At 38.4% G+C, this 144,179-nt stretch overlaps 3 protein-coding genes across 3 annotated transcripts; 1 reads left to right on the forward strand and 2 right to left on the reverse strand.

The window, feature by feature from the left end:
* The first annotated feature begins 16,536 nt into the window (after positions 1–16,536).
* On the forward strand, positions 16,537–102,704 carry LOC150084310 (uncharacterized). Its single transcript, XM_090376178.1, has 5 exons — positions 16,537–17,014; positions 35,779–35,852; positions 50,860–51,033; positions 74,408–74,528; positions 101,644–102,704. Exons 1-5 carry the CDS (start codon positions 16,672–16,674, stop codon positions 102,702–102,704), a joined length of 1,773 nt encoding a protein of 590 aa, XP_090232304.1. The 5' UTR covers positions 16,537–16,671.
* Positions 102,705–105,921: 3,217 nt separating this feature from the next.
* LOC150084311 (general transcription factor II-I repeat domain-containing protein 2B-like) lies at positions 105,922–106,386 on the reverse strand. The gene has a single exon (XM_090376179.1). The coding sequence runs from the start codon at positions 106,384–106,386 to the stop codon at positions 105,922–105,924; it is 465 nt and encodes a 154-aa protein (XP_090232305.1).
* An 11,902-nt stretch (positions 106,387–118,288) lies between these two features.
* On the reverse strand, positions 118,289–143,272 carry LOC150084312 (uncharacterized). Its single transcript, XM_090376180.1, has 6 exons — positions 143,143–143,272; positions 142,713–142,840; positions 141,959–142,047; positions 140,387–140,467; positions 139,768–139,878; positions 118,289–118,440 (listed from the first exon to the last, which is right to left on the reverse strand). Exons 1-6 carry the CDS (start codon positions 143,263–143,265, stop codon positions 118,289–118,291), a joined length of 684 nt encoding a protein of 227 aa, XP_090232306.1. The 5' UTR covers positions 143,266–143,272.
* Between the last annotated feature and the right edge of the window lie 907 nt (positions 143,273–144,179).

Raw genomic sequence — 144,179 nt, forward strand, 5'->3', positions numbered from 1 at the left:
TTGTATGGTTGTCACACAAGTTCGTGCGTTGTATGGTTGTCACACAATACCCTGGAAACGATTTGAGCTATCCCCAAGGTCAAATCGTTGGTCAGTATGAGATGAAACTTTGGGGACTGACTCACCAAGAACCATAACTCGAATGTCATTCTTGACCTTCCTCTTTGTGATTGTAATGTGCGCTGACTTGGCATTGTTGAGTTGAAGTCCAGCTCGTTGTAAAAAGTCAATTAACTGTCGTATTTGCTTGGAGGTTTCATTGTTAATTTCATGTATCTGTTTGGGGTCTTTTGAATTGATAAAGAATTTTAGATCATCAGCGAAGGAATTAAAATTTGGATTTTTTGCGAGGAATGGTTCAAGCAGGATTGCAAATAGGGTTGTCGACATCACCCCACCTTGAGGTACACCCCTCGTTGCATAGGTTGTTTTCTGGTGAGTTCCGTTGGTTATAATTAAGTGTCTCCGCTGTAGTAAGGACTTCAGAATGCTGACAATTTGGTTAGATACTTTGAAATATTCTATTAAGATGCGTATAAGAGTAGGAATGGAGACAGTATCGAAGGCAGATTTGATATCGAAGAAGATTATGTCCAGTTGGGCTCTGTCATTCAAGGCTTTTTGTGCTCTGAAGAGAGTATCGAGGAGATTAGAGGTCGTGGACCTATGGTGCAGGACTGTGTGGAGGTAGGGTGGTCGGTGAGCAAAACAGTGTTGAATAATCACTGGGTGTATGAGTTTTTCAAATATCTTTAATAATGTGCATCCTATGGAGATTGGGCGGAAGTCCTTAGGCATCTTGGGATTTCCAATTTTAGGGACAGGTTTGACATAATAAGATTTCCAGCTTTCCGGTATGGTGCCTGTCATTAGAATCTTCTGGAAGATGTTTAAGAGAAGATCCACTATGTACAGAGCACACCTTAACTATAAACAGCGGTATACCGTCAGGGCCCTTAGTAGCTTTGTTGGGCAGGCCATTTATGGCGTCAATGAGCTGCTGCTTAGTGATAATAACATCATCCATGGCAGAAAGAGTGTTCTGGTTTACACTTGGTAGGGGTGAAACTTCAATGGTCGCATCTTGATGATCGAAAGAAATGCGAGTCCACTCATCAAATAGCTTTTCATCCATGTTGAGATGGTTGTTGCGCTTTGGGAAAATTCTCCTGGTTTTTGTAATTTGGGATAATATATACTGTTGATGTGCTCCTCTCTTGAAGCGAAGGAAACGAGCTCTCTCTCTTTTAAAGGTTTCGTGGTCTTTACTGCTTCTCGTTTTTAACCATTTTCTATATGCCCTTTGCTTACTTCTAAAGGCAATTTTCATATCCGAATGGAACCACCGCTGGGTTCTCTCAGTAATTCTGACTTGTTTAGACGCTCCGATCGTGGCGATATGTCTCAATTGCTCAACTAGGGTCAGGATTGCCTCTTCAACAGATAGCGAGGATAGATTATCCCAATTAATGGTTGAGAGATGGTTGATAACTATATCAGGTTTCAGGAATTTTGGAGAAAAAATCAGATCAGAGTGAGTATCCGAATAGTAATTTCTAATTTTCTTTCCCGATAACGTTGGTATGGAGAAGGTACAGGTGATAGGTGAGTGATCTGATGAGAATGTGAAAGGGTTGGGTATGTTATTACAGTTGGGGAAGTTGTGGAATACTAGGTCTAAAGCTTGACCCTTTCTCGTTGGCGGTGTGATATGTCTCCTGAGGGCTAAAGAATTTAAGGTTAACGTTAAGCCTTGTAGAGCTTTTACATGTCTTGGGACTGGCATATTGAAGTCACCACCTACAACAGTTTGTTGATTAGGGGCTAGGCTTGTTGCTAACCAGGTCTGAAGTTCAATCCGTGTAACTTCGGAATGGTCAGGCTGGAGGTAAACCAAATTGTATTTTCATTTGTCGGTTCATCAGCGTTACACACAAAGCTTAAAAGTTGTTAGACTGGCTTATTTTAACTCTAGTCGCCTGCCACTGGATTGGAAAGAATATTTGGACGCCCCCTCCTCTTCCCATACTTCTACTGTTTCCAATACCTTTGTAAGGAGTCGTTTTAAGAAGTATATCAATTTGTTGCTCATTTGTCAGCCAGGTCTCCGTTAAACAGATGAGATCAATTTCTCTTAGAGTTAAAAGCGTTTGGAGGGAGTGGAGCTTATTAGATAAGCTCCTGACATTTTGTAGGAAATATCGCAATTGCATAGTTTTTGATTCAGTCTCCAAACTAGTCATTAGTTGCTACGTTGGATTAGATTGTGAGTTTTGTCTGTGCGCCCTTACGGGGCGTCTTTCTTTAAAAGGCTTTACCAGTGTTCCTGGAGGCCAGTTCTTCTGGTCCATGACAGAGTCGCGTTGGATGTGCATATCACTAGGAAGGAGGCATAGCATGGGTGTTTCGTTCTTAATTTCATTACGTCCACTTCAATCCCATATTCCATCAAAAAGAGACTTTTAATACTCTCTGTTCTTGTCTCAGGGCCCAGTCTGGATATGAAGATCCTTTCTCTGGTGCGAACAGCTGATATATGGTATTTGTCCGCCAGTCTTCTTTCCTGAGTAATCAATGGGAGGTTCGTATCAACTGATACATTAGTAGTTCGCTGGGAGAGATTAGCTTTCAATGGGGCATGCTTAAATTTTTTACTTTGGTTTCGACTACGGGAATTTGGACTGTTTCCGCACATGTGGGATATTCAATTAAAGTCGAATCCGTTATGCTTTTTTTTTTTAGGGCTTTCAGAGGTCTGGGTGCGGACTATGATTCCTCTTGTACATGATGCTTCAGTCACTGTTGGGGAACCTGGTGTATCACGTCTTCGCGGACATGGCAGCCTAATGGAGTAAGAATTTTGTTTAGCGAGTTGTTGTTGGCATGTTTTTGTTTTTTTCTGAGGTTCGGCACATTCGTTTGCTTTCTCTCCTGCGTTCACATGGAGTGGGATCTCAGTTGTAGTAGACATACTATCCAGAGTGGGCATACTATCCTCTTGAGGTTTGTTGGGGTAAGGATGGTTTAATATTGGTTCTATTAGTGAATGTTGACTTGTTGGAATTCCCATTTCACTAACAAATTGTTTGAAGTCATGCAGTTGTGTTTCTACGTTATTTAGTTTGTCTAAAATTACTTGGTTTTGGAATCTTAAATGTTGGTTTTCTTCAGTTAGATTACTTAAGTTGGTTTGCAGTGGTAACGTCAGCTCCCTAAGCACTCGTTCCGACCGCCTAAGGTGCCCTGAGAGTTGTGCTAGGTGGTCAGGACATAGGCAATTATGTGTAGAGGTAGGGTGTTCTTTTCTGGAAGAAGTATTGTGTAGTCGATCATTAACTTTCGATAGGCTCACTTGTCCTTTCTCATTTTCGAGATGATGCTGGCTCTCTCTTTGTAACAGTTCATTAGTCTCAGCCATTTGAATGAAGTGCTTCGGATTTGCCAATCGCTTCTGTTCAAGGTTGTGGTTAGACTTATATAAGTCAAAGAGGTCTGTTATCATATGCTTGACGGTTTTATTTTGTTCTCGCATAGCGAAAACTTCATCTCTGAGATCTTCAGTTTGCGCCCCTAGACGTTTTATCAGGAAGGTTATATGCCCAATACTCTCAGGGAAGAGACATGTTTCCTCCAGCGGGCGACCTTCAAAGTTTGGAAGGGCTAAACATAAGGTGTCACGTTCTGAACTATGCTCAGTTTCGGCTTGATTTCGTGGTTGTAGATGCCTTATTTCATTCACCATTGGATCTAGATTTTTGGCAACTGCTTGTCGATGGTCAGATTTTTTCTTGGTTCCTAGGCAAGCTTCCACAACCGAGTTCGATGTTTCACTTGGGACATCTAGACTGGCGCTGTTCTTTATTTGGGAGTGCCATATTAAATATTGAAATTCATTTAAGTTTACAATACTCTTTTCACTGTTAAGACCAACATCAGCCAGGTTTTCATTATGACGGCTGGTATATACAATAGTATCACTATTATGCCGTCGTCTACATCGATTTCTGTGGAGTTGTGTTCTGGAAACAACTGGCTTAGTGTGGGTTGTAAGATTGCCATTAGCATTAACAACATAACTCTTATTTACGGGAGATCGCATTCCAGTATTAAAATTCATTGCAGAGTTTGGTGTAGAAATGGCAGGTGCACTGTGTTCGCCAGCTAGTTTGTCGTTAGTATAAACCCTGGGTGTTTTCTCCAATATCAAACCGTCTGTTTTCTGCCCAATTAGTACGTCTCCATGCATAGAATCTTCACTGATGGTTGGCTCCTCACATGGAGTTTCGTTTTCATTTACATAGTTCTCTGAGATTAACACGACAGCAGGACTGACATTACTGTTCCCATCGTTTGTTATTGACAGCGGCTTCGCTTTATCTATATTAGCGGAGTTATTATGTTGGGTCTCAATTCCTTTCGATTTAGTCTTTTTATTTGCTTGTACTTTTTTACGTACAGGTGTTTTACAAGAGTGGCACAAGTAGGATTTTCGCTTAGTTAATGATAATTTTGAAAGATTATAAACACAACGAAGCCCCTAAGCTGAGTAAGCAGCTGACACATTGCACGGTGAGCACTGCAGGCTTTTGGCACTGGCTGCACGTGCTTTTTGCGGCGCATATGGTATTCTTCTGAATAGGACTTGGCATGTTTAAATTCCACAAATTTTCTACAGTATAGTGACCGTAGAATATCCTGCTTTCAAATGACTTAAGTTTTAAGCTAAGAATAGTAGTTACTTTAAGATGATTTTCTAAGGCGACGCTAAGTGGACTTATTTGAACTTCCAGACCATTAGATGTTAGGGAGGAGGCCACTAGGGAATTTACCCCACTTACTGATTGAGGGATTAGAACGGCGCTATTGTGTGGCAACCTTGACTCTAAAGTACTCCTTTCCATCGACAGTGTTCATGTAGTTATTTGCAGTGGTGATCTATAGTGGGCTCGCGAGAGCCCATTGTTATTTATTTATTTATTTTTTTTTTTTTGAAAATTTATTTTACTTTTACAGCTTGGGGCCCCATTCCCAGCATTTTAATGGCGTAATCGTTCGGTTATGTATTTTAAAATTGTTTCAATTTTTGATATAATTACAGTCGGACTTCTGTTTAACGAACTTCTTTATAGCGAATTTTTTTTTTTTTTTTAAATCGCTTGGTAATTAAATTCAAATAGTTTCCATTGAACAAAGAAAATTTCCATGTAACGAACGGATTAGGAGAGACAACTGCGTATGAATTGTTCTCACCTCTGGCTTTTAGGCAATTTAGGTAATTCGAAAGTGCGAATTAAGGGTGAAATACCGTTCCACAACGTTAGTGGTGTCCGTAAAACCTATGTAGCCACTCAGAGGATTAATAAGGTTCCCGACATGATAATAGCCTCTGGTCAAGCTGTGTTTTGGTTCCCCTTTACAAACGGGTATATGTTTTTCGGAGAAGTGAGTGACCCTTGCCAAGAAGCCCTTGTCCCTAATTTTCATTGAACACGAGTTTGACAAAAAAAAAAAAAAAACTTTGAAGACATAATCAATAAATTCGCGAATTCTAAAATTCGCAAAGTAAATTTGTAAAAACGACATAAAAAATTATTCATTAAACTAAAAAGTTTTATTATTTATCATCCTTTAACAGGCAGAAAAATCCAGAAGTTCAAAAAATTCAAAAGTACAAAATTTCATTTATTTGCCACCTAACTTTTTTTATTATTTTTTGGGGGGGCCCCCAAATATAATTTGCCTAGGGGCCCCAACTATCCTTAATCCGCCACTGGCTAAAGAACTTGATGTGGAATGAGCAGCTTGTAGCTTGATGTGGAATTATCACGCTTTGTGCAACGTTTTGAATCAGAAGTTAAATAATCCAGGATTATTAAATCGACTTTTAAATTTGGAATTTCTTAACCATTTAGCACTAATGATCGACATCCTTCAGGAGCTCTCTTACCTTTCAGAAGCTTTACAGAATCACAATGGTAAAAGCATATAAATTAATTGTTCGAACTATCAATGCTATTGCTAATTTGAAAAATTCTGAAGGAAATTATGAAGCTAAAATTGAGAGCATGTTGAAGATGAAAGAATATTAAGGAATTGAAAGTAAGAACACATTTAAAAATTACCTCGTGACACGTTATTAAAGATAAGTTATTAAGGCAACAGAGTAATTTTAAATTAAATAAAAAAAATAACGATACTATTGATGATGAGGAATTGAAAAATTTTAAACATATACTACGTTTTTATATTGTGGAATGCTTTGATAGTTTTTATGTTATTTGTGAAATGGGAAATATTTTGTTATTTTTTATTCGCAATATTAAAATTTTATCATGAAAAAAAATGTATCCATTATATTTCCTTAGTTGTTAAAAAAAAAAAGACGAATAAAAATGTTGAGGGTGTGCCGACCACGCGCGATAGATGGTTTATGCGAAACATCCTTCGCGTTTATTTTAGGTATTTTGATTTGTATATATCGATTACGAAATAAAAGAGCTTTTTATTGTAAATATTTTATTGATCATTGCCTTCCAGAAATTTTATTCATAATTTCTGGAAGACAAGATACAATAGATTTATGAAAACTGAAGAGATGCATACTTGCGAGTGCAACGTAATATGGGGCAGCTGTTAAGGGCACCTAACAATGGAATGTAACGTAAATGCGAAACGAAATTGTTGACAAATATTTGTATTGTTATATTTGCAATCATACTTACTGCAGTAGTAACTTCAGGAAGCTTGATTGTGACGTCATACTATTCAAAAATTCTAAAAGGTCATCAGCAACTCCAGACACCGTCGTATCCAGTTATCATTGTAAGGCGAGGCATGAAGACCAGATTTTTTAAGTTATTTTTTTTTTTTTTAGATAGACCTAGGAACGTTTTACACATTCACTTATACGTAAGGGGATAATAAGCCGCATCTGACCACTCCCCCTAAATCCGCCCCTGATTCGGATACCATACCGGTCACGAAAAATGCGTCACGCGCTCTAACCACTGGCAGTAAATAATTTCTTCGTAACGAGCTTCAGACGTATTGTTATTGTGTGAAATGTGTTCTCCTGCATGGAACATATCGTATTCTCCTTCGAAGTGATGTCCTATATGACATAAAACTTTATTTTATGTCATATAGGACATAAAACAACTACCTGCTCTTTTCTGTGTATTAGGTAATCTAAATGGCCACTTCTGCAAGAGAGTACTGACATTAACAGACGAAAGGATTCCGGATCAAAGCAACCCCCAATATCCCATATCGACTACCACTTCTCAACCCTCACTAGCACAGCAATAGATTTAACAATGTATATTCCCTTCTTAACCTACTCCCAGTTTTCGCGTAGGAGATGAATAATAGCCCTCTAAACAGCCGTCATTACCCACTGATAACAACCCTGATAGGTTAAATCCCGTCTTATCCTCTCAGTGTTCCAAGATGGCGACTAGACAAAGCTAAATTGGGAAAAATGTAGAGATTGTAGTAAGGTTTAGGAGCATCAGCGACTAAAAACATATTTCTCCGTGTATGTGTTCTGTGGCCGGTTTTCTGGATGAGAAACCTGAGTTTCTGGAAGAAAAAACCATGCCACCTTCGCCTGAGACCGACTTACTCAGCCACGTTTGAAAAAGCCCTATAAAATTTCTCACGTCATCGACGGTACTCGAACTTAAATCTTAGAAAGTATCCGAGACCAGTGAAATCATCCTTACGAAAGCAAAACCTCTTTTACTTTGACAGTTGTCATGTCTTTAAGCAAATCCTACATCACCACATTGTGATCACTACAACCTAGAGGGTCTTTTATGCATGAAGATCAAGAGTATTGCTATTGTACCATCTCTAGCATGCTGCTATAGAAAAAGGTCATCAAATTAATCTACAAAAGTCTTGCTAGTGTGTGAGCGACCAACTTCCAAGTTCCAGTCAATACCAGGAAAGTTAAAATCTCTCATAAGATATTCTAATTCATTGGCTCACTCTTTTTCTGTATAGTTGTTTGTTATACTTATCACAGTCATTCGGGTTATAACGTACTTTTACTGTCATTTATGTTTTCCAAGTGCTTATGTCACATCAAACTCACTCAACATTCAACTGGCCACCCATGTCGACTGGATATGCTGCTTTAGATTTAATATGCTTCTTAACAAAGAGACTAACTCCACCCCATCGAGTCCTGTCACTCCTGTACATATTGTTCTCCCCATATTGAAATTCTGCATCCCTTTTGTCCGAATGACACCATATTTCTTATATCCCCACAATGTCTGCATTTGATACTTAATCGTACTTCAAAGTTATCAAATTGATTTATAATGTTTCTAGCTTTAGTGAATATGCAAGGCTACATGCACCTGCTGTTACTCTTAGTTTCCCTAACATATTCCAATATAAGTTGTGCAAGAATTCACTTTTACCTCTGCTTGCAGCTCTATTTAATCTATTATTCTGGTATTCTGTCCCCCAAGTTATCAGTTTTCGGACTCATTTAACTGCCTCGATAGCGTCAGCAAATATTCTCGCATCTCTTATATTTAAGTGTATCCTATCCCTGTAAAAATAGTCTCTTTTGTTAAAAATAACATACCACACTGAATAAATTCTATCCCACGAGCCTTACATAGTCTCTTTGGGGCCAAAGTGAGCGAGAAGTCTCTTAACATGTATTCCCTCTCTTGTGTCTGGGAAAGTTTGCAGACACTTGCAAATTTAATCCAGACTCGCGACTTTTTCCCAACATTGCCCTATTCTTGTTAAGTCTTCAAATCTCCTGTTCAACATGTACAGCAATATCAGCTCTCGTGCCCTTAAAAGATGATATATGCTCCTCAATGGCATCTACGTTTTCCCCAGCAGATATACCCTGTCCTATTCTACCTATCATTTTTGCTCAAGAATTTCCCTTTCCCCGACAACAGAGCCAATATTTACCTACAGTGCGACTAGCGCATTTCCGCTGTTGTTAATGCACAACTGAGGGTTCTGCAGTGGAGTTGGACAACTGAGAGCTTGATAGGTCGCCATTTTAATTCCTTTGAGGGGTTCCATCCTGTTCTTCAAGCTCTCATAAACACCCATCAGAACCCTGAGTTCGCTTCTAATTTCATCATACTCTTTGCACAGAATACACCCAAAGACATATCCTTTGGCCGTACCATGTCCTGTTCCAATTATCCGAAAACGCCGCACAAGTAGCACCTTTCGTTATCCTTGCTGCTATGGATAAAGGGATGGGTGAATGAGAGAAGACAGAGACACCAGGTGGAAAAGGCTCGGGTTCGAATAGCGTCAATGACGCGAGGAACTTTAATTGGCCTTTTTCACTCTGTGGCTGAGTTAGTTGGTCTAAGGCGTAGATATCAAGGTTTTTTTCCCCAGAAACTGGGATTCTTTCGTCCAGCAAACATCCAAATCGAGCAGAGAACACGCGCAGTTTTCAGAAAAAATAAATATATGGGTAGATGTAATCATTTACGGATGACGTGGCTGGAATAGTCGGTCTCCGGCGAGGGTGCCCTGGTTTTCTCTCCCGGGAACTCATGTTTTTCGTCCAGAAAAACGCCCAAAGGACACACAAAAGTTGTAGACATAATCGACACGGCTCAATATGGCCTAAGTTGATGATGTGCCTAAACCCTACAACGACAACAACAATACTGTACTGCCCATCAAATAAACATAGCCTCAGACTATCTAAAAACCAAACAAATACAAAAAAACATAATCTGTCATCTACACTGAATTTCTAAGTATTGCAAGCATTACAGAACAAGACGTGCTTATCCACTTTTTCAGGTTTAATGCTTGTACATCATAACAGAACTTATAGAAAAAGAGAAACATCCGTCTGTATTGGATCCTGGGACACACTGGGATTTCAAGTAACGAGTTGGCAGACAAGAGGCAAGAACATATGCACATCCTGTTTCTCAAGGTATCTCAGATTTTTAAATGAATGGGGCTTTGCCTGTTCACGTGATGCTATAAAATTTTAAAAATATTAACAACTTAGGCAGAACTGTGAATAACGGTATTTGATTCTCAGTTGGACATAACAGGAAGCCTTAGTGCTGAGTATTTAACCATGATCTCTTGATAGAGCAGAATATTCTCCGTGATCCCATACCTAAAGCACTAATGCATCTAAAATTTATTAGAACATATACACTAAGACTGGAAATAAAGCTCTTGTGGGTAGCAAAGTTGATATAATCACCTTCCTCTCCACACCGGCTAGAAGGGAACCTAGTTCGAATCCATTTAATAATGCGAGATAGTATAATGAGCCCTTTTCACACCGCGGCTGAGTTATTCTGTCTCAGGCATCACTGTTTTTACCCCTGAAACTAGAACAAACCGCAAATTGACTGCAGAACACACGCAATTTTCAGACTTATTATATACGGTGCAATATGGCCTAAGTTTCTGATGCAACTAAAACCCTATAACAACTAATCATCTAATTCAGAGTCTAAACTTCTTTACAGTAGTAGTAGTAGTGGTGGAATGTGATTTCAAGAAAGCAAGTGTATGTGCTTATGCAGCATCAGCCAAAACAAAAAAAAAAAAAAAAAAAAATCACACCATTCCCTCCAAATGCCTGTCCAGTTCCTCCTTAAATTTATTTAACCTATCAACTTCCACAACAACAGATTTAACCTATCAACTTCCACAACAACAGATTTAACCTATCAACTTCCACAACAGATTTAACCTATCAACTTCCACAACAACAGATTTAACCTATCAACTTCCACCACCCGCTGGCTAAAGTCAAATTTCCGCACATCTATTTTACCTCTGTCTTTTCTTAATTTGAATTTATGCGCCCTTAGGTTCGTAATCTGAACAAGTGGAAGGATCCTACCAGAATTCAGCATGCTCAATCCATTCAAGACCTTATACACCTCAATCAGATCACCGCGCAGGTGCCTAGTCTCCAGCTGCTGCAATTTGCAGAACTTAAGCCTCTCTTGGTAAGAGGATCCCTTCATTCCCCTCACCAATCTTGTTGCCCTTCTCTGTACACGCTCAAGCAAATCTACATCCTTCCTAAAATGAGGCCTCCAGACCTGTACGCAGTACTCAAGGCGTGGCCTGAGCATTGCTTATACAGAGGGACAATCATCTCCTTTTCCCTGGTAGCAAAATTCCTATATATCATTGACAAAGCCCTAAGAGCTGCCCTGGTAGCCTGTCTACATTGCTCAGCAAACTTCATATCTGACTGCACAATTACTCCCAGGTCTTTTTCATTTTCTACCACCTTAAGTGTAGTACCACACAGTTGGTACGTTTCTCTGGGGTTACTTCTACCCATTTTAGTACTTTGCATTTGTCAAGGTTAAACTTCAGTTGCCACTTCTTAGCCCATCTGCCCAAATTATCTAGATCCTGTTGCAGTAGCACACTGCCATTACTGTCATTAACAACCCTGCGAACTTTGTATCATCTGCAAACTTCGACACTAAGCCTCATATACCTTCATCAATATCATTGATAAATATACAAAACGACAGAGGACCCAACATCGAACCCTGTGGGACTCCACTTAGTTCACGAAGAGCTGCACCCATTAATTACCACCCTCTGTCTTCTCCCACTCAACCATCCTTTTATCCATTGTAGCAACTTACCTTAATACCATTCTGCTCCAATTTGTACAATAGTCTTCCATGCGCAACAGTGTCAAAACAGTGTTAGTAATATTGAACGGTTTAGAAGAAGAGAATACAGCAGAGCCAGTGGAAGCAGTAACTAAAATAAATTTAGTAAGTTTTAATACGACAAGTAGCTTTCGGGGTAACGAACCACTTCCTTCGCAAGAAGGGTACATACATACAAAAATGTAAACATAACATAAAATGTTAGAAATGGAATAAATTATGCTAAATATGCTGTGCGTGATCAAATGACTAGGAGAGCGCGTACATGAGCACGAGAGTGTTCAGTCATTCACTAGGCCAGATCAGGCGATTCTTGTTGGTGCGCAGCGCGCATATGGGATTACTGCCAGCGTTTGTCGTGTTTCAAAACTACTGACTCCAAAATTGCGTATAGTTTTGTACCTCTACAGCGATTTAAAACTTTGTGGCAGCTGGATATATTTAGGGACTCTAACCATAGGCGGTGATAGTAGTGTCGAGATTGGTCGGTCACCACACTATCGCGCCTGGGGCTGAGGTCATGATGAGTTGACCAAAATTATTCTGCGATTGCAAAGTGTTCAGAGTCACCAAGGCGGATGTCCCTGTCATGTTCCGCGAGGAGGTCCTGAAGACATCTGGAGCTTTCCCCTATATAGCAGCTGCCACGTAATCCGGTATACAATACCGCTGCGTAAGTGAGGGGCGATGGGCGTTTTTAATCTCGAGAGCAGAGAACGTAGACTCCTACCAGGGAGTTGTATGCATTTCATGCGGTACTCACAGAGGATCTTAGAAATCTGATCTGAGACGCCCGGGTAATACGGAATACATATAAGCAGGAGGTACACTGTCACTGTCGCGAGGGGTCGAGGGCCTCGGATGAGTTGCAAGCTCTTGTGCTTGTAGTAAGCACCTGTCTAACATACGGGCTGGATATCCACAATTAGTGAGGTCAGCTTTTACTCCAGAAACCTCGGTGTGCCTGGCTTCCTCTGAGCTGGAATGGCTCCAAGCTCGAGAGAGTAGAGGGCGTGCAGCGCTGTTTAGATGACACGGGACATGGGCTGATCTGTAGTTCGTGAATTGCCCGCAGCACATTGGCTTCTGGTATACTGAGGTTTCCAAACGAGAGCTCACTCACCTCACCAAAACTTCTAGGAAAGGAAGTGTCCTCTTCGCTTCCATTTCCAAAGTGAACTGGATGAAGGACGACAGGGAGTTGAGGTACTCTAACAGCAGCGTATCTGAACCTCGTGGGATGATGGTGAAAATATCATTCACATACCTGCACCACATGGTGATTGGTACCGGCAGGTTTAGAAATATGTGTTCCTCTAACTCCTCCATTGCGATGTTGGCAGAGCTGACAGGGTCGCCCATAGCCGCACCGTGTATGTGTTTGTAGAGTGAATCGCCAAATGTGAAGACAGTCCCTGACAAACACTGGTTACGGCCGGCACAGATATCTTCTGGAGATAGTGATGTTATATCCGATCGACTGGGAGGACCATTCTCTAAAAGCTGTCTGGCGCATACGGGCGCCCTCTTGGACTGGAATGGAGGGAAATAGGGAGACAACATCAAAGGACGCCATGATCTCGTCGTCAGGTACTCTAAGGTCTTTGATGAGGCGAAGAACTCCTCGCTGTTGGAGACAGTGTGGACAGTATTTCCCACTAGGGGCGTTAGGAGACAGGCGACGTGTTTTGATAGCACGTAGGTTGGCGAATTGCAACATGAGACGATGGGCCGGAGAGGGACGCCTGGCTAATGCACCTTTGACAGGTCGTAAAATTGTGAGAGCTGGCAGCCCGTGGCATGCAACTGCCAACGCGTCGACCTTGAGATCTTCCCCGATTTGAACCACTCGTAAACCAACTTGTTAACCTTTGACTTTAGTCGCCCCAAGACCTTGATGGATGGGTCACGTACAGGTTAGCAGACATTATGATCGAGCATGAGGGCGAGAGCCTTGTTCAATACTCCGAACGATCCAATACAACCGTGCAGCGTCCCTTGTCAGCGGGAAGGACAACGATGGTGTTGTCTTTCTTGATGGAGTTAAGAGCAGGCGTTGTTGGCTGCTGAGGTTGGGGTTAGCAGGCCGTGCACGCTGAAGAACAGAGGCCATCCTGAAGCGGATGTCATTAGCAGTCTCTTCATCGTTCAAAATATTGAACAGTATTTTAGATAAGTTAATGCATGCCTTTCTTTACATTACGAAGTAACTCAGTATTTGCTGATGAAGTCTACTGTTTTTGCTCCATGAACATGAATACGATATCCACTTCTGCTGGATTCCCAGCCACATTGGGATTATGGGAAATGATTTGGCTGACACCGCAGCCAAATCAGCAATTCCCTCTAATAATTTTTGCCTGTCAGTCCTCTATACAGACTACAGGCAAATAATACACAAAAAGATTCATACCCAGTAGCAAGATTCATGGAACAGAGAGACTATCAATAAATTACATCAGATAAAGCCTGTAATTGAACAGTGACAGTCTAGTCTGCGCAGGAATCGGACCCGCATAGGACACAGTCGTCTGACACATTCTTTCTTGCTGAGAGCTGATGACCTACGTGTGAGTCCTGATATAGTTTATCCCTGAAACATATTTAAATCGAGTGCCCTGATTTTAATGATATGTGCTTTATTGCTTTTAACCATCTGACTGAGCCTTATACACTTAGTGAGATTTCATCCGAGAATGACAAGGTGTCAGCTCTTTTTAGTTTTTTACAGCTTAATAATTTGTATACATATATATAAAATAAGCTTTATATTTTTAGAATATATACCGCCTTTTAAACTTATACGTAATCTTTTGACCAGGTAACCCCTTTTAAAGTTACCAGAATCTTCTTTTACCTTTGTCTTGGCGCATAATAGCCACTGCTGGTAATGCGCCAGAAAAATTCCAATCCAATCAACCTACTGTTTTCGCAGTGATTTTGGTTAAAACCTCGTCTTCTTCTGTAGACAAACTTTAGATGTGCCTCTCAGCATACAGCAGTTGCACTTACAAATTGTTTAGGTCTCCCTATAAAACTTATCGTTATCTGGAAGCAGAAGTTTCTCCCTCTTATGCTAACCTCAATTCGTCTGTCCTTGGAATGAATGGAAAAATACACACTGAAATTCCATTACAACTAGAGAATGGCGAAAAGACTTTAGATTTAAAAGAATGTGGTGAACAACGCTGTAAAACTGAAATATTAAAATTAGAGAATTATGCAAGTGGTCATCACCACCTGTACAATCACACCTGCCGATTCCCACAGGGAATATACAGGTATAATTCCCAAAACATGTATAACTCATCCAAAACTGCAAATGATGTTTTTCCCGAAAGGATTTAGGAGTTAACCATACTTAAGAACTGAATTATTGGACAAACCCGTCCAATGATCAAATTACAAGATGAAATTAATGAAGTGTACGGAATGAATAATACATAAATTTCATAAATATACATTGTGCAGGAATGGAGTACCATACAGACATGAGTGTGTCACGCAGTTCCTTGAGATTCGACGGAGGTGTAGGCCTGCAGCGAACAGTTCTTGCCAGCTCATCCAAAAGATGTTCAATAGAATAGGACTGAGCGGGCCACTGCAGCAAAGAAAAGTCATTATCATGTTTCTGGAACCATTTCATAGTGATTTTGGCTTTGGGCACCAGCGCATTATCTTGATGGAAGTAACCATCTGACTGAGGATAAACTGTCAACATGAACAGATACACTGCTCCCACCACCTTGCACAGTAGTCGTCAGACATGACGGGTCCATGGATTCATGTTGTTTTTGCCAAATTTTGAGCTTTCCATCAACATGATGCACTAGGAACTTCGACTCGTCAGACCAAGCAACTGTTTTCCAATCATTAATAGTCCCGTGCTGGTGTTGCTGTGCTCACAGAAGGCGTGCTTTTTTGTTCTTCATTGATAACAAAGATACGCATCGCGATGTGGCCGTCGGATGTTATAGTCCCTTCGCGACAAAGTGCGATTAGTGGTTGGTTGCGATATTTTGTTCTGCGCACCAAGGTTGTATTCTGACGTGATGTGCGATATTGTGGCCCTTCTGTTTGCTTGCACAATTCTAGCCATCCTCCTGTGACCTCTCTTATCAACAAGCGATTTTCTTCCACAGGAGTGCCATTGAGAAATGGTTTCTGTTCGTTGCATCATTCTTGATACACCCTTGAAAGTTTGGTGCGTGAAAAGTTCAGGAGAACTGCCGTTTCAAAGATGCGTTGTCCAGCACGTATTGCACCTACTTCCATGCCACGTTCGAAGTCCGTTAGATCACTCCTTTTCCCCATTATTGCTATGGTTTGTACGCTTAACTGATACTAGAAAAATTGTTCTGCTGCATTTATATTCACAGCTGTGATCCTGTGACTTGCAACGTTGTGGGACAAACCATTTGTGTGCAGACAAATGGTTTGTACCACATCATTGAATGTTTGTTTTCTCGTGTGCCCAATTGCAACATAGGGTAACCTGAAAAATGTTCAGCATTAGCCTCGAGTGCTTTACTCTTGTTTTAGGATGAAAAATCATAGTTCCTTGAGCGAAAAGCTATTCAACCAACTTCCAAGATCCACTACTTCATTTGCGGATTGAAAATAGATAAAAGTTTTTTCTGTTTTTAGTGAAATTATATTTCAACTTGCTCTTAAGACACACAGTGAGATAAACTAGCGATGCCCTCCTCCTGGTCACTGTGCTTGAAACTGATTTCTTATTTTGCAATTATATTTGACGCATTTTGAGAATGTAGAATTTCTGTTCCTTTAAACATTATTTAAATGTCAGTCATGCGGTGATTTGACAAATTATTTATCCGAGAATGTCTTTCAGCTCACTTTCAATTTTGGGAAAATAAAAAGGGATTAAATTAATTTTAATTGCGAATTTACAAATTTTGATTAAGAGTCTCTAGTTTCCTGAGAATGTTTACAGACGAACTTTTTAGAACGCGGGAATTTTGTAGATATGGCGACTGGACGTGGTTGTGGAGCGTTTACTCTTAGAAGAGGATGTAAGAGAGAGAAAAAAGTAGAATTATGCGATGTTATGTGTCCAGTGTGTTTAAGTATACTTATTGAACCTGTTACTATGCCTTGTTCTCATGAAATGTGTATGTCATGCTTCCAAAAAAATGTACAACAGATCAATCTGACATGTCCGGTATGTCGACGTCGCATTTCAAATTGGGTAAGAAAAGCATCTCGTGAAAATACTTTGATTAATCACAATAGGTGGAAAGAAATCAAGAAACGTTTTCCTGATAAAGTAAATAAACGACTTAATGGTTTAGAAGATAACGTAGATGATGGTGAGTTTAATTGAAAATTGCATTGTAGGTTTCAAAGTATTTTTGTTATTGTAATTGGTTATAATGTATAAGCACAAAGAATATTTATTGAACTCTTATTTGAAATTTGTATTAAAAAAAGCGTTTGGTGTTTTACTTGCATGTTATCATTTTAATTTTAGAATAGGGCAAGAGGATAATATTTTTTTGCCTTTTGAGTGTTTAAATTTCAAAGTACAGTCAAAAAGCAAGACTCCATTTCGAGCCATGAGTTAGCATTAGCAGAAGTGTACTATGCAAGAAAGCAAGCTTAAGAAAAAAAAAAACCCGGCAAATGCTTGTCTAGCTCAGCCTTAAATTTATTTAAGCTATCACCTTCCACAATAAGAACCCAAGAGGCCCACATTTGGTGAATATGGGCCTAGCACACCAAGGGTCCTGAAATGGATATCAACATTCTTCTCTTTCTTGATGATTCCCTTCTACTTCTGACTCTTGTTCTCCCTCCCTCTCTTTCTTATTGAGGGTAATTCAGAATTTTTTTTTTTTTTTTTTTGGCTAGTGCAGCATAAACCTCAGGCTTCCTTGCACCATACGGCTAATAATAATAAGACATGGAAGTCTGTTCCAGCAGTCAACTACCTGCTGACTAAAGGCATTTTTCTGCACATCTATTTTACAACTGTCTTTCCTCAGTTTGAATCTATGCCCCCTCAGGTTCTTAATCTGAGCAAAAAGAAGAATCCCATCAGCAGTGAGCTTGCTCAACCCGTTCAAGGCCTTATACACCCCAGTCAGATCACCTCGCATGTGCCTAGTCTCCAGGTGATGCAATTTGTAGAAAGTAAGCCTATCTTTGTAAGATCACCCCTTTGTAAGAGCACCCCTTTGTTCCCCTCACCTATCTTGTTGCCCTTCTTTGTACTTGTTCTAGCAACACTGCATCTTTCCTAAAATGGGGCATCCAGACCTGTACAGTATTCAAGGTGTGGCCTGATCATTGCCTTGTACAGTGTAAAGTGTAAAGTGTATTCGTGTCAAACGGCACCAGGGGTTTTCCCCCATCTCCGCGTAGTATACATTGTCATGTGAAACAGAACACTGTTGAGGCCAGAGATTTAAAAGTGTGTGGATATTGTACATGTGTACTGTCGTGTACCGTTGTTCATCTGGTCATTTAGCCGCTGGACCCCTACTGAGGCCCAACGTTGCCCACACTTGGCCCCGTGGAGGCAGACCAGGTACACCAGTTTTACAATTATTTACTCTGGCAGGCCCTGCCACCTAATTTCCTGAGATTTCAGTGGCTAGGACCTATGTAAAAAAAAAAAAAAAAAAAAAAAAAAAATGGGGTAGACGCTAGAGGTAAGGCCGAGATAGGTTTTAAATGAAGGTTAGGTTAATTTTTTACATTGAAATTTAGCAGCATGCAGTGGGACATTCACGGTCGGTAAAGGTAGAGTGGGGGAAGACTGAAGATTGGGGGGAACAGATAGAAGTATGGGAACGAAAGAGAAGGCGATCCCAGGAGTGTCAGTGGAGCAAGCCCCACCAGGGAGGAAAGGGGGGGGGACAGGGGAGGGGATGAGACAGAGGCCTATCTCTTCCCCTTCCCTGCCTAGGGATGGGGTTTTAAAAGTGAACTGGGCAAAGGTGCCCAGTTTAGAACGCCAGGCGGCGTGCTGAAGCAGAGCTGCTGTGGTCATGTGGTCCAGTCATTGCGTCGCACATGGGAGAAAGAGTCCCGTCCAGAGAGAGATCATTGTCTAGTAGGAGTCCGCATATATGGTGTCGGATCGTCTATCATTTGCAATGGATGTTCAATCCTAGGAGACAGGGAGAGTGAGGTCCCACCATAACGGCCATAGTCTGGTTCAGTTTGGATGCTCATCTGCAGGGAGCCCTGGGCTAATGGCGTGCATTATTGATTGCAATTTGTGTTCTCCTTCTTGCAAATAAGTCTTGTGCAAATTTGGCGAGCGCACTATATTCATCGAAGCTGTCCAGGAGATGGTGTTCCTGGTCCTGAGGTAAGTAAGTTAGTCTGGTGATTAAGATTCCGCGTAGGTCGTCGTACAGTGGACATTGGTGCATCAAATGTTGCCAGCTCTCGCGTTCCCCACATGGACAATGTGGGTCCTCCACAAGCCGAAAGGCTGCAAGTTTTTCATTGAAAGGGCCGTGACCCGTCAGGAGGTAAGTGGAGTGCAGTCCTGGGTGGAGCCAAGGCGGTGATTTAGGGTACACTTTGTGTATTTCCGGAAAAAATTTCCTTGTCACTTCTCCTTTGGTACTGTTTGTCCAGCGGGTTTGCCACTCTTGCTTTAGATGCCCTAATAATCGGGTTTTTTCTGTCTTTCTGTCATTTGTAAGTTCGATGGTGTACCCCATGAATGTGACGGGCATCCCTTTAGATAGGTAGTATGACAGGCCACACCTGACAATCTCCAGGTCCAGCGGGAGAACCCCCGCCAGCACCTGGATTGCCTTGTACAATGGGATAATTACCTCCCTGTCCTTTCTATCAAAAAAAAAAATTCCTATATATCATTGACAAGACTCCATGACCTGCTCTGGCAGCCGACTGCAGTGCTCAGCAAACTTCATATCTGACTGCACAACTACCCCCAGGGTATTTTCACTCTCCTCTTCCCTGAGTGTAGTACCACACAGTTGTATGTTTCTCTTGGTTTACTGCTACCCATATGTAGTACTTTGCATTTGTCAATGTTAAACTTCAGTTGCTACTTCTCAGCCCATCTGCCTGACTTATCTAGATCCTGTTGCAGTAGCATACTGTCCTTACTGTCATTAATAACCCTGCCAACCTTTGTAACATCTGCAACTTGGACATTAAGCCTTATATACCTTCATCAGTATCATTGATGAATACACAAAACAACAATGGACCCAGCACCGAACCCTGGGAAATTACGCTAATAACATTAAGTCCATGAAGAGCAGTGTCCATTGTTTACCACTCTCTCTTACACTTAACCATCCCAATTATCCCCAGGTCGTCATTCTCCACCTCCCTGAGTGTAGTACCAACCAGTTGGTATTCTCTTGGGTTTGTAACGTGTCTTTAATCTAGACACGTCACAAACATTTTGCAAAACCAAGTTATCCTGTCTTTAAATCTTTATAGCCATCAACTGCTGCATTTGAAGTCGCTAATTCCCTGTTGCTTAACTAGATAATTTGCTTTTTCTTGAAAAATCGGACCCGATATTGGCAAATTAAATGCATGCATTTGTTAGTACCACTTGAAAAATTTTGTTTGAAGTTCCTCGTGTTTTGAACAAGGAATTGGTTTCCTGTTTTTTTATCGCTGCTCCAGTATCATGCACTTCAAGTTTTTTTTTTTTTTTTTTTTGGTTTTTCAGTTTCGTAGATAAATGGATGTTGTCTTCCTTTACAATATCCATTTTGCTTTGTTCCATCCTATTGGCCTCTTGTATAATTTTCAATTTAATTTCCAAGCTTAATTCCATCAGTTTTTGTTGCCATAACACTACTAGATGAGACTTAATAATAACAAACTTTAAATTAATTTAGACAAGTTCCAAAAAAAGACTAGCTCAGATAAAATGACACAGAAATAAAGACTTTGAACTGGAGCAACAATTGCAATTGACCTTTTCCTGTGGAGAGTGAGGGAGTGTATGTAAACAACTTAGAAAAACATTTTTTATTCTTTTGTTAATTTAACATCTTAACTTTCGCAGTGATGTTTTTCAGAGTGCACTTAAATTGTAGCAACCATAAACTGTTTTTTTTATACAAAAGTAAATTCTAACAAGTAAGTGCTATCCTTCGGCAGGGAACCAGGTGGCCAGAAGCAATAATAGGGAGAATAATCAGACAACTGTGCCAAGATTTGTATTAAACATACAAAATAACAATATTTATTTCTCATGGGGTGAAAACAAGCTTTGTAATACATATTAACTGAATTTCGTAATAAATTAATATATTTACCATAGAAAAGCCTATCCTTTCACAGGGGAATGGTATGTGCTTCATATAAATGAGTACTTTGTATAAACCGAGTTTGTATCAACGAGATTTTACTATGTCCGTGTGTACTGGAGGTGTGTGAATATAACCACAGTTCACAAAGAGGAATTGAAGGATGAAGTGAATAATTACTGGCTTATAAGCTTGACTTCTGTTCCAGGGAAAATAATTGGGATCACTGCAGAAATAATGCAGGATAATCTAAACAGGAATTGAGTTATACCTCAATCACAGCATGAAATTGTTAATCATGATCTTGTCTGACCAATCTGATTGGGTATTATGATGCTGTAATAAAGGAACTGGATGCAGAAAATAATTTTGATACAGTTGCACATGAAAAGCTGCTGTACAAACTGGAGCAGTTTAGCATTAGTAGCAAGTAACTGCTATGGATAAAACAATGGTTGAGTGGGAGACAGTAGAGAGTGGTTATCAGTGGGTACTATTTTTGGGCTAATCATATTAGTGGAGTTCTCCAGAGTTTAGTGCTGTGCCCATTGTTTTTGTTATTTATTAATGATATTGATTATGGAATATCATGCTTAATGTCTAAGTTTGCAGATGATGCAAAGATTAGGTGGTTAATAACAGTAATCAGGGTTTGTTGCTTTTGCAACAGGATACAGAAAGATTAGGCAGATGGAGCTGAGTAGTAGCAACTGAAGTTTAACGTTGAAAAATGCAAGGTACTGCATATGGATAGCAGTAATTTCAGATTCAAGTAACAGCTGTACTTTACAATACTGAGTGGAGAACAAAAACCTGGGGAGTGAGGGGTGTAATTGCATTGTCAGATATGAAGTTTTCTGAGCAGTGCAGACAGGTGGCCATGGACGTGGCAACCTATGTGCACTGCTCATTGGGTTTTGTCAATGATGTGGAGGAATTTTGCCAGTAGTGATAATGGGGTGATCATTCCGGTGTACAATGCAATGGTTAGGCCAAATCCTATGTACTGCATAAAGGTCTAAAAGTCTCATTTTAGGAAGAATGTTGAACTGTAGGAATGGGTGCAGAGAAGGGGAACAAAAGGGTACCCTTACCAAGAAGGGCTTCAGTTCAGAAAATTGCAGCATCTAGAAACTAGGAACCTTCGTTGAATGTGATTGATGAGTTTAAGGCTTTGAATTGATTGCGTAAGCTAAATTCTGATGGTATCTTTACTCTTGCCCAGATAACACAGGGTATAGAAAGATTAGGCAGCTGGAGCTGAGGAGTAGCAATTGAAGTTTAACATTGAAAAATTCAAGGTATTGCAAGGGAGCATAAATTTAAATTGAGGATGATTGCATGATAGAGGTGTGTAAATTTGCTTTCAACCAGTAGTTGAATTGTTGGAATAAATTTTCTACTATTGAAGTGGATAGTTAACATAAATTTAAGAAAGAACTAGACAAATTATTGGAGGGTTTGGACAGGTGATGTGTGTTTTTCTTTTTTTTTTGTGGCAAATGCTGTATGAGCTTGCTTTCTTGATTGATGCTGTATAAGCTTGCTTTCTTGATTGATGCTGTATAAGCTTGCTTTCTTCTTTTGTCACCACTAATGCTAATAGCTAGTAAAGTACCATTAATAACCTCTAAAGAAAATATTCCCCTTATGGGACTTTCTCTCATGTTTCCTCCTCACAGGACAACACTGCTTCTAGATATATTTCCTGCTTTTGAATCATTCAATGCAAGGAAAATCAAAGTTCCCAATATTGGAAGTGGCAATTTTCTGAAATTGCACCAGTAGCTGCAGGTATCTTAGAAGGAAAATCAAGTGGTATCTCTTAAACAAGAATAGAAAATTCACAAAGACAGCCATTAAAGTTTTTTCCATGCTTGGAGTAGCTTGAAACTGGTTAATAATTTTTAAATGAAAATGAAAAACTTAAAATTGCAAGTAATTTTCTAGTAAATTGGAATCGAGGAGTTAATATTCTTAGCCCAGTGGACGCATCCCATTCTTTAGCTGCGAAGCCTTTCCAACTTTGGATTCAATTGCTATTGCCCCTCTGTGCATTAGTTTCCACAGACCAGGAATGTTTGGGTGCACTATAGCCATTGCAATTTATGTGCCACTAAACACCTATAGTACACACACACACACTGTATTAAATTCTCAGTTCTGACTTTTTTCCCATTACTAAATTTTTTCTCAAGTTGGAGTAAAAACAGAATTTGGTCATTCTGAAAGTTGCTGATGAATCATCCTTGACAATTAGTCAAGAGGTCAAAGACCAAGCTAAAAAAAAACCTTAAATGTGCTGACAAGTTAAAGTAAGGAAATTAAACTTTGTAATAACTGAGAGCAAAGTGGAGGAGAAATTGTTGAAGTTAAACATAAAAAAGGGCACCTGGGGCAGATGGAATCAATCCAGTTATAATGAAGGAAGCAGCAAGGGAAGTAAGCAAACCCTTAGCCATAATTATGAGAGCATCCTTAGTCAGGGGAGGTCCCCATGGACTGGAGATGTGCACATGTATCCCCAATTCACAAAGGGGATTCAAAGGGTGACACAAATAATTATAGACCCATCAGTTTAACTTCTGTTCTGGGGAAAATAATGGAATCACTGGTTAAAGAGGTGATACAGGATCACCTAATAGTTCAGACACAACATGGATTTGTTAAGGGGAAGTCTTGTTTGACCAAATTGATTGGATACTACGATGTGGTCACAAAGGAATTGGATGCAAAAAATAATTTTGATATCATATATTTGGATTTCAGGAAAGCCTTTGATACTGTTGCACATTGAAGACTGCTGTACAAATTGGAGCGGTATGGCATTAAGGGAAAGTTACTGCAATGGATAAAGGGATGGTTGAGTGGGAGACGGCTGAGAGTGGTAATAAATGGACACTGCTGTACGTGGACTAATGTTATTAGCGGAGTCCCCCAGGGTTCGGTGCTGGACCCATTGTTGTTTTGTGTATTTATCAATGATATTGATAAAGGTATATCAGGCCTAATGTCCAAGTTTGCAGATGATACAAAGGTTGGAAGGGTTGTTAATGACAGTAAAAACAGTATGCTACTGCAACAGGATCTAGAAAAGTTATGCAGATGGGCTGAGAGGTAGCAACTGAAGTTTAACATTGACAAATGCAAAGTACTGCATATGGGTAGCAGTAACCCAAGAGAAATGTAACAACTGTGCGGTACTACACTCAGGGAGGTGGAGAATGAAAAAGACCTGGGAGTAATTGTGCAGTCAGATATGAAGTTCTCTGAACAGTTCAGCTGGCTGCCAGAGCAGGTCATGGAGTTTTGTCAATGATATATAGGAATTTTGCTAGCAGAGACAAGGAGGTGATTATCCCTTTGTATAAGGCAATGGTAAGGCCACACCTTGAGTACTGTATTCAGGTCTGGAGGCCTCATTTTAGGAAGGATGTAGTAGTTAGAACAAGTACAGAGAAGGGCAACAAGATTGGTGAGAGGAACAAAGTGGTGTGCTTACGAAGAAAGGCTTAAGTTCTGCGAGTTGCAGCAGCTGGAGACTAGGCACATGCGAGGTGATCTGATCGAGGTATATAAGGCCTTGAATGGTTTGAGCAGGCTCAATGCTGACAGGATACTTCCGCTTGCTTAGATTAAGAACCTGAGGAGGCATAGATTCAAATTGAAGAAAGACAGTTGTAGATAGATGTGCGGAAGTTTGCCTTTTTCCAGTGGGTAGCTGATTGCTGGAACAGACTTCCATCTGTTGTTGTGGAAGTTGATAGCTTAAATAAATTTAAGGCTGAACTACACAAACATTTGGATTGACATCGATGGGTGAAATGGGAAGATTTTTTTTTTTTTTTTTTTTGGCTGATGCTGTTATAAGCTTTCTTTCTTGTATCATATGCCTCAACTAATGCCAGAGCTGTGCCAAGTCAAACAAGTTTCTTGCCTCAGGTTAAAAGCTGAAAGGGGCACCAAAAGGAAGATTAAATAATTGTCAGCGTTGCCATCATTGGCGCCTCTGTAGCCAGGTGGGAAGGAGCAGCAGTGCGTCGCACACGCTTCTTGATTAGACCGGGGTTCGAACCCGTCACCACCAAATACAGAGGATGCGGAAAGGTCAGGGAATGACCACCGCATATCCCGGAGCAATATGGCCTTAGTTGCTAATGCTCCTAAAAAACCAAAATAACAAACATAACAATAACAGTTGCCATCATTAACAGTAGGGTGCAAATTTTCATTCTTGTACCAGGTACTAAAATGGCTTGGCACAGCCGTGACTAATGTCAATTCAAAAAAGTTTTAAGATTCATCAAAAATTAAAGAATAATTTTATCACAATGAGTAATAAAGAAAACCTTGCTAAAATTTCTTCATCTGTAATCTTTGCTGATACTGGTATTATCACAGAGGCTTCTAAAGAACTGAATCAAACAATCCTAGTTTTTGACATAGGCAGATATGTGTCCAAAGAGGAAATATTAGATAACTTCTGTCATAAAAATATCAAGAATTAAGATTTCTTTTGAGGAGGAAATTGCCAAAGGGTATTGCCTTTTTTTTTTCTAACCAAGTACCATCTCAAGAATTCATCAAATTGGCTTATCTCTTTGGATATATGATGTAGTACTCTCACTGACAGACTGTATAGGCTAGATATCTCAAAGTTAACACATTCACTGCCTCTGAAGTATGTATGTGTCAAACAGCACAAAAGTAATGTGCCATGATGAATATATGTGGTCATTCTTAAACGATCAAAAAAAAGAAGTGCTGTAAAAATAAAGGCACACGAAATTTAACAACTACTAGATATTAGCACATCAACTGAAATCTGTGCTATTTGAGTAACTTTTGGTTTTATTTATCATGAACCATGTGCTGTAATGACTTGATGCACAGTTTTACTTGTTCTTCGCTTGTGGCGAGGTTAGTTTATGTATGTACGTGGAAAAAACGTGGTCCCCAGAAGTAAATGCTTGCTTTTAGCTATGAATTCCTGACTTACTTTTCAGCCATTAATTATTTTTAGACAGATATTAACATGTTTGCTGCTGGAATGCAAACTTGTGTCAAAACAAACTGCAATTTTTGTGCCTTAATGCAAATTTGCATCCATTCAGTTGTGGTCAATAATGAGCGTTATAAAAGGAAAGGCACATGAAATGAACGATTTAGCAATGTTGGTACACTGATTGAGCTGGATTCATTATGACTGATTTTGCTTAGCTTCGATTGCAGCCCTGGGTACCAAGCGAATTCGAGGTCAAGCTTTCCTATTACAACTTAAATAGCGATCTTTCTCAGAGATAACAGTTCCTATTAAGTTATATCATTTTCTATCAACAGTTTCATTTATAAATCAGTTCTACACTAGGAAGATCTCAAGTAAGAACAGAGAAAGGAAACTCACCTTTCTTTTTGTTATTTATGTTACATACTTTACTAACGAACTAACCCTTCTAACCGCTTAGCCTCCTTGTGGCACTGCTCCTTCCTCCCCGTGGTGGAGCTGGAAACCTTGGCAGAAAAGTCCTCTTGCCGAGGGCGAAAAGGAGCAAACATGGCAAATACAGACCATGTTGACATGGAATATGATAACCCAGAGAGACAGAAGACCGATCGGATGGAGCAACCCTGCCCATCTTTCTTAATCTTCCACCAGCGTATGAGTAAATTGTCTTCCTTTGTTATACAGAAACATCTGGAGGGTATTGCAGGATCTCCCAAGGCAGTGAAGAGACTGCAATCAAGGGATTTACTTATAGAAACCATGAATCAAAGACATTCTGAAAAGCTTTTACAACTAACAAGCTTTGCTGGCATTCCTGTAAAAATATCTCCTCATGCAACCCTAAATTCATCAAAGGGTGTCATATCTAGTTGGGATTTATTAAATGTCACTGAGGAGGAAATAACCCAAGGACTGCAGAGACAATGTAATTGAAGCAAAAAGAATAATGATTAAAAAAGATAATCAACTGGCACCTACCAGAAATATTATTCTTACATTCAATATGCCTAACTTACCCTCCACTGTAATAGCAAGTTATTTATTTTGTCGCATCTGCCCCTACATTCCCAACCCTTTAAGATGCTATAAATGCCAGAACACCACTTCAAACAGAAATAGCTGTTGCTGTTCGTATAACTCTCCACATTGCAATAACACTTCTCTCAATCTACCTAATGGCGTCTCCATAGCCAGGTGGGCAGGAGCAGCAGTGCATAGCACACGCTTCTTGATTAGACTGGGCTTTGAGCCCATGACCACCAAATACGGAGGATGCGGAAAGGTCAGGAAATGACCACCGCATATCCCCGGAGCAATATGGCCTTGGTTGCTAATGCTCCTAAAAACCAAATAACAACAACATCAATCTACCTACTGCCAAACCATACTTGCTCTTTAAAAGATCTTGAAGACCTCTTCGTACAGATACCTCCACCTCCCTGTATATTATTTAACTTTAATTGTCACCACCCATTATGGGGCGCTACTAAATTAGATAGATGGGGTCGACTAACTGAAAGCTTTTTAGAGGCACTAAATCTCACCATACTTAATACTGATGCATCCATACATGTATAGCTCCTAACTGAACACACCTCAGCAATAGATCTCTCAATTAGTTCTCCAGTACTGGTCCTGACCATAGAGTGGTACCTATTAAATAATCCTATAGTGACCACTTTCCAATAGTATGCAAATTTTTGATAGCACAGACTCCAACTATAAAATTTTTTACTCTAAATGGGTTGTTATGATGCATCCACAGCCTGGGATTAGTTGGCTTATTGTATTAAAGAATTAGTTGAATTACCAGATATATATATATCTCTGGTAATTATGTATAGTTATGGCAAATTTCAGTTACGATAAAAAAGCAGAATCCGCAGGTATGGAAATCTTGTTTCCAATCAAATAGACACAAAGAAGTTGTGCTGGCCAGGGCACATAATGGCAATGCTCATCTCACACATCTCTTTTTAATGCTAGGCAGTACTTTTTTTGTAAAAAAATAGGTGCAGGTATTCATTCTTTGCTATCAGGAAAAATTGAAAATTAAAAGGATGTGAAAAGTACTCTAAAAAATTTTTTTTCTGATATTGTTACTTTAGTAGTAATGTTTTTAGAATAAGAACAGCAAATTAAATATATCAACACAGTTTATTAAGCATATATTTATTATTCAAGTATATAAAAAAATAAGTAAAATGTGAGTAAAATAAGTAAAAAATAATAACATAAGTAAAAGTAATTTCATAATAAAGTTTTGTAGAATATTCCAAATTTTTATTAAGTTCTCATCCAACACCCTATGCCAGGGGTTGGCAACCTTTTTTGAGTGAAGAGCCATTTTTGATCTAATTAAAAAAAAGAGAGAGAGAGAATCTGAAGAGCTGCACCTCAGCTCAAGCTGGGAGGAGGTGGGGAGGCGAGAGTTTTTAAGAAATGGAATAGTGGGAAGGTGTTTATTAAAAAAAAATATATTTTGAAATATTATTTATTAATACTAAAAAAACATAACAAACATCCAATTAGGTGCAAATTAATGTGACTTTTGCTGATGAACTTCTTGAGCAAGTCTCTCAACATTATTATTATTATTATTATTAGCCGTATGGTGCAAGGAAGCCCGAGGCTTATGGTGCTGTTTGTTTGTTTGTTATTTGGTTTTTAGGAGCATTAGCAACTAAGGCCATATTGCTCCGGGATATGCGGTGGTCATTTCCTGACCTTTCCGCATCCTCCGTATTTGATGGTGACGGGCTCGAACCCCGGTCTAAATCAAGAAGCGTGTGCTACGCACTGCTGCTCCTTCCCACCTGGCTACGGAGGCGCCCCTTATGGTGCACTAGCCAAAAAAAAAAAAAAAAAAAAAATTCTGAATTACCCCGAGAGAGAAAACAAGAGTCAGAGGTAGAAGGGAATCACCAAGAAAGAGAAGAATGATGATATTCAGCTCAGGACCCTGGGTTTGCCAAGCCCATACCCCCCAGATGTGAGCCCCATGCGAGTATGTCATAATTAATTAAACATGCTGAGCTTTAAACATGCTCGCATTGTTCAGACGACGGTTTATTGATTTATTTTTAATATAGTTCATGTTCAAAAATATTTTCTCGCAGAAATACGTTGAACCAAAAACTGAGAGAAGTCCAAACGCAAATATTTTCAAATTTATATATGGGTTCGGTAAGCTACTCCACGCATTGAACACAATTTGGATTGCATTTTAAAGTCATCTATTGCCATCCATTTGTGTAGAATTGCAAGGGCAGCCTTTTGCCTCTCCAAATCCTCAATTTCAGTTTTAAGGTATTTTTAGTCTTGCACTCCAAATGCCTTGATTTTTAAGTCCTCTTAACTCCATTTCAAATTGTGCTTCTGGTAATTATGTGAGCTGTAAAGTTAAAGAACTGCAGTTACATGTTAAAAGAGCTGCATGTGGCTCACGAGCCGCGGGTTGCCAACCCCTGTCCTATGCTGACTTCTTTTCTTCTTCTGTGTGTAGGTTGCTGAATGTCGATTCCGAAGCAGCCATGAATCAACATATTTTTCTGGCTCAAAGTGGGCCTACAATTTTAAGAAACGGTAGTGAAGAAACTGTTTTTGTCATCAACGAAGCACTGGTTGGGCTGGCGATCAGATTCATTTGTGAAAACCCTCGTTCACATTCACTCGATGAAATTGGTATCATACTCAGAGCGTTCATCAAATTCTTTAGTTCTGAAACCTTCTTATCAATTAGGTATCAACGAATTGCATCTCTTTCATTTAACTGTAACCTAATTGACAATTTTCTAACTTCGCTTTCACCAAATGGCAACAATCATGTTTAGAACGATTAATACCTTCGTTGTCCTCACTTTCCGTCTCTCATCATCAGTATTGTCAATAGTTTTTAAATTTGAATTTTTTCTTTTCTTTTCCTTTTTTGAAACTGTCCAAAATGTCGGTGTCATTCGGATATTCAGGTGTGATTATGTAAACTGAGATAGGGAAAATTTACGAAAAAATGTGGGTAACGCAAAAGTTGAACTGCCAAGGGCTAAAAGGAGCAAAGATGGAGCAAAATGTGTTTCCACCTTTAGAGCCGACAAGCTCTCGGCCACAAAATGAATCTGATTATGACATATCACAACCCAAGAGGTTGAAAAATTCTCCATCAACAGTGTCCTGCATTTCTTATTTTGCATTCACTTACAGAACAACCTCTCAGTAAATTATCTCCTTTCCTCGTCCAGAAACATCTGGAGAGTATTGCAGGATCTCCTAAGACTGAAGAGGCTGCAATCTGGAGACCTACTATTAGAAACGGCAAACCGTAGACATTCTGAGAAACTTACTAATTTCAAATTTTGCTGGGATACCAGTTAAAGTATCTCCCCATGCTACCCTAAATACATCTAATGGTGTTATATCCAGCTGGGATCTGTTGAACGTGATGGAGGCAGAAATAACTCAAGAGCTCCAAGATCAAAATGTTATTGCAGCAAAAAGAATAATGATTAAAAAAGATGATAACCTTACACCTACCAAGAATATTATCCTTACGTTTAATTCCTGAAACCTACCATCATCAGTAAAGGCTGGTTATTTACTTTGCTGTGTTCGTCCTTATGTACCCAATCCCTTGAGATGTTACAAGTGCCAAAAGTATGGCCATTCTCATACGACATGCAGAGGAAATCCAGTATGTCCCAACTGTGGATCTTCTGAGCGTACTCACTCTGAATGTTTGGCGACAGAGAAAACTTGTCCCAACAGCAAGGGCAACAATCCTGCTTATTCCAAAACGTGTGACAGATGGAAAATTGAGAAAAAAATTGTTAAATACAGGGTTATTCAAAATGAAGTCCGGGGTTTCAGTACAGGAATTGTTTGAAACCCCGGACTTCATTTTGAATAATCCTGTATAAGGTTGAGAACATGGTAAGCTATCAAGAAGCCAGTAAAATAATTGCTCCTACTATGCCCAAACGTAACTATGCCAGTATTACACAAAAACAACAAACAGTCCCCACCCAAACCGATGTTACCGTCCCCTCAAACTTATCAATCTCCGATTGGGCTCGAGCTGTCCTCTCTGAGCAACAGTCCAATTTTCCTAAGCACCCAGAACAGGCATGTAACACTCCTCTTACAATACCAGTGACATCTCCTTCCTCATCAGTGATCGCTACCGCATCACAGAGGAAAAGTTCCAATTCAAAAAAAAATATCCAAATCACCTCCACGGATACTAATTACTCAACTAACCAGGAAGACTCGATTTTAGAAATATATGTGGAGGAAGAAATGGACACTAGTCGGCCTATATTTCCAAAAAAAGACAAACCGAAGTCTGATCAACATAAAACTTCCATACTGAAAAAGCAGTCAGATACAGCTCCTTGTACTCATCTCAAGTAATGCCTTATATTTTGCAGTGGAATTGTAGAGGACTTCGCAGCAATATCGATGATATCCATGACCTTATTCATCGCTACTCTCCAGTGGGTTTCTGCTTGCATGAAACATATTTAACTTCCCAAATTTCCATCTTCATAAAGAACTACTCTATATATCAAAAAAATCGCAATACATCAAATGCTGCCCGTGGTGGTGTGGCCATCTTGATCAACACACAGATCCCAGCAAAGCAAATTGTTGTTCAAACAGAAATTGAAGCTATTGCTGTATGTTTCATTACTCAGATTGCGATAACACTAATTTCAATCTATCTTCCACCAAATCATACCTTCTCTTATCAAGATCTGGAAAATCTTCTACTGCAGTTACCTTCCCCTGTCTGTTTATTGGGGAATTTCAATGGTCACCGCCCTTTATGGGGATCTTCTAAATTAGATACACATGGCCGACTGATTGAAACCTTTCTGGATAGGCAAAATCTTACCATTCTTAATACAGGTGAACCTACGCACATACAATTGCCAACTGGACAAACCTCTGCAATTGACCTCTCAATATGCTCCCCGGTACCGTTTTCAGTCGTGGAATGGTCTGTTATGAATGATCCCATGGGCAGTGGTCATTTCCCAATTATTTGTAATATGCTTACTGCACAACAGCCTTTAGCTGGAAGTGGAAATTCTCTCTTGCCAACTGGATCAAATTTCAGTCAGCTATCACTCTGGATGAGGAAATTATATGGTTACAGCCCATTGATGAAGTAACGGAATATATCACTTCCCACTTGTTATCAGCAGCTAAAAACTCTATTCCATTAACAAATCCTATGCCCCGGCGCCATTTTAACTACTGGCGGAATGAAGAATGCACGAAAGCAAAGAGGGAAAAAAATAAAGCGTGGAATTTATTTCGACGATCACCAAAAACAGTTAATCTCATTAACTATAAGAAACTAAGGGCAAGAGCGTGTCTCATTCAAAAACAAGCCAAGAAGGAGTCCTGGACTTGGTTTGCATCCACTGTAAATAGAAACACTGACTGCAAATTAATATGGAAGAAAATTAGACAGCTTTCTGGGAAGTTTCCTACCATCCCTTCTACAATCCTTTCCTGGAATGGGCAAGAACTCTTTGCTCCTTTGACTATAGCAAATGCTTTGGGTAAAAACCTTTGCTCAAGTCTCAGTGGCATCAAGCTATTCCCCAAAATTCAGGAAAATCAAGAACATCACTGAACAGCGACCCATAAACTTTCTCACCTCTCTAATCTTACCATATAACCAGCCTCTTGAGTATTTGGAACTTCTACAAGCCGTTAGAACAGTATGCAACAGTGCAGCAGGGCCCGATGGAATATATTACATCATGTTACAGCACCTTGATGACAAACAATTCCAGCTGCTGCTGCTGTTATTTTATAATCGAATATTTCTGGAAAACATCTATCCTACGTCTTGGCACCATGCCACAGTTTTGACCTTTTTGAAACCCGGTAAAGATCCCTCCAGTCCTTTGTGTTACCGGCCAATTTCCCTTTCCAGTTGCCTCGGTAAAATCCTTGAGAAAGTGAACCACAGACGACTCATTTGGATAATTAAAGACCAAAATCTAATGAGTAATAGTTAACATGGCTTTCGCCAAAACAGGTCTGCCTTTGATCTCATGATCAAGGCCGAGTCCGCAATCGCAATGCCTTTGTGAGAAATGAACACCTTGTTATGGTCTCCATCGACATAGAGAAGGCATTCGATACTACCTGGCATCATGGTATTCTTAGAGACCTGACCTGCATGCCCTTGGTCTACAAGGCAACCTGCCTATATTCATTAAGAACTTTTTATGGAGTCGTTCTTATCAAGTACGATATTTTAACTCCCTTTCTACGACATTCTTGCAGGAAGAAGGAGTTCTGCAAGGGTCTGTACTGAGTGCAACTCTTTTTGCCCTTAGAATTATCTCCATTACTAAAGAACTTCCAAATACTGTTGAGGCTTACCTTTATGCTGATGATTTCTCTCTTTCTTGCCATTCTCAGAACATGAGATCTATTGAACGTCGATTGCAGATATCACTAAATAAAACACAAAAGTGGGCACTGCTCAATGGTTATTGTCTTTCACAACAGAAAACTATCGCTATACATTTTTGCAATCAACGCAAATTACATTCAGATTCTGAACTTCACATATCAGACTTTACCATTCCGATTGGCAACAACATCAGATTCTTGGGATTAACCCTTGACAAGAAGTTAAACTTCCTTGAACATATTAAATTTGTACGTAATACCTGTCTCAAAAAGCTCAACATACTAAGAGCTTTATCCGCCCTGTCTTGGGGAGCAGATCGTACCTCGCTGCTTCAACTGTACAGAGCATTGATTAGATCACGTTTGGATTATGGTGCTCCAGTCTACGATTCTGCCCAAAAGAGTGTGCTACGCTGGCTGGATCCTATACAACACAGTGCATTACGGATTGCACTTGGAGCCTTCAGGACATCTCCAACTCAGTCTATATATTTAAGCTCACGAACCCCCTTTGCACCTCCGCAGAAAAATGTTACTACTGAAGTATGCAGCCAAAATAAAAGTTGCTGTTTGTATCCTATTCACCCATACCTCTTCAATCCTAAACTAACTAATCTCTACAGAAATAAACCTAATAAAATAAGGCCAGCAGGCCTACGGCTTTTTGAAATAACCCAAAGTTGGAAAGTTTCTCTTCGCAATAGTCAACAGGTAATGAATTACTTTCATCCACCTTGGACTCCCCCTGCTCAACTGAACTTCGATACTTATTTTCTTCAATGGGGTAAGAATCTTCTACCGACTCTCAACCTGAAACAACTTCATGCAAGTCATATTCAGAGCTATGTTGATTTCCTGCCAATATATACCGATGAGTCCAAATCTCAATCAGCCGTTGGAGCAGCAGCAGCAGTGTTTCTCTCAGCTATTATTTCAGCTTCTCTTCCACCTGAGTATAGCAATGAGTATAGCAACTTTTCTGCAGAACTACATGGAATAAAACTAGCTCTAGAAAATTTGACTCTTCACCCATCTGCAAAATATTTAATTTACACAAGACTCTCTCAGCTCAATTAGAGCAGTGCAAAATCCATCCTATACAAATCACCCTGTTTTAAACCAAATCAGGAAGTTGCTCTTGAAAATTGAACAACGTCAACAATTATTGAACTTTTGTTGGATTCCAGCACATTCAGGGATAAAGGGAAATTACCTGGCGGATATATCGGCAAAAAATTTCTCCACATTAGATTTGACCTCTGCCCATATTCCAGCCTCTGACCATGATATCATCATAAAAGCAGCATGCCTTGAACAGTGGAAAGAGCTATGGCACACCCAGACTAATAACAAACTTTTCCAGTTGAAACAGGAACCAAAATTTTGGCACTCAAGCATCTAACCAACTAGAAGGGAAGAAGTGGTACTTGCATGGACAAGAATAGGACATACTCATCTGACCCACCTCCATCTATTCACAGGTGATGATCCTCCTCAGTCTCCACACTGCTCAGTATATCTAACAATCAAGCATATTCTTGTTGACTGTCCTCAATATCACCAGGACAGAACATCAGTCCTACTTTCTCTGAATAAACTGCAAGAACCAATATCAATAGAGCATATTATTGGCAACATGGCGAACATTAATGAACTTTTTTGTTTTCTGAAAAAAATTGGAATATATCATCGATTCTGAATAGTTTCTAAAATGAAATTGAAATGCCTTCAATTCTGAATTATTCCCTAACACATCTATGGACAGGCACACTATAACCAGTGTAGCTTATGCACCATTAAACACCCATAACACACACACACTCCTTACACTGAGACAGGTGTGCTAGTGACAGGCATCTCACTGAAATCTCTCTTCCACCTGAACTGTATTTATAACAAATCATACTTTCTAGGCCTATTTTAACTTATATAGGTTAATTATGTAATTAACTTACAATGCAGAGCTTTTATGAATTAGAATAAAGTAAAGGCCCTGGCTCATCGGTTTTCTTCCAGTTCTATAAAATTTCTCCTATATTTTGCATTAACTATAAAATTTCCCGTTGATAAGCTTTCTCAGTTAAGTGTGACCTTTTGTGTTAGTCATGCCTGAGGCTACTGATGTCATGCCAGTACCACAGAGCTAACTGGAAATAAATATGCAGAATTTTTTTTCAGTTATCTTAACTCTGGCCAAAATGCAGTGACTTCTTGTATACTGGTTATAGAAAGTTTAAAGTACTATACTCAAACTCAATGTACAAGAAGTCAATTCTTAGCTCATTTCCAATTTAAAAAATGGACTTTTAAAATTTTTATCTTTATTTGTCTTATACTTATTAATTATTATTATTATTTTTTTTTTTTTGCCAAGAATTTTTTCCAGTTACAGTAAACATTAGCAAGCCTGGGGAGATTAGGAAGGAATATGAACAGCAGTTAAAAAAAGTAAGCACCCATATTTACTTTTAAATTCTAGATTTGTGCTCTTTGTTATTGCATTTCATTTAGTTATTGAAAAAGTAGAGTTATGAGGGTGGTTCAGTAAAGAATCGCCCTCACGTACTTCCACATATCACCGAGTCATGATATTTTATGTGTAGCATCATACATATCTCTGTACTAAAGGTGTAACTATCAATCTAAATATTAATAAACTGTAAATAAATACCACAATAAAGAAGATTAGGCTTTAACCAATACATCTCAGTGAAGATCTATTTCCACATTCTCATCTTTAATGTAGTTTTAAAACCAACTTCATACTTCCATATATTTGGGTTGATTCTGATTGAGCAAAATAATGCCATGGCTTTGTAGGTAAAACAGTTGCTACATTTATCGATCCTTGCCAGTGAAAAACATAAAGCTGGAGTCCCTTGCAGAACAGGCTTAGGAATCCTGTAGTGAATAAATATCTGTAGATTAAGAGAATCGTCTAGTACAACAAAATAAAGAATATGTTTCACTGTTTGAAAGTCTCATGGCTTTTGGATTAGTTGTTCCTGATTTTAACCAGTAAAGCAGTTCTTCACCATTCACAGTTTCAAAATTACAAGACAACCACCTCAGTAGTGTACATGCAGTTCCAAGCTGCAAATGGTTATACAGGGTTATTCAAAATGAAGTCCGGGGTTTCAAACAATTCCTGTACTGAAACCCCGGACTTCATTTTAAATAACCCTGTATATGGCTGCAGGGGACCAAATAGTTAATCCATACAGCGTAAGTATGTACATATAAGAACATATAACAAAAGGCCCCAGGTGCCAAGCGTTATTGTGATCGAGCGATTCTTTGAGCTATTTATAGAGCGTTTCTCACTGCAACAGTTCTTGTTAATTTGGAAAGTTTTCCTTACGTTTAAAGTAATTTATTGTTATCTGCTCCTGCCTCCCCCTGGTGGGGCCGGTAACCTTGGCAGAAAGGTTCTCTACCAATGGCCAAAAGGAGCTAACATGGATCACGAAGACTGTTATCCATCTGTTGAGCCTCATGCCTCAACCTGTTCCAGGACAGACCAAACTGACTTTGACACTTCCCATTCTAAGAGACAAAGAACAGAAGGATCCAAAAATGAATCACCACTGTTTCTTATAATACATTCCCAAACAAATCAACCGATAGGTGCACTTTCTCCATTTCTTATCCAGATGGGTGCCTCCATAGCCAGATGGGCAGGAGCAGCAGTGCGTAGCGCACACTTCTTGATTAGACTGGGGTTTGAGCCCGTGACCACCAAATACGGAAGATGCTGAAAGGTCAGGGAATGACCACTGTATATCTCTGGAGCAATATGGCCTTAGTTGCTAATGCTCCTAAAAACCAAATAACAACAACAACATCTTATCCAGAAATATCTCGAGAATGCTGCTGGACCACCTAAAATGGTGAAAAGACTCCGCTCCGGAGATCTACTTATAGAGACAATGAATAGTAGGCACTCTGAAGCCCTACTAAGAATCTAAAAATTTGCTAATATTCCTGTCACAGTAACTCCACATACCACCCTAAATTCATCCAAAGGAGTGCTGTCTGAGTGGGACTTGATAAATGTTACTGAAGAGGAATTAGTCCAAGAGCTACAAAATCAAAAAGTTGTACAGGCAAAGCGAATTAAAATTAAAATAGATGGTTAACTGGTTCCAACATGCAGTGTTATACTGACCTTTTCAGGGTGCATCCGTAGCCAGGTGGGCAGGAGCAGCAGTGCGTAGCACACACTTCTTGATTAGACCGGGGTTCGAGCCTGTGACCACTAAATACGGAGGATGCGGAAAGGTCAGGGAATGACTACCGCATATCTCCGGAGCAATATGGCCTTAGTTGCTAATGCTCCTAAAAACCAAATAACTAACTGATTTTTTCAACACCAATCCTTCCAGCTACAGTTAAGGCTGGATATCTGAACTGCCATATCCAACCTTATATCCCCAATCCCCTCAGGTGCTTGAAGTGCCAAAAATTTGGCCATGCTCAAACAGTGTGTAGAGGGGTTTCAGTGTGCCCCAACTGTGGATCCAAGGAACACACACAGATAGACTGCCCATCACGAACACCAGTATGTCCAAACTATAAGGGTAACCACCCAGCTTACTCAAAAATCTGTGAAACCTGGAAAACAGGAAAGAAAATACAAAAGTACAAAATAGAAAACAAAGTGACTTACCAAGAAGCAAGGAAACAAGTTTTGTTCACTGTACCGAAACTCACATATGCAGCTGCAACACAAAAATACAAATCGGAAGGAACTCAAACTGAAGTGTCCATACCACCAGCTACGTCCATTTCCGACTGTGCTCGGGCTGTTCTAGCGAGTCCGCAGAAGTCCCCTAAAGAACGAGTAAAAGACCAAGCAAATAATACCCCAGTCACCGTACCACCAACTATTACTCCATCACATTCAGATACTGAAAGTCTGAGAAATCTTAAACTGCAAAAGACTCTAACCGCAGATATGGAAACTGATGACACCACTAACAATGATGAAACCATCTTAGAAATAATACATGCTGAGGAAGATATGGATACTGCACGACCCACTTTCCCGAGAAAAGATAAAATAAAATTGGAATGCTATAAACAGATTGGCTCTAAAAACGGTCAGAAATACTTTCTACTTCAAAAGCTAAATAATGGATCAGTTGATTCAATTGAATTGTAGAGGCCTCCGTAGCAACATAGACGATATTCACGATTTGATAAATCAGCATCATCCAGTAGGTGTCTGTCTACAAGAAACGAATCTCTCTCCACAAGTGACACTTTCAGTTAAAAACTATACCTTGTTCGGGCAAGACAGGATCACTACCCATGGTTCACATGGTGGTGTAGCTATATTGATTTACAGTAAAATCCCGTCCAGACGTATTCCTGTACAAACCACTTTAGAATTAGTTGCAGTACACCTTGCTCTTGGCACAACACTTACTCTTGTATCCATATATATCTCACCAAATCAGAACTGCTTGTTAACTGAACTAATGATCTTATCCTACAACTACCCTCTCCTTTCTGCCTATTGGGTGATTTTAATGTGCGTCACCAGTTATGGGGATCTTTACAGACAGACAACCTGGGATGCATGATAGAGGCTTTTCTTGTAAAGCATAATCTCACACTGCTGAACACAGGCTCCCACACCTATGTCCATTTTCCAACAGGCTCAACCTCTGCTGTAGATCTGTCACTATGCTTACCCACGTTATTTCCCAACTTCGATTGGAGAGTTTCAGACAACCCATTAAATAGTGACCATTTTCCTATAATCTGTAAGCTCTGCACATGAAGAAACTTACCAGTAAGCGGTCAGACTAAATGGAAATTCTCAAAAGCTGACTGGAATAAATATGCATCTAGCATTACACTAGATGATCATATTATCCAGCATCACTCCATAGATGACGCTGTTAAACACATCACAGAACAAATGTTGGCAGCTGCTGCTACTACCATTCCTGAAACTTCAATTAAAGGATCCAAACACAAAAATTACTGGTGGAATTCGGCATGCAACACTGCTAAGGGAGAAAAGAATAAGGCATGGAGTCAGTTCCGAAAAAACCCAACCACTGCCAATCTGATTATCTACAAGAAACTTAAAGCTCATGCCTGTTACATTAGGCAAAAAGCTAAAAAAGAATCTTGGATTCGTTTTGCTTTATCTGTCACTAAAGACACAAATGCAGAACTAATCTGGCGGAAAATAAGATGCCTTACTGGTAAGTTTCCATCAATTCCTTCCCCAATCATCGTCTATAAAGGACAGGAGGTAACCCTCCTAGAGGATATTGCAAACATCCTCGCGGCATCTTTTGCTCACCATTCTGCCTCAACCACATATGATCCAACTTTCCTAAAAGCCAAAACAATAGCTGAAAAATATAAAATAAATTTCGGAACGAAGTCAGCCCTCTCTTATAATGAACCACTAACCATGTATGAATTAGAAGAATCTTTAAAAAAATCAGCCAATAGTGCACCTGATCAAGACGTCATATACTACCTAATGTTAAAGAATCTAAATGAGAGAACTCATTACTCTCTCCTAAAATCTTTCAACCGAATATTTGTTGCAAATTACTTTCCAATTTCCTAGCGACATTCTGTTGTTCTACCCATTCCAAAACCAGAAAAAGACCAATCAGACCCACATAATTATAGACCAATCTCACTTACTAGCTGCCTGGGTAAGACTCTGGAAAAAATGGTACACGGTCGTCTGACTTGGTATTTGGAAACTCAAACTACTATGAACAACGATCAGTTTGGATTTCGTAAAAACAGATCTACCCTAGATCTTATGATAAAGGTTGAGGAAAATGTGCGAAATGTATTCATAAAGAACGAACATTTGGTCATGGTGAGCTTAGATATAGAGAAAGCCTTTGAAACCACGTGGCGTCATGGCATCCTTCATGGCCTACATGCCCTAGGACTAAGGGGACATTTACCATCATTAATTCGGAGCTTTCTCAAATATCAAACCTTTCAGGTTCGTTTTCAAAGTGCACTTTTCAAAATCTGCATACAGGAGGAAGGAGTCCCGCAAGGGTCAGTTCTCACTGCCACACTCTTCACAGTTAGAATACACACTCTAACAACAACTATCCCAAATACAGTAGAAATTTATCTTTATGCTGATGACCTCACTATATCCAGTTGCTCGCAAAATATGTTCTCCATTGAAAGGAAACTCCAACTGTCAATAAACAAAATGCAATCATGGATGTTACAGAATGGTTACCGACTATCTCCACAGGAAACGTTTGCTATACACTTCTGCAAGAAATGAAAACAGCACCCTGATCCTGAATTGTGCCTCGGAAATCATGCTATTCCAGTCAATGACAATATTAGATTCCTAGGTTTAATATTGGATAAGGAATTAAACTTCCTGAAACACATAGATGTAGGTACGAACTATTTGTTTGAAGAAAATGAATATCCTTAGAGTGCTTTCTGCAATATCATGGGGAGCTGACCAATATTCCCTTCTACACCTATATAAAACCATAATCCGATCCAGACTAGGCTATGGTGCACCCGTATATGACTCAGCTAGAAAATCAGCATTACAGTCCATCAATACCATTCAACACAATGCACTTAGAATAGCTCTAGGTGCCTTCCGAACATCTCTAGTGCATAGTCTATATATTGATGCACATGAACCTCCATTATCCTTACGGAGACAGATGCTGCTGCTTATGTATGTTGCCAAACTTCAGAGTATGCCCTCACATCCTATCTGGCCTTACCTCTTTAACCCGTCTTTCCTAAATTTCTCCACGAATAAACTAAATGAAAATAAACCTGCTGGAATCGGATTGAAGGATATTGCCAAGTGGAGTGTCCCACTTGACAATATCCACCAAGACACCGGAGAAATGGAGCCTCCATGGTCTACTTTTAAACCTTTATGTGACGACTTTTTTCGAAAGTGGGGAAAACAGGCACTGGACATCAAAAAATAGACAGGAGAGGTAAATTAATAGAATTACTTCTTGATATTTGTCAGCTTACTCTTTTGAACACTGGCGAGCCTACCTATATTCATTTTTCTACAGGATCGATGAGTGCAATAGATCTATCAATCTGTTCTCCCTCTATATATGCTAATACGGAGTGGTTTGTTCTTGAAAATCCAATTATTAGTGATCATCTACCGATCCTCTGCAAGCTGCAAACACTGGTAAACCCCCCTTCACTGTGTCGCTCTACTTGGAAATTTCGTAGGGCACATTGGAACGAATATGCCTCACATATCCAATTTAATGACAAAATAGTCCATTCCCAGCCCATAGATAATGTTACAGAACACATAACTAACCAAATATTGCAAGCTGCCAATTATGCAATACCAAAATCTTTGCAGAGGAAGCCCACAAACACAGTAGTTCCTGGTGGAATCAGGATTGTACACACGCTAAACAGGAAAAAAACAAAACTTGGAACTTGTTTTGCAAATTCCCCACAACTAATAACTTAATCACCTTTAAAAGGATGAAAGCCAAATTCCGCCAAATAAGACGAAAAGCAAAAAAGATGCCTGGATTAGCTTCTCCTCAAGTATAAATAAGGACACGGACAGCAGAATGCTTAATGGCGGCCCCGAGTGCCAAGCGAGTGATCATAGCGATATTTCCAAAGTGATTTGAAAGCGTCTTTTCTCTAAGCGACAGATTGTAGAGATTGTTAAAACCCTCTTTATTTATAAAATTATTTAATTTTGGCTTTTTCTAAATAAAGAACTTAGCTTCTATCAAGGAAGGAAAGACACCTTTCTTTTATATTTATATATATATATAACCAATTTCTCTAACACACTAACAACTAATCTTTTATCGCTTGGTCACTGGTGGCACCGCTCCTGCCTCCACGTGGCGGGGCTGGTAGTCTGAGTATTAATCTAATACTCAGGGCGAAAAGGAGCAAATATGGATCCATTAATATCACCAACTGTAGAGCCTACGTGCTCGCATGAACTTGAGTCATCTCAAGCAAAAAGAATCAAAAAAGATGATTCTTCACATGACCTACCTGCTTTTCTAATTGTACACTCGTTATCAACGAAACCTCTTAGTAGCTTATCGCCATTTCTTGTGCAGAAAAGCATAGAGGCTGTAGCAGGTACTCCCAAAATTGTCAAACGCCTTCGCTCAGGAGATCTTCTTATAGAGACTTCCAATCCCAGTCATTCTAGACAACTCCTGAAGCAAACGACCTTCGGAGGCCTTCCCATTTCGGTAACCCCTCACAGAACTTTGAACACCTCAAAGGGAGTCATCTCGGAATGGGACCTCCTTAATGTTTCTGAGGAAGAAATTGCCGAAGAACTTAAAGCACAACGTGTTGTTGGAGCTAAGAGAATTATGACCAAACAAGATGGTGTCCTTACACCCACAAGAAATGTTATCCTCACCTTCAGCAGTCCGAATCTCCCAGAATCAGTAAAAGCTGGCTACCTTTCCTGTAAGATCCGACCCTATATTCCAAATCCACTTAGATGCTTTAAATGCCAGAAGTATGGTCATTCTCAAACAGCATGCCAAGGTAAGACAATCTGTCCCCTGTGTGGCTCATCAGACCATTCCCAAACTGAATGTACAGCAGCAACGCCAAAGTGTCCCAATTGCCAGGGTACTCACCCCGCATATTCTAGAACTTGCGAATTATGGAAAACGGGAAAGAAAATAATGAAGTACAAGGTAGAGAAAAATGTATCTTACCAAGAGGCACGTAAACAGATATTAAATGTGATGCCTGCCAAAACATATTCCAATGCAGTCAAAAACACTAAAGAATTTTCTACACAGACTTATATTACTATTCCTCCTAAATTATCTCTTATTCAATGGGCTAGATCCATCCTTGCAGATGATGAGACACTAACAGCAACAAAGGCAAAGAGTCCATCAAATTCTACTAATACAAAGCCATCCAAGCTACAACAAGACGTTCCAAACTCAGGCACATCATTGAAGGAGAAAGATGTTCATCGTATACAAAATAAACCAACTGAACGAACCATGGAAATCGATGAGAAATTAAATAATGATGATCCTGTTCTCATGCTTCATGCTGATGATGAGATGGATATTACTCGACCAGTCTTTTCAAAACGAGAGAAATATAAACAGGATCGAGGGAAAAACAAACGATCAGACCAATCCACCTAACCTAAACCCAAGTAATGCAGAAAATTATTCAATGGAATTGTAGAGGACTAAGAAGCAATCTTGACGAATTAAAATACCTAATGCACCAGCATGATCCTGCATGTATTTGTCTACAGGAAACTTATTTATCATCAAATTATACCCCACACTTCTCACGGTATACATTATATAGACGTGACAGATGTTCTGATTCTCCAGCAAGAGGAGGAGTAGCAATATTAGTTCGTAGTAACGTACCATCGAAACCCGTTCAGCTTTCCACTAATCTAGAAGCAATAGCCGTTCGTATTGTTCTTGGAATTAATCTCACTCTTGTCTCCATTTATATTCCACCAAACGTTTCTTGTTCCATTGCGGAACTTGACAACTTAATTAATCAACTGCCCCAACCTGTATGCTTTCTAGGTGATCTAAATGCTCATCATCCTTTGTGGGGTTCCCCGAACATGGATCGTAGAGGGAGGATGATCGAAACTCTACTTGATAACCATCACTTAACACTACTGAATACCGGTGTGCATACTTATATCCACTTGCCTACAGGTTCCAGCTCTGCTCTGGATCTGTCCATATGTTCCTCGTCCATTTATTCTAGCTTTGATTGGACAGTATTGACTGACCTTCACAATAGTGATCACTTTCCTATAATTTGCAAAATACAGACAGATACAAACTATACATCTAACCAAAGAATTACGTGGAATTTTCACCGAGCTAACTGGGAGAAGTTTTCGAAAACAGTGCAATTTGATAACCACTTGATTCTTACTGCATCTATTAATAATGCCACTAGACATATAGTAGAACAACTACTTGGAGCTGCTACCAGCGCAATACCGAAAGTTAACCTTACAAAACAAAGGTATAATAATTGGTGGACAAGGGACTGCTATCTTGCCAAAAGGAAACAAAACAAAGCTTGGAACACTTTTCGCCGAAATGCTACAATGGAAAACCTTATAAACTATAAACGGCTGAAAGCTGAAGCACGCCGAATTCGTCGAAAAGCTAAACAGGATGCGTGGATTCGATTTAGTTCTACCATCTGCAGAAACACTGACCCCAGAATAATTTGGAGAAAGATCCGTATCCTCAGTGGAAAGTGCCAACAAACCAAAGCCCCAATCTTGACCTGGAAAGGAATAGATATTTCTTCTCCAACTGATATTGCAGAGGCTTTAGCGCAAACATTTGCAGTCACTTCATCATCTCAATCTTATGAAGACTCATTTAGACGCAAAAAAATGTCCATGGAAAAATATAAAATTAACTTCGTTACAAAACAACCTCATTCTTATAACCTTCCGTTCACTATGAATGAACTCAACGAAGCTCTCCAGAATTCTAGAAATAGTTCTGCTGGACCAGATGGCATTTTCTATATAATGCTTTGCCACCTCAACTCAAACTCAAAATCTATACTACTGAAATTTTACAATAGAATCTTTGAGGAGAATGTTTACCCTGATACATGGCATCAGTCAGTTGTGGTAGCCATAGCAAAAGCCGGGAAAGATGCTTCCTCTCCCAATAGTTATCGTCCTATATCTTTGACCAGCTGTTTAGGAAAGATAATAGAAAAGATGGTTCACAAGAGACTTGTCTGGATTGTTGAAGATCAAGATGCTATATCATGCAATCAATTTGGTTTCCGCCGTAACAGGAGTACAACTGATGTGCACATCAAGGTTGAAGCTCACATTCGAAATGCTTTTCTTAAAAAACAGCACATGGTAATGATAACTTTCGATATTACCAAAGCATTCGATACAACCTGGAGATATGGAATCCTCCAAGACTTATACAAACTTGGACTGAGAGGTAACCTGCCTAGATTCATACAGAATTTTCTTCACCTCAGGACCTTTCAAGTAAGATTCCAGAATGAGCTATCCAAAATTCACACACAAGAAGAAGGACTACCTCAGGGATCTATTTTAAGTGCCACACTCTTTGCTTTACGTACCAGTAGCATTACAAGAGACATCCCAGCCACAGTAGAAGTTTATATGTATGCAGACGATCTTACTATTTCCTGTCAATCATCCAACATGGCTACCATCGAAAGACAACTACAGATAGCAATAAACAAAATTGAAACTTGGACAGAAAGCAACGGCTATCAATTAACCGAGGGGAAAACAGCAGCAATACACTTCTGTAAATTACGATCGCTTCATCCGGAACCTGTATTAAAACTGAAAGGCAGAGAAATACCGATGACAGACTGCATAAGATTATTGGGTCTGAATTTAGACACCAAATTAAATTTTCGTAAACATGTGACCTATCTACGAACTACGTGCCTCCAGAAACTAAACATCCTTCGTGCAGTATCCTCAACATCTTGGGGTGCTGACAGACAGTCATTGCTGAATTTGTATCATGCTCTAATCCGGTCACGATTAGACTATGGAGCTATAGTATATGCATCAGCTAAAAAAAGCATCTTACGCTCTGTGAACACCATTCAACACAGTGCCCTTCGATCAGCATTAGGCGCTTACAGAACCTCGCCTGTAAAAAGCTTGTATATAGAAGCACATGACCCTCCACTTTATCTTAGAAGACAACGCCTACTCTGCCAATACGCTGCCAAAATAAGAAGCTTTCCAACTCACCCTTGTTGGGTATACCTCAACCAACCTTTATGGCCAACACTTTATGAATCTAAGCCTAATGAACCCAGACCTGCTGGGATTCGTCTTCTAGAAATAATAAAAAAGTGGAAACTCGATCTCAATAAAATTGCGCAAAATGAAAATATGCCTTTACCCCCATGGAATAGACATCATATAAACATTGATCTTTATTTCGCTCAGTGGCCAAAAAATACCATTCCACCATGTAATATCCGACAGTTGCATGCCAACTATACTTCGCAACACACTGGGAAACTCATAATCTATACGTATGGATCTAAGAGCCAATCACATGTAGGTGCAGCAGCCGTGCTCCCATCGCATGTAATTTCAAAATCCCTTCCAGTTGAGTGCAGCATTCTATCTGCAGAACTGTATGCTATACAGCTTGCATTAAGTGAAATATGTCAACACTCGTCCCTCTCTGTCTTAATATATTCGGATTCACTCAGTGCTATTTCAGCCATACAGGGTAAACGACATTCTCGTCATCCTCTCCTACAAGAAATTGACTTTCTAATCAACCTCTGTCAAAAGAAACAATCCGAAATAACTCTTTGCTGGATCCCAGGACACTGCGGAATAGAAGGCAATGAAAAAGCAGACATTGCAGCTAAGTCAGCATCCGAACTGCCAAATAAAACAATGATAGTACCACACACCGATTTTAGTCCAATCATTATTAGAGAAAGTGAAAATGAATGGTCTCAAATATGGAAAAATGAAATCAACAATAAACTGCAGGAAATAAAACCTAATCCAGAAATATGGAATTCCAGCATCAGAGAGAGTCGCAGAGAAGAAGTAATACTTGCCAGACTGAGAATTGGCCATACTCACCTTACTCATTTTCATCTATTGGCAAACAAAAATCCCCCACTCTGTGTCCAATGCCAAGTTCAGCTTTCCGTAAAACACATTCTTTTGATATGCCCTCGATTCAGAAATTCCAGATTGCTTTGTTTTCAGAGTTCATGCAATAACCAGAATCCAGTTACCCTTCAACAGATCTTAGACAATTCTGCGAATATAGAGGAATTGCTTAATTTTATCCGGCAAATCAGATTTGACAAACAAATCTAAAAAAAAAAAAAAAAAATGTTTGATTTACAACAAAACTTGGAAAAGACACATCTTGGCCATTGATGCCCTTGTGTCATTAAACCCTTAATCAACAACAACAGCTTAATGGCAAATATGTTCAGTCCCCAGCTACAATATTAAATTGGGAAGGGAAGGAGGAAGCACTACGTCCAGTAGTGCTGCTGGTCCTGATGGGATCTGCTACATAATGTTAAAGCAACTTGACAACAGAGCCAAAAGAACACTGTTAAAATATTACAACAGAATATTCTTAGAAAATACCTACCCAATCTCCTGGCGTCACTCAATTGTTCTAGCCTTCCCGAAGCCAGGAAAGGATCGCTCCTTTCCACATAACTACCGTCCGATTTCACTGACTAGTTGTTTAGGCAAAGTCCTGGAAAAAATGGTTCACAGGCGGCTAACGTCATTCCTGGAAACAAACAACTTGATAAACAATAACCAGGATGGATTTCGGAAGAAGCGGTCCATGCTAGATGTGATGATAAAAGCAGAAGCAAACATCCATAATGCCTTCATAAGGAGAGAACATCTAGTCATGATTAATCTCGATATTCAGAAAGCGTTTGATACCACCTGGCGATATGGTGTACTTCAAGATCTTCATTCTTTTGACTTGAGAGGGCAGTTACCCCTATTTATTCAAAACTTCCTATGCCACAGAACGTTTCAAGTTAGCTACATGAACAATTTATCCAAATCATTTGAACAAGAGGAGGGTGTACCTCAGGGTTCCATTCTCAGTGCAACATTATTTTCAATAAGAATTACAAACATGACACAGGATGTACCAAATACAGTAGAAATGTACATGTTTGCTGATGATCTCATTATCTCTTGTAAATCCCAAACTATGAATACCATTGAAAGGCAACTTCAAATTTCCATAGTTAAAATAGAATCATGGGCATTACTGAATGGTTTCTCTCTAGCAGAAAAGAAATCCACTGCAATTAATTTTTTAAAAAAATGCAAACTACATCCGAACCCAGAAATATATTAAAAAAATGCCTAATTCCTGTTACCAACAAGTTCCGTGTATTGGGGGTTATACTTAGACAATAAACTTAATTTTGCTTCTCATATAGCTTATCTGCAGACAGTTTGCCTTAAAAAACTGAATGTCCTAAGAGCCGTCTTTGCTATGTCCTGGGGTGCTGATAGAAGCTCTCTCCTACATCTCTATAGAGCTTTAATAAGATCATGCTTGGATTATAGGTCACCGGTCTATGACTCTGCAAGGAAAAGTTCCCTGCTACGTCTGGATGCCATCCAGCATAATGCCCTTAGGATAGCTGTGGGAGCCTTCAGAACATCCCCAGTTCACAGCCTGTATATTGAGGCAAATGAACCTCCTCTTCATCTCAGAAGAAAAACTTTACTCTGTAACTATGCAGCAAAGATTAAATGTAATCCATCACACCCCAGCTGGCAGTACTTGTTTGACCCTCAGTTCACCATGCTATATCACAATAAACCCAACGAAAACCGCCCCACAGGGCTTCGATTGCAAGAACTCTTACTCAATTGGGATATTAACTTTCAGAACATATTCGAGGATCTTGCTACTCCAGAACCTCCCTGGACTGATTTCTCACCTCTCTGTGACAATTTCTTTTTAAGATGGGGAAAATCCTCCCTGGCAAATATCACCTTTCAACAGCTACACAAATCGCATTCCTTGGCCAAATCAGACAAAGTACAAATTTATACTGATGGCTCCAAAACAGATGTGGCTGTAGGTGCTGCAGCAGTTTCTTCCACCTTCTCAGTAGCTCTATCTCTTCCTACTGAATGCAGTATCTATACCGCACAATTATTTGCAATAAAACTGGCTCTAGACAACATAATCAACTTCCATATTGAGCAATCTCTTATATATACAGACTCCTTAAGTGCAATAACTGCCATTCAATCTGCTCTTTCTCCCTATCACCCCATTCTTAAAGACATCAGGTCTAAATTATCTTACTATCAAACAGACAACCAGAAAGTTACCTTCTGCTGGATCCCTGGCCATGTCGACATCCCAGGTAACAAACATGCGGATTCCGCTGCTAAACATCCCAACTCTGAATTTTCCACTCAACTGAAAGTGCCCTACACTGACTACAAATCCATTATAAAAAAAAACATGTAGAAAACAATGATCTCATCTCTGGCAAGCTCAAATCAATAATAAACTGTTGCAGATTAAAAAAGAGCCACAACAATCATCATCTAGTTTCAGGAGAAGCAGACGACAAGAAGTGATTCTGGCAAGACTCCGCATCAGTCATTCGCATCCAACTCACCTGTATTTGCTTATGGGAGAGAACCCTCCTCAGTCGCACCTAACAATAAAACATATTCTCATTGAATGTCCCGAACTTTCATCTGTCCGAAAAGCTTTAGCTCCCTATCCAACTTTCAGGAACCTTTAACATTATCACATATTCTCGGTAATAAAGCAAATTTGGAGGAACTGTTTCAATATTTAAAACACATAAATTTGTATTATTATATCTAATTATAGTAATGTGAAATTAGTAATAACTAAGTCAAGAACAGGCACAATATGGCCCAAGAGGCCCTTGTGCCAAAAAACCTCAAATACTACTACTACTGATACAGAGAATTAAATGCAGAAGGTGAAAGATGAAGATAGGTGATCTGAGTCAAACTAAACTCTTCCACAATATGTAAATTAAAAATGCAACAGTTTGAGAAAACCCAGTGAAATCTGACATTTTCTCTTGTAGGTGGCGAAGGTATGTTAACCAGTCCAAGTGAAACAGTTGGTCAACAAATAACATCTTGTGTTCTGATGGCAAAATCTATGCTAAATTAAAATCACCAGCTACAATAAACTTATGGGATTTATTACTGTTCCTGAAAAAATTCTAAGTCTCAAAACTTATTGGAGGAGAAAAATACACTACAACAATCAGTTTGGACAAAATATCTATGATCAAATAATGCCAAAGCTTCCAGTTTCTCAAATAGAAACTTTTTCATATTAGAAATAGATAAAAGGAACTTCAGGATACTTTAGAATACATCAGCATTTCAATAAAATCGTTAATCACCACAACACTACTATAGGTCACAGATAAAACAGACACAATGCAACAACCTCAACTGAACATGAAAAATGGACAAAGCAGTCAGCCTTCCGCTGATGTGTAATCTACAAATGGCCGTGTGCCATTTTGGAGAATTGAAAATTCACAATTCTTGGCCTAGTTGTCCATCTCTTAGTGGGTAACTAAGCACCAACAATTTTGAATTTAGATCAAGGGCTTTGACAAGTCTTTGGTCTAAATTCAAAACATTAAAAAAAAATAATAAAAATAAAATAAAATATATTTAAATTTTGTTGACTTATTTTATACACTGAGTTTTTTTTTTTTTTTCTATTGCCCTTTCCTATTATAATTACAATAGGAAAGGGCAATAGTTTGTTACTTTTTTTATAATGAAATTTAACCAAATTTTATTTTATATTTCCACTTGTATATCATCTTTGTGATGTTTTGCAATTTTTAGTTTCAGGAAATAGAGGCACAAAAAAGAGAACTGGAAAATAAAGCAAGTGAAGAATTCATTAAGAAAATTCAGCATGAAGAGAAGGTTTTAGCAGAAAAGATAAAGAAAGAACAAGAAGAAATTGCAGCTCTTGATGTTCTTTTACTTAAAGACCTGGTTGCTGAAATTGCTAAGGTACTTTTACTATCTTATGAACAAATAGCATAGAGCAGATATTAGTTACCATATCTAGGAAATCCATTCTGTCACCTAGTATTTTGATTACTACTTTATTCAGCTAGTGCACAAATCTTGCAACAGTTAGGCTGAATTCTGAATTCTTCTTTACTTTGTAGTCATGGTTGTAGTCACAAATCAAAAATTTATGATTTATAAATTTTTGACTTTGTAGTCATAAATCAAATGCTGGCAGCCAATCTGTCACCATTCCTCAATATCAAGCAAGGAATAGACGAAAAATAAATTACTGGTGGAATGAAAATTGCAATAATGCAAAAAAAGAGAAAAACAAAGCATGGAACCTTTTCCGCAAATATCCTACCACCTCCAATCTTATTAACTATAAACGACTCAGAGCTAAAGCTCGCTATATCAGACACAAAGCAAGAAGAGAAACTTGGATTAAATTCGCCTCATCAGTTAATAAAAATACCGATATCAGATTAATCTGGAGAAAAATAAAATGTTTGAACAATAAATTTTCACCTCTATCCACCCCGCTACTAAACTGGAATGGACAAGAGCTCTCTAATCCCACAGATATATCAAATGCACTGGGAATTGTATTTTCTCTGTTGTCTTCTTGTAATGCTTATGATCAATCATTCCAAAAACGTAAAACAGTTGCAGAGAAATCTAGACTGAATTACACTGACAATTCTGCTTTATCTTATAATCAACCATTTACCATGTTTGAGCTACAGCAATCTCTTACCAACTCAAGAAACAGTGCTGCTGGCCCTGATGGGATATATTATGTAATGCTCCAAAATCTGGATCAAAGATCACTCTCTTCGCTGCTCATATTTTATAATCGAATTTTTTCTGAACATACCTTCCCAAGCTCTTGGAGTCATTCTTATGTACTATCGATTGCAAAATCCGGTAAAGATCATTCTGTTCCTCAAAATTACAGACCAATATCCCTTACCAGCTGTCTCAGCAAAACTCTCGAGAAAATGATACATCGCTGTCTCACTTGGTTCCTCGAGTCTCAAAACTTGATAAATAACAACCAATTTGGATTTCGGAAAAGCCAATCTTCATTGGATCTCATGATCAAAGCCGAGACAAATATCAGAAATGCTTTCATCAAAAAGGAACATCTCGTCATGGTGTGTCTTGACTTTGAGAAAGCCTTTGACACTACATGGTGTTTTGGCATCTTTTAAAGGATCTACATCCTCTTGGCCTGAGAGGTAATTTACCATTATTTATCCAAAATTTCCTTCAACAGAGATTGTTTCAAGTTCGTTATCGGGGAACCCTCTCTAAAAACTTTATCCAAGAAGAAGGAATTCCACATGGGTCTGTTTTCAGTGCCATCTTGTTTTCAAAGAGAATGAATGAATCATAATTGAACTCATTGGTTATAGACTATCCAGCCAGAAATCTACTGCCATTCACTTCTGCATCAGACGCAATATGCATCCTGAACCCGAGCTCCACTTGAATAACCATTGTCTTCCCATGGCTAATAGTATTTGTCTACTAGGATTGTTCTTTGACAGTAAGTTAAATTTCCAAAAGCACAGGCCCCGAGTGCCAAGCGAGTGATCTAGCGATTTCCAAAGCGATTTTCAAAGCGAATTTTCTATAAAGAAGTAGTTAAAATTTCTAAAGTCTTTTACTTTCAAAGTTATTTATTTTCTGGCTCTTTATAAATAAAGAAGGAAGCCTCCTACAAGAAAGGAAAATCACCTTTCTTTTGTATATATTTAACTAACTCTTGTAACACACTAACCACTAACTTTTTATCGCTTGGTCACTGGTGGCACCGTTCCTGCCTCCACGTGGCGGGGCCGGTAACCCGGGAGAAGGAGGCTCCTCTCCCGGGGCGAAAAGGAGCAACAATGGATTGCGACGAATTTCCACCAATAGAGCCAACAGGCTCTCAACAAATTGACACCCGTAGAAGGGAACATGATCCTAGTCTCTCGAAAAGAATGAGAACAGATTCTAGCAAACCAGAACCACCAGCTTTTTTGATAATGCATTCATTATCGAATCAACCAGTAAGCAATTTGTCTCCCTTTGTCATTCAAAGGTGTCTTGAAAATTCAGCAGGAACACCAAAAATGGTAAAACAACTTCAGTCAGGAGATCTATTAATTGAACCACGCAGCCAAGACACTCTGAACTGTTATTGAAACTGTCAACTATAAGCGGAATCCCAATAAAAGTCACGCCGCATAATACACTGAACTCCTCTAAAGGAGTAATAAGTGAGTGGGATCTACTAAACGTCACCGAAGAGGAAATAGTTACGGAATTACAAGAACAAAAAGTAACACAAGCAAGGCGAATCATGATCCGGAAAGACGATAAACTAGTTCCAACACGAAATATCATATTGACCTTCAGTACACCAAATTTACCAAACTCAGTGAAAGCAGGCTACCTCCACTGCCGAGTCCGGGCATACATTCCAAATCCCTTAAGGTGTTTCAAATGCCAAAAATTCGGTCATTCTCAAACAACATGCAGAGGAGAAAATACATGTCCTAATTGTGGTTCGAAAAATCATTCTCAAACAGATTGTACTGCAAAATCCCCAGAGTGCCCAAATTGTAAGAATGATCACCCAGCTTATTCAAAATCATGTGATCTGTGGAAAATGGAAAAAAATATACAGAAGTTTAAGATTGAACACAAAGTATCATATCAAGAAGCAAGAAGACAAGTCAAGGTAACTATGCCAAAACGCAGCTATGCCACTGCTACCCAAAACTGTCAAGCTGTTGCTACCCAAACAGAAGTGTCAATCCCACCTAACACATCCATTGCAGAATGGGCACGATCTGTACTTTTGACAGATCAGCCCGCTAACAAACCTGTTTCAATAGACGAAGTAAACAATACCCCACTCTCAGTTCCATCTAAAATTACATCAATCGATAAATCACAAAGGAAACCACAAAGGCAACGTGCCTCTGAATTGAAACAACCAAATTCAAGCAGTATGGACAGCGAAGCTGTAAATGCACAAGAAGAAACAGTCCTTGATCTTCATGCAGAAGATGACATGGAGACTGGATGTTCATCTACTGGTATCGATGATGTAGAAGGGAGTACAGAATATGGACGCCCTTATTTTCCAAGAAAGGATAAGATAAAACATGATCGTCAAAAGCAAACTGCACCCTCTTACAAGAAACAGACAGAATCATCTTCCCTCTCTAAAACCAAATAATGATGCACATCGTACAATGGAATTGCAGAGGTTTACGCAGTAATACCGATGATATATACGATTTGATCTCACAATATAATCCGGTAGCTTTTTGCTTGCAAGAGACTTCCTTAAATCCACAGGTAACTTATTCGATTAAACATTTTACAGTCTATAGAAAAGATAGAATTAGTTCAAGCCATGCACATGGTGGAGTTGCAATTCTAGTGAATTGTAAATTTCCAGCAAGAAACATTCCTCTTCAGACCCACTTAGAAGCCGTTGCAGTTCGTGTAGCAATGGGAAAAACAATAACTCTCGTCTCATTGTATCTTCCACCTAACAATATCTACACGTTGAAAGAATTAGAAGATCTTATAAAACAGATACCATCTCCTTTTTGTCTTCTTGGTGACCTAAATGCACATCATCCGCTATGGGGATCTGCTTACATGGATAATAGAGGGCACTTGCTAGAAAAACTCATAGACCAATTGAACCTAACTGTGCTGAACACTGGTCATAACACCTACACTCATCTCTCCACGGGATGTATGTCGGCAATTGACTTATCTATATGCTCCCCTGAGTTACTTCCTACTATAGATTGGACGGTTTTAAATGATCTGCACAACAGTGATCATTTCCCAATAATATGCAGAATTCAAACAATGCAGACACCTTGCCCCAATCATCGGGTATTATGGAAATTTTCTAAAGCAGATTGGGAAAAGTTTTCTGTCTCCATCTCCTTTGATAGCCAATTGATACAACTAGGGTCCATTGATGATGCTACCGAGCACATTACCAAACAAATACTAGCAGCAGCTTCCAAAGCAATACCAAAATTTTCTACTTTCAAACACAGAAACCTTAAACACTGGTGGAATGACGCTTGTACCATAGCGAAAAAAGAAAAAAATAAAGCCTGGAATCAGTTCCGTAAGTTTCCGACCACCGACAACCTAATCCAGTTTAAAAGGCTTAAGGCAAAAGCACGACAAATTAGAAGACAAGCCAAAAAAGAATCATGGATACAGTTTGCCTCTTCTATCACAAAAGACACTAGCAGTAAAACTATTTGGAAAAAAATTCGACAACTAAATGGCAAATTTTTCCCTGTTTCTGCTCCAATTTTAATCAAGAACGGACAAGAAGTATCCTCACCACAAGAAATAGCTAATGCGCTTGCAGAGACTTTCTCCGAAACTTCTGCCACTACAGCTTATGATACTTCCTTTCTACAAACTAAAGCCATAGCTGAAAAATATAAGATAAATTTCCAAACTACTCAGTCTCTAGCCTACAATCAACCTTTTCGTCTTTTTGAACTCCAAACAGCAATAAACAGATCACCAAATAGCGCTGCTGGAGCTGATGGAATCTATTATGTAATGCTAAAACATCTAAACAATATAGATTTGAATTTGCTAATAACTTTCTTTAATCGGATCTTCCTTGAAGGTACATATCCCTCTACCTGGCATCATCCGTTATTCTAGCCTTTCCCAAACCAGGAAAGGATTAATCACTCACACAAAATTATCGACCAATCTCCCTCACCAGTTGTCTTGGCAAAACTCTAGAAAAGATGGTACACAGGCGACTTACCTGGATTCTTGAAACTCAAAAGTTGCTAAACAACAGTCAATTTGGATTCCGACAAAACAGATCCACTTTAGATCTCATGGTGAAAGCAGAAACTAACATCCGTAATGCTTATGTAAAAAACGAACACCTTGTAATGGTAAGTTTGGACATTGAAAAGGCTTTTGACACAACCTGGAGGTATGGCATATTGCGAGAACTTTATTCCCTAGGACTGCGGGGACATTTACCGAAATTTATTAAAAACTTTCTCCAAAAGAGAACTTTTCAGGTTCGCTACCAATCAGTACTTTCTCGTATCTATACCCAAGAAGAAGGTGTCCCACAAGGGTCAATACTTAGCGCTACTCTTTTTTCACTTAGGCTAAACACTATAACCCACAATATTCCCAGTACTGTCGAATTATACATGTATGCTGATGATCTCACTCTATCTTGCAGTTCAAAAAATATTCCTACTATTGAAAGACAGCTGCAACTCTCCATAAATAAGCTGGAAATATGGACACAGCAGAATGGATATCGTATGTCAGAACAAAAAACAGTTGCAATCCACTTCTGCAAAAAACGCAAGCTGCATCCGGAACCGGAACTTCGGCTAAAGAACCACCTGATACCACTCACCAGTAATTTTCGTTTCCTAGGTTTAATGTTGGACACCAAACTTAACTTTGTTTCTCACATAACATATCTCCGAACAGTATGCTTAAAGAAACTAAATATTCTTCGGTCCATTTCTGCCATGAAATGGGGTGCCGATAGATACTCTCTCCTACATCCGTATTATGGAGCTGTTGTCTATGACTCTGCTAGGAAAAGTGCACTAACCAGACTGAACACCATCCAACATAGTGCCCTTCGCACTTCTCTAGGAGCCTTTAGAACATCCCCTGTCCAGAGTCTGTATGTAGAGGCGCATGAACCTCCACTTCACCTTAGAAGGAAAATGCTGCTCCTTAATTATGCAGCCAAAATTCAAAGCCTTCCAGCCCATCCTGTTCGACCATTGCTTCTAAACCCTGATTGGATCACGTTTTACAACAGCAAAGTTACAGAAAATAGACCCACTGGTATTCGATTAAAAGAATTGATACATGCCTGGGACATAAACTTTGACAATATGCTTCAAGAGAATGATGTACCTGATCCACCCTGGTCTGTAACTCTCCCTCACTGTGATACCTATTTCCAGCAATGGAGAAAGAAATCCTTGCCAGATGAAATTATTAAACAGCTACATAAAGGCCATTCCCTCAACAATGCTCAACGCTGTGTAATATATACAGATGGTTCAAAAACAGACTCTTCTGTTGGTGCTGCAGCTGTCTTTCCCTCTTTTACACTTTCTATATCACTACCAATTGAGTGTAGCAGTTACTCTGCAGAATTGTACGCAATAAAATTAGCCCTAGAAAATATAAACACTTCCCACAACACCAGCAGTATAATATACACAGATTCCATGAGTGCAGTGTCTGCATTAGACAATAAATTTTCAATATCGCATCCCATCATAAAACAAATTTTTTCTTGCTTAAACCACCTACGAAGTAAGAAACATGCAGTGTTATTTTGCTGGATACCAGGGCACTCTGGTATCACAGGTAATGAGAGAGCAGATCAGGCAGCCAAACAACCAATCAGTACAATACCATCACATTACCAAGTACCATACATAGATTACTTGAAGCGCATTAAAAAAATCTGTACAATTCAGTGGTCTGAAATCTGGAAGTCACAAACGAACAACAAATTACTCGAAATCAAAGAGGAACCAGCACTATGGAAATCTAGCTACAGGCAAAACAGGCAAGAAGAGGTTGTGCTAGCAAGAGTACGCATAGGGCATACACATCCAACCCATATATATCTACTCAAGCAGGAGGTTCCACCTCAATGCGCGATTTGCACTTTACCACTTACCGTCAAGCATATACTATTAGATTGTAAGCAGTATTCCTATTTCCGAAAAAATAGTTTCCTTTCACTATCACGACTGAAAGAGCCCCTATCACTTGCCCACATTATTGGAAACAATGCAAATTTAAATGAACTATTTACCTTTCTTAAGCAGATACAAATATATGATTTTCTATGATGACAAACTGACCGAAATCTTATATTAAAACATATCATAAGAACAGGCACATTTTGGCCTTAGTTGCCCTTGTGCCCAAAAACACCAATACCAATACCAATACCAAAAGCACATTGAACATCTCCGGACTACTTGTCAAAAAAAAAAAAAACTGAACATACTCAGAGTCTTATCAGCCATAACATGGGGAGCAGATTGTTACAGCCTTCTTTATTTATATAGAACCATAATCAGATCATGACTGGACTACGTGCCTGTCTTTGACTCTGCCAGGGAGAGTGCTTTATCTTGCCTCAACCCTATTCAACATTCAGCTCTCAGAACAGCACTAGGTGTGTTCAGAACATCTCCAGTGCAAAGTTTGTATGTTGAAGCCCATGAACCTCTAAATATCAGGAGAAAGATGTTGCTGCTGAACTATGCAACCAAGATCCAAAGCCAGATGGCCCATCCTAATTGGTCAATACTTTATAATCTGCAGTTTATGACCTTCTATAGAAACAAAGCACAGACAATTCGGCCTGCTGGTATTAGGCTAAAGCAATTAGCAGAAGATTGGGATATACACTTCAATAAAATCTTGCAAGATCCTATAGATCTCGACTCTCCATGATCTGTCATCATGCCATCTTGTGACAATTATTTCCACCAGTGGGGAAAACACTCTCTATCAGACATTAAAATCTAACAGCTACACATTGCACATACTCAACATTATCCTGACTTCGCTAAAATATATACAGATGAATCAAAGTCTGAGAGTGGATTGGGTGCAGCAGTAGTACCATTTCTACCCTGATACTACCATTTCTCTGTCTCTTCCAACAGAGTGTAGTAGTTACATGACTGAATTATATGCCATAAAGCTTGCTATAGAAAATATTTTACATATGCCAATTCAAAAGAGCATAATATACACAGACTCGCAAAGTTCCTTATTAGCCTTGCCAAGCAACTCCCCAACTACTCACCCGTTATTAAAGCTCATTAGAACAGAATTGATACATCTCAGAGAACATCAACAAAAGGTTATCTTCTGCTGGACCCCAGCAGAAAATAACCTTTTGTTGATGCCATACTGGAATACCAGGAAATGAAATTGGCCATACTGGAATACCAGGAAATGAAATTGCGGATGATGCTGCTAAACATCCATCCAGATCAGCCCCAACAAATTCCCTAGTACCGTTCACTGATTATAAAATGAATATACAAAGCATATGTAAAGGTCAATAGAGTCTTCAATGGCAAGTGCAAATTCATAATAAACTACTTCAAATTAAACCTGTACCAAAATTATGGTCTTCCAGCCTCATTGCAAGCAGACAAGAAGTAATTCTAGCCAGAATCACCCATACTCATTTAACTCATCTGTTCCTCTTGTCAGGGAATGACCCTCCCCAGTGTAATCATTGTCATACACCACTTACAGTCAAACACTTATAACAAAACTCTATATAACAATGCTCAACTAGTGTCATCCAGTTCTCTGGCAAGCTTAAAGGAACCTTTGTCGCTTCGCCATATCATAGGCGAAAAATCAAATCTCACAGAATTCTTCTCCTTCCTAAAACGAATTGGACTGTATAGCCATTTCTAACTGCTTCTACATCAACCAACACAGGCAGTATGAACCACTTTACTAAGTGCAATATGGTCTCAGTAGCCTTTGCACTTAAAACCCCATCAACAACAACATCTTATCGAGCTGTTGATTAATGGTAATCAGAGGACCCAGAGCATGCTATAAAAACAGTCCCCAAATCATAACACCTCCACCTCCAGCCTGCTGAATGCCAACAGTGCGGTCCCGAGTGCCAAGTGAGTGATCACAGCGATTTGAAAGAGTCTTTTTTCCAAGCGACTGATTAGAGATTGTTAAAACCTTTTTATTTTATAAAGTTATTTATTTTTAGCTCTTCCTAAATAAAGAAGTAAGCTTTCTACCAAGAAAGGAAAGACACTTTTCTATTATATACAGGCATACCTCGAATAACGAATAGGATGCGTTCCACGAAATTACTTCGTTAAGCGAAACTTCGTTTTCAGAGGTAAAAATACTATGGCCAGAATAGGGATACATTCCTACGTAAAGAAAATGAAAAGCTTTTTTTTTCGAACAAAGTAAAGTTTTATTAAATAAACAGTCAACTTACATACAAAGTGAAATCACATTTTAAAATATGAGTCTAAAGTTGATTGTTTATGCTCTTTTTCTCTTTCATTTAACAATTGCCTATACGGAGTTATTGCATTTAACACTGATCACTTAAAAAATAACACTTCTTCCTAAATCAGGATCATTTTCACTAAAAAAATTTAAAACGTTTTAAATGTCATTTAAGCACCTTTTTAAATCTTTGGTTGTTAACACTTTTTCGGCAGGAACTTCTTTAACTTCGTCTTCATTATCTTTGTCTTCGTTGCTAACAAGGTTTTCTAAATCTTCCACTGAAAAACCATCATCTTCTGCATTCAATAAATTTCTAACATCCTCTTCATCGACATTTTCGAAACCTATTGATTGAGCCATCTGGATAACTTCATTTCTAATTTCTTGGATGTTATTTTCTTCTTCTAGTACAACTTCTGGCCATATTTTGCGCCAAACTCCATTTAAGCATTTCTTAGTGCCTTCTTTCCAAGAACTATCAATGTTTTCAATTGCGTTTTTAATGGTGTAGTTTTTCCAAAAAGTTTTAACTGTCATTTCCTCTTTATCGTGGCGCCTCCGTAACCAGGTGGGAAGGAGCAGCAGTGCGTAGCACACGCTTCTTGATTAAACCGGGGTTCGAGCCCGTCACCAACAAATACGGAGGATGCGGAAATGTCAGGGAATGACCACCGCATATCCCGGAGCAATATGGCCTTAGTTGCTAATGCTTCTTAAAAAAAAAACCAAACAACAAACTCTTTATCCTCTAGTTCAGTTAAACTGCTTAATGCTCGACGCAGATAATAAGCTTTAAATGATGCTATTACTCACTGATCCAATGGTGGAATCAGGGAAGTTGTGTTTGCTGGAAGAAACACAACTTTGACAGGAATGCATGTGTCCAACGTGTTAAGATCAGTAGGATGTCCCGGAGCATTGTCTAACAACAAAAGAGCTTTTTCTTCAAAGTTATTTTTTTTTTTGACAATACCGTTTTACTTCAGGACAAAAGTGGTTAACAAACCAATCAGTAAATAACTCCTTGGTAACCCACGCTTTTCTATTTGCTTGCCATATTACAGGTAAATTCATTTTTATGTTACCTTTTAACGCCCTCGGATTTTCTGAATGGTAAACTAATAACAATTTTAATTTATAATCGCCAGAGGCATTTGATCCAAAGAGTAACGTTAAACGGTCTTTGGCTGCTTTGAACCCAGCAGCTGATTTTTCTTCAATAGAAATGAAGCTTTTTGTTGGTAGCAGTTTCCAGAACAAACCGCTTTCGTCAACATTGAACACCAAATTTGGAAAATTTTCACGTTCAGTTATTTCCTTTAATTTTTCTGGAAACTTATTTGCAGCTTCTCCTGTTAATTTTACACTATGAATCCTGGCCCGTTTTTTAAATTTCTCGAACCAACCACGAGAAGCCCCAAAGGTTTCCGTAATTTCTTCAGTTTGTTTAGATTTCAGGTGATTAAAATGGAATATTTTTTTTATGTTAAATGGGGCTTGAAATTGCCGACTTCGTTATATCGAAGCTTCGTTATCAGAGGTAATGTTAACCGAGGTATGCCTGTATATAATTAACTTCTCTAACACACTAACCACTAACCACTTTTTGCTTGGTCACGGGTGGCACCGCTCCTGCCTCCACGTGGTGGGGCTGGAAACCTGAGTATAAATCCAATACTCCAGGCAAAAAGGAGCAATTATGGATCCCTTAACACCAACTGTAGAGCCTATGTGCTCACGTGAACTTGAATCATCTCACTCAAAGAGAATAAAAAAAGATGATTCTTCACCTGAACTGCCTGCTTTCCTAATTCTACATTCATTGTCAACTAAACCTCTTAGCAGCTTATCTCCATTTCTTGTGCAGAAAAGCATTGAGGCTGTAGCAGGTACCTCTAAAATTGTCAGACGACTTCGCTCAGGAGATCTCCTTATTGAAACAACTAATCCCAATCATTCTAGGTAACTCCTGAAGCAAACGACCTTCGGAGGCCTTCCCATTTCTGTAACCCCACATAGAAATTTAAATACCTCAAAGGGGGTCATTTCGGAATGGGACCTCCTTAATGTTCCCGAGGAAGAAATTGCTGAAGAACTTAAGGCACAATGTGCTGTCGGTGCTAAGAGAATTATGACAAACAAGATGGTGTAAAAGCTGGCTACCTTTCCTGTAAGATCCAACCATATATACCAAATCCACTTAGATGCTTTAAATGCCAGAAGTATGGGCATTCTCAAACAGCATGCCAAGGTAAGGCAATTTGTCCCCTGTGTGGCTCATCAGACCACTCCCAAACTGAATGTAGAGCAGCAATGCCAAAGTTTCCCAATTGCTAGGGTACTCACCCCGCATATTCCAGAACTTGCGAATCATGGAAAATGGGAAAGAAAATAATGAAGTACAAGGTAGAGAAAAATGTATCATGCCAAGAGGCACGTAAACAGATATTAAATGTGATGCCTGCCAAAACATATTCCAATGCAGTCAAAAACACTAAAGAATTTTCAACACAGACTTATATTACTATTCCTCCTAAATTATCTCTTGCTCAATGGGCTAGATCCATCCTTGTGGATGGTGAGACACTGACAACAAAGACAGAATCCATCAAATTTTATTAATACAAAGCCATCCAAGCTACAACAAGACGTTCCCAACTCAGGAACATTATCAAAGGAGAAAGATGCTCATCATACACAAAATAAACCAACTTGAACGAACTATGGAAATCGATGAGAAGTTAGATAATGAAGATGCTGTTCTCCTGCTTCATGCTGATGATGAGATGGATATTACTCGCCCAGTCTTTTCTAAACGAGTGAAATATAAACAGGATCGAGGGAAAACCAAACGATCAGACCAATCCACTTAACCTAAACCCAAGTAATGCAGAAAATTATTCAATGGAATTGTAGAGGACTAAGAAGCAATCTTGACGAATTAAAATACTTAATGCACCAGCGTGATCCTGCATGTATTTGTCTACAGGAAACTTATTTATCATCAAATTATACCCCATACTTCTCACGGTATACGCTATATAGACGTGACAGATGTTCTGTGTCTCCGGCAAGGGAGGAGTAGCAATATTAGTTTGTAGTAATGTACCATCCAAACCTATTCAGCTTTCCACCAATCTAGAAGCAGTAGCCGTTCGTATTGTTCTTGGAATTAATCTCACTCTTATTTCCATTTACATTCCACCAAACGTTTCATGTTCCACTGCAGAACTTGACAATTTATTTAATCAACTGTCCCAACCTGTATGTTTTCTAGGTGATCTAAATGCTCATCATCCTTTGTGGGGTTTCCCGAACATAGATCGTAGAGGGAGGATGATCGAAACTGTACTTGATAACCATCACTTAACATTACTGAATACTGGTGTGCATACTTATATCCATTTGCCTACAGGATCAAGCTCTGCTCTGGATCTGTCCATATGTTCCTCGTCCATTTATCCTAGCTTTGATTGGACAGTATTAACTGACCTTCACAACAGTGATCACTTTCCTATAATTTGCAAAATACAGACAGATACAAACTATACATCTAACCAAAGAATTGCATGGAATTTTCCCCAAGCTAACTGGGAGAAGTTTTTGAAAACAATCCAATTTGATAACCACTTGATTCTTACTGCATCTATTAATAATGCCACTAGGACATATAGTAGAAGAACTACTTGGAGCTGCTGCCAGCGCAATACCGAAAGTAAACCTTACGAAACAAAGATATAATAGTTGGTGGACAAGGGATTGCTTTCTTGCCAAAAGAAAACAAAATAAAGCTTGGAACATTTTTCGCCAAAATGATACAATGGAGAGCCTTATAAACTATAAACGGCTGAAAGCTGAAGCACGCCGAATTCGTAGAAAAGCTAAACAGGATGCATGGATTCAATTCAGTTCTACCATCCGCAGAAACACTGACCCCAGAATAATTTGGAGAAAGATCCGTATCCTCAGTGGAAGGTGTCAACAAACAAAATCCTGTCCTGGAAAGGAATAGATATTTCTTCTCCAACTGATATTGCAGAGACATTAGCAGAAACATTTGCAGTCACTTCATCTCAATCTTATGAAGACTCATTTAGATGCAAAAAAAATGTCCATGGAAAAATATAAAATTAACTTTGTTACAAACCAATCTTATTCTTATAACCTTCCGTTCACTATGAATGAACTCAACGAAGCTCTCCAGAATTCTAGAAATAGTTCTGCTGGACCAGATGGCATTTTCTACAAAATGCTTCGCCACCTCAACTGAAATTCAAAATTTATACTACTAAAATTTTACAATAGAATCTTTGAGGAGAATGTTTACCCTGATACATGGCATCAGTCAGTTGTGGTAGCCATAGTGAAACCCGGGAAAGATGCTGCCTCCCCCAATAGTTATCATCCTATATCCTTGACCAGTTGTTTAGGAAAGATAATAGAAAAGATGGTTCACAGGAGACTTGCCTGGATTGTTGAAGATCAAGATGATATAACATGCCATCAATTTGGTTTCTGCCGTAACAGGTGTACAACTAATGTCCACATCAAGTTTGAAGCTCACATTTGAAATGCTTTTCTTAAAAAACAGCACATGGTAATGATAACTTTCGATATTACCAAAGCATTCGACACAACCTGGAGATATGGAATCCTCCAAGACTTATACAAACTTGGACTGAGAGGTAACCTGCCTAGATTCATTCAGAATTTTCTTCACCTCAGGACCTTTCAAGTAAGATTCCAGAACGAGCTGTCCAAAATTCACATGCAAGAAGGAGTACCTCAAGGATCGATTTTAAGTGGTGGTTGAGGGGGAGAAGACAGAGAGTGGTAATCAATGGACACTGCTCATCGTGGACTGATGTTATTAGTGGAGTCCCTCAGGGCTCAGTGTTGGGTCCATTATTGTTTTCTGTATTTATAAATGATATTGATGATGGTATATCGGGATTAATGTCCAAGTTTGCAGACGATACAAAGGTTGGCAGGGTTGTCAAGGACACTACTGACACTATGCTGCTGCAACAGGATCTGGAAAGGTTGAGCAGATGGGCTGAGAGGTGGCAAATGAAGTTTAACATTGACAAATGTAAAGTACTACACATGGGAAACAGCAACCCCAGAGCAACGTATCAACTCTGTGGTACAACACTGACAGTGGTAGAGAATGAAAGGGACTTGGGGGTGGTTGTGCAGGCAGATATGAAGTTCTCTGAGCAGTGCAGACGGGCTGCAAGAGTAGCTCATGGAGTATTGTCAATGATATACAGGAATTTTTCCAGCAGGGATAAGGAGGTGATTAATCCATTGTATAAGGCGATGGTCAGGCCACACCTAGAGTACTGTATACAGGTCTGGAGGCCTCATTTCAAGAAGGATGTAGAGCTGCTGGAACGAGTACAGAGAAGGGCAACAAGATTAGTGAATGGAACAAAGGGGTGCTCTTACGAAGAAAGGCTTAAGTTTTGCAAATTACAGTGTCTGGAGACTAGGCACCAGCGAGGTGATCTGATAGAGGTGTATAAAGCCTTGAATGGTTTAAGCATGCTCAATGCTGATGGGATTCTTCCTCTAGCTCAGAATAATCACCTGAGAGGGCATAAATTCAAATTGAGGAAAGACAGATGTAGGATAGACGTGCGGAAATTTGCCTTTAGCCAGCGGGTGGTTGGTTGGTGGAACAGACTTCCATCCCTTGTGGTGGAGGTTGATAGCCTAAATAAGTTTAAGGCTCAGCTGGACAGGTATTTTGAACGAACAGAGGGGTGAAGTGGAAGTGGTTTTTTTTTTTTTTTTTTTTGGCTGATGCTGCATAAGCTTGCTTTCTTGCATCAAATGCCTCTACTAATGCTAATGCTAAAGTGTCACACTCTTTGCATTACGCACCAATGGCATTAGAAGAGACATCCCAGCTACAGTAGAAGTTTATATGTATGCAGACGATCTTGCTATTTCCTGTCAATCATCAAACATGGCTACCATTGAAAGACAACTACAGATAGCAATAAACAAAATTGAAACTTGGACAGAAAACAACGGCTATCAATTAACTGAGGGGAAAACTGCAGCAATACACTTCTGTAAATTACAATCACTTCATCCGGAACGTCTATTAAAACTGAAAGGCAGAGAAATACCGATGACAAACTCCATAAGATTATTGTATCTGAATTTAGACAGCAAATAAAATTTTTGTAAACATGTAACCTATCTACGAACTACGTGCTTCCAGAAATTAAACATCCTTCATGCTGTATCTTCAACATCTTGGGGTGCTGACAGACAGTCATTGCTGAATTTATATTGTGCTCTAATCCGGTCACGATTAGATTATGGAGCTATAGTATATGCATCAGCTAAAAACAGCATCTTACGGCCTCTGAACACCGTTCAACACAGTGCCCTTCGATCAGCACTAGGCACCTACAGCACCTTAAAGAGCTTGTACATAGAAGCACACGACCCTCCGCTTTATCTTAGAAGACAAAGCCTACTCTGCCAATACGCTGCCAAAATAAGAAGCTTTCCAACTCACCCCTGTTGGGTATACTTCAACCAACTGCTATGGCCAACACTTTATGAATCCAAGCTTAATGAACTCAGATCTGCTGGGATTCGTCTTCAAGAAGTAATACAAAAGTAGAAAATCGATCTCAATAAAATTGCAGAGTGCAAATATGCCTTTACCTCCATGGAATAGACATGATATAAACATTGATCTTTACTTCGCTCAGTGGTCAAAAAATACCATTTCATCACTTAACATCTGACAGTTACATGCCAACTATACTTCGCAACACACTGGGAAACTCATAATCTATACGGATGGCTCTAAGTCCCACTCACATGTAGGTGCAGCAGCTGTGTTCCCTTCGCATTTAATTTCAAAATCCCTTCCAGTTGAGTGCAGCATACTATCTACAGAACTGTATCCTATACAGCTTGCATTAAGCGAAATATGTCAACAGTCGTCCCTCTCTGTCCTAATATATATTGATTCGCTCAGTGCTATCTCAGCTATACAGGATATACAACATTCTCACCATCCCCTTCTACAAGAAATTAGCTTTCTTATCTATTGATGTAAAAAAAAAACACTCTGAAATAACTCTTTGCTGGATTCCAGGACACTCTGGAATAAAAGGGAATGAAAAAGCAGACAGTGCAGCCAAGTCGACATCAGAACTGTCAAACGAAATAATGATAGTACCATACACTGATTTCAGACCAATTATTATTAGAGCAAGTGAAGATGAAGGGACTCAAATATGGGGAAATTAAACTAATAATAAACTCCAAGAAATAAAACCGAATCCAGAAATATGGAAATCAAGCATATTTCTGGATCAACTGCTTGCCAGACGGCCCCGGGTGCCAAGCGTTCCGTGACCAAGCGATTTCTTTGCGTATCTCAAAGCGTTATCTCTAAAGAGCCTTCAAGTGATAGATTATATTTTGTTTCAACAACCGTTTTCTTTATTTATTAATTAGTGTAGCTCTTTTGCACTAGAAGAAGTAGGCAAAGGCCCAGAAAGGAAAGTTACCTTTCTGTTTTTTATTTCTAATAGTACTAACTAACTAACTTAGCCGCTTGGTCACCTTGTGGCACTGCTCCTGCCTCCCCGTGGCGGGGCCGGAAATCTGGGTGGTAAAACCAACCCCCAGGGCCAAAAGGAGCAAAACATGGACTGTGACAATTTTCCACCGATTAGGACTGCAAATCCAAATACACTGGATTTGCACATACCCGATAATGACTTATCCAATCCAAAGAGACTGAGGACGGATGCTCCCCGAATGGAAAACCCAAGTTTTCTGATTCTGCATTCGCTAACTAACCAATCGTTGGGTAGTTTATCACCATTCCTCATTCAAAAATGTCTTGAGAGCGTAGCTGGCTCCCCTAAAATGGTACGACGACTGAAATCTGGCGACCTGCTTGTTGAGACCACCAACTCAAAACACTCTGAGTCTCTACTCAGACTCACCTCATTTGGTGGAGTTTCAGTTAAAGTGTCCCCACATGCCACTCTTAATTCATCCAAAGGTGTTATTTCTGAATGGGACCTGATGAATGTATCAGAAGAAGAAATTGTTCAGGAACTGCAGGACCAGAAAGTCACACAGGCAAAACGAATTATGATGAAAAAAGATGGAGAACTCCTTCCAACTCGTAGCATAATTTTGACATTCAGCTCACCTAATTTACCTTCATCCGTAAAAGCAGGGTATTTGCATTGTCGCATTCGCCCATATATCCCGAACCCAATAAGATGTTACAAGTGTCAGAAATTCGGACACTCACAAACAGTCTGTCGAGGAGACCCCGTATGTCCTAACTGTGGTTCAAAAGATCATTCCCAGGCTGACTGTAAAGCCCAGGCTCCACTCTGCGCCAATTGTAAAGGTAACCATCCAGCCTTTTCTAAAAACTGTGAACAATGGAAATATGAGAAAAAAATTCAGAAATATAAAATAGAAAAGAAAGTTTCATTCCCAGAAGCCAGAAAGCAAATACAACTAATCACACCTAGACGCACGTATGCTGAAGCCGCTAAAAAGTTTCATTCAGTATCGGTGCAGACTGATACATCAATACCTCCAAATACCTCTATTTCAGAATGGGCTCGTTCCCTGCTCAGTTCTGCACCTCAACCTTCAAAGCAACAGATTTCTACTAGAGCTAACAATACACCAGTCACGATACCACCTTCTGCCGGTGCAGATCCCGTAAGATCCGTCCAAGCAGATAACGCAGATTCTAATCGAAAACAGACATTTGACTCCTCCCTTATGGATACTAATGAAATTTCCAATCAAGATGATACCGAAACCATTCTGGAGATCCATCCAGAGGATGAAATAGACCAAAGACCGGTTTTCTCAAAAAGAGAAAGGATTAAAATTGACCGTGCCAAACAGACTTCCAAAAAGCAGTCAGATTCAGTTCCTTCATCTAAATTGAAATAATGAACAACGTTGTCCAATGGAATTGTAGAGGCTTTAGGAGCAACATTGATGACATATACGACATAATTAAGCAGCATAAACCAGTGGGCATCTGCCTACAGGAGACATATCTGACTCCTCAGGTATCTCCTTTGATAAAAAACTATACTCTTTTCAGACAAGATAGACCTATTGCAAATAATGCTCGTGGTGGAGTAGCCATACTCATAGATTCGCGAGTCCCGTGCAGACGCATTTCTTTACAAACCTCTATAGAAGCCGTTGCTACCCGAATAGCAATTGGCATCACTCTGACTCTTGTTTCGATCTATCTACCACCCAATCATCCGTGTACTATTCACGAACTTGAAAATCTTATAATGCAGTTGCCAACCCCTTTCTGTTTATTGGGCGACTTCAATGGACACCATCCATTGTGGGGTTCTCCCAATGCAGATGGACGAGGGCAACTCATTGAAATGCTCATTGACAGACAAAACTTAACCATCCTAAATACTGGTTCACCCACTTACATCCATCTCCCAACAGGAACAGTGTCTGCAATAGATCTATCAATATGCTCTCCGACCCTCTTTCCTAATATTGAGTGGACAGCTCTAGATGATCCACTAAACAGTGACCACTACCCATTAATCTGTAAGATCCAAACATCACGCTCTTCAACTGCAAAAAACCAAATAAAATGGAAATTTACCAAGGCAGATTGGGCCAAGTATACCTCTCATGTTTCATTTGATAAACAGATCATTGAATCCTTCCCAATTGACACAGCCACTGATCATATCACCAAAGAAATTCTAGCAGCTGCATCCATTGCCATCCCACAATCACAATCAGTCACCTACAGACCCATAAATTATTGGTGGAACGATGAATGTAAGAATGCCAAAAAAGAAAAAAACCGAGCGTGGAATATATTTCGCAAATACCCTACTACCAACAACCTTATAAATTATAAGAAACTAAGAGCCAAAGCCCGACACATCAGAAAGGAAGCTAAAAAAAACTCTTGGATCCGATTTGCGACTTCAGTAAATAAAAATACTGATGTAAGAACAATATGGAAAAAAATAAGACAGCTAAATGGCAAATTTCCTCCATTATCCTCGCCAATATTCAACTGGAATGGACAGGAGCTCTCTAGTCCTGCAGAAATTGCGAATACTCTAGGGACAATATTCTCCCAGTTGTCTGCCTCGAACTTGTATGATCCGTCATTTCAGAAGATCAAAGCCTCAGCCGAAAAATCAAAACTTAACTTCAAAACCGCTGCTTCTCTACCATACAATCAGACACTTACTATGATTGAACTTCAAAAAGCTATATATTCCTCAAAGAACAGTGCTGCTGGTCCAGACGGAGTATATTACATAATGCTTCAACACTTAGACAATAAATCACTGTCATTGCTACTGACCTTTTACAACTGTATATTCATTGAACATTCATACCCCACTCGCTGGCATCACTCCTATGTAGTGGCAATTCCCAAACCAGGCAAAGATCATTCTATCCCTCACAATTATAGACCCATCTCTCTTACCAGTTGTTTGAGTAAAACATTAGAAAAAATTATACACCGCCGATTAACATGGTATCTGGATTCAAAACATCTAATCTCTGATAACCAGTTTGGTTTCAGAAAAAATCGCTCATCCCTAGATCTTATGGTTAAAGCTGAAACAAATATCAGGAATGCATTTATACGAAATGAACATCTTGTCATGGTCTGCCTTGACATAGAGAAGGCCTTTGACACCACCTGGCGCTTTGGTATCTTAAAAGATCTTCATTCCCTTGACCTGAGAGGTCACTTACCATGCTACATACAAAACTTCCTTCAGTATAGATCTTTTCAAGTTCGCTATAGAGAAGTCTTCTCACAAATCTATATACAAGAGCAAGGAGTACCACAGGGCTCAGTTCTCAGTGCTACTTTATTTGCATTGAGAATAAATCATATTACCAAATGTATTCCCAAGACTGTGAACTCATATCTCTATGCTGATGATCTGACTGTTTCCTGCAGTTCGCCGAATATGAACTTCATTGAAAGGCAACTACAAATCTCACTAAACAATATTGAACTATGGATGACACAGAATGGTTACAGACTATCTCATCAAAAATCGAGTGCCATTCACTTTTGTAACAAACGAGGGATGCATCCTGACCCAGAGCTACACCTAACAAATCATCCTATCTCAGTTATGAGTAGCATTCGCCTCCTCGGTCTAATTTTTGATAGGAAGCTTAATTTTTTAGAACATATCAAATATCTCCGGACAACCTGCCAGAAAAAAATGAACATTCTCAGAGTTCTTTCTTCTACAACATGGGGTGCTGACCGTTACACCTTACTTCACCTGTATAGAACTCTAATTAGATCTCGTCTTGATTATGGAGCCCCGGTGTATGACTCTGCTAGGGAGAGTGTGCTAGTACGGCTTGCTCCTGTTCAACATTCTGCCCTTAGGATTGCTACAGGTGCTTATAGAACATCGCCAGTACAAAGTCTCTACGCCGAAGCCCATGAAATTCCACTCTGCCTCAGAAGGAAGGTGTTACTTTTGAATTATGCCGCTAAAATTCAAAGCATGCCTACCCATCCAATTTGGCCTATACTTAGTGATCCACAGTTTAAAATGTTCTACAGAAATAAACCCAGAGCAGTCCAACCTACTGGCATCAGATTGCAGGCTCTATCTGAAAGCTGGAATGTGCACCTTGAAAAAGTCCTCCAAGATCCAAACACTTCAGTTCCCCCATGGTCCTGGGTTAATCCATCCTGTGACAATTACTTCCTGAACTGGGGAAAAGATTCCCTTGCAAATATTAACGTGCGACAACTTCATACTTCTCACACACAAAATTATCCGCATTTCATGAAAATATACACAGATGGATCAAAGTCTGATAGTGGAGTAGGTGCTGCAGCAGTTTTCCCTTTTAACACCATCTCTGTATCTCTGCCTACTGAATGCAGCAGTTATACAGCTGAGTTATTCGCCATTAAACTTGCCCTAGAAAATATTATTCATTGCTCCATTAAAAAAAGTATAATATATACCGACTCGCAGAGTACACTAGTAGCCCTACAAAGCATCTCCTCACCAACCAATCCTTTAATACAAACCATAAGAAGTAAGATGATTCTTATTCAGGAACGCCAGCAAGTAGTCATCTTCTGCTGGATCCCAGGTCACACTGGGATCCCAGGAAACGAATGCGCAGACCATGCTGCAAAACATCCATCTAACCCATTATCTTCAGGCTTTTGTGTTCCATATGTTGATTACAAACCTATGATACGAAGGACATGTAAGGAACAATGGACACTTCTATGGCAAGCTCAAAGGGGTAATAAGCTATTGGAAATAAAATCAGAACCACAGTTATGGACCTCTAGTTTTCGTACTAACAGAAAGGAAGAAGTCATCTTAACCAGAGCACGAATCGGCCACAGCCAGTTTACTCACCTATTTCTCCTTACAGGAAATGATCCTCCACAGTGTTCTCAATGCAACTGTCAGCTAACAATGAAGCACATTCTTGTTGAATGCACTCTGTACAAACATGCTCGGCAATGTTCATTCAGCTTCCTTCCAAATCTAAAAGAACCTCTAAAACTCTCTCACATCATAGGCAACGATGCTAATCCCTTGGAGTTATTCTGTTTTCTTAAACGAATAAAACTTTATGATCGTCTCTGACTGTTTCCATAACAGTCACCATTGATAACTTTCATATCACTGATAGGCGCAATATGGTCTAAGCAGCCCTTGCGCCAAAAATAACAATAACAACAACAACAACAGCTTGCCAGACTGAATTGGTCACACTCACCTTACGCATTATCATCTACTAGTGTAGCTAATGAGAATCCCCCTTTCTGTTTTCAATGCCAAGTTCAGCTTAGTGTCAAACACATCCTATTAGTATGCCTGTGCTTCAGAAATTCCAAACTACTTTACTTCCAAAGTCTATGTAATAACCAGAATCCACCTACCCTCCAACAGATATTAGATAACTCTGTAAATCTAGAGGAACTGTTTAATTTCATTTGTAAAATCCGATTTGACAAACGAATCTGAAAATAGTTACATAAAAAAAAAAACCCGGAAAAACACATCTTGGCTTTGATGCCTTTGTGTCTTAAAACCCTTAATCAACAACAACAGCCAACAGTGCATCCATGACGTCATTGCTTTTTCCAAATGTGGATATATGCATTAGCATGATAGAGTTGGGCGCCTCCGTAGCCAGGTGAGCAGGAGCAGCAGTGTGAAGCATATGCTGCTCCTGCTCACCTTAATATGTAAGCGGAAAGCAGGAGAAGCATATGCTGCTCCTGCTTAATATGTAAGCGGAAAGGTCAGGAAATGACCACCGGATATCCCCGGTGGTCATTCAGCTTGGCCTTAGTTGCTAATGCTCCTAAAAACCAAATAACAAACAAACATGATAGAGTTGGAAATGGGATTTATCAGGCCAGTGACAGATTTCCACCTGTTGGTTGTACAGTGTTGGTGCTGATATGTCCATGCAAGGTGGAGTTTCTTGTGTCTCACGGTGAGTGGCTATTCCCACATTGTACTGGATGGTTAGCTGGGCCACTGTGCGATGTGGCTTCTACATTATGAGATAAGGTGCATGACACTCACCACAGGCATTGACCACATGTAGCTGCCCCATTTGTGACCTTTGGCTGGTTGCTTTGGCTGCTGTTGAGCCAGTCTAAGCAACCAGCCTGGCACCTGCATGTTCTACCCCCACAATCATTTCATATTCGAAGTCGGAGAGATCTCAACACCAACCTATTCTTCCTTGCACACACTGAAAAACTGATCTTTCCGTGTGTGAACTACAATCTTATATCAGTAATTCCTGACTTTGAGTCTTCACCAGCATCACAGACCAGTTCATTCTTACAAGGGAGTATTACTAATGAAAAGCCAACTCATTGTATAACTTAATATGTAAGCAGCAACTACAAATAAGACTAGTCTATTACTATAGCAGTGAGAGAGAGGGGGAATTAAGAATGAGTGTGTTATAGAAGGAATATGTTTCTAAAATAATTTAGAAGTTAAGAAGCAAGTGAAATAAATTTTGCACCCAGGGCCAAATTACATGAAATATAACTAAAAAAAGGAACTAAAAACCTACCACAAAATGACTTGCAATATGATGCAAAATTAAATTAAAACATATTTTAAAGAATATTTTAAAAAATATGAGAAAATAGAATTTAAAATTTATTTTAAAGACAAAGTATTTATAAAGATATAATTGCTGTTTTCAGGCTAAGGATTTGAATGAAAGTGGCTTTATTTCTCAATTATTGGAATCTGAAAATCATCCACCAGGATGTTCATCATGGACTGCGGAAGATGCTCAACAAAAAGAAAAACCATCTATTTTTGGTATATACTGATATGAATTTAATACAAATTTTAATATTCTATTGGATGATATTATTATAGCTATCCAACTAGTTAATCAGTGTATATGCTGACTTAATAAATACTAATAGATTGTGGGTTAGCTAGAGTTATTAATTTTTCAGAAGAGTTCCTAAGGCCTAAAAATTTTGTTTTTTATACGAAACAAAAGTACTGTTATAAATATGATTTTCATAAGAGTGACCAGTAAAAATTTCTTAATTTTTAAAACACTATCAAGAATGTGAAAATAATATTTTATGCTCATTTAATATTGATAACTTGGAGAAGAAAAAATAACAAAACAGTGAACAGGATTTTCATGTGAACAGGAATCCGGCTATGACAGGGTTCACATACCTAAATATCGAAAATTTATTCTAGTCTTAGGGAAATCTCAGGGAAAATCTTATGTATCTGTTGTCAGTTATTGCTGTTTTAATGGTTGTAGGAAGATTACTCAGATTTTTGGTTACTTTTTTCAAATATTGGAAAAAAAGACACTTTGGTCATTTCTCAACTACTAGAGAGAGATCTGTCTCAGAATACTGAGACAGATCCCAGAAAACTGGGAAGCCTCGTCATTCTAATCAAACATATATGTGAATGTAGAACAGTCTGAGTGGCAGTACAAAAGCAAAATGTTAAGTCTGCAAAAAAGTAAATGAATTTAGTAATGCCTGTCACGAGCAGTTATTTGACATCTAAAAAGTGACTGTATGTTTGTTATTTGGTTTTTAGGAGCATTAGTAACTAAAGCCATATTGCTCCGGGGATATGCAGTGGTCATTCCCTGACCTTTCCACATCCTCCGTATTTCGTGGTCACAGGCTCGAACCCCGGTCTAATCAAGAAGCGTGTGCTACGCACTGCCGCTCCTGCCCACCTGGCTAAGGCACCCTAAAAAGTGACACTCATAAGTTATTCAGCATGAGCTGTTATTCTTTCTAAGAATTTGAGTAGTTCTTTCTTAAAATTATTCAAAGTACCCACTGGTTGAGAGAAAATGTTTGTATATCTATCTTGCAACCATCAATTAAATCTATCTTGCTTCCTCAATTAAATTTCCCTCGTGTTTTGTCTGAGCAAGAAGGATGCAATAATCATTTAGCTTATTCAATCTATTCAAAACCCTGAACACCTCGATCAGATCTCTTCACAGGTGCCTGGTTTCCAGATGCTGCAAATTGCAGAATTGAAGTCTTTCTCAGTAAGAGTATCCTTTAGTTTCCATTGCTAGTCTCGCCTTCTCTACACCCATTCCAACAGATCCATATCTTCCTGAAGTGAGACTTCCATGCTGTATCCAGTACTGAAGATGTGACCTAACCATTGTCCTATACATCAGTATAATCATGTTAATGAAAAAAAGAGACAAATTTGAAGAGATGAACTTTCAGTTCATGTTTTTGTTTATGCTACATTTGCTAATGAAGGAAAGACTACTTTCTACTTAAATAAAAGCAAATGAAGATGTTGGACTTCTAGTTCATGCATCATATAGTGCAAAATTTTCAGCTATGGATTGTGAAATGTTCAAGCAGCAGAGCTTTTGTGGACATTAAAGAATGGTGATAGGAATTGTCTCGGTTTTCAGGAAGGATTGGCTGAAATATTTTAAGATAGTATGATAGCACTACAGTTTATCCTTGGATCCACAAAAGCTTTGTATTTAGTATTGCACGGATTGGCTCCTTGTTTCACATGCAATTGTAATAGATGATAGTTAAAAAATGCAAGGCACATTGCCTTGAAAACGTTATATTCAATTAAATATACTTTGGACAAGCCTAGAGATCAAGTCCCGTTAAAATCAGGGACATCTAAGTAAACAGATTATGAATTTCTGACTACTGACCTATAACACAGAAACCTGTTAGCACTCTTTAATGGCCCCGGGTGCCAAGCGTTATAGTGATCAAGCGATTTTCTGAGTGATTCCTAGAGCGTTTTCTCAAAGATATAGTTTTGTTTCAGTTATAAAAGTTTTCTTACTTTCCATTAATTAATAGGCAACTTAGTCTTACAAATCGTAAGCAAGTTTCAGAAAGGAAAAATACCTTTCTTTTTTTCCTTTAAATTAACATACTAACTTTATACCGCTTGGTCACTCTAGTGGCACTGCTCCTACCTCCCCGTGGCGGGGCCGGTAACCTGGGAGAAGAAATCCACTCTACCAGGGCTGAAAGAAGAAAAGATGGATAATAATATGTATCCACCTTTAGAGCCATTGAGCTCAAGAGAGACACAAATGACAATGAAAATGACTTCTCTCAACCCAAGAGGCTAAGAACAACCCCTCAAGAGGAGATACCATCATTCCTCATTCTTCACTCCCTCTCAGACCAGCCTCTGAGTAAGTTATCGCCATTCCTTATTCAGAAATGTATTGAGTCTGCTGCAGGTTCACCGAAAACGGTAAGGTGACTTCAGTCCGGGGATATTCTGGTAGAGACCACTAAATCTCAAAATTCTGCAAAGTTTTTAAAGCTGACTACCTTTGGTGGACAACCAATAAAAGTTACTCCCCATGCCACACTAAACTCCTCGAAGGGGAGTTTAGAGTCTCATTGCAGAATGGGACTTTTTAAATGTATCAGAGCAGGAAATAGTCCAAGAGCTTCTTGAACAAAAAGTAATCCAAGCAAGGAGAATCCTGACTCGGAAAGATGGTACTCTTGTTCACACAAGGAGTATAATCCTTACTTTTAGCTCTCCTATCCTACCAACATCTGTTAAAGCAGGCTATCTTCATTGCTGTGACCATCCTTACATTCCGAATCCAATCAAGTGCTATAAGTGCCAAAAATATGGACACTCCCAAACTGCATGTAGAGGTGAGGCAATATGTCCTAATTGTGGATCAAAGGATCATAACCAGTCTGAATGCACTGCTACTTCTCATTGCCTAAACTGTAAAGGTAATCATCCCGCTTTTTCCGAAATATGCAAATTATGGAAACAAGGGAAAAAAATCCAAAAATATAAAGTCGAGAATAAAGTCACATACTCAGAGGCGAGAACACAAATACTCAAAACAGAATCAAATCATACATATGCCACTGCTGCTAAAAATTTCAGTCGGTAGGTATTCCTGGAAACAAACAACTTATTAAACAACAGCCAGTATGGATTTCAAAAGAACCGGTCCACGCTAGATGTGATGATAAAAGCAGAGGCAAACATCCGTAATGCCTTCATAAGGAGAGAACATCTAGTCATGATTAATCTCGATATTGAGAAAGCCTTCGATACCACCTGTCAATATGGTGTACTTAAAGATCTCCATTCTTTCGGCTTGAGGGGTCAGTTACCTCAATTTATACAAAACTTTCTATGCAACAGAACGTTTCAGGTAAGGTATACGAACAATTTTTCGAAATCATTTGAACAAGAGGAGGGTGTACTGCAGGGTTCCATTCTCAGTGCAACATTATTTTCAATAAGAATTACAAACATGACACGAGATGTACCAAATACGGTAAAATCGTACATGTTTGCCGATGACCTTATTATCTCTTGTCAATCCCAAACTATGAACACTATTGAAAGACAACTTCAAATTTCCATAGCTAAAATAGAATCGTGAACACTACCGAATGGTTATTCTTTAGCAGGGAAAAAAAATCCACTGCAATTCATTTTTGTAAAAAATGCAAACTACATCCAGATCCTGATTAAAAAACAGCCTGATTCCTATCACCAACAATTTTCATCTGTTGGGATTATTTTTTGATACCAAACTTAACTTTGCTTCCCATATATCTTACCTTCGAACTACATGTCTTAAAAAACTGAACATCCTAAGAGCCTTCTCCGCTATGTCCTGGGGTGCTGACAGAAGCGCTCTCTTCATCTCTATAGAGCTTTAATAAAATTATGCTTAGATTGTGGCTCACCTGTCTATGACTGCTGTTGAGTCATAGACAGGAAAAGTTCGCTATTACATCTGAACACCCTACAGCATAGTACCCTTAGGACAGCTGTTGGAGCCTTCAGAACATCTCCCGTCCACAGCCTGTATATTGAGGCAAATGAACCTCCATTACATCTAAGGAGAAAATCCTTGTTGTGTAACTATGCACTAAAGATTGAGTATTCCATCACATCCTAACTGGCCGCACTTGTTTGACCTTTGATACACCATGCTATATCATAATAAACCTAATGAGAATCACCCTGCAGGGCTTCAACTGCAAGAGCTCATGATCAGTTGGAACATTAATTTTCAGAATATTTTCCAAGATTGTGGTACTCCTGAACCGCCCTGGACTGAATTCGTACCCCTCTGTGACAATTTCTTTTTAAGATTGGGTAAGACCTCCCTGGCTAATACAAATTTTCAACAGCTCCATAAATTGCATTCTTTGGAAAACTCAGAAAAAGTACATATCTATACTGACGGCTTCAAAACAGATACAGCTGTAGGTGCTGCAGCAGTTTCTTCCTCCCCAGTAGCTGTGTCTCTTTCCGTGCAGTATCTATACTGCAGAATTATTTGCAATAAAACGGCTCTAGATAATATAAACAACTACTATATCAAGGAATCTTTGATATATACAGACTCCTTAAGTGCAATCACTGCCATTCAATCTACCTTTTCTCCCTCTCATCCCACCCATTCTTAAAGAGATCCGATCTAAGTTATTTTACTATCAAACAGTTAATCAGAAGGTTACATTCTGCTAGATCCTTGGTCATGTTGGCATCCCAGGTAATGAACATGTGGATAATGCTGCTAAACATCCCAACTCTGGATCTTCCAGATAACTAAAAGTGCCCTACACCAATTACAAATCTATCCTTAAAACAACATGCAGGAAACAATGGTCTCACCTTTGGAAAACTCAAATCAATAATAAACTGCTGCAGATTATAAAAAAAAAAAAAAAAAAAGAGCCACAACTGTGGACATCTAGTGCCAGGAGAAGCAGGCAACAAGAAGTGATTCTAGCAAGGCTCCGCATCAGTCATTTGCATCCAACTCACCTGTATTTGCTTATGGGAGAGAATTCTCCTCAGTGTTTCTTTTGTCAGTCCCAGCTAACAATAAAACACATCCTCGTAGAATGTCCCCAACATTCAACAGTTAGAAAATCAAGCTTTAATTCCCTATCCAATTTACAGGAACCCTTAACCTTATTTCATATTCTTGGCAATGAAGCAAATTTCGAGGAACTGTTTAATTATTTGAAACACATAAATCTGTATAATAGACTGTGATCATAGTGACAAGCAAATCATGAACAGGCACAATATGGTCCAAGAGGCCCTTGTGCCAAAAAACCCAACTACAACAGCAACAGCACTCTTTAATGTGGCTGTTTCAGAATTTTAGATCCTCATCAGTAAAGAGATAGGTGAAACAGAAAGAACAAATGAACAGATGTTCTTACATATCTTTATAAATATTCTGGGCACAAACCATTTTAACTCTGGGTGAACTGTAAATTACATATTACAATAAGTACAAAGTGGAGAAAAAATCAAAACAAATGCAAATAACTAAAAAAAAAAAAAAATGAAATGAAATCTACATATCAACAGTAGACTATTACTTAAAAAAAGAAAACTAAATAATAAAAAATCCTTTAAAGAACCAAGCATTACATAAATTAAACCTCAAATCCATAATAAAATAAAAATTTATACTGGAATTATATTAGAAATTGTCTACATAAGCAGACAGTTTCTTGTCAAGAAATTTAATTCTTCAAAAACAATGAATAAAAAAAGGCATGACATGCTGTTGTCTTAAACTTTATATCTAACTAAATATTCTTTGGACAAGCCTAGAGATTAAGACCTGATAAATCACAAACTTCTTTTTTAACATAGTTTTTTGTTATTTATTGGTTTTTTTTTTTTTTTTTTCTCTTTAAATATTCAAGTCAATTGTTTTATATGTAAATTTCTTCAATGTTTTTAGTTATTTGTGTTTGATTCGTTCCTTAACTTCCTTTTCTCTTATTTTAGTATCCGATTTATAGTTCACCTGGAGTTGAAATGGTTTGTGCCAAGAGCATTTATAAAGATGTGTAATAATGCCTATTTATTGTCTTTATGTGTCGCCTATCTCTTCACTGATTAGCACCTAATAAAGCCTGAAACATCCGTGTAAAGAGTGGCAATAGGTTTTTGTGTTTTGTTTTAATAGTCAGCATTTCATGATCTGGTTACTTGGTGTTCCTGATGTAAATGGATTTTGATCTCTAGGTTTTCCAAAGTATATTTAAATGAACGGTAATAATGTCATTTTATTGTGTTTCTCTTTTGTGGTGTTTTTTGGCCATTCGAGGGCTAATGACTTTTTTAAAGTGGTTAGAGTCTCAATGTGAACTGGACATTTCATCAATGGAGTGTCTGAAGGAGTCATTTCAGTTTAATATGATCTAGAACTGTTAAAGCTTTAAAGCTGTTAACTTCGTTTATTCATGGTGCCTTTCAGTGTGATCATAAAAAATCCATGGTAAACATACCAAATCCCCAATTTTTTTTTTTTTTTTTTAAAGATTCACCTACTCATCAAGCAATTTATGCAAGTATCCCCAGTAGATACATACTCTCTCAAGTTTTGTGCAGTTCAATTGCTTCGGAACTCATCAGTAGCTGAAAAAGTTGTTAATATATTCTGTGATTTTTAAAAAATATTTTATCATTTAAAGCACATAGTAATTGCCAAGTTTCCAGGCACATAAAGTACAAGCAGCAAAATTTAATCTCAATTTCAACACTTCACGACAGTTTCCATATAATGTACCCCTTACCATGGCAGAGTTACGTAGTGCACTTGCAAGATCCAATAATAGTGCTGCTGGCCCTGATGGAGTGTAATATGCCATGATATATCATTTGAATGAACGATCCCATTCTGCTCTACTAAAACTGTATAATAGAATCTGTGACAAAGATTACTACCTACCAGTTGGCATCATTCTATTGTATTAGCTTTCCCAAAACCAGGAAAGGACCATTCAGATCCAGCAAATTACCGACTGACAGCTTTAACTAGTTGTATAGGAAAAATATTAGAAAAAATAATTAATGCCAGATTGACATGGTTCCTAGAGACTAAAAGCATTCTAAGTAAAAATTAATATGGATTTCAAAGAACTAGATAACACTTGACGTTATGGTCAAAGCTGAAGGAAACATCCAAAATGCATTTCTCAGGAACGAACACTTAGTGATGATATGTCTTGACATCGAAAAAGCTTTTGATACAACCTCGCAATTTGGGATTCTTCACGATCTGTATCAATCTGGTCTTTGAGGTCATCTTCCTAAATTTATCCGGAACTTTTTAAGCAATAGGTCCTTTCAGGTACGATTTCGCTCTGCTCTCTCGCAAACATTTGTGCAAGAAGAGGGGATCCCTCAGGGTTCTGTGCTTAGTGCCACGCTCTTCTCCATCAGGATTAATTCAATTACCAAATGCATTCCCGACACAGTTGAAACATATCTGTATGCCGACGATCTGGCAATCTCATGCCACTCACAAAACATGCGTTTCATTGAAAGGCAGCTTTAAGGCACAATTAACAAGCTTGTTCAGTGGGCAAAAAATAATGGAAACAGACTTTCAAAACAAAAAACAACAGCAATTCATTTTTGCTGTAAACGGAATTTACATCAAGATCTCAATTTACATCTTGACTCTCATCCAATTACTTTTCAACCGAGTATTAGCTTTCTTGGACTAATTCTGGATAAAAAAAACCTAGTTTCTTAGAGCATATTAAGCATATTCGTACAACCTGTCTAAAGAAGCTGAATCTCCTCAGGGCAATTTCTGCTATGTCATGGGGTGCAGATCAGTACATGCTGCTGCACTTGTCGCTCATAAGATCCAGACTAGACTAGACTATGGGTCTCCTGCATATGCCTCAGGCGCCTCTGTAGCCAGGTGGGAAGGAGCAGCAGTGCGTAGCACACGCTTCTTGATTAGACCGGGGTTCGAGCCCGTCACCACCAAATACGGAGGATGTGGAAAGGTCAGGGAATGACCACCGCATATCCGGAGCAATATGGCCTTAGTTGCTAATGCTCCTAAAAACCAAATAACAAATAACAAACAAGCATATGCCTCAGCTAGAGAAAGTGCATTAAAATGGCTCGATCCAGTACATCACAATGCTCTCCGAATTGCACTGGGAGCTTTTTGTACATCGCCAGTTCAGAGTCTCTATACGGAAGCACATGAACCACCTCTATTTCTTCGCCCCTCAACGTGGGCACCTGTACGTGGTGAGGGGACCTCCCAGTGATGCTGCTGGTTTTCCAGATTAGCATCACTGGGATCCAACGCCCATACCTTGGTTCCAGGGTTACATCGTTGGAATCCGGCGTGTTTGCCGTGCGCTGCGACCCGTGGAAATTCGGAAAGGGGGATCCTGGTGGTTGAGGGGCCCAGCTTCAATACACCACTTTGGCCCCTGCTTCGACAAGACGGGTGGTCCTGGAAGGCCCGGCTAGGATCAATCGGCTAGTAGGCTCGCCTGCGAGGGTCAACCGTGACAATGCCACGCCCCTACCCTCATGGTCCGAGGGACAGGATTCAGGCTGGCGGCGGTGCGGGTATAGTGTCTGGGTAGCCCTGGCGTCCCACTCCCGAGCGCATTTATTGCATGCCGGGTAGTGGGCGTCCCTTTGGGCTCCGTGGTGGGTGGGGAGCCCGGGCACTGAACAATTTAAAAAACTATATGAATCCTGAGAAACTTACTCCTTCAGGGCCCCCAACCCGGTCCCTATCTGAAAATTTAGACAGTGAAGCAGATAGCATTATTGCTACAAAGAGGCAGCGAACAGAAATATCATCAGGGCCTGTTCCAAGATTTTTAATAATTCATTCTACCACAGAAAAACCGATTGGCAAAATGTCGCCCTTCTTCATACAGAAAGGGTTAGATGGGTTAGCAGGTTCACCCAAGTCAGTTAAGAGGCTCCGTTCTGGAGACCTCTTAATCGAAACCAAAACTGACAGGCAATCTGAGCAGCTACTCCGTGCAACATCAATCGGAGGAATACCCATAACAGTAACACCACATAGAACACTAAACTCATCGAGAGGTGTCATTTCGGAATGGGACCTTCTCGACGTAACCGAGGAGGAAATCTGCTTGGAACTGAAACCTCAGGGAGTTATAGCCGTCAAGAGAATTAGTGCGCGTAGGGATGGGAAACTTGTTAAAACCAGGAGTGTTATCCTGACTTTTAACTCTCCCAAACCTCCTGATGAGATTAAAGCTGGCTACATCAACTGTCCAGTGCGTCCATATGTTCCAAACCCTTTACGGTGTTTTAAATGCCAGAAATATGGACATTCTCAAATGGCCTGCCGCGGAGTCCTTGCATGCGCTCGATGTGCCGCAAAGGACCACGAAACAACAGCATGTTCAGCCGCAAAACCCACCTGTATTAATTGTGAAGGCGAACATCCAGCCTATTCACGAGCATGCCAGAGGTGGAAAGAAGAAAAAGAAATTCAACGGCTGAAGGCAGAGCTAAACATATCGTATCAGGAGGCAAGGAAAGCAGTGAAACCTCTCAACATCAAAAAACCTACCTACGCCCAGAAGGTAGCAGGGAGGTGTTCCATTGGAACTCAGACGGACATGTCCATCCCTCCAAAAGAATCATTTACCCCTATCGCACGTTATCTCTTAAGCTCCCAAAAACCTGCACAGAAGGACCAATCAGCTGCCACTCCTATATCAGTACCTCCTAATGCTCCACAAATAACAAAAGCAATCACGAAAGAAAAGAATAAGAAAGGTGAAATACCACCTACAACCCAAGAAAACATGGATGTAGAGCAGAAGGAGGTACAAGAAGACTCAGTCTTGGAGCTCTTTGCTGAGGAGGAAATGGACACTGGACAGCGTCCGTACTTCCCCAGGAAGGATAAATCCAGGACTGAAAAAGGTAAGCCCTCAGCACCTCGGAAGCCGCCTGATGGACCCACCAAGCCAAAATAATGGCTAAATTCCTACAGTGGAACTGTCGTGGATTCCGGCGAAACAATGATGACATCAAGGCCCTTCTGCAAAAACATGAGCCAGTCTGCTTTTGCTTACAAGAGACATACCTGAAGGTAATTGAAAACGCTTCGCTTCATAACACCACTATCATTCAAAAAGACAGAACTCAGGATGGACCTGCTCATGGGGGTGTTGCTATAATTCTGGGCAACCATACCCCATATCAAACTATTGCGCTTACCACCAACATAGAAGCGGTAGCGGTTCGCCTTACGGTAGGTTTTTTAATAACAGTCTGCTCGGTTTATTTACCACCTGGGGCTGATATCTCCCAGACGGACCTTGATGATCTCATTGTGCAGCTGCCTACTCCTGTATTACTCCTGGGCGATTTTAATGGACATAACACCCTGTGGGGTAGTGCAAATGTTAACAGAAGGGGACGTGTCATAGAGCATATGCTCAATGACAATGACCTATCCCTCCTAAATGTGGGAAGTAACACCTTTTTCCACATGCCTACCCGTACGTTCTCTGCTATCGACCTGTCTATATGCTCCCCCTCTCTCCTTCCTTCAATCAACTGGGAGGTAGAGGAGAATCTTTATGGAAGTGATCACTTCCCCGTGATAACCAGCCTACTTAAAGGGATGCCATGCTCACCTTTTAGATTACCGCGATGGAAGATTGATCAGGCTGACTGGAACACCTTTCAACACCTGGTAGACTTTAACATCAGTACAGTCAGTCGGGAGCCTATCAATGATGCAGTGGCGTACATCACAGAAAGAATTGTCCATGCAGCTGCAGCTACAATTCCGAAAACATCTAACCGGTTTCCACCATTTCCAAAACCTTGGTGGAATACTGAATGCACAGCAGCAAAAAAGGCACAAAATAAAGCTTGGGGGATATTCCGACGATATCCTACCACAGCCAATCTCTTAGCCTTCAAACGTGCACGCGCGAAAGCGCGATATATTCGTCGTCAGAGCCAAAAGGAATCGTGGGTCCGCTTTACATCCACCATTACCCAGTCAACCAGCAGTAAAGCTATATGGGACAAAATCCGGAAAATGAAGGGTAAATATACATCGCACCCTTCATCGGTCCTGGAGTATAATGGATGCGTTATTGCAGATCCAACTGCAATAGCCAATGCACTTGTGGAGACCTTTTCTGCCATCTCGTCAACATCTGCTTACTCCTCAGAATTTCTGGTCTGGAAAGATAAATGTGAAAAACAGCCAATAAACTTTACATCAAGAAGGTCTCATCCCTATAACGGGCCCTTTACCACGGAAGAGTTAGAAACAGCTCTAACTCTTACCAAGGCAAGTGCTGCCGGACCAGATCTTATCCATTATGATATGATCAAACATCTGTCTGCAAAATCCATGGACCAACTGCTTTTTCTATATAACAGAATATTTCAAGAAGAGCAGTTTCCGGATTCCTGGCATAAGGCAATCGTGCTTGCCTTTCCTAAACCAGGAAAGGATCCCAAAATCCCAACGAACTACCGTCCTATTGCTCTGACTAGCTGTCTGTGCAAAATTCTGGAGAGAATGGTCAATGCCCGCCTTATCTGGTATTTGGAGGCTAATGGGTTTCTCTCCAGATTTCAGTGCGGCTTCCGTAGGAATAGGTCAACTTTGGACCACTTAATCAGGCTCGAAACTTCCATTCGAGATGCCTTTTTAAAACGAGAACACCTGGTGTCAGTGTTCTTCGATATGGAAAAAGCTTATGACACAACTTGGAGATTTGGAATTTTAAAAGACCTCTACAGCATCGGCCTTAGAGGTAATCTCCCCAATTTTATTAAAAACTTTTTATGTCACCGATCTTTCCAAGTCCGTGTAGGATCTACTCTCTCTCGCTCTTTTATCCAAGAGGAGGGAGTACCTCAAGGATCCGTTTTAAGGGTTACGCTTTTTGCCATTAAAGTGAATTCCGTCACAGAACAACTTCCTCCAACTGTAAACTGTGCCCTCTATGTTGATGATTTTAGCATATTCTGTCATTCCTGCAACATGAGGGTAATTGAGAGGCAACTGCAACGTACCATTGACCATTTGAACTCATGGGCAACGAATAATGGGTTCAGGTTCTCTGCACAAAAGACTGTCTGCATGCATTTTTGCAGAAAGCGCAATCTTCACCCTGAACCTGAACTGAGGCTTGGACAAAATGCAATCCCAGTAGTACCTGAGACTAGATTTTTGGGGCTTATATTCGATAAAAAGCTGACCTTTCTGGAACACATCCGTCAACTACGTGCGAAGTGCACGAGAGGTTTGAACATCCTACGTGCAATCTCCTCACATTCCTGGGGCGCTGACCGATGTACCCTTTTGCGCCTCTATCGTGCACTCGTACGATCTAAGTTAGATTACGGGTGCCAGGTATACGCATCCTCTAGACTCAGCGTACTCCGATGGCTGGATCCCATCCACCATCAGGCTATCCGTATTGCCACAGGAGCATTTCGAACTTCTCCTGTCCATAGCCTCTATGTCGAAGCGAATGAGCCCTCGTTATCGCTTCGCAGGAAACAGTTGTCTCTACAGTATGCTTTGAAACTGAAATCCCTGCCAGACCATCCGACGTGGACAACCGTTTTTGAGCCACGTTGGTAAAATCTGTATAACATTCGCCAGACTGCCAATCAACCATTCAGTATTCGTATCCAAAGGCTTCTCAACGATTTGAACATCACATTAGACAATGTTGCCCCATCACCAGGGCAACCTTTTCCACCCTGGCATGCTCGTGTCCCAAACTGCAACTTCTCCCTTAACAACTGGAGAAAGGACAATACTTCGTCCACCGTCTACCTGCAGCTCTTTTTAGCTGATCGCTCTGAACATGCTGACTTCTTGCCCATCTACACAGATGGCTCGAGGTCAGAAATGTCTGTTGGATCTGCAGCTGTTTTCCCAGATACCACGGTATCTGAGCAGATCTCCAACGAATGCAGTGTGTTCACTGCAGAGCTGCATGCGGTTGAGCTAGCCTTAGATCGCATACGAACCACCCACCACAAAAAATATATTATATATACCGATTCTCTGAGTTCATTGCAGGCTTTATCATCGATGAGGTTCAACCCTCATCCTGTCCTCACTCGGATACAGCAGAAGCTGCACTTCCTTGTACAATCTCGATTTGATGTTCGTTTCTGCTGGATCCCAGGCCACATTGGGATCTCAGGAAATGATTTGGCAGACACTGCAGCCAAATCAGCAAACCTATTTAACTCTTGCCTGTTAGTCCCCTATACAGACTACAGGTCGGTAATTCGAAAGAAACTGGTATCCCAATGGCAACACTCATGGCATGGACAGATTACAAACAAGTTATATGAGATTAAGCCTGTAATTGAACATTGGCAGTCTAGTCTGCGCAGGAACCGAAAAGAGGAAGTTGTTCTATCTCGACTCCGCATAGGACATTGTCACTTGACACACTGCTATTTGCTGAGGGCAGACGATCGTCCTATGTGCAGAAATTGTGACACCATTTTAACAGTCCGTCATATTTTAATTGAATGTCCGTCCTTTTATAATGACCGCCGTTTATGTTTTAGCCATCTGTCTGAACCTTATACACTCAGACAGGTTTTATCGGACAATGACAACGTGTCAGCTATTTTTAAGTTTTTACAACTTATTAATCTAAATAATTCTATTTAAAATATTTTTATCGTTTTATGCTATATGAACGATTTATACCGTATATTATTTTACAATAATATACAAATAATTTTAATATTATAGTTTTATATTCTACATCCTTTTGACTTGGCGCATTATAGCCTTAGATGCTAATGCGCCATAAAACCCTAAAACAAACAAACAAACAAACAAACATCTATTTCTTCGTCGGTGTGCTTTGCTATTAAGCTATGCAGCTAAAATCAGAAGTTTCCCACATCATCCTATAAGGCAGTATCTATTCACCCCAAAATGGCATAATTTGTACCAAAATAAACCTTTGAAGAATAAACCATGTGGCATTAGATTACAAAGCATAACTGTGTTCTGGGAACTAAATATGAATAACATAATTCTAGATATTAGCACAACTACACCTGGCGCCTCCGTAGCCAGGTGGGAAGGAGCAGCAGTGCATAGCACACGCTTCTTGATTAGACCGGGGTTCGAGCCCGTGACCACCAAATATGGAGGATGTGGAAAGGTCAGGGAATGACCACCGCATATCCCGGAGCAATATGGGCTTAGTTGCTAATGCTCCTAAAAACCAAATAACAACAACAACGACTACACCTCCTTGGCAAATACCCTTCGCCAATGTTGACCAACATTTCCAACAATGGGGAAAGAATGCCCTTCCAAATTTCAGTATTCAGCAGATCCATGCAACTCATCCTTTTCAGTTCTCTAGTTTTACCCAAGTTTACACTGATGGTTCCAAGACAGATAGTAAACTTGGCAAGGCTGCAGTTCTACCAAACATTACAATATCCCAGAAGCTCCCCTTGGAGTGCAGCATTTACTACCACAGAACTGTATGCTATCCTGATGGCTCTAGACAATGTAAAACAGGCTTTATATCCTCAAACCATTATCTACACTGATTCCTTAAGTGCTGTATCTGCTCTTCAGCGTAAATTTCCTTCCAGTCATCCATTACTACAACAAATTCAAATCAAGTTAGTGCAGCTTCTTGCAAACAGGCAAAAATTAATTTTCTGTTGGATACCTGGGCATTCTGGAATCATAGGAAATGAACAAGCGGATTTTGCTGCCAAGAATGCTAGTTCACATAACATCAGACATGCATATACCTTACACAGATTTCAAACACATCATACATAGCTCTGTTAGAAAAAAATGGCTATTGATTTGGCAGGGACAAAAAAGCAATAAGCTCTTTCAGATTAAAAACTATCACAAGCAGTGGTTATCAAGCCTAAGAGGCAATAGAAAGGAAGAAGTAGTACTTGCCAGATTGCAAATAGGACATACCTACCTAACATAGTTATGCAGATTCTCGGAGACCGACAGGATATTAATGATGTTTTTACCTTCCTCAGAATGATAAACAAATATCATCTGATCTGAATCCTTTTGTTTAATATAACAATCATGTATCAAATAAGATTGTAATAGGCACATTATGGCCTTAGTAGCCCTTGCACCAATAAATCCAACAAACAACAACAACATAACAATTACAGAGTGTAGGGTTATAAGGAAAAACCTTTGTGATCCTGTTATGCTTTCAAACTCTATTCTTCAGTGACAGTTACTACTTCATTTGAGCCATTTCTCAGAACATATCAAACTCTCAAACTTGTTTCCCCTTTTCCTTGACTCGTTGAAAGCTCATTTAAGGATTTAATAGGTAGATTTGTCAATAGAGAGCATGTCAACAAAACAGAGTAGTTTCAGATTTTGATAACAATTGCATAACTGCTACCTCTTTGGATTTACAAAAAACTCCATTTTTCTCCATCTTTTTCTTTTTTGCAAGAAAAAAACACTACATTGAAATTGGAATTTTTTTAAAAAAAATTAAGAATTTCTTGTTATTTTTGTTAATGAATTGGCCACCAGTTGTGGGAAACAATGTAATTAGACATTTTCAAACAAATGAGCATAAGGACAGCATGTAGTACATAAATACAGCATTTTATAATGATGTTTCATGCCTGCCAAAAGTTTATTTCCATCTTTTGTCATAGAACTTAATCTTCCTCTGAGTTTTGCTGATCATGCAGGCACATTGTTCTGAAATATGTTTCCAGCTATTGAGATAGCAAAAAAAATAGTTACAGTAAAAAAAAAAAAAAAAAGAGCCACTGTTAATGAAATTGCATGAATAGGAAAAGAGGGGGTAGTGATCGCTGCAAATATCAATAACCAGAATTATTCCCAGATATATCGCATTGTGGTGACCTTTTGTAATAAGAAAAAATTCAGGCCGAAAAGAGAGCTGTAGGCCTTCCTGTGAAATTGGGATATGTGAATATTTGGTGAACATTTACTGCCATCTAGAAAGGAGTGATTTTTAAGGAAAGAGACATTTAAACAATTTCAACTAATGCATGCTGGTGAAGTAAAATAAGATTTTGAAGCATGTCTGTATACATTGGCTGTCTGAACCATTTCTTTCTGATCATTGGAAAGTTCCACTGACTCTCTCTCATATACTGGATGATAAAGCAAACTATGTGTGTATTAGTCTTTAAATAATAATGTTCTTTGATAGTTTAACCATAATTAAATAAAATGGAAATACAGACATATTTTGGTCTTCATTGCCCTTGGAAAACCTACAGTCATATCATAGCATGAGTTTGACTGGCATCAGGAAATTGGAAAGGTGCCAAAAAAGTTTTCCTTTACCATAGTTATACACTAAACTCCCAATGTAGCTCTCTTGCTTATATAATTCCCTCAGTTTGCACCCATTTTTTCTGGTCCCATCATCTTATGAAGTTTCATGCATTTTTTAACTTATTTCATTTAAAATTCTTTCCATGCTTACATTGTTTTTTTTTTTTTTTAAGGTTGCAAGAAGGAATAAACCTGGTTATGACCCTCCTTCATGATTTTTAGCTTTGGTAAAGGGATGATAGACTAAAATCAAGGAATCTTTTATGATGCAGTTTGTTTTTGGTGTCAGTAACATTTCTTTTTTTCATATTTAACTTAAAGCTTTCAAGGAAGTAAAGTCACTCTTTGCAACTGTCTAGCTGTTTATCATTGCATTCTCATGTGCAGCTCAACTTTTTATAATTTATTTTTTAATTCAACATCATTTGTTCATTCACTTTCCTTGCTGGTACAGTAATGAGCATGTGCCATTAATGACAGCTTTATTATTGTTACTATGTTAATGAAATATATTTAAAAAACAACCCGATTCCTCTTACCAACAATTTTTGTTTATTTGGTTTATATCTAGACAATAAACTTAATTTTTCTATTCACATAGCCTACCTTAGAACGGCCTGTCTAAAGAAACTAAACATCTTAAGAGCTGTCTCCACTAACTCCTCGGGTACCGATAGACACACCCTCTTACATCTTTATAAAACTTTAATTCAGTCTCGCTTAGATTATGGATCACCCGTTTATGACTCGACAAGAAACAGTTCCTTGTTACGTCTGAATACCATTCAACATAGTTCCCTAAGGATAGTCATGGGAGCCTTCAGAACATCTCCAGTCCACAGCCTGTATATAGAGGCAAATGAACCCCCACTGCACCTCAGACAAAAATCCTTACTGTGTAGCAATGCTGCAAAAATTAAAAGTATTCCATCTCATCCCAGCTGGTAATACCTGTTTGACCCTCAGTATATAATGCTATACCTTAATAAACATAATGAAAATCACCCAGCGGGTCTTAGATTGTAAGTGCCGATGCCTAGTTGGAATATTAACTTTCGGCATATCCTCGAAGACATTACGCCTGAACATCCCTGGATTCAATCCACACCTTATGATAATTTAAAGGTGATAATTTATTACCATATAAAGTATCAGGTGACACAGAAGTCTATGGCAGATATAAACTAGTCTGTAATCAAGCCACAAAGGAGGTTAGGCAGGCGAAGGCAGATTATGAGAAATCCTTGGCAAAGGATGCAAAGAGTTCTTTATTTTGTAAACTCTAAAAGGAAACGGATGAATCAGATTGGACCACTTAACATAGATGGGTTGACCATTGATGATCATGCTCAGGTAGCTGATAAACTGAATGAGTATTTTGCATCTACATTCCCACATGAGGAGTTATTCAATGAGGGGAGTGCCAGAAGTTTATCAAACTCTAACAGGGAGATAAGTGATTTTGTAATAACTGAGAGCAAAGTGGAGGAGAAATTGTTGAAGTTAAACATAAAAAAGGCACCTGGGGTGGACAGGATCTATCCAGTTATATTAAAGGAGGTAGCAAAGGAAGTAAGCAAACCTTTAGCCATAATTATGAGAGCTTCCTTGGACTCAGGGGAGGTCCCCATGGACTGAAGGTGTACAAATGTATCACCAATTCACAAAGGAGGTTCAAAAGGTGACACAGGTAACTATAGACCTCTTAGTTTAACTTGTGTTCCGGGGAAAATAATGGAATCACTGGTTAAAGAAGCATTGCAGGATCATCTAGACAAGACTGCAGCAATAGTTAAGTCACAGCATGGGTTTGTTAAAGGGAGGTCTTGTCTGACCAATTTGATTGGATACTGTGATGTGGTCATAAAGGAACTGAATGCCAAAAATAATTTTGATATCATATACTTGGATTTCAGGAAAGCTTTTGATACTGTTGCACATGGAAGACTGCTGAACAAATTGGAGAGGTATGGCATTAAGGGTAAGTTGCTACAATGGATAATGGGATGGTTGAGTGACAGACAACAGAGAGTGGTAATCAATGGGCACTGCTCTTCGTGGACAAGTGCTATTTGTGGAGTTCCCCAGGGTTCGGTGTTGGGCACATTGTTGTTTTGTTTATTTATCAATGATATTGACGAAGGTATGTCAGGTTTAATGTCCAAGTTTGCAGATGATACAAAGGTTGGCAGGGTTGTTAATGACAGTAAAGACAGTATGCTACTCCAACTGGATCTCGATAAGTTGGGCAAATGGTCTGAAAAGTGGCAACTGAAGTTTAACATTGACAAATACAAAGTACTGCATATAGGTAGCAATAACTGAAGAGAAACGTACCAACTGTGTGGTACTACACTCAGGGAAGTGGAAAGTGAAAAAGACCTGGGGTAATTGTGCAGCCAAATATGTAGTTCACTGAGCAGTGCAGATGGGCTGCCAAGGCTGGTCATGGAGTCTTGTCAATGATATATAGGAATTTTGCTAGCAGGGACAGGGAGGTGATTATCCCGTTATACAAGGCAATGGTCAGGCCACACCTAGAGTACTGTGTACAGGTATGAAGTCCTCATTTTAGGAAGGATGTAGAGTTGCTCGAACGAGTACAAAGAAGAGCAACAAGATTGGTGAGAGGAACAAAGGGGTGCTCTTACCAAGAAAGGCTTAAGTTCTGCAAATTGCAGGACCTGGAGAGTAGACACCCGTGAGGTGATCTGATTGAGGTGTATAAGGCCTTGAATGGGTTGAGCAAGCTGAATGCTGATGGGATTCTTCCTCTTGGTGAGATTAAGAACCTGAGGGGACACAGATTCAAATTGAGGAAAGACAGTTGTAGAATAGATGGGCAGAGATTTTCCTTTAGCCAGTGGGTAGTTGATTGGTGGAACAGACTTCCATCTTTTGTTGTGGAAGTTGATAGCCTAAATAAATTTAAGGCTGAGCTGGATAGGCATTTGGAGTTGAATGGAGGGATGAAATGGGAGGTTTTTTTTTTTTTTTTTTTTTTTGGCTGATGCTGCATAAGCTTGGTTTCTTGCATCGTATGCCTCTACTAATGCTAATTTCTTTCTGAGATGGGGTAAAGGCTCTCTGCCAAACAACAACTTACAGCAACTACATGAAACAGACACCTTAGAAAACTCTCAGAGAAACTACTTATTTATACCGATGGTTCAAAAACGGATGAATCTGTAGGTGCTGCAGCAATTTGCTCTACCTTCTCAATAGCCGTGTCTCTTCCTGCAGAATGCAGTATCTATACAGCCAAATTATATGCAATAAAATTAGCCCTAGATAATATAACCAAGCAGCAATTCAAGCAAGCGCTTATATATACAGACTCCTTAAGTGCAGTCACTGCCTTTCAATCTACTACTTCTTCCCACCATCCCATTCTGAAACAGATCCAGTCTCAATTATATCAAACATCCAACCAGATGGTCACATTCTGTTGGATCTCTGGTCATGTTGGTATTCCAGGTAACGAATGTGCGGATTGTGCTGCTAAACATCCTGATAATGGATCTTTCTGCCATTTAAAAGTACCATACACTGATTATAGATCCATTGTTAAAACAGCATGTTGGAATCAATGGGCTGAAATGTGGCAAACACAAGTCAATAACAAACTGTTACAGATTAAAAAAGAACCTCAACTGTGGACTTCTAGCTTCATGAGAAGCAGGAGAGAAGTCATTTTGGCAAGACTCCAAATTGGTCATTCCTATATAACTCAGGCGCCTCCGTAGCCAGGTGGGAAGGAGCAGCAGTGCATAGCACATGCTTCTTGATTAGACCGGGGTTCGAGCCCGTCACCACCAAATACGGAGGATGTGGAAAGGTCAGAGAATGACCACCGCATATCCCGGAGCAATATGGCCTTAGTTGCTAATGCTCCTAAAAACCAAAAATAACTAACCTATATAACTCATCAGTTCTGCTTATGGGAGAGAACCCTCCTCAGTGTTCCTTCTGTCAATTCCAATTAACAATGAAACATAATCTTGTAGAATGCCCTCAATATTCCAGTATCCAGAAATCCAGTTTTTGCTCTCTATCCAACTTTCAGGAACCTTTGACTTTACCCCTCGACATGGGCATCTGTACGTGGTGAGGGGACCTCCCAGTGATGCTGCTGGTCTTCCAGATTAGCATCACTGGGATCTAACGCCCATACCTTGGTTCCATGGTTACATTGTTGGAATCCAGCGTGTGCAGCCGTGCACCGCAACCCGTGGAAACTCGGAAAGGGGGATCCTGGTGGTTGAGGGGCCCAGCCTTAATACACCACTTCGGCCCCTGCTTCGACAAGACGGGTGGTCCTGGACCAGCCCGACTGGGATCAATCGGCGGGTGGTTCTTACTGCTAGGGTCAACTACATTCCAATAAGTCTCCCTCCCTTTGGTCCTGGTATGGGATCAAGGCTTATTGGAAATATGGGTATTGTGTTCCTAAGCGTACTTGGCATCCCATTCGTGTACACAGTACCTGCTAGTTCACGAGTGGGCGTCCCCTCATAGGGCTCCGTGGTGGGTGAGGTACTTAGAGCATCGGAAATTTTTATCTTACTCCTACGAGTAATTTAAATCCTTCTTCTTCTTCTGGGGCCCCAACAAGGCCCCTACCTAATTGATCATCACAAGATAATGACACCAATTCTGTTAAAAGAGCCAGAACTGAGGAGAAAACGCCAGCTGTGACACCTCTTTTCCTCATTCTCCATTCCACCGAGAGCAGTCAATTGGGAAAATGTCACCTTTCTTTATCCAGAAAGGATTAGAAGAGATGGCAGGTTCACCTAAATCCTTAAAACGGCTGCGTTCTGGAGATATTTTAGTTGAAGCATCAAATACAAAGCATGCTGAATTTATTTATTTGAAAGCCACATCTATAGGGGGAATACCCATCATCGTAACCCCTCACAAAACTCTGAACTCGTCATGAGGTGTCATATCAGAGTGGGATTTTCTTCACATTTCTGAAGAAGAGATCTGCTCTGAATTAAAAGAACAAGGAGTGACAGCTGTCAAGCGAATATCCATGCGAAAGGATGGGAATCTCGTCCCTACCTGAGTTCTCATCCTCACATTTAACGCCCCATGGCCTCCAAGTTCCATCAAGGCAGGGTACTTGAACTGCCCAGTGAGGATTTACGTCCCAAACCCACTGAGGTGTTTTAAATGTCAAAAGTATGTCCACTCACAAACAGCTTGTCGTAGTAACCCTGCCTGTGCTCGATGTGGTGCTAAAGATCACGAGAGCAAGGAATGTCTAGCTCCTAAGCCTAATTGTACTAACTGCCAAGGAGAGCACCCTGTATACTCTCGAGCATGCCAGTGGTGGAAGGACAAAAAGGAGATTCAAAAATTAAAAACGGAGCTGAACATCTCCTACCCAGAGGCCAGAAAATGCATCCAACCAATAAGTAGTGGAAAACTTCCATACACCCAGAAAGTTTCTGGTAAGAGTATGATCGGGACCTAAACTGATATGACTGTTCCCCCAAGGGATTCTTTCACTCCCATTGCTCGCTTTTATTGAGTTCAATAAAGCCCACCCAAAAGTCGCAGTCAGCTGCCACTCCAATATCGGTACTTCCCAGTGCTTCAGCATTACCAACAGCGAGCACTAAATTAACATCACAGAAAAGTGAACTACCCACTTCAGGGCAAGAAATAATGGATGTTGAAATCAAGGAGGTACACGATGAGTCAGTCTTGGAACTCTTTGCGGAGGAAGAAATGGACACACCACAGCGTCCATACTTCCCCAGGAAAGATAAATCCAAGACTGACAAAATTAAGCCCTCAGCATCTCGGAAGCCACCTGATGGACCCACCAAGCCCAAATAATGACTAAATTCCTACAGTGGAATTGCCGTGGATTCCGGCAAAACATTGATGACATCAAGGCGCTTCTGCAAAAGCACAAACCAGCTTGCTTTTGCATACAGGAGACTTAATTAAAGGCAAATGATGACCCCCCATCATGCATAACGTTACCATCATTCGTAAGGATAGAATTGTGGATGGTCCTGCTCATGGAGGAGTCGCAATCCTTGTCGGCAACCAGATCCCATTTCAGCCTTTGCAGCTTACAACTAGCTTTGAGGCTGTAGCAATTTGCCTTACAGTGGGGTTTTTATTAACTGTCTGCACTGTTTATTTGCCACCTGGGATTGACATCCCCCAGAAAGACCTTGATGATCTTATCATGCAATTGCCTTCCCCTTGTTTAATTCTTGGGGATTTCAATGGACATAACACTCTGTGGGGTAGTGCTAACATCAATGGAAGGGGATGAGTCATAGAGCATATGCTCACTGACAATGACCTCTCTCTCCTAAATGTGGGAACAAACACCTTCTTCCACATGCCTACCTGTACATTCTCTGCCATTGATCTTTCTATCTGCTCCCCTTCCCTCCTTCCTTCACTTATTTGGGAGGTGGAAGAAAACCCATATGGAAGCGATCACTTCCCCGTGATAACCACCCAAACTAGTGGTAGACCATGTCTGCCATTTAGTTTACCACGGTGGAAGATTGATCAGGCTGACTGGAATGCCTTTCAACATCTGGCAAATCTTGACATTGCTACAGTCAGTCAGGAGCCAATCAATGATGCAGTAATGTATGTCACAGAAACGATTGTCCAAGCAGCTGCAATTGCAATTCCAAAATCATCCAGCCGATTTCCACTATTTCCGAAACCTTGGTGGAATTCAGAATGCACAGCAGCAAAAAAAAAAAAAAAAACGCCAAACAAAGCCTGGGGGATATTCTGCCGATATCCCACGACTGAAAATTTAATATCATTTAAACGTGCACGTGTGAAAGTGTTATATACAATGTCAGAGCCAAAGGAAATCTTGGATTTGTTTTACATCGTCCATAACTCAGGCTTCTTGCTCAAAAGTAGTCTGGGATAAGATCCAAAATGAAGGGAAAATATCCACCATGCCCTTCAGTGATCCTCGAGCACAATGGATGTCCAATTGCAGATCAAACTGCAGTTGCAAATACTCTAGTGGAAACATTTGCAAAAATCTCTGCAATAACATCTTTTCCCCCAGAGTTTTTGGCCCTGAAAAAGAAAAGTGAGAAAAACCCACTAAACTTCTATTCAAAAGGCCTTGAACCATATAACAAGCCCTTTTCACAGGAAGAGTTAAATGCAGCACTCTTTCTCACACATGCAAGTGCTGTGGGGCCCAATGACATCCACTACGAAATGTTAAAACACCTCTCACCACAATCTAAGGATCACCTTTTAATTTTGTTTAACAGAATTTTCCTTAACAAACAATTTCCGGATTCCTGGCGAAAGGCTATCTTTCTTGCTTTCCCAAAACCAGGAAAGGATCCTAGAAATCCGAGTAACTATCATCCTGACAAGCTGTTTGTGCAAAGTCCTGGAAAGAATGGTATTTGGAAATAAATGGTCAGCTTTCCAGGACTCAGTGCAGCTTCCGAAGAAATAGATCCACTCTGGATCATTTAATCCGATTGGAAACGTGCATTCGTGATGCTTTTATTAAATCCGAGCATTTGGTAGCAGTTTTCTTTGATGTTGAAAAAGTGTAAGACAGCCTGGCGATTTGGAATATTACAAGACCTCCATCACTTTGGTCTTAGAGGTAACCTTCCTCTTTTTATTAAAAACTTTCTTTCGAATTGCCAATTTCAAGTCCATTTAGGATCCACCCTCTCACAAATGTTCTCTCAGGAAGAGGGAGTCCCACAAGGATCCGTTTTAAGTGTCACGCTTTTCGCAATCAAAATAAACTATCACAGAACGACTTCCACCCACGGTGAAAAATGGCCTCTACGTTGACGATTTTACTATATTTTGCAATTCATGCAATATGAGGGTCATTGAAAGGCAACTGCAGAAAACCATTGATTATCTTACAGCTTGGTCTTTGGCTAATGGGTTCAGATTTTCATCACAGAAGACTGTTTGTGTACACTTCTATCACAAACGCAGTCTCCATCCTGACCCAGGTTTAAGGCTTGGGCAAAACAACATTCCAGTTGTAGCAGAATTCAAATTCCTTGGATTTATTTTCGACAAGAAGCTGACATTTCTACAACATATTCGCCAGCTTAGGACAAGGTGTGTTAAAGGGCTTAACATCCTGCGTGCCCTTTCGTCAACTTCATGGGGCGCAGATCGTACCACCCTCCTTCGTCTCTACCGAGCACTTGTCCGTTCCAAACTCGGTTATGGGTCTCAGGTTTATGGTTCTGCTAGAGATAGTGTACTTCGGTAGTTAGATCCAATCCACCATCAGGCCATGTGGACAGCCACTGGAGCGTTTCGCACATCTCCTGTCCAAAGTCTTTACGTTGAAGCAAACGAACCATCTGTCTCTTCAACGTAAGCAGTTGTCTTTACAGTACGCCTTTAAATTGAAATCCCTGCCTGATCATCCCACGTGGGCATCTGTTTTTGAGCCACATTGGGAAAATCTCTACAACACCCGTCGGACTGCCAACAAACCTTTTGGTATTCGCATCCAAGGACTGTTAAATGAAATAAACATAACGGTAGACAATGTTGCCCAGTCACCGAGGCAATTCCTTCCACCCTAACATGCCTATTTTCCAACTTGTGACTTCTCCCTTAAGATCTGGGAGAAGGCTACTATGCTGTTATCTGTCTACCAACAACTCTTTGCATCACATAGAGAGCAGTATTCTGACTTCCTGCCAGTCTATACAGATGGCTTGAAATCAGAATGTCATGTGGGATCTGCTGTTGTTCCTTCACAAAACTTTATCTAATAAGATCCAACAAGAAACTAGTATTTATACTGCAGAGTTGCGTGCAATAGAAACAGCCCTAAATCACATTAAAAATAGTGATTACCAAAGGTATATGATTTATAGTGATTCATTGAACGTGTTACAGGCTCTAGCATCGATGAGGTGTAACCCTCATCTGATCCTGTCCCAGATCCGGCAGATTCTTTTTTCTCTCGTGGAATTAGAATTTGACATTCGCTTTTGCTGGATCCCAAGCCACATTGGAATCCAGGGAAATTAATTAGCTGATACTGCCGCCAAGTCAGCCATTTCCTTGGATAATCGTTGCCTGTCAGTCCCCTTTACAGACTACAGGCAAATAATACGCTCTAAATTACATTCCCAATGACAAGATTCTTGCCATGGACAGGCCACAAATAAACTACATCATATTAAGGCTGTAATTACGCAATGGCAGTCCAGTCTACGCAGGGTTCGAAGAGAGGAAGTTGTTCTTGCTCGGCTCTGCATAGGTCATAGTCATCTAACACATTCCTATTTGCTGAGGCGTGATGACCCACCTATGTGTGAGATGTATAATACTATTTTAACCGTCCATCATCTTTATATAGAATGTCCTGTTTTTATAGAAGCACGACGCTGTGTTTTACTGCTTTTAATAATCTGACTGAACCATTTACACTCAGTCAGATTTTAGGTGACAGAGACAACATGTCTGACGTTTTTAACTTTTTACATTCTATTAATTTATATACAAAGATTTAAGTTTTATATTTTATATGGGTTTACTTAAAACTTCATAAATTTTTACATAATAGTTTGACGTGGTGGCCTAGGTATAGGCTACCAAAATGTTTATTATTCCGTTTAAATTTGAATTGGCGCATTATGGCTTAGCTGCCAATGCGCCATTAAAAATCAAACCTTTGACTTTACAACACATACTTGGCAATAATGCAGATTTTGAAGCTCTGTTTCAATACTTGATAAGCATCAATATATATAATTGCCTCTGATAACTATATTATAAAAGTCTCAGTCATAAGTTAATCATGAACAGGCACAATATGGCCCAGGAGGCCCTTGTGCCAAAAAACCCTCAGCACAACAACAATACTGAATATATATGTTTAGTTTAATAAAATGTCTTTAAAAATTTTAATTTTTTTTAATACCAAGCAAAAAAAAAAAAAAAAAGACTTGCATGTTAACCAGCACTTCATAAATGCCGCAATAAATAAATAAATAAAAAGAAAAATCATTTTTATATTCCAAAATATTGATGAAATATGAAAAATAGCCCAGAGAAAGGGGATTCTGCTTATAGTGCTCTTTATGGCTAGTCCTCTCAAAGTTGCTGTTGTGGGAGTATTATTATAATTGTTATGTTTATAACTCCTATTCTACATAATTTACAATGGCTGTAACAGTCGAACTTGCAGAATTATTATTAGCCATATGGTGCAAGGAAGCCTGAGGCTTATGCTGCACCAGCCAAAAAAAAATCCCGAGTTATCCTGAGAGTTTTTTTTTTTTTTTTTATTTATAGTTGTCTGCATATAGATTTAAGAGCTTTTTACTAGTACTGTATATACAAATGCACTTTGCTGACTTCAATTAGACTTATTGCCATCTCAGCAAAAGAACTTAAAAATTCATTTGGAATGCTAGATAGTAGATCTCTGGTCCGACTCAACAAGACAGGTTCATTGAGTCTGTACGATTGTAAACAGGTGGTGGTTGATACCAGAATGCTGGCTGGAACTACATAGTTTAAAAAAATAAAAAAAAGCTGGCCTCACATATGTCAGGATATATATATACATAATATATAATCACTCATATATTAAATTTCTTTTTTTATTTTATTTTATCTTTGTTATATTTTTACAATAAAATTTATCAACATGCCATATTTTTAATGATTAAGTATTATTATAATTATTATGCTTATACATAATGTATTTTATTATTTTTTTAGTTAAAGGTGAGTCACGATATAGTGTGGAAAGTCAAGATAGCATTACCCATGAAATGCACCATTTCAAGCCAATTAAAGTGGAACCTAGAACTCCTCCCAAGAAACTTCCAAATGGACAGTTGTTAAAACCAGAAATGATACACTGCAAGCCACGTTGTCTCAAGTTCAATTCCAACAGTTCTCATTCAGATCATAATACTAGTTCCAATAGCATTATAAATCCTGGTGCAGATTGCACATCAAATGTAAAGCAGAAAGTTAAATCTTCCCAGTTTGGGAACAGTATTTCAGTTAATGTTAAAAAGGATGTAGCCACTGAAACTAGAGATATTGCAGTACAGAGTTCAGTACCATGTAATATTAGTACACCACTTGTCAGTGAAAGAAACTCTTCAAAAACAAAACCATCCAGGAAACAAAAACATCCTTCTCCTCACTCATGTAAACTAAAAAAGGTGAAATTACATATTAAAGAAAATATTGAAATGAATTGTCTTAATGCATTTCATTCTTGCCAGAGGGTAGCAGCTGAAAAGTTGCAACACGAGAAGGATTTAAAGAAACTGTTAGTAGAAAATAGTAATTCATTATGTAAACAAAATCAGGTGGATTTTGTGAATGAAAGTAATAATGTCAACTTCCATGCTATTTCTAAACATGCTATGTTAAAGAATAAAACTTTAAGTGCAGTGTCTACTGGACAGATTTCTTCCCAGTTAAGAGATGAGAGAAGTAGAAACAGTCTCGAAAACTTAAAGGGTTGTAATGAATGGAAGAAATGCAGAAAAAACCTAAAAGAAAAGAAGAGGATTTCACTTCCTATAATGACACATACGAACTCTTGTGATTCTGCATGTGATCAACATATGACTCTCAGAAATGCAAAACAGTTAAAGCGGGATTATTCCACAGCATTGCAACTTCAAAAATTGTATGACAAAGAATATAAGAGATATAAGGTAGATAGACGAAAAGGAACTGATGGTGAATATCAGTTGAGAAGCCGAGGTAATAGCAGCACAGAGTTTAAACCAAAACAGATTTCTTCTAAAATTGTGTAACTGTTCGTTAAAAAAATAATAAATAAAAATGGAATAATTAATGATACATTAAAATTTTATCAGTTCAGCAGCTACACATTGGTATTTATGTGCACACTCACACGTACCTGCATAATCATAAATGTGGAATTTATACATTGTGCATATTCTTTTCACAAGCGTTGAGAAATACTTAGATTTGTTATACTGTTAATCAGCAGCATATGAAGAAAATGTAGAGGCTATACAGGTATAGTTCCAAGACATGAATGTAAAACTCAAGTTGTATGATATGACACAAATCCTGATATATTTCTATTGAACTGTGTGTCCTCTAAATTTGGAGCATAATTTGTTGTCCTGCCTTTATTCTGGTTATTATTTTCAAGTTAAAGGTGTCTTACCAATATTAGAAATAAATTTCAGTAGTGATATTTTATTGTTTAAGAAAGAGTATATGCTTCATATTGTGTAAACTTCTGAATTTGTGAAACTAGGGGAAAGAAAACATTGAAGTATATGCATAGTAAATGTAGGATATCATCATCTAATTTTATTTTCTTAAGAATAATATGAACTTATGTCATAGAAATGTTGTTGTAGTAAATGCCTCATGTATATACCTCTTCTGAACTTATGAAACAAGGGGAATGAAAATTTGAAGTATATGTACATTAAATGGAGGATCATCATCTAAGCTTGCTTCCTTAAGCATAATATGAACTTATGTTATTGTAGCGATAAAGTTTCAGATAATTGTAAATAACAATTACTATATCTAGATCATATAGAAGGCTGTATACAATGTATTTAGGGTATGTTATTTTCTTTCTCTCTCTCTCTCCTTTCAGATTATCACTTTTTAATAATGTCGATTCTCAACTTAACTGTTAAGTTTTGTTTATTTAAACTTAATAGTATTAGTTCATTTTCAGTTAAATGAGATATATATATATATATATCTATTATGGAATGAAAGTAAAGTAAGAGTGTTAAAATGTGTTTCAGATCAGATTAATGCTATCAATTATAGATTAAACATTACATCAGTCTGTAATTTAATTATTACTGTAAGAGTCTAAATTGTACCTTATGATGAAACTTTAGCATAAAACTAATAAGCAGGCATTAGGCAAAAAGAACCCCTAAAGACAAAGATAGCCTGTGCTGGTTTACTTCGTTTTTCCCTAGAAATAAATATATAATTAGCAATAAAATAAAGAATATAAACTAGAATAAAATAAAATAATGATTTATTGATAATAGGATATCTTGAATGGCACTTTTTTGAGGGCTAACGCCATTCAATATATCCATTCAATAATTAGCAAAGCTATCTGTTTCAGTATGTTATCTGCCTGTTTAGCTAGGCCCAAATTATACACCATATGGCAATCTATACTTAAATTTAAATTTAACAGCAAACAGGTGAGATAACAGCTTATCTTGCCTGTATGCTCTTAAACAGGCAGATAACAAACAGAAACAGATAGCGTTGCTAATTATTGATTGGGTATATTGAATCGTGCTAGCCCTCAAAAAAGTGCCATTCAAGGTATCCTATTATCAATAAATCATTATTTTATTTTATTCTAGTTTATATTCTTTATTTTATTGCTAATTATATGTTTATTTCTAGGGTATAGTGAAGTAAACCAGAACAGGCTCTCTTTGTTTTAAGGGGTTCTTTTTACCTAATGGCCTGCTTATTACTTTTATGCTAAAGGTTTATCATAAGGTACAGTTTACACTCTTACGGTAATAATTATATATATATATATAGTTAACTATTTCAGTCAGATACTTTTCCTTAATATATATATATATATATATTGGGGGGAAAAATCCCAGTTGATCACTTACACTGCATACTGCATTCATATTGGATTTTTTAAGTGATGCATTTTTAAAGATACCTTAGCATAGTTTGCCTATTATACAATTCCATATACCACACACCATGGTAAGAATATGTTAATTTATTATAGGATTTAGTTCAAATTACCAACCCTCAAAATTCCAGTGGTGAAAATGCTGAGTAGGGCAAAATTCTGAAATTCGGTATACCAGCAGTTCATAATGCCAACAAGTTTAACTCCAAACAGGCCAGAACACTAAATTGTTAAAATGCCAACAGCTTATAACAGGTTATAGTACCAAATGATTGAATTGTTGTTATATAAAATGTATCTGTTATTAATAAGTTAATTTCTGATGGGAAGTTTTTGGCAGGATTCATGAGTTCCCCAGCATATGGTGATAAAACCAAGTTTTCAGAATGTAAACTTGGGCTTATTACCAGCTGATTATTATTATGTGTGAACTGAAATAATTTTTCTACCCATGCTTTAGTGGAATCAATCAGTTTTTTTCTCTTCCCCCCCTCCAAATATTTTAATTTTTGTTTTTTAATGTTTTTATCAACAAGGAAAGGGTTTTATAAAGATTTTAAAATTGAAACCTATCCTGAAAATAATTAAGCAGTTATACAATATTGTTATAAATACCCTTGATACTATCCTTGAAAAACTGAAGACAACCCACTAGTGTAAGAGATCCTAGGATAACAGTTGACAGACTTATCACTGGCATTATACCCCCCCCCCCCCAATGACAATGACATTTTGGAATCACCTGGAGAGAGAGAGATCACCCAGACTGGTAGTATAGTCATTTACTCCATTTCATAGACAGATCATTCCAAAATCAGATATTCCACAACTTCATGTTTACCTTTTATGTCGAAGAGTTACTATGTCATAGAGACATGGGATTGACTTAAGCTGACAACTCATTTCTGATCATTCAACTTTTCTGCCCATTCCTAATCATGTGCAGTTTTGCTGTACATCACCCTCCCCCTTCTAAGGCAACTTACAGCTTCACTAGTTACTATGAAACCTTAAGAGTTTTAAAGAAAATTATTTATTGCCTTGAATAGATAATCATATTACTGTGCTCCAACAATATCAATAAATTTGTTAAGTCAGGGAATTGTGTAATTAGTATCAGGGGCAAATTGCAAGTGCATAAGAACCTGTGGGGGCATATCTTTTTTCTGAGAAAAATAATGGATCTTAAATTTTACAAATTCATAGGTATGCATGCGGTCACACTAAGCAATATTAATTAAAATGTTATAATGCATTAATTAACCACACAGTTATAATGTTTTAATTTTAACAAAACTTCTTACCTTGCACCTTAATGAGGTTGACCATGCTTTGCTTTGGAAAGCTCAGAGATTGTTAGATGGCACTGATGATGCAGCAATTCTTAGTTGGTTTGCAAGATTATCATCCATAAGTCTAGCACTCAAGTGGCTCTTGGCTAAATTTAACATTGAGAAAAATTGTTCATATTGGTAAGTGGTAGAAAACAGTGATGCAATTTTCAATGCATTATTCCTCAAAAGTGGATATTTTTCAGTATCTACATAGGATTTATAAAATTCCAAAATAGATACACTATTAAATTTGGATTTCAAAGTATTATCTGATTGTAAATGAATTAACTCTAGTTGCAAGGAATCAGGAGCTTCATCTGGCATTACATCAAAAGGAGTTTTGCACATTCTTAGTTTGAGTTCATGATTTTGTAAATCTTGAACTCTCTTTTGAAATGGATCCAAAAGATTGGAACACTGCAACATACCCACTATTGATTCTGGTTTTAGTTCTTTCAGTGTTGGAAAATGTACCATGCAGTGTTTCTTCAGTTGAGTTACAAACAATTGCAGCATTGATTCAAAGCTCCTGATATTGACAAGAAGAGAGGTAATAAGCTGATTTGGCCCTTGTAATTTCAAAATTTAGATCATTTAAGTGGCTAGTGATATTGACAAAAAAATGGCAAATCACATAACTACTTTTGGTCCTCTAATTCCATAATGGAGAAGCCTTTAATATCAATGAAGAGTTTCACTTTATCTTTGAGCTCATAGAAGCACTTGAGTATGCATCCTTTGCTTGGCCAGCGAACCTCACAGTGGTACAGTAAACCATCATATTCCACTTCAAGGTCCTTCTCTATTGTTCAAACCCTTATTTTGTATGAAGTTAATACATTTTGTTACCACTTTCATCACATTGGTCATTCTTACAGAATGTGCACATAAATTTTGTTGGTGAATAAGATAGTGACACACTATTACATGTTAGATTCCAGTTGATGGCTCTCTAATTCTTTCTTAATTAAAACAAGTCCTTTATGAGACGTACCATTCAGTTTTTCATAGGGTAAATCGAAATCACTTATTTCTGGTTTGACTTCAGAAAAGAGATCTACACCTGTGGTAGTCCCATGCATTGATTTTAAAGCAAATAAATCTTCTTGCATCATAAAGTTTGCCATTATACCGTGTACAAATATAGCCAAATGTGCCGTATTTGATATATTTGTTGTCTCATTTACAGCTATGAAATAAAACACAAATTTTGATGATGCTTATTTCAAGGATACCCGGATATCATTAGCCATGTCTTTTATACGGTCAGAAACTGTCCTCCATGATAAACTAATATTTTCAAACAATCTGACTTTTCCTGGAGTTAAAATTCATGCAACAACAACTATACACTCTTTAACAAACTTGCCTTTGATGTGTGGTTTCAGTTTCTTTTCAATTAGCTTACACTTCATAACTTGCTTGCATTATGGACGTATTTTCATGAATAATGTTTTTTGAAAATAGATTGCTGTTTGCATAAAGATTCTTTTAAAAATATTACCTTGTCTAAATGTGGAGTCTCTTTCAGTTTTTTTGTATTTTTAAGCTTGGTCAAATAGTGGTGTTCAAGATTGTATTTTTTATAAACTGCAACTGATTCTTTACAAATGAGACACACACTTTCCATTTATTTCCATGAAAAAATAATTATGCATCCATTTTTCATCAGACAAAGAACTTTTGCCTGCAGCTCTTCTTTTATTATTACAAGTCATTGCAGAAAGGGCTTACTTTTATGCTCTTTACAATATTGACTTAAATAGAAATAAGCGAATGAACCATAAATGTAGCCAGAATTCAAAATTATTGCTCTTAATTTGCAACTATGTGTAATGATGCAACCGACAACCAACCCAAGAGAAAACTTAAATGAACACTGACTATTCATCACCAATAACAAGACCTAATAAGATTAGCATTAGCATTAGTAGAGGCATATGATGTAAGAAAGCAAGCTCATTCAGCATCAGCCAAAAAAAAAAAAAAAAAAACATCACTCCCATTTCACCCCTCTATTCGTTCAAAATACCTGTCCAGCTGAGCCTTAAATTTGTTTAGGCTATAAATTTCAACAACAAGTGATGGAAGTCTGTTCCACAAACCAACTACCCGCTGGCTAAAGGCAAATTTCCGCACATCTATCCTACATCTGTCTTTCCTCAATTTGAATTTATGCCCTCTTAGGTGATTATTCTGAGCAAGAGGAAGAATCCCATCTGCATTGAGCATGCTCAAACCATTCAAGGCCTTATACACCTTTATCAGATCACCTCGCCGGTGCCTAGTCTCCAGACTCTGTAATTTGCAAAACTTTAGCCTTTCTTCTGTGTGCAAGCATGGTTTTGGGGGAGAAACAAATGCCAAAATGTTTAGTGAATTTTTTAGAATTTTGTAACAACATGCAATTCACAGAGCAGCTTTCATCCATTTGTAATTGTCTTGTCACCTAAAAGAAAATTAAGTGGTTCAGAGGATTGTGTTTGTTCAAAATGCATACACTGGTTATTATCTAATGCAGAGTTTGTTGTCAATGATGTTCAATGTTGCTACTTTGGTAAACTGGCTGTATGAAATCTTTTGCTTTTCCCCTTCCAAAATATAAATATACAACGTGGTATATAAACACAACATGGTATATTTTGAAGGTAAAAGTGAAATACTTTGCTTAATGGAAGGCAAAGGCTTATTTCTGATGTTTGGCCATAGCCACCAAAAATCCTAGTTAAATAACTGTGTAGGGACAAAAAAGTAGTTATTTCTCATTCCAAAATATGTACAGTGTATTGCAGAAGGGGAAATTATTTTTACTTAATATTTAATACACTTTTCCATATATACTGTATGTTACCTTTCTCTCAGAAACAATGCTATGTTTGTGCAGTAATCTATAATAAGTTGCACTCTAGAAATGGAGTATTTTTCACTTTTTATGACTATAATATGACCACCCAAAATCTGAAAGATTCGGCGCCTCTGTAGCCAGGTGGGTAGGAGCAGCAGTGCGTAGCACACGCTTCTTGATTAGACCGGGGTTCGAGCCCGTGACCACCAAATACGGAGAATGCGGAAAGGTCAGGGAATGACCACCGCATATCCCCGGAGCAATATGGCCTTAGTTGCTAATGCTCCTAAAAACCAAATAACAACAATGACAACTGAAAAATTCCAAGCTCCAGCAAGGGTAAAGTGTGAGGTTGCCTGATTTGTAAGTTCGATTGTATTCTGTTTGTTATACATCCAAGTCTTTATCTGATTCCAGCCACAGTGCATTTCTTATGCAGAAGGTTGTGGGGGAGGGTTTCTAGACATCTGTAAACGAATTATCCACTGGCATATCATCTCGAGCTTTAGTGCAAAGTATTTTTTATGTAGTTTTCTTATTTTTCTCTTTTCATTTTGGCTCCCCCCTCCACCTCTGATCTTGGGTGTGATGCATCATGAGATAATATGCTGCTGAATTTATCCTTAAGTTGAGACAACCCAAAAGATTGCTTTTGCATTATGTTGACATTTTAACCTCTTACAGATCATAGACATTTCCTAAGATATTTATCTCCTTGCATCTACGCAGACAAATTCTTTTATTAAATTATGCAACAAAACTCAAAGAGCATCCGAACCACTCCACTTGGAATAGACTTTTTTCTGCTAAATGGGAAAACCTTTACAGAATGTATTCATCTGTTAAACCCACCAACTGGGATACATCTTTGCATACTGCAGTCAGACTGGCAACTTGACCTTAGTAAGATACAGCCTTCTGACTCTCATACAACCCTACCTTGGACATATCATATACTGCTATGTGACCTTTCATTCACAGCCTTGGGGAAAGCACACCTTGTCCCAACAGAACATAGTACAAAATACATGGTGCATTGAGAATGCAGCACAGTGAGTACACACCAATCTACACAGATGTGTCTAAAACTGACAGTTGTGTTGGAGCAGCAGCATTATTTCCCAACATTACTATAGTCAAGACTCTCACTACTGAATGTAGCAGCTATGCTGCAAAACTCTGTGCTATTCGCATAGCCTTAAATTACACACTCTCAACAACCATAGTGTTATATATACAGATTCCATTAGCACTATCCAAGCTATACAACAGAATACAAAGAATGATAATCCCTTACTTAGACAGATCTGGACTACTCTGGCTAAGTTAAAGCAAACGAAACAATGTTCTCTTTTGATGGATCTCTTGTCATACTAGAATTGCTAGAAATGAACGTGCCAAAACTACTACAGATTCTGTAGACCAATCTTTTACTTTACCTGCATCTGAGACTACAAGTTCATTATAAAGAAACAATGTCGTGAACAATGGCAACACATCTGGCAGAGTCAACCCAATAACGAGCTACTCTGTATAAAAAAAATATCTCGAACATGGAAATTCAGAATACATGCAAACCAACATGAAGAAGTCATTACTGTGTGTGTGTGTGGCCTATCCGATTACGGATAGGCCACACACACACCTGGCACATCTTTATCTGCTTGTAGCCACTGACCGACTACAGTGCACAAACTGCAACACCAATCTTAGTCATTGATTGCCCCATTTACAACAGTGAGCAACAAACTCTCTGCCTCATTTTCAGCAATGAACACTGAGTATTGCTCATCTCCTAGCAGATACACCACACCTGGACAAAATGTTTACTTTCCTCAAACAGATTCAACTTTATAATGCACTATAAACTTCAACCACAATTCACATTTATAAAAACAATGCATTGAACTTTACCATAGTTAGGCGCATTATGGCCATGTCCTTTTGCCATGAAGCCCACAAACAAACAAACCTATGATATTTTGATCACTCAGTGTTTTGACCATTTGCCATTTTTACAGTTGGCATTTTGGTGTTTCAGCATTTTAGATGTCAGTGTTTCAACCCCATTCAATATTTTAGATAGGTCAGTGTTTTGACACATTCAACATTTTGATTGCCTGTGTTTCGTTGTCAGCATTGACTTTTGGCAATTTGATTGCTTCCCTTTATTCTGTGATCAGATTTAAGAATTTTCAGAAATATTGCTCCCTCCTTCATCTGGTTATTAAATTAACAGTGAATAAATACCAGTCTATAATGCCTAAATGGACATTAGCACTACTTCATCTAATTATTCATGTCTCCTTACTTTCCAGTCCATCACCCTTAATTCCTGTCTGTGTTTTGAATTTAGACATTATCCCAATACATGGTACCAAAATTTTTCACAAATGCATGGCTATTAAAGTGTTTTATCTCCTTATCCAAAACTTGCACATTACTGAAAGTGTTTTATTCTGATTGATAACTGTACTCCTTCTAAAATGCTTTACATTGGCAGCCTGTGAAACATATTTTGAAGTTGTGTCTATATGTTTTCCTGTATTGACAGATGGACTTTTAAACTGTTTCTTTTCTTGATCATCTACCTTTGCCTTAATCCTTCTGTGTGTATACATGTGTGTGTGTGTGTGTGTATATATATATATATATATATATATATATATATGTTTACCATGAATGAGCTCGGTGCAGTATGCTTGCTCATATTGATATATTATACTGAGTGAACTCTGTGGAATGTGTTTGTATATATTTGTTTTGAAGATCATTTCAGATAAAATGTAAATTTATTTATATAAGAATTGTCTAGAAATATTTTTCTAAATAATTGTAGACACAGTTTATAATAGCTGGTGGGCAAAAAAATAACTTTGAAAATTGGAAGAGAAGCTCTCTTCCAATTTTCAGGAGAAGTTGTGTCAGGATAAGATTTTTAAAAAAAATCTCATGGTTTTTTTACAGGAATTTTAGCCTAATGTTGGACATTCCAGTCAAAATAAAAACAAATTAATATTTAAAAGTCAAAATGAACAAATTAATATTTAAAAGTCAAAATGTGCATTATCCACATAATGTTCATTTTGACTAAACTTCAAATTTACACAAAAATTCACTCCACAGAGCCCATTAGAAACTCACTGCACACATTTATAAAGCTCACCATGATAAGATGATTTTTATATGTAAGTAAATTAATTAAGGCTGCTTTTTTATACTACATGAAATTGTCAGCAATATAGGTTTTATCGAAACATCAGATACAGTCTCAATATCTACTAGTTTGTTTTGCCGACCGGGCTAGCCGGGTGGGTAAAGTACCTTCCTGGCAAAACAAAGGTTGCGGGTTCGAATCCTGCCTCGGGCTTGGATCAGAGTAGTGCAAAAAAAAAGAGTTGGGAGGTGCATCATGACCACAGAAGCCGATGCTGCAACAACTAACAAAAAAAAAAAAAAAAAAAAACTAGTTTGTTTTCAGGTGGCATTTCAAGATTCTTACTGAATTCAATCATCAGACCAACTGGAGCCATAGTTGAAAGGGAGAATAATTTAATAAAAGTGGTAGTTAATTACATAATTTTTGCAGTTGAAGTTCAGTTGTGAAACTTTAATCCACATCCATTAAAGCATAAAAAAATTTAAGATAGTGGATACTTTTTATACCGTATCAAACATTAAACTAACACAATGGTACATTTTTTTGGTAATGAAGTTCAGATAAGTGGCTATATAGATAAGTTTTTAACACACTAATGAACTTCACTAATATGATATAGGCTCCAACACATTGGTAAATATAGGCAACTGAACAGATGGGAAACCATTAAAAAAAAAATAACAATAACCAAGAAGAAGAAAACCAAATGTTATTTTTCTTGGTGCTAACATTCTAGTGTAGATATCAAGTTTGTATCTGATATGTTTCAGTGAAACTTCTTCTTTTTCCTATTTCACACAGTAAAAGTTTCCTTAATGAATTATATATATTTACTTATAAAGAACATGTAGTGGGCCTGTTGAATAAAGAATGATCATAATTTTTTTTTTTTTTTTTTTTTTTTCACAACCAACTTCATCAATCATCCATATTTTGATGGTCCTTTTCAAAGTAGTCCCCATTTGATGAAATGCACTTACTCCAGCCTTTCTGCCATTCTTCAGAAACATGGTGGAAGATATTTTTTGACATGCCTTTGAGAATTGCTTCTGATATCTTTAACTTTTTCTGATGACTGGAAATGTTTTCCTTGCAGCTCCTTTAATAACTTTGAAAATAAAAAAAAAAATCACACGGTGTAAATTCAGATCTGTAGGGTATATCAGGAACACATTTGACATTAATGTCCAAGTACTTTATTACATGTTGAGCAATTAGAGATCATGCATTGTTGTGATGCAGCTGTGGTCGTTTGTAATTAACATGATCCCGCAAAGTGTGTGCAGTACAGTTCTGTAGTAAAGTCCTTTTAACAGTCATATGATGTGGCTCAAAATGCTGGTAAACCATTCCTTAAATGTCAAAAAAAGAGATGACCATAACCTTTCCTACAGAAACCACAACTTTTGCTTTTTTCTATGTTAGCAATGACACAGACTTCCAAATAGTTTTATTTCTTACTCTCTGGGTTGAAACGATAATGCCTTGTCTCATCTGCTAGTTATCAATTTGTGCAGGTTCTCACCATGTTTAATAACCATCTGTTGTGGATCCTGACATCCTCCATACGAACTTGCTGTTGCTCAGGTGTGAGTAGTCTTGGAACCCAGTATGCACAAACATGTCATATGTGAATGGTAATGGAGAATACTGTTCATGCTTCCTACTGATATTCTCAACATTTCTATCATTATTATTATTAACATCTTTTTATTTCCACATCAGTGGGCACCTCCGGAATGGCCTGGTTCGGCTAGAGGGGTGTACATAATAAATATTCAAATTATATAATAATTATATAAACACATTATGAACACACATTGTATTTACAAGTAAGCTGACATGATATAACTGAAGTTTCAAAACTGTGAAGGTGGTACAGCCAATAGGTCTACTTTGTACAGATCTTTCAGGGTGTCCTGTCTGTAGCGCTTGGAGCTGCAGAAAGCTGAGGCGATTCCGAGGGAGTTATATGGTCCGACCCGTATTTTCCAGAAACACTGATCCTAGGTATTGCAGGTTTTCTAGTGAAAATCGTGGACAAGGTGTTGCACTGCACCAGGTTCGTTGGATAGTCCGAGAGTTTGTCATCACTTCCCAGATGTCGAGTGAATCCATTCGGCCACAAAGGAGTTGAGCCAATATGTACAGGTTCCTTTCCTTGATGATGGTTTCAGGCCGAGATTTGCATAGAGCATGCTGTGAGATGGTAAAAGGGTGGCCCATCACCCTGTTTAACCATCTCAGGAGCCAATACTGTGTCCCAAGGAATCTCTTGAGTTGAGCAGGAGAGGCCCCTGCCAAAGCACAGATGCATAGAGTGGTACGGGGATTAGATTGGATTGCCCAGAGAGCAGCAAGCGTTTTCTGCCTGGCCATTTTGAGGTGGTCTTTGAAGGTTAGTCTGTCATCCCACTTCAACCCCAAATCGGTGTGAGAGTTTACCTTTTCAGTGACGGTCCCGTTGATTTTCAGTGTAATTTCATTCTTTGTCTTCCTTTTTGTGAAGGTCATCTGAGCTGCTTTCTGAGGATTGAACTTTAGTCTGAGACATCGTAGATAATTCTGAAGTTCAACCAGGACGTTCTTTGTTTTAAAGGCATCTGCTTTTGCTGGATCATCTAATATGACGAGCATCTTGAGATTGTCAGCATATGAGAGAAAGTTTGGGTGCTTCGCAAGGAAGGACTCCAAAGCAGTGGCAAAGAACCATGAGGAAAGAACTCCCCCTTGTGGGATGCCGACAGAGGTCGTGATGGTGCTGTCCAATGTATGGTTATATTTGATAATAATTTTTCTGTTGTTAAGAAGTTGGTTTTGAATAACAATAAGTTTCTTTCGATTCTGAAGTAATGTTTCAAAATTTTCACCAGCTGTCTTGTGAAAAGTGTTACAAAAGCTGCTTCTATATCCATGAATACGATTTCAAGTTGTTTCTTAATATTTTGGGCTTTTTGGATTGCCTAGCTGGTCATTAAGAGATTAGACAGTGTGGACCTTCTAGGAATAACATTATGGAGATGCTGTGGTTGTCCGTTGAAACAGTGTTCGACTAAGATGGGCTGGATCGATTTTTCAAAGACTTAGCAGCCGGCAGGATATGGAGATTGCTCTGTAAACTTTTAGAACATTTGGTTTGTTAGTTTTCGGTACTGGTAGGTTGTGATAGATATTCCATATTGTCTGTGTGAAATCAGACTGTAGAATGCAGTTGAATATGCTATGCAAAAGGTCGATCACATAGATCTTTTGTAAATTTTGAGAAATCCGGTAATCCGTCGGGACCAACTGTAGGTTTGTTGGGTAGGCTAATTGCTTTCATTATCATATCTCGCGAGATCATAACATGCGTAAGTAACTGGCTATATCTGTGATGGTCACTACAGGGAAGGGAGGATGTTTTTCTAGATCAGAGTGGAAGGTTGCCTGTACCCACTGTTTGAAGGTTTCTTCATCCATTGCCATCTGACGTCCACGTGTAGTAGCGATACGTTTAGAATGCCTGAGCCTTCTTTGAGTATACTGAAAGTGGGCCCTCCTCCTTACGAGCAGGAAATTTGCTCTTTGTTTGGCTGTAATTGATATGGTCTTTACTGTCATATGATGATGATCTCTCACAATTGCAGAAGTGATTATGGTTTCTGTGGTGACAGCAGTGGTTGGAGCAAGAGGACTGACAATTTTTGTTATTGAATCATGCCCATCTTTAAACATGCAAAACCAACAGCGAGCTGTGCTATATGGAAGCATAGATTTACCGTAAACCTCTTTTAACATTTCATATGCTTCAGCTGATATTTTTCTGAGACAGAAACAAAATTCGAGAGCAGCATACTGTTCCTCGTGTGTCACGTCCATTGTTATATAGACAAAAATTGAACAGGCATAAACTTGACCAACCACCAAGCCCACACCATGCACACGAGTCAACTACGCAGTTATGTGATGCTGCTTGGCATGGGCTTAAATTCCACAGCTCAGCTACAAATGAGCTGTTCAGAGGTAAAGTGGTATGTCACTTTCTCTTAATTTCACAGGAGAAAGAGTTGCATTTCAGCTTATGAAAAATGAAACTTGTATTAAAAAACTCAAATAGATGGTTTTATATTCAAAATATAATACATTTTTAGTCTACATAAATGTTTTATTAATTTTTTAGCCAGAAACAGGTATAAATACATAAAAACTTGGCTTTCAGTCTTTTTAAACCATGTTAAAAAAAGTTAAAGTTAAACCACGAAGAATGCTCAATTCCTCTCACCCTCTTGTTCTGCTTCATCATCATCATCATCTGGTATTGCTTCATCTTGTCTTGCACCAGCAGTAGCATCATTAGCAGTAACCAAATTGCGGAAAACACTGTGGTGGATTGGTGGGATGTACCGAAGTAGACTCAGCATATCCTGTTTCTTTGCAACTGATACAGGAATTGGTTCCATGTATAATATTGGCTGTTCCACTTCTCCCATGCTTCTCTCACTTTTTGGGGGTCTACTTCTATGATATGAAAGAGATGGTTCAGTGTTGATAGTTTTGAATCCTTCAATTTCATTTAAAGTTTCTTTATACTGGGTAACATGAGTGTTTTTTGTAAGCCTGATCCATTGAAATTTTAACCAGTAGACATTGTCATTTTGGGTGCTAATTTTCATTTTGACTACATGGTTTAATAATGGCTCAGTGGATAGAAAATCTGTCCTATCCAATTTAAGTACATGAAGTGGATGTTCCTTCTTGGCACCTTTTATTGTTTCATACCAATCTGCTGCAGTGAAAATCATCTTGGGCTTTGATGAGGATTCAATAATAGCAAAATCGCGATCATTCGGCAAAAAAGAATGACCACTTATAAATAGGTGGTCTAGAGTCTTGATGGAGTTATATGTACTGTGTAGTAGCTTCAGAAGGCTAAGTGTCAGTTTCCAGTTCCGATTTTGTCCTGTACACGAGTCACTAAACATGATACAGTGATCTTTTCCATTGCCAAATTGGTTTGTGCTTCACAAGACAGGCTGCCATTTCTTGGCTTCCATTTTTGCCGTCGGTCTCATCCCACACATACATGTGGCTCTCCCCATTATGTAAATTGTGATAACCAAGATTATATGCGTACATATTTCTCTTGTAATAGGCAACTGAAGTGGATAACTTAGGAAAGACCAGTGCCCTTTCAAGATCAAATGTAAAAGCTAAGATATTGTTATCATTCTTGCAATCATCGGTAGCCTTCTTCAACATTTCATATGCTTTGTCTGCTCTGTGTAAATGCAATTCATGATGTGCTTGATGTTGCCTTTTTTCTCCTTCATTTTCAGATACATCAATCTTTATTTTCATGGCATCACATGTTTGACACATCCTTCTTAGGAGCAATAAAAGATAAATTAAACTCAGTTGAATATATGCCTATAAACATGTTCTTTTACTGCTACTTGTTGCCTGTCTTCACTCAAAAATAAACAGTTCATACATTTTTTTTATGTTTAAGTCTGCAGTCAATATTTTCTATTTGGGTTGTTGTGTCTAGTGTAGTGGCTAATATAAGTTGGAAAATTTCAGATGTGTTCTCTAAGTGTTTCTTTCAAGGCTTCTGAAATTTTATTAGAACGTGGTCCTTTGCCCCTTAAATCTTCACCAGGTTCCTTACCCCTTCCTCTTTTTTTAACAAACGGGCCAAATATCCATAGGATATTTAAAATGTGTCTATGAAGAATGACTTACAAACTTGTATGGTCTTGTTTTTAATATTCAAATTATATTTATAAGAAACTTTCTTAGGCCCCTTCTCTCCGGATCTAGGACGATGACTTCTAATTTGCATTCATTGGACCAGTCCACTTAAGTAAGCATTCTGTCTAGAATAATTGCCAGTCCACCAAAAGTTATTAAAACTTAGTTGCCTATCATCAAACATTATTTTTTGGAGGCATTTTTGTTGACAGCCACAGCCTTTGTTGGTAAAAACCTTACCTTTCACAGTTCTGTTATTTCTGGTAACATACTCTTCACCCATATTTCTCTTCTTTTTTCTTTCTGTAGATTTATAACTCTCAGGATCTCTTCTACGTTTCTTTGTTTTTTCCAATTGTGGAGTACCACTGTGAAGGCTTCCTTTATCATTGTCTACATGTGAAAACAAACAAAAACTTTAAATTTCATGTAATGTCAACTTCATGTAGTTAATATAGTTTTCAGGATGCTAATTCCGACCAGCAAACATGTTTTATAAGTTATGAAATCAGAACATAGTCTTAAGCTTATTATAATGTACTTACCTTGTACGTGTAATATTTCTTCTTCACTAGCCATAATTCTTCAAGAAATGTCAATAAAAGACATTCAAACAAAGTTTGTTCATGGAACACAATCTGTAATCACACACGTGTCTTGACAGCTAACACTGACTTATACCACTGTACCTCTGATGATGCTCTGTGATTCTGATCAGGCTCTTTGACAAGTGCTGCTGCCACACAGTCAATGTAAAAGTTAGACTTATACCACTTTGCCTGTGAACACATTTCACCTAGTAGTATCAAAATATGGTAAGTCAAAAATCGATTTTTCTTGACTTATACCACTTTACCTCTGAACAGCTCAAATGGCAAGTGGTATGATTGTTCATGAAAAATTATGATCATTCTTAATTGAACAGCCCTCATATTTATTTTACGGATAGAAAACGTGTAAAATTATTTCCCAACTATTGCCACTGTAAAGTCCTCATGCATTCCAAGAACTCACTGTCACAGCCACACACTCATCTAGCAACTAGTGTGTGAATGGGTTAAGCTTGTTATTATTTGTTTAAAAAGGCCTAAAAAAGTTCACCATGTTGTTTTTCTTATATTTTCTAATTTTTGCTCAAATTCTTTATTCATATAGCACTGACCCCACTTTTTGTGACCTTGTTTACAAGGAAGTCATGAAATGTATGTTGCTGTTTTTTTTTTGGGTAGGTTCTAATTAACTTGTTTAGGGTGTTTGTGAATTTAATTTTTTTATCCTTTTTCTCTGCTGATTAATATGTGGTTTGTATATCTCCAGCATTTTAAGTTAATTCTGGTACTGCTCTGGGCCCATTGGCTTTCTATGAACCTGCTTCCCTAGTTCTTCAGTAGTATGTTTGAAATTTGACTACAGTTGTATTTTCCAGTTTCAATTAATAGATGGTGTTTTTTTGTCAACATTGGATTATTACTTCCATAGTTCTGTAAAATAAATGTATTACCGATGTACCACTACTAGTTTGTTTTTGTTGTTGTTGTTATTGTTGTAACATTAGCATTAGCAAAGACACATGATGCAAGACCAAAAAAAAACCTAATTTCACCCATCCACTCGCTCCAAATGTTTGTCTAGTTCGGCCTTGAATCTATTTAAGCTATCAACTTCTACGACAGATGGAAGTTTGTTCCAGCAATCAACCACCCGCTGGCTAAAGGCAAACTTCTGCATATCCATCCTAAAACTATCCTTCCTCAATTTGAATTTATGCCCTCTCAGGCGATTATTCTAATAGTTGGCCTTCTGTTCAAATTTTTCCACGAATAATTCATTAAAGGGAAATAACAGGGTTTCTCTGGTATATAAATTTTGCCTGAAGTGGCCTTTAATGCACCTTTAATTTTTTTAGTTCCATAAAGAATTATGATAGGTTTTAGGGTATTTTCCCTATTTCCCCCCTCCCCTCCACTCAGTACATTAACAAATAAGAAGTTTCTGCCTTGGCTGGCTATAATGGAATTTTTGTTAGTTGCAATAGCTCAATATTTTCCAAGGAGTTTACAGAAAAATAAATCATGAATACAAAGTAGTGTGGTATGTATTGTAACATCAAATATAACACATGGTGATTAAGAAATAAAACAAGAAAAAAATTAAATGTGCACAACAAGTAGAAAATTCAAAAGTAATGTATTGCCAGCCACATTTTTTAAAATATAATCAAAGGTCAAATGAATCTATATTATATTTGTTGGTCAAAATTATATAATAAATTGAAGAACATTTTAATAGTCATTTGTTATGAATGAGATATAAGAAGTGGAATAGAACTTTGTTAGGATATCTTAAGAGTATGAGAGATAATGGATGATTAGGTTTAATTTGTAAGTGAACAAATGAATGCTCTGAAATGGGTTTCAGTAGTTGGTTAAGTAGCCAAACCAGCTACTTGACCAACCTCTGTTCCAGGGTATTATTAGCACTGACAACAGAATTGTAAGGGCAATCCATCTTTATGAACTTAAGATTCTTCTAGAAATAACTGGGTGTTGTCATTTATTGGGTTTATTTTGTCAGATTGTCACTGAGTGATAAATTTTTTAAAAATATTTTGTTAAAGGCTTTTGATGGGTCTTTTTTTTAGTGCTACGTTAGGTGTCCATCTCCAGGGTTTCATTAATTTTGTTCTTGTAATCCCTTGTTAAGTGACAGCTGTGGTTGTGTTTTCTTTATCTACTTTTATAACAATAATATTTAGTCATTTTTTAAATTACGCATTTTTGAATACAAATTTTTTCTGTTACCGACATTCTGCTTAATTTTAAAACTTTTTAAATTGGTTATGTTTCCTACCTTGAAATTAGTGAGTTCATTTCAGCAAGTCCCACTTTTATATATGTAACTACATTCAGTACAGAATGTTTTTAAAAGCTGTTGCTAATGTTCAGTACAGAATAAAAGGACCTGCTTACCTTTTCGGCATGTATCCTGCCTCCTGAGTTCATGCTGTAGCAGTGGGGTTATGTTCAGTTATGCTCTTTATTTTTTGTCCACTTTGTCTTTTTCAGCTTACTGTAAATATTTTTCCATAGATGAAATTTGTGTCTTGATAACTAATGAAATGTTCTCTTATTTAGCTCCCTAAATATCAGTCTTCACATTTCAGACTGTAATAATTTCTTTAATAGTTTCTTGATTTTTTTTTCTTTCTTTCTTTGTTTATAGGGATTCTGACTAGCTTATGTTTTAATGGTTTCTCTGCAGAGCAGTGCACGTCGATCAGACTATTTGATTTTTGAGTTATAAGGTTGTTCCATGGGTGCTGTTATCTGATATTTGGAAGTTAGGTGACATTACTTAAAATGGAACTTAAAATTGTTTTGCATATATAAACCTTTTTTACTTCTTTCCAAATGGTTTAGTTTATTTCAATAACTTTGTATTTCTCCTGATCCATTTTCAGTTATCACCTTGTTTCTTTAAATATTGTAATTATTATTATTTAATATTATTATTACTAGCTATATGGTGCAAGGAAGCCAGAGGCTTATGCTGCACCAGCGAAAAAAAAATTCCGGAGTTACCCTGAGAGAGAGTCAGAGTCAAAAGGGAATCACCAAGAAAGAGAATGATGATATCCAGCTCAGGACCCTGGGTGTGCCAAGCCCATACTCACCAGATGTGAGCCCCTGGAATTAGTTTGTTTGCCATTGAGATGAGGTTACTTGTAGTACCCAAGATTTTTTTTTTTTTTTTTGTAATATTAGTATTTGCAGAGTTGTTTGAAACTTGGATGCATACAATAATACTATTTTGATTATATTTAGAAATAATTATTTTTATATATATTAAATTAGTAGATGACAGATGTTATGCATTACTGGTTAGTGCATATTTATTGATAATAATATTCATATATATATATACAGGGTGATTCACTACCAGTGTGACAAACTTGCAGGAGGTGTAGGGGGCACAAAGACGAATCGGAATCACATAGCATTGCAGGGTCCGAAATGCCTTCGTCATGCGGTAGAGGACTTTGAACGGGAGGTCGCGTGAACAGCGATTCTGCTGGAAGTCAGCATTTGCGAACTGGTTCCCGAGGCAGTAGGATGGACGAGTATTCAAGCGTTGAACTGGCCGACATGCACGTTGCGTATGGAGCTGCGGGCTGTAATGGGTGCACCGCTCTGCGCTTGTACCAGGAACGTTTCCCGCACAGGTGTGCTCCTCATCATACGATTTTCGCACGTGTGCACAGAAGGTTACGTGAGACTGGTTGTTTCACGAGAGGTACCATGAATCAAGAGCGAACGACGAGGACGCCAGACAATGAGGAGAATGTCCTACGTCTTGCAGAAGGCAATCCGAGTACTCGAGTGATAGGCCAATGATTGGGTATTTCCCAATCCACTGTATGGAGGATACTGTCAACAAACCAAATGAGTTCATACCATCTGCAACGCATCCAATCATTGGAGCCTGCGGATTATCCACTCTGGAGGACTTTTGCTACTTGGTTTCTTCAACAGAAACGGTTTGCAAATGCTGACTTCCAGCAGGATCGCTGTTCACGTGACCTCCCGTTCAACGTCCTCTACCGCATGACGAAGGCATTTCGTACCCTGCAATGCTATGTGATTCCGATTCATCTTTGTGCCCCCTACACCTCCTGCAAGTTTGTCGCACTGGTAGCGAATCACCCTGTATATATACACACACCATGTGCATGCACACATTCTTTATTTTTTTAATTGTGGTTTGAGTTTTCTTATAAAAAAAATTTCTGAGTAAAATTAGAGACCATTTTGTCTCTCTTTTTCTCCCCCCCTTATCAAATTACATGATTAGTATTCTTTCTTCTGCAACATTAGAAAAAGTGAACACCTAATTCCTGGATTTAATAGTGCTCTTTTTGGAATATTATTAGAAGTTGTAATTGATTATTATTTTTCTTCAGAGCTTTGTTATAAAAAAGTCTTTATTTTTGATTTCATTATTTTAGTCTTTAGCATTATATGTTGATATTATATTTATTTAATGATATTAGATAAATTATAAATTCCATGCTCTTAGAAATGTTTTTTGTAATCATCTTTTTCTTTCATATCAGCCATTTGAATTTTATTATGAAGAATGTTCTATATTAATAACAGCATAGTAAATTTGTGAAGCCTACAGAATTTTATTTTGGCCATGGTTAGGCCACCAAAGGAAATTTTGCATCCCTCTGGGCTGGTCTTGAGGAAAGATATTGTTTTCAACTGTATTATTGGTCAAATCTCATATAAGGCAAGTTTTACAAGTAACCCCTGGAAAGCATGAGAAATGGTGCATCTCCAGTTTTGTCTGTGCCCTTTATCAGTTTGATATATGTATAGCAGGAGAATTTAGGGGCCACCTTTTATTTGAGAGCCCTGTATATTCCACCAGTTTGCTATGCCTCTGATTATTAAGTTGTGAATGTTAGCACAGTTGCTTTGTAGGCTGATTATTCCTATTTTTAAATGTACTGTTTAAGTTTTAATTCATTGATATTCAATATTTTATAGCAAAATTCTTAAGTTTGTTTTGAAAAATTAAGTCAAAAAATATTTTATTTTAAAATTATAATTTTGTTCTTGGTTTATTTTTTAAACTTTCATATGCATATAACAGCCTAAAGTAGAAGTGAATTTGTTTTAATATTTGGCACATCACCACAAATGGTTATTGATTTTAAACAGTAATTGCCACAATGAATTAATTTTAATGTTCTTAATACAAGTTGAGGTTGTAGTACTCACTGCTAGTTAACATTCATTTCTGATAATATCTTTACATATTTCTTGAGTAGTTTCAGCTATGTTTTTATTCTTCTTGTCTCTGCATTTTTTCTCTTTTATTATCAATATTGATATTACTCTTTTCATTCTTCTTGTCTCTTCATTTTTTCTCTTTTTTTGTTTAATATTGATGTTAGTCTCATTTTTATTATTGATTAGAATTTTAATTATATGTAGAATTCTTGACTGTTAATATTTCCATTTGAATTATAAAAAGCATAGAAAAAAGTGATGTTAATCAGTTAGCTTGTTTTTCTCAGAAACCAAGAAAAATTGTTGCAGTAAGAATGAATACTTCTATTTTTCAATATAGAAATGATTAAAGATATCCAATATAATTTGTATAACTTATAAAAAGAAAAAAGAAAGACATTTCTTGTTTAGGTGATGCTAAAAGTCCTATTTTTGGAACTATTTTTATTTAAAATTTATTTGGCATGTCAGAATCTGCACATCTAGAGTATGGCACATATTTGTTAGACCTGATATTACACAGTGTGCTTGGTATTTCATAAAATGTTTGCACTGTGAATGTGAAAGAAGTTGGTGTGATGTAACCATCAATAAAACATTAAGCATGTTATGTAGTTTTAAAAAAGTGTCCATATGAAAACAACATTTTTAACTTGAAACAATTGTTTATTGACATTACCTTACCAAATGCCCTTTGATGTATTTTAAACCTTCTTTACACAAAGTTTTGGAAATGATATCCTGTAATTTGTAAGTGGTTTTCAACATGTTGAATTTTATTGTCAAACACTCATCAAATTTCATCTTGGGAGAAATTGCATCGGTTGTCTCTCTGTGTCCATTTCATCTTTAATTTTTGTATTTTTATCATAGGCCATACTTTTCAGCTTTCTGCATATATTGCAATCAGTGGAGGGGATGTAAAATCAGTTCTTAGTGATAGTCAAAGGGGATCTTGAAATTACTCTCTTCTGAACTTCTCCCAAAAACTATTTGTGCTTTCATTGGATATATGAGTGCATTTGCAGAATTTTATTTCAACTATGTTCAAATTCATTTTTTGCAAGCTTACCAAACATAGCACTCATCATTTCACATAAATGTAGCACTTGATGTCCATAGCAGTATCCTCTGAAAATATTCCAAATTCTAATATTTTTGGCTGTGAAGTATTGTTATTCATGAAGACCATGGAGGTTTTCTAATGACCATCTGCTGTTCTGTTTATACAACCATTAAGATGAAACCAAACTTCATCAGGAAAAAACCAAAAAGTTGTATCCAAAATTTCCATACCATTTGTTGCTTATTAACCATTTGTAGAATACTGCCCATTTAGCATGATTAGTTTCACTTCTTACATATCTGTTACTTTTGCCTTATCACTTGATGAGCAGATCCAACAGATAAGCTTGTTTGTTGAGTTAATTTATGTACAGATTTTCCATGATTATAGGATATAAATCACAGAGTCCATTAATTTTTTCACATTAAGAACCAGTGGCTACCCAGATGGGTCTGTTGCTTGAAACTTCTAGATTGATTTTGCACTATTACGTATTTTCTACCACTTTTCCACTAAAAATGTTCTTTCGTTTAGAGATAACATCATCATTGCATTGTGGGTTCTGTCAATAGTAAACAACTGTCATTAATTTGTGCTGCAAACCTAGACAAAAATTGCAGAAAATTGTCAGTGTATTTGGTCTATATAACTACACTGTTAGGTTCCTTTATGTTATATATAGGAATGCATTTGTTGCCCTTTGTGTCTCTCTCTCTAAACTTATACGTGAAAACAAACAGAAATAAAATGTTATTTAAACCGGTGTCTGATATTTCATTTCTTTATATATATATATATATGACTGCAAAGCATATGTTTGCTACTCTGATGATCACTGAAGAAACGAAAAGAAAATTAAAGCAGCTCTCTATTACTTAAATTGTTTCTTAGAAGCAAAAAGTTTCATATATCTTATTGTTAAATTAGTAATGAAATGCTAATTATGTTATGAATAAAATATGTCTCATTTAAAACAGTGTTTGTGTACTCTTTTTTTAGTGCTTTCTTTGTGAATCAAAGTTTTATTTGAAACTTTAAAATTTGGAAGTATACATCATGTAAATGAATTGTACTGCCTAACCTCAGAATTTAGTACTGTACTTAGTGATAGGGTGAACTATCTTTAGCATGTGCAGTATGACTCATGTCGTGATGAAGCATCAAAGTTTGTAATTGTTGCATTTTTTAATGTTGCTTTGCATTTTAAAATAGGATCATGCAAAAAATTTTCAAAACAATGAATACAGTAATGCAACATACTTAATATGATTATTAACACAACACAAACATCTTATAGCAGAGTTCCATATTCTTGAGAGATGACAGTCATCTCAAGAATATTGCCCTGTTATTGTCTACTTTCAAACAAATTGCATTTCAAAGACCCCCTACTGTCCAATGAGGAATTAGACTCAACAGGCTCATAGTTGTGTCCCACCATTTAAATAAATGGCAGATTAGCCATTTATTTGAAAGTGGTGCTATAACTGGCAACTTACTTTAGTACCATAGTGTATATTATGTCTGTACAAGTGTGTTTAGGCTTGTCTACATGTTACACATGCTGAGAAACAAAACTCACTGGGAAGGAACTTACCCTCTCTAGCTGAAATTAGTAAACCATAGCATAAATCAATGAAGCCTTTAAAAATTACTCCAGTCTATGATGCAATTCAAACCTACGCCTTTTGAAATTGATGATGTGGAAAAATCACTATTGTCAGAGGACATATTGAACCGTGATTTTATGCTAACACCTGCAAGTTTATCAAATACACACAGCTTTTTATTTGTTTTATTTGTTGTGAAAACAAAGTATTGGTTCTAAGTATAATTCATTCAAGTAGGTTTGCAATCACATATTCCAAAAAACTCGAATGAATTTTCCTGTTGTTGCCCATGTACAGGTATTAGATGGGCCTCTAATTTCAATTCAGGATTTGGCTACTGTGAGCTACAAAACCTTTGCCTTAACTAGGCAGTTTTTAGTTCTTGGAAAAAGCACACACAAAAGGGTAACACAGCCTCCTCGACTTCATATTTCAAAAAGGCAAAATAACTATCGTAGTCTAAGTAATTTAAAAAATAGTGACTTTACCTTTACAATTTGATGTATTTTTATTTTGTATAAAATGGTATCTAGATAATATACAAAATAAATAGCATACAGGAAAGCAAAAAATTTTGATTACTTCTAATATTTTTGAGTATTTGACACTAATTAGTTGATTCTGTAACACTGCTGCCCACTTGAGAAAACATGTTGACTGGTCTAATGTCAAAAATGTGGCAGAACATTATGTGCACAGTTCTACCTGCACGTGCTGAAATGAGTGCCAGCTTAATGTGATGTTCAAAATGCTTGTCTAGACTGCTACCTAGAAATGCATTGGCTACATTACAGCATGTAAGATGTTACTTGATGTAGCATTGACATGGATATTATTGATCAACTGAACCATAATCCATGCCAAAAACAACAGTGGGCATTAATTGCTCTAAAAAAAAACTAAAATTGATGGCATTAGCATTAGTAGAGGCATATGATGCAAGAAAGCAAGCTTATTCAGCATCAGCCAAAAAAAAAACCCCACTGCCATTTCACCCCTCTGTTCATTCGAAATACCTGTCCAGTTGAGCTTTAAATTTGTTCAGGCTATCAACTTCAACAACAAGTGATGGAAGTCGGTTCCACCAACCAACCACCCGCTGGCCAAAGGCAAACTTCCGCACATCTATCCGACATCCGTCCTTCCTCAATTTGAATTTATGCCCTCTGAGGTGATTATTCTGAGCAAGATGAAGAATCCCATTGGCATTGAGCATGCTCAAACCATTCAAAGCCTTATACACCTCTATCAGATCACCTCGCCGGTGCCTAGTCTCCAGACTCTGCAATTTGCAAAACTTAAGCCTTTCTTCGTAAGAGCAACCCTTTGTTCCATTCACTAATCTTGTTGCCCTTCTCTGTACCCGCTCCATCAGTTCCACATCCCTCCCGAAATTAGCATTAGCATTAGTAGAGGCATTTGATGCAAGAAAGCAAGCTTATGCAGCATCAGCCAAAAAAAAAAAAAAAAAAGTAACATAAATAAATAAAAATAACCACTTCCACTTCACCCCTCTGTTCGTTCGAAATACCTGTCCAGCTGAGCCTTAAACTTATTTAGGCTATCAACTTCCACGAAAAGGGATGGAAGTCTGTTAGACAATACCTCTGAAGAATTAGACAATACCTCTGTCTACAAAGTGTGTTTAGTTTATTGCATATTATTTGCTGACCAAGTAATATGCAACATACTTAGTGGAAATTAAGGTTTTAATAGAATTCAGAGGATTTTTACAAACCGATTAACTGTTATGATCTGTCACAAAAGTACAAGTAACTCCACTTAGAAACTGCTTTTTGACAATGGGTCAGAAATATTGCAACTGCTGCCCAGGGTGAGCATGGGCATATCCAAACATTCCTTTACAGACCCATTTAGAAGCAGTTGCTGTATTTACTGCTGAATCCTTACCAAAGACCTTGAGGATTGTCTTACAACTACTTTCTCCACTTTGGGAGATGGGCATACACCACCCTTTGTTGGTATTTCAAATAAATGGATGAGGTTGACGAATTGAATCTATTCTAGAAGACCAAAATCTTGTTCTCGTAAACACTGGAATAGTCGCATTGCACAGGATCAACATCAGTTATTGATCTTGCCATTTATTTTCTGTTCTGTATCTTAGCACTGAATGGACAGTAATAAATGATTTACCTACTAGTTATTTTATTATTAATATAAAAAAAAAATCCCATTTCAGCTATTCATCTCTTCCAATAGGTGTAGTTCTCCCTTGAATTTATTCGAACTCGTTACTTCCTCTACAAGGGAAGGTAGCTCGATCCAGCAATCATCCACAATTTGAATTAATGCCCCCCCCCCTCAAGTTTGCAGACGATACAAAGGTCGGCAGGGTTGTTAAGGACAGTACACTGCTGCAACAAGATCTAGAAAAGTTGAGAAGTGGCAACTGAAGTTTAACGTTGACAAATGTAAAGTACTGCATATGGGAAGCAGTAACCCCAGAGTAACATATCAACTGTGTGGTACTACACTGACAGTAGCAGAGAATGAAAAGGACCTGGGGGGGGGGGGTAATTGTGCAGGCAGATATGAAGTTTTCTGAGTAGTGCAGACGGCCTGCAATAGTAGCTCATGGTGTCTTGTCAATGATATACAGGAATTTTTCTAGCAGGGATAAGGGGATTATCCTCTTGTATAAGGCAATGGTCAGGCCACACATTGAATACTGTATACAGGTCTGGAGGCCTCATTTTAAGAGGGATGTAGAGCTGCTGGAACAAGTACAGAGAAGGATAACAAGATTAGTGAATTGAACAAAGGGTTGCTCTTACAAAGAAAGGCTTAAGTTTTGCAAATTACAGTGTCTGGAGACTAGGCACTGGCGAGGTTATCTGATAGAGGTGTATAAAGCCTTGAATGGTTTGAGCATGCTCAATGTTGATGGGATTCTTCCTCTTGCTCATAATAATCACCTGAGTAGGCATAAATCCAAATTGAGGAAAGACAGTTATAGGATGGATGTGCCGAAGTTCGCCTTTAGCCAGCGGGTGGTTGATTGCTGGAACAAACTTCCATCTGTCATAGAAGTTGATAGCTTAAATAGATTTGAGGCAGAACTAAAATATTTGGAGCAAGTGGATGGGTGAAATGGGGTTTTTTTTTTTTTTTTTTCGAAGCTGTATAAGCTTGCTTTCTTGCATCATATGCCCTTACTAATGCTAATGTGCATAGTCTGAGCAAGAATCCCATCTGCATTGAGTTTTCTCAAGCCATTCAAAGCCTTAAATTCCTCAATGAGATCACCTCACATGTGCCTATTCTCCAATATGCAGCAATTTGCAGAACAAACCTTTCTTGGTAAGAGCACACCATTGTTCCCCTTATGAATTTCATTGCCTTTCTCTGTAACCACACTGGCAGATCTACATCCTGAAATGAGCCTCCAAATTTATATGTAGTACTCAAGGTGTGGCCTGACCATTGCCTTATGGACCCGAGTGCCAAGCGTTTCTAGTGATCAGGTAAATTCTATGCGATTTCAAAAGTGATAGTGATACACACTTATAGTTTAAAGCAAATTCTCTATTGTATATATGTAGTTGCTGAAAGGTATCAGTGCAAAGGATCCTAAGAAAGGAAATACACCTTTTTTTCATTTAATTCCTAGTTCTACTAACTACTAATCTACTTCCACTTGGTCACTAGGTGGCACCGCTCCAGCCTCCCTGTGGCGAGAATGGAAACCTGTGAGGAAAAGCTCTCACTTCCAGGGCTAAAAGGAGCAAACATGAATGATCCAAAGATCCGCTCCTTTGAGTCGGAAAAATGAGGATAATGAGATGAATATAACCAAAAGACAAAGTATTTAAAGTTTTGCGGGCTCCAGGGTTTCCCCTATCTGCCACTAAAAGGTAACAGTACACATAGTGTACAATTTAAAGCAACTATAGACAATGATGATACATAAAGGCTATTTACAATGGTAATGATACAAAATAAACACGGCTTTGGAGTCCAGCAGACTGATTAGTACATCAAGTAAGGGATCCAAAAACGTAAACAGTCTACAAACAAGCCAAGGTTATCAGTCCCCAACAAACAGCTGATTGTTACAAATATTTATACTTCAAAAGAATGGTTACAATTTCTGGTTTCCAAAACAAAAAAGGGCCTTAAACCCTTCCATCTAAAGTTCAAAAAAAAAAAAAAAAAAAAAACCAGTAAAATCTTTCCAACTAACTGACAGACGGCGGTATTTTTCTATCAATTAACATTAGGTTAGTATTTTACTGAACCTCAGAAGTAAGAATTCTTTTCCTCCGTTTAAACATTTTCTCCGCATAGGTGGAGAAGGCAGCATAATACTCAGGACAGATAACTAGTCTTGGCATTTCAGAGCGATTGAATACATTTGTGAGAAGTTGAAATTCCAGTCTTAAATCATCATACAGAGGACAATGAAAGACAAGGGGCTGAACAGTTTCTTGAGCACCACAACTGCAGAGAGGAGTGTTACTTAATCCGAATGAGAACAATGTTGAGTTAAGACTGCCATGACCGGTATATAAAAACGTAACATATAAGCCAGGATTGAACCAGTCCATTTTCTTATAATAATCAGCAACCTCAGGAAAAAACCTAAAGGTCTCCCTACCCAAGGTAGAAGTAGACCAGGTATTTTGCCACGCTCTACAACATTCATTTCTCATTCTTTTAATGTCTACATTTTCTTGTAGGTCACTATTATATGTTATGCCATTTACAATCTCAGGAACGTTTTTTTCATCTCTTGCCAAAGCTATTGGCCGCAATTTCTATTCATCTGTACTCTTACCTCCTTCACAACCTAATTGTTCTATTGCATTCACAGTTAAAGATAAAGTTGATTTACTAGCATAAGTTAAAAATAAAGCTGATTTACTAGCATAAGTTAAAAATAAAGCTGACTTACTAGCATTTCTACGATATAAAAGATTATGTAACATTACTTCATATTCGATTGGTAGTCGATGACTGAGGACCTGGAGAGCAGCTGTAGAGACAGTTCGACAAGCTCTACTTACAGCGAGAAGAAAGAATCTTTGTGCTTGAGTAAGATATTTTTGAACAAGGGAGTTACCGATTCTGTATCCCCAGGCCTCAGCCGCGTAACACACAATTGGTATAAATATACAAGAGTAGTATAATTTAATGGAAGATTTCATTACACCAAAAGTACTCCTGGTAATCTTAATAATTTTATAGGTCATAGCTTTTATTTTCTGAAGTACATATTTTGCACGGTAATTAAAATTAAGACGGTCATCAAAATAAATTCCTAAGTATTTATGCTGCAGAGTACTCCTAATAATTTCTCCATTCAACTTAATAACAGGTGGTCTATTCACTTCAAGAGAGCCCTTTAGCAACATTTGTTTTGTTTTATTAGTCGAGATTTGAAGTTTATGTGTTTGACACCACATATTCCAGTCCTCTAGAACTTCATTTGCTCTGCACTCTAACTCTCGGCGGGAATTACCAAATATCAGAATAGCAAGGTCGTCTGCATAAGCTGTCTGAAGGATGTTGTCTCGATCAACCGAGAGCCACCCATCAAGGACCATGTTCCAGCACACGGCCAAGAACAGAGCCTTGAGGGCAGTCCCTAGAAACAGATCTAGTGACAGAGCAGAATCCTGAGGAAACTGTGATGTTGTGAGAATCAAAGTAATTCGAAAGGAGACAGTAAATATGAGCTGAGATCCCGGCCTCTCTGGACCTCGCCAGGACACTCGGCCACCAAACAGGGTTGAATGCCCCTTTGAAATCAACAAAGAGACCGAGGACATATTTAGAATTACAATTTTGAACAGAACTCAAAACCTGACAAATAGCATCAACAGAAGACCTTCCACGTGTAAAGCCAAATTGAAGTGGGGAACTTAGGTTTTCTCGTCTTCCAAATAGTAATTTAGAAGACGAGAAACAATTAATTTTTCCAAGACTTTGCCAAGGATGGGCAACAGTGTAATGGGCCTGTAAGAGGCCGGATCATTGGAGGGTTTGTCAAACGACTTAAGCAGAAGTTTGTCTAGCCTGTTTCCAAGCCAGCGGGAATAATCCCGAAGACAGACAAGCATTCAAAAGATTTAATATAATTAAAGGGCAATTTTTCCAAAATCTTTTAAGAACAGAAACCTCAAGGAGATCCTGTCCAGGACATTTACCATCCCTTAAGGTTGAGATAGCAGATTCCAGCTCAGTATCCGTAAAAGGAGCTTCGGTTCGGGGCCCTTGGTATGATAAATGATCTAATCTCATTGTAGTTTGGATGGTGTTTTCACAGGAGGCAGTGTCCTCATGAAGCAAGTCGTCCAAGATGGCATTAATTGACAAACTCCAGTCCAAGGTTTCATTAGCATTTACAATAATAGAAGAAAGAACATCGCCGGGATGAACCTTGTTAGTAACAAGTTTGTAGGGTAATCCCCACGGATCTTCATTTATGTTATAAACCTTGCCAAAGACAAAAAAAAAAAAAAAGGACGTGACATCGCTTAATGCACCTACTTTTCTAGTCCTTTATTCAACATCAGAACAGCCATTAGAAAAATTGTCGCCATTTGTCATCCAAAAAATGACTAGAAAGTGTCGCTGGAACACCCAAAAATGTCAAGTGACTGAAATCAGGAGACATTTTAGTCACGACAACCAATGCAAAACATGCAGAAAGACTGCTTCAGATGAGAACTTTTGGTGGGATCCCAGTAACGGTCTCTCCCCATAATAGCCTAAACACATCAAAAGGAGTAATTTCTGAATGTGACCTTATTAGTGGCTTGGAAGAAGAAATTCAAAATGAGCTTAGATCAAGGTGTCATGTTTGTGAGAAGGATTAAAGTTACTAGAGATAGTATACTTACTCCAACCAGAAATCTTATACTGACCTTTAATGCTCCCAAACCACCTACATCGGTGAAGGCCGGATATCTAAATTGTAACATCAGACCACACATTCCGAATGCTCTCTCCGCTGCTTTAAATGCCAATTGTATGGTAATTCACAAATGGCATGCCGTGGAGTTGCTATCTGTTCCAACTGTGGATCTCAAGATCACACCAATCAGAACTGTCCAGCCGAGCAACCGAAGTGTCCAAACTGTAAGGGGATCATTCCGCCTATTCCAAGATCTGTGAATATTGGAAAAGAGAAAAGCAGATTCAACGATATAAAGTAGAACATTCTGTCACATACCAAGAAGCCAAGAGAACTGTACTCCCGACTATCTTAAACTGACCTTTCTATGCACAGGTCATAACGAATATGCGTACAATAGAGAACCAAACAGATTTCACGATTCCTCCAAAGAGGTCTATTTCAGATTGGCCACAAGCTTTACTTATCACATCCCAGACAAAACAAAGAGCAACTCACGAACACACCACTATCTGCACTTCCCCATGCAAAACACTCAGAAACGAAAGCCTCAGAAAAACGTTAATACAATAATCCAGAAGTCAAAGAAACAAATGGAAACAGAAACAACCAGTCAAGCAGAGTAATCAGTACTAGAGATTTTTGCGGAAGAAGATATGGATAGCGGTAAACCATATTTTCCAAAGGAAAAACCTAAGTTCGAAAAGCTTAAAACAACAACGTCTAAGAAACAGCCTGACACATTCTCCAAAACCAAATAATGGGGACTATAATCCAATGGAACTGCAGAAGATTCCACCCTAATATACATGCTCTGATTGCACAGCGTACCCCGCTGTGTCTTTGCCTGCAATAAACATATCTCAGACCTCAAGACTCTCCCACAGTAAAGAACTATATCATATACCGTAAAGACAGTAACAGGCGGAACGACTCATGGTCAAGAATCTGCAGATAAAGGAAACAGCAGGTGGCAGTGATCACAGTGTGCTGAAGTGGGATTTATTCAAAGAGGTAACTACCATCAAGGGTAAAGGGAAGGGTTTTTGCTTTCGTAAAGGTGACTACAGTGGTCTCAGACAGTATTTAAATTCTATACAGTGGAACCAACTGATGATGTTACCAACAGCAAATTCAAAATGGGAAGCAATCAAAGAATTAATCTTGGAAGCTACTAAGCTTTTCATATCAACTGGATGGGTGAAAAAGGTTTTTTTTTTTTTTTCTTTTTCGGCTGCTCTCTCTCTCTCTCTCTCTCTCTCTGTGTAACATGGGAATTTTTTTTTTTTTTTTTTTGGCTGGTGCAGCATAAGCCTCATGCTTCCTTACACCAAACGGCTAATAATAGTAATAATAATAAGCTTGCTTTCTTGCATCATGTGCCTATGCTAATGCTAATGCTAATGTGGCAATTTTGGTAAATTCACACATTGCTTCCTAATTTCTTCCACTAAATACAACTCTTGAAGCAGTTGCAGTACGCATAGCCACTAAATCTCTCATGCCATCCTCAGGGGTCCCGGGTGCCAAGCGTTATAGTGATCAAGCGATTTGCGAGTGATTCATAGAACGTTTACACAAAGCCACAGTTCTTCTTCAGTTTGAAAAGTTTTTTACGTTTTCGTTAAGCATTAACAAACTTAGTCTTACGAATTGTAAGCAAGTTTAAGAAAGGAAAACCACCTTTCTTTCTTTTTCCTTTAGACTAACACTAACCTTTATACCGCTTGGTCACTCTAGCGGCACTGCTCCTGCCTTCCCGTGGCGGGGCCGGTAACCTGGGAGAAGAAATCCACTCTCCCAGGGCTGAAAGGAGCAAAGATGGAAAACAGTTCATTTCCACCTTTAGAGCCATCGAGCTCAAGACTAGCAAATGGCAATGAAAATGACCACTCTCAACCGAAGAGGTTGAACACAACACCTAAAGAGGAGATACCAGCCTTCCTCATGTTGCACTCTTTATCAGATCTGTGACATCAAACTGTGACACATATTTTCAACAGTGGGGAAAAAAGTCCCTGGACGGCATGCTTATAGCAATGGCTATACTGATGGCTCAAAATCAGACGGCGCTGTAGGTGCTACAGCAGTTTTTGCCTCCTTCACAGTGTCTGTATCTCTCCCGACTGAATGCAGCAGCTATACTGCAGAACTGTATGCAATCCAGCTAGCTACTGAGAATATCAATATTCATCTCAACAACTGTAGTTTAATATATACAGACTCCATGAGTGCGCTGTCCGCAATAAGTAATATATTCTCAACTCCACATCCCATAGTAAAAGAAATACGGTCTGGTCTAAATCGTTTACGGAATAGGAATCATACTCTAAGCTTCTGTTAGATTCCGGGCATGCTGGCATCGAAACAGCAGACCAGGCAGCCAAACATCCAAACAATACCGCACCTCCATCTTACCAAGTACCCTATATAGATTTACTAACACATATCCGACATATCTGTAGAGACCAGTGTTTAAACATTTGGAAGACCCAAAAGAACAATAAATTGTTTCAAATTAAACGTGAACCACAACTATGGAACTCCAGCTACAGGAGAAACAGGCATGAAGAGGTAATACTGGCAAGGTAATACATAGGGCACACACACCTGTCGAATTATACACGTACGCTGATGATCTCACTCTATCTTGCAGTTCAAAAAATATTCATACTATTGAAAGACAGCTGCAACTCTCCATAAATAAGCTAGAAATATGGATACAGCAGAATGGATATCGTATGTCAGAACAAAAAACAGTTGCAATTCACTTCTGCACAAAACGCAAGCTGCATCCGGAACCGGAACTTCGACTAAAGAACCACCTGATGCCACTCACCAGTAATCTGGTGAGTGGCATCAGGTGGTTCTTTAGTCGAAGTAATCTTCGTTTCCTAGGTTTAATGTTGGACACCACTCTTAACTTTGTTTCTCACATAACATATCTCCGAACTGTTTGTTTAAAGAAACTAAATATTCTTCGGTCCATTTCTACCATGAAATGTGGTACCGATAGATACTCTCTCCTACATCTGTATTGTGCTCTTATCAGGTCTCGCTTAGATTATGGAGCTGTTGTCTATGACTCGGCTAGGAAAAGTGCACTAACCAGACTGAACACCATCCAACACAGTGCCCTTCGTACTGCGCTAGGAGCCTTTAGAACATCCCCTGTCCAGAGGCTGTATGTAGAGGCACATGAATTATGCAGCCAAAATTCAAAGCCTTCCAGCCTATCCTGTTCGACCATTGCTTCTAGACCCTGATTGGATCACGTTCTACAACAGCAAAGTTACTGAAAATAGACCCACTGGTATTCGATTAAAAGAATTGATACATGCCTGGGACATGAACTTTGACAATATGCTTCAAGAGAATGATGTACCTGATCCACCCTGGTCTATAACTCTCCCTCACTGTGATACCTATTTCAGCAATGGGGAAAGAAATCCCTGCCAGATGAAAGTATTAAACAGCTACATAAAGGCCATGCTCTCAACAATGCTCAAAGCTGTATAATATATACAGATGGTTCGAAAACAGACTCTTCTGTTGGTGCTGCAGCTGTCTTTTCCTCTTTTACACTTTCTATATCACTACCAGTTGAGTGTAGCAGTTACACTGCAGAATTATACGCAATAAAAATAGCCCTAGAAAATATAAACACTTTCCACAATACTAGCAGTATAATATACACAGATTCCATGAGTGCAGTGTCTGCATTAGACAATAAACTTTCAATATCGCATCCCATCATAAAACAAATTTTTTCCTGCTTAAACCACCTACGAAGTAAGAATCATGCAGTGTTATTTTGCTGGATCTCAGGGCACTCTGGTATCACAGGTAATGAGAGAGCAGATCAGGCAGCCAAACAACCAATCAGTACAATACCATCACTTTACCAAGGACCATACATAGATTATTTGAAGCGCATTAAAAAAATCTATACAATTCAGTGGTCTGAAATCTGGAGGTCACAAACGAACAACAAATTGGTCGAAATCAAAGAGGAACCAGCACTATGGAAATCTAGCTTCAGGCAAAACAGACAAGAAGAGGTTGTGCTAGCAAGATTACTCATAGGGCATACACATCCAACCCATATATATCTACTCAAGCAGGATGTCCCACCTCAATGCACGCATTGTACTTTACCACTTACCGTCAAGCATATACTCTTAGATTGTAAGCACTGTTCCTATTTCCCAAAAAATAGTTTTCTTTCACTGTCACGACTGAAAGAACCTCTATCACTTGCCCATATTATTGGAAATAATGTTCTTTGCTTATCTTAAACAAACCAGACTATATGAATATTTCTAAAATCAAATAAAGCAAATTTCCAGCATCTATCCAAATATCAGAATAGGCACATTTTGGCCTAAGTTGCCCTTGTGCCGATAAACATCTACACCACCACCACCATCTGAACGGAATAAGTAATTTGAGCAGATTTGCTTGCATTTAATAATAGTTTGAGTTGATTCCATTAACCCCAAACCACTGCAGAGCTTGGCAAAACTGGTGCCATGAACATGTGACTTGAAGCCCTGGCAGATGGGGTAGAGTTCTGTTCTCTGATGAGTCCCGGTTTAGCCTACAAACAGATTCCTGACGTTATTTCATCTGGAGACAACGAGGAATGCAGTACCATCTCTCCAACATCAACGAAACGGACACTTATGGTGGAGGCGGTGTTCTCGTATGGGGCGGAATAATGATCAACGGCCACAACCTTCTTCATATTTTTGACAGGGGTACTGTAACTGCGTAAAGGTACCGAGAACAGATCCTCGAACCCTGTGTGCGACTTTTTAGGGGTGCGGTTGGGCCAGATTTTCTGTTCATGCAGGAAAACGCCACTACACATAAAGCTCATGGTGGAGGAGTATCTGGAAACTGAAGATATCCAACGACTGCCGTGGCCGGCACAGTCATCAGACTTAAATCTGATCGAACATGTGGGACGCCCTTGGGCTTCGCATTGCACGCCGACAGCCAACTCCTCAGTCACTTGGTGAGCTTAGGTCTGCGCTGGTTGGAATAATAGGATTTGTTGCCGCATAATCTTATATAAACCTTTTTTGAGCGTGATCAGGCCTGTTTAGCCGTTGGACGGGATCACACATCGTACTAATGTCATGTGACTAACCTGTCCGAATTTTCTGGCTGTGTTCTCATTTCATCGTTATTCAATGGTACACCACCATACCAAATTTTGTCCGGCTTCAGTCCAAGCTGCATGAGTTACACCACATTTTCTTCGGGTTCTGTTAATTTTGTCGAGCAGTATATTTGGTAGACAAATAAAGATTTAATTATTTAAACAAGCTCTATTTGAAAGAGCATTGTTATTCGACAGTGGTGAAGCACAACTATAAAGTACATGTGTTCAATGACCGTGGTTCAAGCTCACGTGACTACTGAATACGGTATTTTTCTTGTATTCTCTCTTTCTTGTGAACTCCTCTGATCTTATACGATCGTTCTGGAGTGTAAGAGAAAGTTTATTTAAAATGAATTCAGTGCATTCACTATCATTGCTGTCGATAGTGCAGCAATCTCTTTAAAGTCAGGCATCTCCGGCGACCGAATTTTAGAACTGGTTGGCTGGCCGAACTGGTTGGTTGTAAGGCTTTAGGCGAATTAGCAAGTAAGGCCATATTGCGTGAGTTCTGTGAGTAAATTGATTGTGTGAGTTCTGTGGTCTTTTTGCTGTTTGCTGAATGAAAAACCCGAGTTTACGGGAGAAACAAAACCATATAACACTCACCTGAGACCGACTAACTCAGCCACGTTGTAGAAAAAGCTGTTAAAAATTCCTCTCGTCATTACGGGATTCAAACTAAGGTCTTTTCCGCCGATGTCGAGAGGACGGTGATTATACCAATTATGATACCAACAAGGGCAGAACAGCATACGTAGTGGCGGTGGTAGCTGTTGATTATATTTGGTGGTTTCAGGGCAGCTATTTAAGAATTGCATTATGCTTCTCCCTAATCATCTTGAACTCCTCGGGAAATTACTCCGGTCAGAAATTGAGCTACAGGCCTCATTATGTAATGACCAACCTAACAAAGGTTCATGAACCATGGATCTCATTTTCGCCTCCACTGACATCATTTGCTACCTTACTGATGACATAATTTGACTTTGAACACCACATCATACTCTTTACTGTTCCCCAACTAATAATAATCATCAGAAATTAAAATTAAACCACCATATGTATCAAAAAACTGTTAGATCTCCTTCCTTCCTCAAAGCATCAGGGCTCATCTTCCAATCTTCCATTCTCATCTTCCTTGGTATTTATTGTCAAAGTGCAATCCCGAACTTTCTATTCTCCTATTTGCAGAATGGCTGAACTCGATCGGGGAGGAGGGGCATGCAATTTATTTTTTCGGAAATCGAAACCAGGTCCTATCCATACTATGAAATACAATGGTTGAAGCTGCTGTACCAACTCAGGAAATCCTTCGAGCAAAAAAAAAAAAAAGACAGCAATATAAAACATCGGTTAGAGACCCTGTAAGAGTTTTAAAGAATTTTATTAGCTAAATTAATACTGGTTTTTTAATACTGGTTAGCTAAATTTATAATGGTTCATATAAAAGTTTAACTGAATCACAAGAGATCCGGTAGGATTTACAATGTGATACATGTCATAAAATAAGAAAATAACAAAAATTGATCACAATTTTCTGCTTAGTTTAATTTTCCTTCACCCTTTTCTGATAAATTCTTCACTGGATGTTTTTACATTGTGTGTGATCACTGAAGTGAATCTCTTTCTCTTTGTCCAGATAGGCAATTATGTTTTCTTTTTCTTCTTGATTCAAATCATTCGTCTTCGATCCAATGAGAACGTCTCCTAAAAAATTAATACAGAGAATGAGAAAAATTACTGATAATCATTCATTATTACTTTTAATTACAATAAAATGTCAAATTCCTTTTCTGATATTGCAGTTGAACAGCCAGTAATGTGATAAAAGAACTGAATCGGTTTCATTTCAGACACCACTTGCGATATCTAATATGGATGAAAGTGATCAAAGTTGCAGTCACTATACAATGTTCCGTGTTAATCCAGTTATTCGTTATTAAGGTTTAAAGGTTTTCTTTAACTTGGGTTATACTTTCTGGTTGGAAGGGCAGAATCTACTATTTTAAGATTCTCATTCATGGTCTTCCAAACGATACTTAAAGATATATATCACACTTTGCAAGTTATTATTTTCAAAACCACAGAGTTTTTCGTTGGAAATATTATTGATATATCCAGATGTTTAGTGTAGCAGTTTTCTCTAAGAAATAAAATTCAGTTTTATGTTTGGTAAATAATTATAACAAATCATACGACGGAAAGCATTACTCACCAACAGAACCAGCCTCGTTGCATATGGAAATGATGACGTAGTTTTCAGTTATACGTAGTACAATAAGATAAGTCTTCGTTTCTAGAAGAAAAAATCCTATGAGATTCGTTACATAAAGAATATTAAGTTACTTTCTTATCCTGAGTATTTGTTCATGAATTTGTTGATGAGTTACTATCTAGATAAATCATTCTTCAGGTCGGCTGAGAACAGATTAATAACAATTGTTATTCTTATAAAAATCTAAGTTCCTTCCCAGAAAAAAAGTTGGTTAGTGAATTACGTTAACCAGTATTCGTGTCAGATGTAAGACTTGGATTAGAGCGTCACTAGCTGGTGACGCTCTAAATGCTGGTTTTTCAGGATTATGACCATATGACAACCATTTCTCCCGAAACCATAATGTCCTCATAATTAACCTTAGTGGTTTAATGAACTCTTTCGCTGTCTTTTCAAACATTGCTGGATGCATTCCTTCAATGCCAGCAGCCCTATTGCATTCAAACTCGAATGTTTTTCTGATCGAGGTAATTATCCCGTATTATAAGGCAGTGCTGTTGTCATGTGTTCAGTACTGCATACAGGTTTGGAAACATCATTTTAGGAAGGATATAGATCTGTTAGAGAGGAAGCAAAAAATAGCAATAAAACGTTTCTCTTAAAAAGGAAGATTTCGTGTCATTAAACTCCAGCATCTGAGAACTAGGCACGGGTTGCAGGATAGATGTACAGAAATTTGTTTACAGTCAGAGAGAAAATGACTGTTGGGACAAAACTTTTTCTTGTGTTGAAAGAGTGTAAAATCTGATTAATTTAAAGATGGAAATAGACACTCCTTAGACTGGATTATCAAATTAAGTTGGGAATTTCTTTGCGGGAAGCAGAGACTGATGCTGAATGGATTCGCTTCCTTGCATAATTTTTCCACTGATGCTAATAATAAACCATTATAGACGCCAAAATTGACAGTGATAGATTGGATTTATCCTTACAAACCTTACTGAGGGACACTAGAGAAGAAAATATTCACAGCGAACTGAACAATTAAGGAGAACAGAACTACTATAAGATTCAGAAAGCATAATAATGCTTATTCAGTATAAGCAAGCCTTATTAAATGCTTAAGTGGGTAGAAAAAATGGGGGAGCTAGGTTGCTAGCCTCCCATCTTCCCTGAATTAATGCGGTGGAAGAAGATCCGCATATCGTGTATTCGATCCTGCACAAGCTTCTTGCTTCTGTCTCTGTACACAAGATTGGCTAATTCAACCAGCTATTTGGACTACTAAAATTGAGGCTTTAGTTATCTGATATCAGGCAGACCAAGCTATGTTTTTCAGCACTCCCAACATGCCAATCGTTTCGTGAGCATATACTTGGACAGATATTAATACTGAATTGGGCAATATGGCCTAATTTATACATTTCCAACCTTCTAATCAGTTCTATGTTCAGCTACAATCAATCAACTGTTTAATTTCAAATACTTTTTATTTTACGTATATTGATATGAAGAAATATTAGCAATAATCTTACTTAAATGAAAGGGTACTATTAAGCGCTCTACGCTTACCAGAACTTTCCGTGATCAGTTCAAACTTTGAAGTCGCATTCAATTGTTTAAGTCCTAAAATACAATCATGTCCACTCCTCTCAGGATGCCTGTAAACAAGACAGAAATGAATAAGTACAGTGGCATTCTCTACACGAGAAACTTAAAAAAACACACACACACACATGGGCAGGTAGTTGAACAAAATATATCAGAGCGTTATTAAACTGAACCCTAAATTTTCATTCACTGTTATTTGTAAAGAACTAATTCTGGACAACTGGCGCATTACTGTTAGTCAAATCTAATGAGAAAAGAACGTCATTGCTAACAGAGTAGAGTCAATCGTTCGTAAGCAATTTTGCTTCCTGAAACAGATAATTATTCTACGACAACACTGACCATCAGCTGAAGATAAGCTATCTCGTGATTAGAATAATTGAAACTGTTTATTAACTGAAATTTAGTACGTTAAGTTAAAAAAAAATATTCCAAAAACGTAACCCGTTTTTCATGAGCTTCCAAATTAGACAGCCATAGTGTATAGCATCTATCCCAGAATCCAACTATTTACTGAAAGTACAGCTGAATTTTGAACTAATTTATTGTAATGAGACCTCTAGTGTATTATGTAGAATATACCAATAACATCATTTATTACCACTCCCTGTTTGTGTTTATGAGGGAATTAATAGTGTAAAATTAAAATATTTCAAAACATTTCAGTATTTTTGGAAAACTCATTAAAAACACCTTAAAAGTAAGAATTACTTACTTCGATGGCTGTATACACAAAAAGTCGGGGTGTTCGAACAATTTCACGTCGTAACACATACTTGAAACGCCTTCAAAACCAGATTGTGGTCCTTTCAACCATCCAACCCAATGCCAGGTGTCTATCAGCTGCAAAGAGACAATCAGTTTTACAGTCATAATAACTATTATTTAATAATAATAAATGAATTAGTTATTATGAACACTCCGATGAGTTACTATATGGAACCCAGCAGGAATTGCTACACGGAACCCGGAATACTGTAACCAGTTTATCCCTCTATAGGTGGTGCTAAATCATCATATTGTACCCTGATTTCTATGTTAACACTTCCATGAGCTCTGTTGCTGTAATAGTGTACGAATGTCACTGAAAAGTTCTTAAATAAAAGCACGATAAGAGCGATCAAGTAATTTAAGTTGATTATTACCTGAGCACTGTCGAAGTCCTGGATAATGGTGTCTCCATTTAGACATTTTCCAACTTCTCTACCTTCTTCGGTATTTGCCCAACTTAAGAAGAAAACTGTAGAGAAAACCAGCACGGAAAACATCTCCAGATTCAAACGAATACTCTGAAACCAATTCAGAAGTGATTATCATCGTTGATGTAAATTTTCATCTAGTTACAGTACAGAAATACGCATGCGTTGAATGATTCATGGGCTTAAAATTATATATGAAGTAAGAATAACAGCTGTTCTTTCTCATTCTCTCTTGCGGGACCAGGACAGGTGGAAAGGAAGACTACCTTAACCCATGTACCTTAACGTGTGACATCAAAGGGTAAATATAAAAATATTAGCCTTAAATCAACATTTTGTATGTAGTACCGTACCTTTTGAAATGTTTCCCACTATATAATTTGTTACAGCATTATTTCCTTTTTATTCTAAAAGAACAAATCTGTTTTATTACTGTAATTGATATTTAAACTGTAGCCAGAACGTATTATTGAAAGGTTTTTATTTCGATGTGCACAGAATAACTTGCGCAGTTCAGAAAATTACTTTCTATATTTGTTCAAAATATTTTTTGCTATTATTATTAAATTTGAATATTCGAAAATCTGCTTATTGATTTTATTAACATGGGCAGTTCTGTTGCTATTAATATAATATTTTCATATGGCAAATCTGAAAGCTCCTAAGGAAATGTGACCAAATATATAGACATAAAAGTAATATATTTCATTCTAAAATAAATTATGAATGACACATCTTGATTATTATAGTCCATGTACCATAAAACAGCAATCAATAAAAAGGTACCTCTCTAAAATTCAGCCCGCATTTTAGAAGGACTTTTAGGAGGACTTCTCATTCGTGAGCCACCAGGTTAATATGTTTTAGTATCTATGAAGAGTTAGGTGATGGCCAAGATAAATCACCTGAACCATTTACTTCAACAGATCCTGTTGATGTAAATGGTTCAGAATGAATTTATTACCAATTTTCCCTCTGCAATT

Source organism: Mastigoproctus giganteus, chromosome 6, assembly GCF_048544385.1.
Source record: "Mastigoproctus giganteus isolate SK-2022 chromosome 6, ASM4854438v1, whole genome shotgun sequence".
Classification (NCBI taxonomy): Eukaryota; Metazoa; Arthropoda; class Arachnida; order Uropygi; family Thelyphonidae; genus Mastigoproctus; species Mastigoproctus giganteus.

Coding starts and splice junctions, on each gene's coding strand:
- LOC150084310 (XM_090376178.1), top strand. CDS start 16,672: ATGGCGACTGGACGTGGTTGTGGAGCGTTTACTCTTAGAAGAGGATGT. Junction 17,015..35,778: donor AGAAGATAACGTAGATGATG/GTGAGTTTAATT, acceptor TTTTTTGCCAAG/AATTTTTTCCAGTTACAGTA. Junction 74,529..101,643: donor AGAAAAACCATCTATTTTTG/GTATATACTGAT, acceptor TTATTTTTTTAG/TTAAAGGTGAGTCACGATAT.
- LOC150084311 (XM_090376179.1), bottom strand. CDS start 106,386: ATGGTACATTTTCCAACACTGAAAGAACTAAAACCAGAATCAATAGTG.
- LOC150084312 (XM_090376180.1), bottom strand. CDS start 143,265: ATGTTTTCCGTGCTGGTTTTCTCTACAGTTTTCTTCTTAAGTTGGGCA. Junction 140,468..141,958: donor ACTGATCACGGAAAGTTCTG/GTAAGCGTAGAG, acceptor TTTTTCTTCTAG/AAACGAAGACTTATCTTATT. Junction 139,879..140,386: donor CAACGAGGCTGGTTCTGTTG/GTGAGTAATGCT, acceptor TTAATTTTTTAG/GAGACGTTCTCATTGGATCG.